The 144,179-nt window shown below is 41.6% G+C and overlaps 1 protein-coding gene across 1 annotated transcript; it reads right to left on the bottom strand.

The window, feature by feature from the left end:
• Positions 1 to 56,646: 56,646 nt before the first annotated feature.
• On the bottom strand, positions 56,647 to 139,372 carry LOC119658084 (serine protease Hayan-like). Its single transcript, XM_038065347.1, has 15 exons — positions 138,462 to 139,372; positions 129,767 to 129,968; positions 128,823 to 128,926; positions 123,996 to 124,087; positions 123,721 to 123,912; positions 119,755 to 119,941; positions 119,356 to 119,687; positions 93,977 to 94,136; positions 83,193 to 83,394; positions 74,800 to 75,723; positions 74,604 to 74,707; positions 66,560 to 66,660; positions 66,287 to 66,484; positions 57,127 to 57,313; positions 56,647 to 57,048 (listed from the first exon to the last, which is right to left on the bottom strand). Exons 1-15 carry the CDS (start codon positions 138,550 to 138,552, stop codon positions 56,714 to 56,716), a joined length of 3,411 nt encoding a protein of 1,136 aa, XP_037921275.1. The 5' UTR covers positions 138,553 to 139,372; the 3' UTR covers positions 56,647 to 56,713.
• Positions 139,373 to 144,179: the final 4,807 nt, after the last annotated feature.

Below are 144,179 nucleotides of genomic sequence, written 5' to 3'. Positions count from 1 at the left end.
CATAGTTTTTTTTATGGCTGCTCACCACTTTTGGCAGTTCGTAGAATCCAGATGATCACCATTCAGAGCCAGGTATTAGTCGATGTTATCGTCTGCTTCATACCCCTCGTTTACTTTCCTTTCAATCGCCCTTCTTTGATGTCTTCATTTTCATTCTTAAATACTCTCCTCCAGGAAAAATATCCTTAACTTTTCGTAACTTTCTTCATGTCGGGGTCCACGAGACTGTACCCTTTAATATTTCCACAGTACCCGACGAAGATGAGTTTATTTTTTCCTTTGGGGTTGGATTTTTGTTTTAATTTTTTTTTTTCGTTTTATGCGTAAGCCACGGAGTCAAAAACTCCTAGGTGCTTTTTTTTTTGAGATATTGGTTTTGGTCACGCTTAGGGTTAAACTATTGGGAGTTTCATGTTGAAGATAGTTCGTACCCACATCGTATTTGTGACTAAATAATAAGGGAACGACTTCCATCCGTTGCCACTTTCGGTCACGCTGGTCTCAGGGCAGGGGTGAGGATGCGGCTGCCTTTGCTGTGGATGAAGCCATTAGTCGTCTTCGTCACTCCTAGTTGCTTTAAACTCAGAATCATGACGTACCAGAATTCTACCGCAATTTCAAAGGGGACTGACATTACGTTTTTGTGTGTAATCTCATAAGACACTCGCTTTCTAGACGGCTATCCTTCCTTCCCTCATGATCTGATTTTGTTATGGTATGTTGGTGGTCGACAGTTAGTGTAGGGTCCCGAGTGACTACTATAAGTTCCTGAGCCTTTTGCATCTTATGTTCATTGTTGGTCCTAATGCTTATAAATTTCTCGCAGATCTAATCCTCTATCCTCTGTTGTTGTCAAAATCCGCAATAGACATATGGAAATATTTGGAGCTGACTGGCATTAACCTTTTGTATGTAAAATAATAACTGTGGCAAAAATGCAACTGCATTTCGGACATCTTGAAGTTAATACTTGTTCTTATTTTCTTCAGAGATAGTCGATGATTTAATTTTACTTATTTTTTTAAAAAAAATGTCTACTAGTGCAAGCGAGAATTGCCGGGAAAAAAGTTCGTTGGTTCATCAGCTTGTGCGAAAACTTGTCCATATTACTGATTATTGAATGCAGGCCACTTGCAATGCAATTCGTTGTTGTTTCTGCTTTTGTTGCACCGACTTTGCATTATGAAGTTCAAGGTCAGGGTTAGGTGAGAATTAACGAAATCGGGACCGGCTGATGAGGTTGGCCGCTAATCAGCTGGACGCAGGCTGGGAAATCATTCTTATCTTCCCAGAAAAGAGAAGTTCTGTTATCGTGGTTGAACTAGAAGCTTACTTCCTTCATATTAAGTGTTAGTATTAAATGTTTCATTCAAAATTGTCACGATTATTAGAAAATTTTAAGTAACTTGAAGTCAAGATAACTCCAATTTTTACAATGTTTGCTCAAAAAGAAGTATTGCGCGATAACTTTTCGTTTGTCGGTTGAACCCATTCAGTAACATCTATTGTATTAGGCGTCCTCAAAAGATTTTTCAATGATAATTCGAGAGTGAGTTGAACAGAAGTGCGCATAAATAGTGAGCTAATTTGAGTTCTTTGGATCCTTTGCTTATTTTCAGCAGGGTATCCAGGGTCATGATTAATTTTCTTTCCGGAGCATAACAACGAAAACTACATACTGCCGTATCACCTCTTCTTTTCTTTAGTCGTTGCCCCGTGGGGTCGCCTCGTCCTGATCGGTGGCGCCATTTTGTCTCCTCGAATGCTTAATCTGAATGTTGTAGTGAGGCCTTCAAATCACCATCCAGCGCATAAAGCTACCGTTGTTTTGGTCGACCCTTTGGTCGCTTACCATCGACTTTCATGTTCAGACCAATGTTGGCAAATGAATTCTCATTAGTGCGAATAAGAGGACCATATCATCGAGGACGCCACTCTCGCAATTTTTCCACAATCGGTGCAACCACATATCGATATGATCAAAACGTGTCACGCCACTAGTCCAACCAAACATCTTCATCAAGCAACGACGTATACTCAATCCAAATTGAATAGAGTCGTAGTTTTTCTTGAGGAAGTAAAGTTAAAATTTTTGATCAGATTTTCCTATCATTTCTGCCTCTAAGTATCTCGTGTAAAAAAGGAGAGAGAAAAATTCCGAAGAAAAATTTATCGAAGACTCAAGCAACCAGTAAACACAACGAAGCTATCCCTGCTTCAAATATCTGCAGTAATCCTGTCTTCGTATCTTTTCACCACCCGGAAGTTCGGCAAGTTATTTTCCAAGCGAGACTTCGTCGACAGGAGGTAAAGAAGAAAGAGCGCATCAAGGGAAGGCGTCCAATGGGGCACAATAATGTATAGAGTGTGAACACTAACACACGTTTTTTTATTTTATTTAAAATTTCTAACAAAAGAAATAGGAACTTAGTGTTATTTGAAAGATGAAGAAATAAATGTGTAAAATGAACTTATCGAAAATGTGATCAAACAGAGCTCTGGGTTTTTTTTATTGATTATTGGTTGTCCTCTCTTTTATTATTTCTTATGTTTATGGTTGAATTCCAACCAATTTCTTTGATTTGAGGACTCCTTCCTCCCTGCTTCCCTTTTACCAACAAAACTTCCTTACATAAAGGGCATCCTCCAATAAAATGGCCGGAGGATGTCAAGGCATGGAGGGAAACTCAAAGCCACGCCATATCGCATTTCTGCGGCAGGAGAAACATCTATAGAGGATGTGATCCGTCGTGGCTCTTCCCTTTCGCTCCGAAGTTTTACGGCTCCAGGTGCTTCCGTAAAAGACACGTAAGGAATCGAAGTGTTGCATTCCCGAACCTGACTGGCATAGAGGCATGTAAGCACATGTCAGTGGAGCTTCAATATTTGCGGATGGATCTTTACTGTCAATGTCGCCATCTTTTTGGGTTAGCTCTCCCCTCTTAATCGCCTCTACCGACTCAAGATGATCGTTTGGCCATTGTCCCATCTCATAATGTCACTATACGGCCTCCGCGATGGATGGCAAGTGGAGGTGGAGTGCAAGCTTCTCGGGAAGTTCTGGAAGGAGATGAGACACATTTCACCAAACCTCCAATGATGACTGACAACCATATAGTAGGCCACAAAAAAGACTTCATCTCTGGTGCGGATGAAGTTGTCGACCACATTCCAAAAGGATGTCAGAATACTTGGCTGACTGAAAAAGCGTAAAGGTGAATCGATGAACATGAGGAGCTGAAAGCTCATGATTGCGAGCGAGGGTGAGTACGATGTGCTGGAGCTCCTTTTCGGCAAAAAAGTACGACCAGTGCAGCATAATGTACACCATGGCGAAATAAATTCCATCATTTATTAGTGAGGAAAGAAAAGCTGATGCAATTAAGAACAATTTCGCTACCACATTGCGCATCACGGAAGAATTTGCAGCTGATAGTCAGCTTCTCGATGTTTCTGTGAGTTACATTCAGGATGAGCTTCTGTCCATAATGCTAAGCAGGTGAAGAGGTAGAACAAGTACTTTTGAAACGATGGTATAATTTCCGAGTTCCACTTCTCACAACAAATCAGCGTGTGGCTCTTCCACACACAAGCGGAATAATCTTTCTCATAAATGCTCTTAAACGAGGGAGAGAGCTGGCGAACTTAACGAACTTCCCATGAAAAACTGTTCATCGACAAAGAGTAAACTGATTTCCACTTTGAATCCTGGTGTACTTTAACTTCCCTCGGATCAACATGAAGCACTATTCGGAGTTTGGATCACCGCTCCACATGCTCCTCATCAATTTTAAGAGAACTTTCGACAACGTCAACCGGAAGTGTATCTGAAATGTTCTACCCAGAAAGAGCTTCCGGAGAAACTAACAGCCATGATCAGAGACACATATGCTGCGGGGAGATATTTCCTTCTGTCGCGATGTAAAATCTCAGTGGAATATGGGCTTCAAACCTTCTTCCCGCTATCGGTGATGTTCTACGCGCAACCTTGGCCAAAAACGTGGAAGGATTGAATTGACAATGTCATATTTCCTCAGACACATCACTTCATTCATGACATCTATTCGCTCTTTCACGGGGTCATGACAAAATGGGTCTGCGCTTGGAGAGGAACATAAGTAAAATGGGACCGAACTGCAAATATCAATAACACCAAGGTTTTCAGTTTAACGAGCCCCTTCCCCCCTTACTTTCGTTAATAGACAGAAAGTGGAGAGAGGTTGATATAGGTTGGCGTGTTGTTGAGTAGTAAATCTGAAAGTTGAAAAGATGAGTTCTCTTCAAGGGGATTTGTTTGATGAAATACCAGCGAACGAAAGGATTGGAATTGTGGCTTACCTCCTCGCCTCGTGCACTGTATTTTGCGATTTGTGATAGCTCATGAAATTAGAGGTGGTAGGGTCTGAAAGTTTAGTGTTTTTCAATAATGTGTTCCATCGCATTGAAAATGCAAGAAGTAAAGATGCAGTCGTGGCGTTTAATTGGAGGCTTTCAGCGCAAGTCCTAGAATGTCCTAGTTCGTTTGATATGAAAAAGTAGTTCGACTCTAGTTCTCGTTGCATTCTCATTGGGGACTCTACAAATTTGAATTTATTTTGATTATCAGAAACTATCTCTGGTTTCCGTAGTAAGTGGGGATACTATTGTTGAAGGTAAAATATTCCACTGCATCTATGTCAAATTTCTCTTTACTCTCCGATACAGCTTTTCTAGCCAACTCAAAGTTTCAAACGGGTTCACCACAGAAAAAATTGAATAACTTTTTACTGGTGCCGTCAAAAGAGTCCTTTCCACGTTTACGTCGATTTTCTACTAGGAACCAGTCTTACCAGAGTTTACTAAAGATTTATTGATGTTATACAAAATATGACATAGAAATTAGTGTTTGAACCCACCATCATCAAAAAAATAAGTACTAAGAGCGAGAGGAAGGCCTGTAAGTACACCCTTCAAAGCAAAATCTTAGTTAAAGGATGCTATAATCAGCCGAGGCAATAAACCCACAAGAACCTGATAGACATACCAAAGCATACAAAAAATGTTCCGAAGATTCTAGATTAATGTAAAAGAGACAACCTCGATTTCGATGAACATTCTTATATTTTAAATTTTTTTGCTAAATACAGATTCCCTCGTTGCCCAAAATAGTGAGGGATTTGCGGCATTTTAAGGCTTCTCTAACTTCTCCCGCCAACACAGCTTCTTCCACCTCTCTTGTCACTGATCATCAAATCAGCCACATAGTGATCAGCAGTAGATTTAGGCCTTAGTTTTTAGACGCGTGAAACAGACATCCACCTTCGGCGAGGTCATCACTTTACATCCTCTCGCAGGGTTAAGGAATCTTTACCTCCTAAGCTCAATACGATCCGCTTTCGAGACCCGGTAGACACTCTGTAGCGGGAAATCTACTTTGATGACCGGGCGACAGGCGTCTTGAACAGCTCGTCAGGGAATATTGATGAGCATTGGGATGCTACCAAAACTGCCCTCTTTTGCGGAGCAAGTAAAAGTCCTGCCACGTCCCGAATTGCCGTCATAGTTTCTGTCTGGCTGCTGAACCTTAAAGTGAATCGATCAAAGGAGGGAACTGGTCAGTCAGGCAGAAGTTGCCGCAAATAATGGTTTCACTGCATACCATATCACGAAAGAACAGAACTGCGAAACAACAGTTGGTTGCAAATCATTCGATGTTCCGATCAGGGATGATAGCGCTCAACACCACATCTACGATTATGAGCAACTGAAGAGATGGAGGGAAAATTTCACCCCGGTTCATATATATCATATACTTCTTACAGGTAAAAACACTGCTCCTGCAAAATGAAATAATCTCGGCCATCAAAGCATTCAAGCGAGATAAGACGGCTAAGATTAAAGGTTCCCCAGCAGTACTGCTCCTTGCAGCTTAGGCTTGTTGGAGGAAGCGAGTAAAATCAACATTGGTAGCCTGGGCTGGTTTGTTTGCCTTGTTAAAGTTATTTCTGTTGACGCTAGCACCATGCTTTATGCTACCCAAGCCACTGGCCATGGCTTATCTCAGAATTCTGAGCAGAATTTCTGACGAACAGATTAAGAACTAAAGTAGACGACTCAGAATATATGACGGTTTACAATAGTACTGTGGTCAATGGAGTTGGGTTTTAGTGTCGGGTCGGGAGTCCATTTTGCGGGACCCTAGAAATATTCAAGTTTTCAAAAAAAAATAAGCTATCAATATTAACCAAGTTTTGTAGATGCATGAATTCTGAAATCGACTTACAATAAACTCTATAACAGTTAAGGTACGGCGTTAGCTTAAAAAAGCAAAACGCGTAAGAAACCTTTAGATAGCTTTACACGCGTACAGGCAACTTCCGTTTGCGCAACAATAATGAAGTGTATTGTAGCGTTTGCCTGTAAATCCCATGGTCTATTGTAACTAATCGTGGCTGCGTGTTTCTCAAATGTTCACTTTCATTTTTGCAAAAGAAATACTTCTTCCTCCAAATTCAAGAAAGATTGTATGAAAGATCAAATAATAGATCGGGAACACAATAACAAAGTTCAGCCAAATCGATCCAGTTTCATTTTTTCTATCATCTCGCTCCGGTCCAGTTTCTCATTGATTCTAGTAAATGGAAGCTCCAAAATTTCAACAATAGAAATATTCATAACCAGCAAAACTTTTTCCCGTATATTGTTTACTCTACACGTGCATCAATGAACCTCTAATTACCAACACTCCAAGTGAATCTGAAGCAGGTCAAAAAAAGTGATTTCTTAGATTTCCCACGTGAAATGGCAAACATAAAGGAACACCTTGCACTGATGATCTCCATCATCCCAACCGCGGTGTTGAAAAGAAAGCAAATCCAAGATACAGGCATCTGAAGGTAACAGCCACAAAAGAGCTAGAAAACTGGCGACTTGGAGATCGATTAGGGAACGAAGCGGCTCCTCTGGCCTCTCCATTTTCTTTATTCATCCCCATCATTGGTTTCATCTTCAACTCCACCATGTCCACATCATCAATCAAACTCAATCAAATTCGCGTGATCAGATACAAACATCTGTTGTTGTTGGTGCGCATCATTTCAGTTACGGTGTAAGCTAGCGAGTTACAATTCATGGCAGGTCTCCGCGGGATTGCTCTGCAATCATCAATCTTTTAAAGCGTTTGTTGTACGGACTCTTATGCCAGCTCATATGTTTCCGGCGATGTGGTAACTGCAGGATATCACAGCAGAGAGCTTGTTTCAGTAGCTAAAAGTGGCATTAGGTTTAGCTGGCTTATTTATGAGGGTCATTGCGAATAATGTCGGTAGGCGCCAGTAGTTTGTGATTGAATCTACACCAATTTGATCAGTTAAGATAAATTTAATGTGCAATACATTATAATAGAAGGTGCAGAATGCAGTTGCGATTGGCTGACTAATGCAGAAAGTATGCAGAATTCAAATTTTATGTTCAAGTATTAGATATTACTCACGCTATTAGTTATGGACATTCGATACCAAGGAATGTTACCAAAGATTGAAGCAGCATAGATACCTACATAGTTGACATTTAGCTGTTCTTCATATCTTCTCTCAATTATAAAACTATGCGAATATTCTTACACTTATCAGTTTGTCTGTTTCTTTGATTACATGACATAAAGGATCAGCTTCCTGCTCCGAGCTGACTTATGTACTTTACTGTGGGTTTTGATCACCTTCAGGTCTGATGAAGCTTCATCGGAAACTCTATGGGATATAAAGTTTTGAAAAGCTGAGACTGAACTCATTGGCTGGCAGTAAAAGAACGGAGTTCTAGTGGTTGATGATTTAATCAACTAAAGTATCTTAACCAAGAGTGAGAATGATTATCTTCATCATTAATGTCGTATCTTCATCATTAATTCAGTTCCTCAATTACTTGTTTTTAATAGGTCAATCTTGTCGATTTAGAAAGATTTGGTTAAAAATAAGATAGACTATTAGATTCGAATTCTCCTTAAGAGGAACGAATTACGTTTCATATAAACAGATTGACTTAAACAGTTGAGAAAAATGAATTCGGCTTCTCGTAACTCACTCTGCAATCATTGTGAATAAAAATATGGCGGATAATGTTGGACGATGATTTACTAAAAAGGAGTTACTCTCTGGCCCATATTTGTATTTTTTAAGTTTATTAATTCACATCAGTTTCAGTTAGTAGGTGCTAAATTACTAACGTTGCTTGATACAGACTGCTATTAACTATTCTCTCAACACTTACCTCTCCCGCTACCTGGAAAGTCGACTAACGACATAAATAAAATCGACACTTGTGAGGTATATTTTGCATCAAAAAAAATATGCTTCTCATTATTTTTTCTATGCACACGATTTGACTTCTGGGCAGCCCATCAGTCACTCCTCCTCAAGAAGAACTGCACTTAAATGCTGGTCGGAAACCCAATGTATGCTTTTTTATGGTACTTCAAGGTACTGGAGGTTTAACGTAAGCAGCTGCTATGTAGGAATAATCCCACCGTCCTCTTCAGACACAGATTTATTTGGAGACCACAATCAGAGCTTTATAGTGACTGCTTTATACTGAGTGTAGGCTCAGCATTCACGCCAGGTCACCCCTGCTCCCACGGAACCAGATAGCTTCCGGTAAGGCTTCGCGGCGATATCCCTAAAAGCTGCTGGTGTCCTGGCCTACGCCATCGTTTCATCTCAGGCAGGATCTGCTCGTCTTCGTTTTCTACCATATACATTGCGTTGATAGACTTTTCGAGCCGGATCATCCTCATCCTTATAGGTTAAGTGACCCGCCCACCCCAACCTATTGAGCCGGATTTTATCCACAACCTGACGGTCATGGTATCGCTCATAGATTTCGTCGTTATGTAGGCTACGGAATCGTCCATCTTCATGTAGGGGGCGAAAAATTCTTCGGACGTGGCCAAGAGTACGCAATTTTTCTTGCTAAGAACCCAAGTCTCCTAGGAATACATGAGGACTGGCAAGATCATTGTCTTGTACAGTAAGAGCTTTGACCCTATGGTGAGACGTTTCGAGCGGAACAGGTTTTGTAAGCTGAAATAGGCTCTGTTGGCTGCCAAAAGCCGCGGATTCCATCATCGTAGCTGCTATCGGTTGTGATTTTTGACCCTAGATAGGAGAAATTATCAACGGTCTCAAAGTTTCAGTTTCTTATCTTTATTCTTCCCGTTTGACCAGTGGTTTGATGTTGTTGGTTGGTTGGTTTTTAGTGTTGACGTCGCCACCATATATTTTGTTTTACCTTCATTGATGTGCAGCCCAAGATCAAGCGCTAATCGTCGCCTGCTCGATCTGAATGAAGGCAGTTTGTACGTCTCGGGTGGTTCTTCCCATGATGTCGATATCGTTAGCATAGGCCAATAATTGGGTGGACTTAAAGAGGATCGTACTCTTTCGCATTTACCTCAGCATCACGGATCACTTTTTCCAGGGCCAGTTTAAAGAGAACGCATGATAGGGCGTCAGCTTGTCGTAGACCGTTGTTGATGTCGAATGGTCTTGAGGGTGATCCTGCTGCTTTTATCTGGCCTCGCACATTGGTCAGGGTCAGCCTAGTCAGTTTTATCAATTTCGTCGGGATACCAAATTGTCTTATGGCCGTGTACAGTTTTACCCTGACTATGCTATCATAGGCGGCCTTGAAGTCGATGAAAAGATAGTGCAACTGTTGTCCATATTCCAACAGTTTTTCCATCGCTTGCCGCAGAGAGAAAATCTGATCTGTTACTGATTTGCCTGGAGTGGAGCCTCTTTGGTATGGGTCAATGATGTTCTGGGCGTATGGAGTTGATTTTTAAGACGATGAATTGCGTGGACTCTTTTTTCCATGCCTGTGCATTTGTCCGTCGTCTTCAGTTGAAGGGACTCCCAACTCGCCGATACTCTGGTTGTTGAACAGTTCATCGCTCCCATATGCCCATTCTATCGGAAATCAGATTTCCTCGTTGTCTCGACAGGATGAGCATCGAGGTTATAAGGCTTCATCCTGCTAACTTGTTTGTAAAACTTTCGCACCTGGTGCGGTTGCTCTCTGTACTTTTTGACTTCACAGACTTGTTCGTTCCCCCAGGTTTCCTTTTCGCGTCTGTGAAGTCGCGCTCGACAGAGTTCGTGATAGGTCTCCGCCGGTGTTCGCCTTCCAAGAATGCAACATAACTTGGTATGCAGCATTCTTCGTTTCCATTGTAATCTTACTTTTATCGTCGAACCAGTCGTTCCGACTTTTTTTTACCGTTGGGAGCAGGTATGCTTGTAGCCATTTTCCCCTTATAGCTGTTGGGGAGGGCTTTGTTGTGGACGACCTCAGTATTCACTCTCACCTGATTATCAGAAGGGATTGTAGGCGATGTTGTAATTCGGGCCCGGAGAACTATGCCAAGGAGATTGTGATCAGAGTCTGTATTGGCCCCCCTATGTGTTTTGATATTCATCAAGGCTGAGAGGTGGCGGCGTCCAATCAGCACGTGGTCAATTTGGTTAAAAAGGTTCCCCTCTGGAGAGTCCAACGTATGTTTGTGGACCGCTATCCGCACAAACCAGGTACTTCCAACGACCATTTCGTGCGATACTGCTAACTGAATAATCCGCAGTCCGTTATCATTGGTATCCATATGTAAGCTATGGAAGCCTCGCTCCGTCCCTACCTGACTGTTGAAATCTCCAAGTATGATTTTGATATCAAATTTGGGAGAGGCTTCGAGGGTCCACTGAACTGCCTCGTAGAAGGTATCCTACTCTGTAGTCACCTTTGAAGGAGCGTGAACGATAATGAGGCTTATATGATATTTCTAAATCTGCCGTAAGTCATCAGTGCTAACAAGTTCTTGTTCTTGTTAGCACTGATGAAGGGAACAAGTGGTTCCCGAAATATCGGTATTTGCAAGAATAAATATCCACACCAACGAAAAAGAAACAACAAGTATTTTATTATTTCAAATAATTAATCGTTGGAAACACCGCATAATTACACTCAGACAAATCGTTATTCCATTTTCGTTGCGGGTTCGTCGTTGTAAGGTCCATTCTATCCGAGGCTCCTTCCGTGGCTTCGTAACTTCGGTTTTCGGTATAAGGTAGTCGGTCCAACCTAACCCCCAACCTGAAGGACCAGTTGGGACTATTTTTCCCATTTTTAAGCGCGGGAGGCACGCCTTCATGTCTCTCCGTCTGCAGTTTTTCTTTAAGAAAGAACTCCCAACCATCACCAAGTGGAGGTGGCACGGAGAGCATACTTATCTGTTACCCAATTCAGTTTTAGAATTCTGTTTCTATCCTGTCCATTCTAAAATCCGCCCCTTAATGTGAGACTCCTGGAATCGCAACAAAGTGAACCGAAAATCACGACACTTGTGGTATTATGGGAAAGCCGAAAAAACTCGCATGTATAGAGCCGGAGAGATCGGTTTTGGTTTTAGTAGTATTTACTTTTATCGTAATCCCTTGGCTAGCTATTCCAGGAGCATTCATAGCTTGGCAGGAGAGTAAATAGCTGTCATCACCGTAGTTGACCTTTTTGAAGAGATATCGAAAGCTTTCTGAAAATCAATAAAAATCAAATCAATTGGTGATGAGAGTAAACCTATTAATGAAACAAAAACAACGATACCTTTTTATCATTACCCTTGCTCAATGTCTTTTCATATGGTCTTAAACTATCTTTTCAACTCGATCTATTGATGCGATCGAAATGTTCGACCTCATTTGGAATGCTTTATTAATCCACTTCCTCCTCCGCTTGAGAAAGGTTTGATTTCTTATGAGAGGATATACAAGACTGAGTTCCATGAAAGAGGTCTGCAAGGAGACTGTCCTCTTCTATGTCTTTAAACCATTTTTAAATAACGATGATGGCAAGGATTGGATTTTTAAGCGGTGTCCTTTAAATGATCAGGGAACACAGAACTAATTTGCAATGCTGCCTTATGGGGTTGTAGTGAAGTGCCTGTTCTATATCTTATAGCTTTGACCCGTTATCATGAATGAGACTTCACTACTAAAACGCTTGGTTAGACCCTTGAATTAAAATTAAGTCATTTATGCTCTCAAAATCTTCACACTATATGACTTACCTAGTGGATAGGGTGAGAAACTTGATTTTTTTGGGGTTACTACCTAAGCACCACCATTGGAAGAGCAGAAAATGGATGCTCTCCTATTAGCGCTCATCTGAAGTTGGAGCATCTTTCCATGGTAACCACGTATACTAGTGCCTATGTATGACCTTGTGGTGAAGATAACAAACACATTTAAAAAGATGCTTTAGATGCTCTTTATTCGGTAAAATACCCCAAACCCCATTAAGAACTTCATTGGAGAGCCACAGTACATGATGCTACACTCGTCCTAGTGCAACAATAGCACAATACGAACGGAGATTGGATAGTATAATTTTGTCAGCGCGTAATTTGTGGTGTGAACTAACCGGTCAAAGAAATCTAGGCGTCTAAGGACATGGTGTTGGTCAAAACTAGAAGCGTGACCACTTTCCGAAGGAGTAGATTCGAACCTGATGTCGTCCTAACGGTAAATACTACATTCATAGTGACGACCAGGTCACTTTCAACTGGACTTGAGAAGAAAGAAAAACACGACGAAAAAAAATCCCATAACAACACAGCCAGGATACTTAGGAGATCTGCCAAGGTTAAGAGTAGGATACATTTCTGCTTGCCCTTTCCGAAAATGAACGGAGAAAGCGCATGTACTCAACGCGAAACTGAGACGAGCATTTCTACGATCCCGAGGTGGTGTTTGCTTCTCATCAGAAGACTCAACTACTTCTAAAATGAATCTTGTTTCTGAGTGAAAAGACATAGAGGCAGATAGAGGAATTGGAACAAAAACACTGGAGACTGGGGAGAATAGTACAGAGGATTATATTTCGAAGCGGGCATAATTCCGTGAGGCAATACCTAAGGATTTATATATTGGCTACAATCACGTCAAATTACCTGCCCATGGCTCGTATTCAAAATATAAGCGTCATTTTTCCGCAGCACAGGAAGATTTGAACTACGGGTCGTCTTCTCAATATTTCAATTTCCAGGAAGGAATTATGGAGGATTTGGATGTCGATTGAGAGCAATTGGAGTGAATTGGAAGAGAACCTCTCAAACTGACTGCTAAGGCTGTCTTTCAGACACCATGGTAATGATGTTGGAGAAAAATTCCCATTCCTCTCAGATCCGTTCTGTGACCGATGTCATAACAAAGGTCATATATTTAGCTCGGGATGCTACGGCCGTCTGTAAATGTTGCACAGTAGCAACTACTTTTAGTTGAGCTACTACAACTACTGCGACTAAATTAAAAGCTTGGCTTATCAAAGCTTCATTCTCGGGAGACTACCATTGCGAATAACGAAAGGGCGCACAGTTAAGAGTTCCTCATTTTATGGAACATAATACAAACTGGTTTGCTCAGTTTGCAAGCTCCAGAGGAGGCAACAGAAATCGGTATTTCAAGTAAGGTTGTACGGGGACGTAGAGCTGTACCACCAACCATTCATGCACTCAAATCAGGGTTGGATGAAATCATAAAACCGTCAAACGAGACCTAGGGGAGGAAAAGGCGGAGCCGACCCTTATCATCAATCTACAATATTTTCAATGTTCACGTTGGTTGCCATGCGATGGTCCATACTAAAATAATTTCTGATGGGCACTTGGACCATCCCCTGAAGGTGGTGCGATTCACCTTGTTATATGTGGCTTCTGTCTGAGTGGAAGCGTTAGGTGATACCGTAAAATAGGGAAGAGTAAATTCGGCATATCATCTAATCGCGTTGAGAGTGTACATGGTATTTAGGACAAAATCAGCCGAGATAATGTACTTAATCGTTAGTACGATCCTTATAGAATTTCTAGGAGGAAAAGTGCTATCTTTACGGGGGATGGAGGATAAATCCATCCTATGTAACTGCACATTTTGGAAAAGCTATTTGGAAAGAATTATTGAGTAAATAGCACCGCCTTATGAATATACCATATTGTTCTGAGAAATGGATCGAACGGAAGGTAAAAATAGAATTCTCTACGTGACACACTGTGAATGTAGGTACCATTATCATAGCTTGAGGTTGGTTGACTTTCGACTGTTCTGGACATGCCATTATATCGCAGGATTTTGATCACGTAATGGGTCATTGTGCCAGGCCCATTTAGGAGACACTTGGTTGATGAGACACTAAAATCTAAGGAGAACTGAACTGCCGTAAGTTTCAAGACGCCGGCGCTATGAAACGACCACTAGAAACCCCAGTGCGGATTCAAAGCGAAGGGGTCGGCTTGGATGCATTAGTTTAAACCAGATGACTCTTCGCGAAAAGAAGGGCGTTTCAGTGGGTTGCGAATCCCATTTTTTCTACAAAAGGCATAAGAAACCAGGTCTATGTAAACCTCGGCCATTACGCGAGCACCACCCAATTGAAATTAAAGGTAATTGCTCGTCAGAGTTAAAAAGGAATCTTCGGCAATTATATGTCCCATCTGTAGTTAAAGAAAAATTCTCGCAATGAGGCAATCGGGCATAACTCTTTTCTTTTCTTTCCTCTGTAAATCATTCTAAAGGCACCTAAATCCTTGTAGACTAAACGCCTAACCCACAACTATGGAACCAATATGTTCTGGAACCCATCTCACAAGACTAACTTCCTAACCTAACTATTAATTACCGCCATTAAGATACTTGATGATGAAGAAATTTTATGACATGCGGACGGGCAGATGAATAAATAGACAGGCAGATGAGACGATCAAGTGTAACTTCATGCGGAAGGTAAGTCGTTAAAATGGGTACTGCAAATAACAAGATTTAATTATCAAATCCTACACCTACTTTCTTGAAGATATTTTCATTGAGCGATCAGCGGAGGTGGTCAAAGGGTAGTATAGGTCCCAGGGCGAAACGTGGATGGAGCATAAAACCTGGGAAACGCCTGCTGAACGCACACTCCACGGCTCCACTACTAAACCCTATCTCCAACTCCACATGGTAACCCTTGCGACCTCTTCCTTAACAGAAAGCTGCAAACGGACAAGGATTAAGGCGAGTCTCCCGCGCCTAAAAACAGGATAAAATGTGCCAACTGCTCCCCCTGGTAGGGGGCTGGGTAGAATTGACAACCCTACACCGAAAACGACTTGTTATGAAGCAACAACAGCAGCCTTGGAATGGACTGACAACACAACTATTACCCCGGCAACCCCTGTACAGAGCAGGAGCTGCCAAGCAGCTAGCTGATACCCTGTCCCAATATAGGGCAGATATAACAGCGTTGCACTCTGTGTTTGCGAGGCAAATTTAGAAATATAACCCTCATTAACGTTCACGCCCCTACAGAGGTGACTGCAGAGTCGGAGAAGGATACCTTCTCCGAACGAATCCTCGAAGCCTATTCCAGTTATGATATCAAAATCATATAGGGAGATTTTAACAGCGAAGAAGGAACGGAGCCTCTATTCAGGCGATACGTCGGCTCCCATAGCTTACATAAGGATACCAATGATAAAGAACTGCGGATTATTCAATTAGCAGTGTCACAAAAAATGATTGTTGGAAGTACTGCTTTGTGCAGAAAGCGGGGGTCACTCAGACTCGGATCACTATCTTGTTGACATGGTGCTCCGGGCTCGAATAACAACACCACTTAGAATCCCCTCTCACAATCCGCGGAGAGTTAGTATTGATGCCATCAATAACATAACCCTCTGGAACACCTACAAGAAGAAATGGATGTCGTAATGACCGCAATCAACAGAGATCCTGGAGATCAAGCATCAACAAATTTTCACAACCACCTGAAGAACGTTATCATTCATACGACAACAAACATACTTGGCCCCTCTCGAGAACATTTAACATCAACAACGGTCTAAGACAAGGGGACGCCCTATCACGCGTCGTCTTTAACTTGACCCTGAAAAAAGTGAACCATGATGCTGAGGTAAATTCAAGGGGCACCACTCAACTACTAACCTATGCTAACGATATCGACATCATGGGAAGAACGACCTGAGACGTGCAAACTGCCTTCATCCAGATCGAGCAGGCGGTGATTAGCGCGGGATCTTGGGGTGCACATCAAGGAAAGGCAAGACGTCAGTTCCAAAAACCAATAAACCAACAACATTAAATCGCACTGGTCAAACAAGAAGAATAAAGATAGGAGACTACAACTTTTAGATCATTGATAATTTCTCCTATCTCGGGTCGAAAATCGCAACCGATAACAGCGATCACGATGAAACCCGCACATGGTTGTTGGCAACCAACAGAATCTATTTCAGCTTACAAAAACTGCAGAGGACAATGTTCTTTCCAGTCCTTACGTATTCCTTGAAGAACTGGGTTCTCCTTCGAAGAATTTTTGGCCTCCCTCATGAGGATGGACCATTCCATAGCCTACGTAACGATGAAATCTATGAGCGATACCATGGCCGTCAGGTTGTGGATAAATGCCTCGGATGTCTCAGTGGGTTGCGGTGGGTGGGTCACCTAATTCGTCTGGATGAAAATGATCCAGCCCAAAAGTCTATAAGGACAATATCTACAGTACAAAAGACCCTGCCTGAGATGGAGCGATGGCGTTGGCCAGGACGCCAGACAGCTTTTAAGGATATCGAATTGGTGGACATCATCGCAAAACCGGGCTGTCTAAAGTTCTTTATTAAGGGAGGCCTAGACCGAATGCCGGTTTCTGGACCGTTGATGATAATGATCACTGAAAAATTCTACAAATTTGTGATTGAAAGTGGTGACGAAGAGGGAGTGAACGAACGGGAACTTTGTTTGAGTGACTCAAAGAATAAAGAGATGCCACCGCGATCGTTGCAAACAGAGGAAGATCAACTCAAGTTAAGGACATTTATGAAGTTTTTGTTAGGGCCTCCGGAATACTTTCACTAAACTTTCTAGTAGCTGCATCGATTCCGGTCTTCAACTATCTTCCCTCGAGCAGGTCTAGGAAAGCCAACTTTCTAGTATCCATGGTTTCCCAGCAGGCAGATCATTTCAGTTGCCTTTGTTCTGCGACACGCTAGCGATAGGATTAATGTGCTTATAAGCAGGATTTCTCCTTTTGCTCTTATTTAGTATCCTTTATCCTACTTTGAAATTCCCAGTTTCTGAAGTCAAACGACACGAAAGACATTAAAATCTTTTAAATAGTAATTAATATAGTCATGTGTGTTTACAGTGTTTCCAGCGAAAAGATTAATGGATTAGAACGCAAGAACATATCCATCGCTAGTAGTGGTTTTTATTTTGACATTCATCGATATTTCTGGAACAACTTGTTTCCTTTTTCAGTGCCGGGTGCCGAGTTTGAGTAAACACCCGAATTTGGATGTTGGATTGAGATTTTTCCCCATTCTGGAAAGTGATATAATATTATGTTGCTCTGATAACAGCTATTAGTTTCTCTAGAATACCTCCCTTACCTTCAGCATTCCACTCTGTTGAAAATGTGCAAAGCTTTTTGGAAATTGATAAAAACCAGGTGGGATCCAAACTCTCCACACTATTCCACAATTATACCAAATTAGTTAACGTGGTCAGGGACTGGGATTCAAAGCGGAAGTCAGACTGATCTATATCGAACAAAATTTCGAAGAGTTGCTTTTATACTCTTCGGTATAATTTTATATGGATCCTTCTTCCACCCGTTGTGAATGATCTCCGATTTTTAGACCTATGATTTTCGAATAAGCATGATTAGCAATTTCTTTTTAGGGATTAAGGAGTCCTAAGTCCGCATCCATTTAATGTCGGACCGGACTAAATGGAGAGCAATTTGCTCCCAATCTTTATGGTCAACGGACTCGTCCACATAAAGAGTGGAACCAAGTTGCTCTCCATTTGCTTCGGTCCTACATTAAATGGAGGCGGACTTAGGACTCCACAATCCCTAAAAAGAAATTGTCTAGTTTCGGTCGAGCTTTGGCCCGAACTATGGGGGGGGGGGGGCGGACCCTTATTGTATTTTACGAATTATAAATGGAAGCGTACAACACCTGCGAGCTGCTTCGGTCACGCTGCTCCCTTGGCGGAGGCGAGGCAGCGTCTGATGAGTTGCTTCTGCCCTGTTACGAAACCGTGGCCGCCTTCGTCTCCCGTTTCATTATGATCCAGCAATTTTATGGAGAATTTGTACTGTGATCTGTTGAAACGCATCTGACCTTATGCAAGGCCTAGCGCGAAAACATCTGCCACTAATGGAAAAGTTGCAGAGATCCACCAACATATCTCTTCCGTTGGTAAGACCATATTTCTTTACATATAGCAAGGCGTTGGTAAATTTTGCTTCTTTGGACTGTATTCAGCTGCTCATAGAATTTATTCTTCAAAAATGTTTCTCTTTCAGATCCTATTGGCAATCCCAGTAGCACATGTAGCACTATAAAATTCTGACTCTCCTTAGCATTGACGACCATCTAGCAATCAAAATTCTTTTGAAAACCAACTCCCTCGTCACGAAAGTGCTCCATTGCCACCGTTGGCCAGGAGGGTACCTTGGGTAAACTTTTAAACCTTAGTGCTAGTTTTAGGTTAAATAATTCGACCACAAGTCTGCTGAAATTGCTAAAGATGGGATCAACGATCGGTGGAGGAGACACAGCAATGCCGTACAAGAAGCATGAAGAATGCCTTAAATTCCACATAGTCAATTGCAATCATTATCAAATTCCAATCAAAAGGCTTCTGTATTGCGATTCGGATAAAAGTCTAAAAGGGTTCGTTCTGGGCCCAGCCCTGTAAGATATCTGTATACTCGTACACATAGTAGAGTACTGACGGCACTCCTTTTTAATTGGCGGTTCATATTGAATTTAATTGTTGCACTCTCCTCGGGGGGATATATAAGATATCTTGGTGAGGGAACAGCAACTTCTTTATGATAGAACGTATGCAATCGGTATCAATGATAAGAAATACAAAGGCGAGCATTATTATCAATAGAGAAGTTTAATGAGCTCATTTGCTGGGCTACACAAAACAGGCACTTATGCATTAATAAATCGGAAAAGTTATAACGAATTGCAAAATTGGTACTCAACAACTTGTACTCACATATATTCACCTTCCCGAGGACAAACTTCTTTTTTCACCATCTTTTCTTTTTTGTCGGGTTAAATTCCTTAAAATGAAATTCATTTAGAGCAAGTAAAAATTTAATGATTCACTAAGTAGGTCTTTAGTGGCGTCTTAAAGATTAATGTTCACCGTAGACTTCCCATCTTTTTATCTGCTAACAGTATCTCAAAAGCATTCTAATAACGAGCAATAAAATATTTGCATGTCAATTCGTCTTAGCGCAATCATAAATTTCACATATTTACATAATCCTAGTTATCGAGTAAAGTATCCATGTATCTTCTCCTAATTCCGCTCATATTTGCATAATATTTTACCGAAAACAATTAGCACGATATCGAATTACTAACAAGACTTTTCAATAAGTCGGATTTTATCTAATTAGTCACATTAAATACAACAATAATGAGCCAATTTTTTGATGAAATGTTCATTGGCGATTTAAACGTTATAGAGACGTAAGCCAGGATTAGTTATGGTGGACTTTCGGTAGTTTTGTGGTGATTCTATTATGGATAGAAGTAGTTCAGACGTCATTATTGCGGAACAGGTGGATTTGTACGTACTTGGAAAATATTTACTGATATAAAAATTTTACGACTTTTTAATTATTGGTTTTCGGTAATATGAGAAGAGAATTTACAGAGGCTTACAGGGCATAAATAGGTTGCAGATCGGGTGACATTTCGGCTCCGTCTTTTATACTTCAACCCTATTACCATGTTTTGTGGTTTTGCTAAGAAAAACTATAAAATTAAACCTTGGATTAAAGTCTGCTCCTTGATTACAAAGTTGATAGACTGACTCTATCAAAGAAAATTCTCTAGAAAACTTTTATCCCTCTGACCCCGTAAGTGGGCATTTAAAAATATTCTTATAATAATACCACAAAGAGAAATCAAATTTGTCCAGAACTAATCTAAGAATTAACTGATTGTTACTAACCGCATTATCTTGCCAGAGAATTACCATCCAGTAGATAAAATTCTATGAAGTAGCTGGAAAATAGTTGATTACTATCGAAAAACAGCTTAAAACTATTTAGAGGTCTTCGATTAATTACTGTTACTGCGATTTCCGACTAGCAGACAAAACAGATAGATTTGCATTAAGTGACTGTAACTCCAAATTAAAAGTTCTATGAACTGGCTACACAAAATGATAAATTTTCCTTACTAAGGAGCTATCAATTCCTACATTAAAATCCAACCCTTCTCATGTCTAAAAAGCCTTTAATTTGTCATATTTATGGTAAATGAATTAAAATTCCAACAATTTGGCCCAAAATTAAAGCAAACTCTGTATCTCTGTATCCTCATAAAATAGAAATATTAATTCTTTCTACCTAAAATTTCTCAGTAAATACAAATATCCTTGTTGTTTTTCCATCATATAGTCAGGCCCCACGAGTTCTTAGAGCAATTTCTTAATAAATATTTCTTAGAAGTCACTGGGTTAATATAATCACATTTTGGGTTATTCTTTTAGAAGTTCCCAAACTAGGCTAGGTCCGTTGGTACAGGAATTCTGAAATTTCTAGAGTTAAAGAATTGATTGTCAGGTATATTGAACCAAGGGTCAGACGACCGAATGTCAATTGGCTTATGGACCGAAAAGTAAAAAAGTCAAAGTACAGCCCCAATTAACTTAACTCAAATTCAAATATTAACTGAAAATTGCGTGGTACTTTAAGTTAGAGGAAACGGACAATGTTATCTGGTGCACAGTGTATATCTACAGTAGCCAAGAGTACAAATCAGAACGAAGTTAAAACCTATTTTGTTCAGGTAGTAATACACAATTGAAACTACCACTCAGAAACCAGCTCAGAATTTTTCGAAAGTCAATTTTTATTAGGGTTTTCCGGTCATATAACTGGCTAATAAAATTAAAGGGCGTCTGCCTGTCTACCAAATTCACATTAGTCATAGAGGCTATGAAATTGAGTTTCATTATATTTTCAAGATAACTTTTCGTAAAAAAGTTCCAAATTGATATTGGGGAAGGTTGAAATATCAACCTTATCCACTTACGGAGTGAGGAGTTTCCGGCCGGGGAAGGAAATGATCACTCCTACTCAGCCCCGATAAAAATTCGTGACAGTCACCCCCCTTAAAAGTTTGAATTTCCAACCCTATTCCGTTATGGGGAAAGGATGTGGAGGGTGATGATGATGAAAGGATGTGGAGTTCTGCAACAGCATTAAAAAACTGCGGTGGCCATTCTTGCTTAAAAATTCATATCCAAACGCGAAGGTTCAACTTTGAATCCCTTCTCCGCAGACGGGATAAAGTTTGGTTTGCCAGGCCCCTAGGAGAAGGTATGCAGGAGGAAAATGAAAGTTCACCCCTTTTTGGTCCCCGTTGAAAAATGACAGCGCTCCGTAAAGGGACTATTTTTGTATCAGCTTATTGGTAGGGAAATCATTGTCCTTGAGGACGATCAAGCCCGGAAAGTCTATAAGGGTAATATCTGTTTTTAGAAAAGACGACGTGGCAAACCCTGCCTCAGAGAAAGCGATGGCCAGAACGCCAGATAGCATTTAGGTTTATCAAATTTGTGGATCTTATCGAAAATCCTCTTCCTCTTTCATAGCTTTTTTATCACCTCTTTGATTTTGGGGTTGACAAACCCAACTTTACTATGATAAGCGCTACTTGGGGGTGACTGCCGTGATTTTTCAACGGGGTTAGAAATAGTGGACCTCCCACTCCACCCTCTATATCCCCTTTTACCCCTGCGGGAATATGGTTTCAAACTAAACCCTACAGCTTAAGCATGAAATAGTCCTGCCGTCGCAATTCTTAAAAGAGATTAGAAACGCAGTAGCTTCCTTATTCGTTTCCATATCTTTCCCATCCTCTCCCCTCTCTGAGTAGGGTTACAAAATGATCAACAAGAATGGGAAGGTAGAGTTTGGCATCCACACAAATACCACCCAAACACAACGACCACCACAATAACGCCCAATCATGCATGGCATCGAAAAATAGCTCGTCTGAACTCTATGATATATCGAATGTCAATGGGTCGCTTAGTAAGAAAAATTTTTACAAGAAAAAAGAAATAAATCGTGATGATAAACGGGTGCAATGCAAAAACAATAGAACACCTGATGGGACGTAAATAGAAACAAGAAGAGGAGGAAGCTAACATACAATAATTTACGGTGGGAACGGGAAACAACAAAAGACTTCTCTGCATCTTGTCAATGGTATCACACAGTACCTACAAGGAGGAAGCAACAATTAAAACGAAAACTGGGTTTTTAACACAGAAAAAAGTACTTGAGGAGAAAACTAAACTAGTTGATAAGGACTTGGGATGAGAAGTCTACTCCCAATAGACCCGAAATACTTCCGAACTTAGTACAACCCAGTAGTGATAGTGGAGAAGACAGATTACAATGCATCAATATTTTACGTAAAGGGTCAGCCTCTTAATCTCGTCGCTCTAAGTTCGAATCCCAGTCGTGATGGATTTCGTCTTATGTTTGTCTCGCTGATGCAAATTTATCACTTGGATAACGCTTAATGTAATGATAGTGAAGAAACAACAAACAGACTCCCTAAATGCCTTTCTAAAGGAGAGAACAGGAACAACTAACTAATGTTAGAAAAATTTTAGACGGGGGGAGGGGGGGGGATATTTCATATTAAGGAAAGACCGTTTGCCGTATTCTATCCGAAGGGCAGTATTTAAGGAATGCCGCTACATCATCGAGTTCCAGCCAAACTAGGAACGGCCAACCCCGTGCTGCAAAGAATCACGTGGCTACCTAAGATCCACCACCGCCGCGTGAACCTGTCAATTATTGTGAGGCAATACCTGAAACCGTGCGAGTCTCGCAAAGGGCCAATGATGTCGAGGTGGATTGTGTAGAAACGCTTGGTGGACCGAGGGAACACTCACTCCTACTACTTGCACTTCTTGCACTTCTGGCATGCGACGCACTATCTGGGCCAATAATTAATGTCCTTGTTTATGGACGGCCAGAAATACTTCTAGGTGACTAACCGATTCGTCGTCCAAACGCCTGGGTGTACCTGATCGTAAATGGCATGAAATACATCCTGTCGGAAATCGGCCAGAATATATGGCCTTGGTCTCTCATCTAAGGTCCGTGTAGAATGTGAACGGCCTGCCTTCAAGGGAATACCGGAAGTATTTAATTTCCAGGTAAGGTAAGGTAAGGTAGTTCCGTTGAGCGGGATTGAGCTGTTTGGAGAAGAAGCTCAAAAGCTTCCACATTTGATTCACTTTTTGATGAAGAGCAGCACTTACGGCAATGTCTAAGGCATCGACGAATATGGATAGGAGTCCATCTTGCTGAAGGAATGCCAGAAGTGTAAAAGTTTTTTTTCCTTTGGCCCAGACGAGGAGGTGTTATGGATCGATTGATGGTGGGCGACCTTGGGCAAAAAACGACGATAACAGTTTAACATGCCCAAGAACCTTCAGAGATCCTTAACGGTTTTTGGAAACGGGAAGCTCGAAAGCCCTTGCACCTTGACTGTGTCCGGATGGATGTGTTCAGGAGTAATCACCTGCGATTGCAATAATTTGCATTTCTCAACGTTAAGGAGTAGTCCGGCCTCAAGGAGACGTTGAAAAATACACTCGAGGTGTTCTAAATGCTCTGACTCAGAAGCAGAAGTGAAGTTTTCGCAGCACTGAGTGGATGAATCTCAGAAGGGTTTGCGCCACGTTGCATAGGCCAAAAGTCATCCTAGTGAACTAGAAGAGTTCGAAAGTTGTACATATTGCAGTTTTCGTAATGTCTCCGAAAGCTACAGGGATCTGATGGTGTGCCTTAACTAAGCCCAAGGTCGAGAAATAACGCAGTTTGTGATAGAGTGCACAAAATCGTGGATGAGTGAAATGGGGCATCGGTCTCAAATATTATGAACCTGTAGCTTGTAGGTCCTCATTCGCTATTAGATTTAGGGACCATGTGAAGTGGCGAAGACCAATAATTGTCTGAAGATCTGCAAATACCCTGCATAAGAAGTTCTTCGAACTGGGTCGACCGCCAAAAACTCAAAGCCGGGATTACCTGGTGGAGCAACAATCACGCAGGGACCAGCTTTGTTAAGATCTCAGTGGGACGCGCAGATGCAGGCTTTAGAGCACAATAAAGCGTCGCCTACCACAAATGTGGGTGTCTTACGCTTCTTGTGCGCATTACCGTTGACAGAGAAGTCTGTTTCACCCAATATAGGTCTCACTGGGATTACTAATTTAATACATAAAGGACCATAACCAGATGTTCGGATAGGTGAGTGGTTAAAGCGCAAGGCTGTCATACGAAAGGTTGCGGTTCAAATCTCCCTGGTGGCAGTGGGATTTGTATCGTGATTTGACGTCGGATACTAGTCGACTCAACTGTGAATGAGTACTTGACTCAAATCAGGGTAATAATCTCGGACGAGCGTAATGCTGACACATTGCCTCCTACAATGTACTGTAGCAGAAGGCTGTCGTACGGAAGGTCGCGGTTCAAATCTTACTGGAAGCAGTGGGATTTGTTTCTTGCTTTGACGTCGGATACCAGTCGACTCAGCTTTGAATGAGTACCTGAATCAAATCAGGGTAATAATCTCGAGCGAGCGCAATGCTAACCACATTGCCTCCTACAATGTACTGTAGTGTACCGTTACGATCTTGAATGAAGTACTCTAACACACTTCAAGGCCCTGATCCAATATGGATTGTTGCGAAAGCGATTATTATCATTATTATTTAACCAGATAAATGGAAAGCACTAGGTCATGTTTGGCCAACAATGGTAATAGCGATCCCGAAATTGTAAAAGAATAGTTTAGATTTAGGAATGGAGGCTATAAATTGAGATTGAGCATTCCCATCCATTATTCTGAAGCCTGAGATACATGTAATCTACAATTGCAGAGGTTCCTGTGGCGGTAATCGGTTCTGTATTCCTATCACTTAATATGGATGAAAATTTTCACTGAAAATCTCGTTGTTACGAGTACAATCTGCATGGAAAATGGTTCGTAGCCCAGTTCAGCTCATTAAACTGTTATTCAATGTCGGCAATCGCTTCGTTGCATAAACTTATCTCAAAATCCTTAGAATCAATCATGCACATATTCTCGCAAATCAAATATAAGGAGTCAGTAGGTGCAAGCACATACTTACATCATGCCCACAAACTTTCTATTTTTATATAAACACACTCGGGCTCAATCAATCCATGTAGTCCGTAAGAATCGTATTTAGAAATTCAAAATACCTTTACATGGCTCCTCTCGTAGCTCCCCTGCCATGGATTTTCCAGTTTCTAGAGAAACAACCCACAAACCATAACTCGGATGCCAGCCACTCGAGTCGATAGATTCACAGGAGACCATACAAAATGCGAGTTGCCAAGAGGGGCTTATCAACCCTTCTGCAAAACATTGCATTTCTGCATTGATTGAACAACTGCAGAAGATGTCTTACGAAAGGATTAGAGCAATACAATACCGGGCCCAAAGTGCTTTCAGCAATCATTGGCGATTGTAATAGAATGAGAGCATTGTTTGTATCCGTAGAACATGGACCGCAGTGCGGGGCGGGATGCATGATGATGCACTCCACACGCAGCATCGTCATCGTCGTTACTATTCAAGCATGGACCAGAATTGTGCATTCTGTACTTTCACAAGTGCATTACATAAGGGCCAGCGTATTATTCTCCGATTCTAACAAGAATATAAAATACCTACGAAAATAATCCCTGGTAATCCAACATATTATCGTCAGCTTTACAAATTGTATTTTTGTTAAATAAAAATCATACTTCAATGGAATCGCAATTAAACATGCCTAATTCTGGCCAGGAAAAAAAATTCATCTACAGAGATGCTGACGAGGCTGTAGGTAAATTCACTGGGCATCGCAGATTGATATTGAATGGACCATGTCCTCATCAAAATATTATTTCGGCATTTTTCAATGAATCTTGTACTATTGTCTGTTAATTTCATTTTGATATCTTGTAGCGAGAGATGGGGTCTCTCGGAATTACGTTGTGGTGGCAACTTCGATACACGCCTGGTGAATTCCAAACTTTGAAGTTGTTAGCCTTTCTTGAGAATTCTTATACTGGCAATCTACAAGTTGAAAAAAGTTCTTTTAAAACTAAGTTGTTCATATACAAAGCATAATGATGAGACCAGATGGCACTTTTTTGGAATGAAATGGATAAAACTTCATCTCCATTTCAAGGTAGCACCAGGCCGACCTTACGCGATGTGCCACAACTTTAGATCGATTTCGAAATTCATCCGGATCTCCAGAAAAGGTGACTTAAAGAAGTAGTGATAGTTCAACTGTCAGATGTCATCCAAATCTTTTAAACGTTCTACTCTAAAGAAATGGCAACGACCTTTGCTTTACCGTAGTTCGTCAGCTAAACCTCCAGTAAATCACCATGCAATCGAAGTTTCCTTTACTTTTTCGGTCATGCTGACCAAGTTTCATGACCTGCACAGAATCCACGTATCTTTTGTTATGATTTTCATGCGGTTTATAAAATGAAAATATCCCCATTGTATTGAATTGGAATCTGCAAAGTGTGTTCAATAGAAAGATTTAAACTTTCAGTTAAAAAATACACAAACGATTGTAATTAGATAATAATATCCGCACAATTAATTGCATTCAAAGAGCTTAAAGTGTATTTAAGCGAAATCTTAATCTTAGAAAGATGATTCCTGCGATCCATGGCGCGGATGGATAGAATGGGTGGAAATATGGATGGATGTAGCAGTGAACAGTAGAAATCATGATTTAGCGAATATTTGCAATTCAATCAGTGACTATGTAAAGAGAAGTACTGTTAGGTTTTCTAAGAAATATTCGCGTTGGTTAATTCAAATTTCTCAAAATTTTCTTCTCAATAATGCGGGGTAGCATGGCTACTTTCTTTGGCGAAATCAGGTTATAGCATAATTGAGAAATATATTCAAAATTCTTAATCAAAATTTGCCTAATGAGATTAATTATAATTTAATTTCCAGTTAGAGAATATATTCTTCACTTTGGGAATAACAGTGAGCTGTGGAATTATATACACAAACGTGAAAGCACGTCCTTAAATAAAATTCTTTCAAAGAGGCAAAGTTAGAATAAAACGAGAACTAGAGCTATCAAATCATCTCAAACTATCAATCGGGAATAGTTTTAACCTTTTTAGACATAGTTTATGTTGTATGCGTTCTGGGAATTTTTGAAGGTAGAGAGCAATGCATAGACATTACCTCTGCGCCATCGTTGCCGCTTTCTTTGAATGTCTTTAAGTTCTCCCCCAAATGCTCTGCCTGATGTAGTACGCGAAAAGCGAACCCATCAGTAATAATTATCACCATACCACCACAAGATATCATAATCAACAGGAGTATATGTACTTGATCTGAATGAAGGTAGACTGTACATCTCGGGTTTTTCTTCTTCCCAATATGCCAACATCGTCAGCGTAGGCCAGTAGTTGGGTGAACTTGAAGAGGATGGTGCCTCTCGCATTTACGTCTCCATTGCGAATCACTTTCTCCAGAGCCAGATTAAAGAGGACGTATGATAAACCGTTGTTGATGTTGAATGGTCCCGAGAGTGATCCTGCTGCTTTTATCTGGCCTCGCACATCAGTCAGGTTCAGCCTAATCACTCTTATGAATTTCGTCGGGATACCGAATTCTCTCATGGCCGTATACGGTTTTACCTTGGCTATGCTGTCATAGGCGGCCTTATAGTCGATGGTGCAATTGATGGCCATATTCCGACAGTTTTTCCACCGCTTGCCGCAGAGAAAAAATTTGATCTGTTGCTGATTTGCCTGGAGTAAAGCCTTTTTGGTATGGGGCAATGATGGTCTGGCCGTATGAGGCTATTTGTTCTAACAGGATAGCGGAGAATATCGTATAGATGGTACTCAATAACGTGGTACCTTTATAATTGCTGCACTGCGTGATACCTCCCTTTTTATTTATGGGACAGATAATATCTCTTTGCCAATCATCAGGCATTGATTCACTGCCCCACACCTTGAGCGTCAGTTGACGAACCGCTTGGTGTAGTTGGTTACCTTATTTAACCAGTTCGGCTGTACTTCCATCAGCTCCTGGTGACTTATGACTTTTAAGTCGATGAATTGCGTTTGACTGTTTCTTCCATGTTTGGTGGTGGCTGTATTTGTCCGCCGCCTTCAGTTGGCGGGACCTCAAACTCTTCAATATTTTGGTTGTTGAGTCGTTCATCAAAATACTCAATCCTTCGCTCCAATATGCCCATTCTGTCGGAAATCAGATTTCCCTCTTTGGAAATCAACTTGCCACCTGGTGCGATTGCTCCCTGTATTTTTCGAGTTCCCGGACTTGCTGGTTCTCTCAGACTTCCTTTTTTCCTTTTCTCTGAAGACGCCTCTCCACTCACCGGAATCCGTGTTAAGGGGATCGTGTGTCGGATCCGCGGAATCGAATTCTTTTTATTTGCCATCAGTTGTATCTAGATGTAGACTATATGGGCAAAGTGACTTTTTGATATTCGGAGTCGTTCAGAAATTATTGTCTTAAACACGTAATAAGCCACATGCCAGATTTATGCCGATCGCGGTAAAAAGCGCGTATTTATCAGTTGGAATGACGTTCGAATGACTTCACTGCCACCATAGCTGAAAATCTATCCATCGAAATTCTTTGAAATTTTCAGGATTTATTCAGAACATATTTCTACGGTCCGCAAACTAGGATAATTGCGATTCATTCAGTAGTTTTTGTTAGTCATTAAAGAAGCCGTGAAAAAAACCAAAATTCACAAAAACAAAGTTTAACATGGCGCCAAAAGTTTAGCTTTTAATATTTTTTAATAATCCTAGTTTGCGGACTGTAGTTAAGTCTGTACGTTAAAATGCCGTTTACCTTTTTCTTTAAAATGATCACAGCGCCCTCTAGCGTAGCAGAAAAAAACACCTTTTCTTTGGAGATGGGTGTATAAATTGCTCTGTATTTCAATAATGAACTATGCTATCGGGCTGGAAAAATTATTACGCATGCTCAAGATATTAGTAAATATATGGTGGAAAATTTGTATTTGTATCTTTATCCAGTTCTTCACAAAAAATTTCTAAAAAAAATGAAAAAAAAACCGGCCTTCACACGGGATGACCCCCTTAAGTCTCCTCACTCGCCCGCGTTTTTTGAGAATGCAATATTACTCAGTATGCAACATTCTTCCGTTCCGTTGTTAGCTTACATTCATCATAGAACAAGCCATTCCAACCTTTTTTGCGAGTGCGGCCAAGTATGTTTGTGGTCGTATCAACGATAACGCTCTTCAGGTAGTTGTACAGTAATTTGTTGATGCTTCATCTCCAAGTCATCTGTTAGCTGCGATAATTGCGGCATCCATTTCCCCCTTATAGGTGTTAGGGAGGGCTTAATTGTGGAGCGCGGCAGTACTCAGTCTCACCTGATTATCAGAGGGGATTGTAGGGCTTGACGACGAGATAGCGATCAGAATCTATATAAGCCCCCTATATTTTCTGGTATTCACCAAGGCTGAGAGGTGGCGGCATTCAAGCAGCACGTCGTCAATTTAGCTGAAAGTTATCCGGTCTGGAGAGGCTCAAGATTCTTGGTTTACCATTTTCCGCGCAAACCAGGTACTTCCAAAAACAATTCCATGTGATATTAATAATAATAATAATCGTTGGCGCAACAATCCATATTGGATCCGGGCCATGAAATGTGTTAGAGCACTTCATTCAGGACCGTAACGGTACACAACAATGTAGGTAGGAGACAATGTGGTCAGCATTGCGGTCGCCCGAGATTATTACCCTGATTTGACTCAGGTACTAATTCACCGCTGAGTCGACTGGTATCCGACGTCAAACCAAGATACAAATCCCACTGCTTCCAGTGAGATTTGAACCGTGACCTTCCGTACGATAGCCTGGTGCTCTAACCACTCAGCTATCCGTACACACATTGTGACATTGCTAATCGAATAATCTGCAGTCCGCTATCATTGGTGTCCTTATCTAAGCTATTCGATTCAAGAGTATGACCTGAATGCGGGTTCCGTCCCTACTTGGCTGTTAAAATTCCCAAGTATGATATCAAAATCATACAAATCATACAGGCTTCGAGGGTCCGCTCAACTGGCTTGTAGAAAGTATCCTTTTCCAACTCTGCAGTCTCCTCTATAGGGGCATGAACGTTAATGGGGCTTATATTTCTAAATTTGCTTCGCAAACGCAGAGCGCATAGACATTGGCTTATTTTTTCAAAGTTGTTAATAGCAGGTTTCAGTTTTTGGCTGACTAAGGAACTTACTCCCAGCATATGATTACTGGATGGCTGCTATAATATATATTGTAGTGGCTCGTCTCCAGGAAGCCAGTCCTTATCCAAAGCATCTCCTGCAACGCTGTTACATCAGGCTTATATTGAGACAGGGTATCAGCCAGCTACTTCGCAGCTCCTTCTCTGTACAGGAAGCACACGTTCAATGAGAAAATGCGCAAATCGTTATTCCGTTTTCTTTGCCGGATTCGTCGTTGTGTTGTCAGCCCATGTAGGGTTGTCAGCCCTACCCAACTCCCAACCTGGAGGACCAGTTGGTACAATTTTCCCGCTTTTAGGAGCAGGAGACTCGCTTCATCCTTCCCCGTCTGCAGTTTTTCATTACGACAGAACTTCCGACGATCACCACGTGGAGGTAGTGATAGGGTTTGGTAGTAGAGCTGTTGCATTTCCCAGGTTTTATGCTCCATTATGGTACCAATTTACATTTCGCACAGGGATTTTTAACCTTATTTCATACCCTGCATGACTATCCTTTTGTATGTATGACGACCCCTCTTAAACTCAATGTGGAATAATTAAATTTACTGCATGTGTGGGCGTTCTCAGTTCCCCCTTTTTCAACAAATTTCATGTCAATCGGTATAACCATTTCTGAGAAAAGTGCATGTGACAGATAGACAGACAGACAGAACGACGTAGTTAGTGAGTTTACTGCACCTCTGTCTTGGAGAGAATCTAACTGAAGGTGGCTAGCAAGTGTCTGGCACCCCCTTATATATATTCATAAACAGGGCATGAGTAGTAATAGTTTTGTTTTTGGACTGCCCATCATGATGGACTGGGCGAATTAGTCAGAAACCTTGTCCACTATTTTTTTTTAAAAGTTTTGACTGGTTTCATGGAACAAAAAAGCCAGTTACAGAAGGTTGCTTTTATAAGTAGCTTCGGATGTAAGATTTCCCTAATTGTAAGTACTTCACAACGATGCTCAACTCCTCCAATCGGATTGTTAAATGCAATTTGGAAACAAGTCGGGAAACCGGAAGCTGAGCGCTTCAGGTATAAAAGGTTTTGTTTGCTTCTTCTGTGAGTATATTTAAAGGTACAACTATCCCATTTGTACGTAACGGTGAAGTTATGTATATGCATTTGGCATGTCAGACTACTCACTTTATTGTGATATTGATTTTTAGTTGTAGTAAATTTTCACGGCAAAGTCAATTTTGAGCTACTGTAACTTTGTTAGTAATGGTATGATTTTCATCAAACTTGGGGATAATATGTTTCATATTATATTTGGTAGTACTAGAAATTTTTATAACTCTAGAAAAAACTTAAGGGGGGTTTTTACTCAATTTCCTGAAAAATATGGTAATATACAATTATTAACTTAATTTCAGCAGCTACCGACATGGAGAGTATTTTGAGGCCTGGACACCATATGAAGACAGCTTCGTGATTTTTTTCAGATTTTTTGGTTAGGTGGTTTCCGAGAATAGGTCCTTTAAAGAAATCATCACTTTCCACCCCATCCACTCCCCGTCTTTCTAGCAAATGTCAAAAATAAGACCGGCATCGAAAAGTACTAATTTGATGCCCAACATGACTATATTCGGTGAAAAAAATGTTACACCCCCCCCCCTATTGCATGTATGGAGACTGCCCCTTAATCTCAACGTAGAAAGATATCACTCATTGGACGTCTGGGCGTTCACAGTTCCCACTTTCTCACCAAATTTCCTGTCAATCAGTATAGGCGTTTATGAGAAAAGTGCGTGTGACAGACAGACAGGCAGAATCCTCTTGTTGAAAATAATCCAGGGGATATTTCCCCAACAAGAGGAGGGTACTAACACTTTCCAGCGGCCCCTAAACGTGACGCCGATTCCACCAGTCACCACGGACGAGCTGCTGGAGATCTCCAGTCGAATAGGCGACAGCAAAGCCCCGGGACTGGACGGCATACCCAATAAGACCCTCAAACTTGCCTTCAAATGTCGACCGGATATGTTCGTGGAGCTGTTTGAAACGTGCATGTCCGAGGGTATCTTTCCTGCACCATGGAAACCGCAGAAGCTGGTGCTGCTGCCTAAGGGTGGCAACCCGCCAGGGGAACCGTCCTCCTATAGGCCCATATGTCTTCTAGACACTGTGGGGAAAATGTTGGAGCGGGTTATTTATAATACACTACTCCCAGTCGTCGAGAGCCAAGGGGGCCTTTCAGATAGGCAGTATGGGTTCCGTAAAACCAAATCAACCATTGATGCCATCAAAATGGTTACTGACTTGGCCGAAAATACAATTCACGAAAGAGTTTGTATCAGCAAATATTGTGTGCTGGTAACCCTGGATGTGAGGAATGCATTCAACTCGGCCAATTGGAACCTTTTCGAAAGTCTCTGATGACGATTGGTGTTCCCACCTACCTCGCCGCTATCATCGATAGCTATTTCCTTAAGCGAACATTCTGGTATAATACCGATGATCGACCCAAGGAGTACGTTGTTTCCCCGGGTGTCCCGCAGGCTCTGTACCGGCCCCACTACTGTGGAACATCATGTGTAATGATGTGCTTAACCTTCCGGTTCCGGAGGAGCCACGGTGCTGGGTTACGCCGATGATATGGCACTGGTTGTGGTCGGAAAGCATCTCGAGGATGCTGAGTTTTACTCAAGCGAAGCAATCAGTGTTGTTAAGGCTTGGTTAGAAAATGTTGGACTGGCACTCGCGGAGGAAAAGACGGAAGCGTTCCTCATTATTAAGCGCGGCAAAAGAAATTACACCTACATTAGAATCGGGAATCGTATTATCACTTCCAAGCCGGCCATTAAATACTTGGGGGTGATGATAGACGGAAAACTTGATTTTAAGCAGCACATAGAGCATACTTGCAAAAAAGCATCCACCCGCGTCATACTTGCAGGCTGCTCATTGCCAGGGTGGTGAGTTTTATCATGCTGTATGCAGTCCCAGTTTGGGGAAACGCACTGCAGGTTTTAGGCAATGCATATAAACTGAGTACGGTTTACAGAAGAACAGCCTTAAAGGTGTGTTCAGCCTTCAGGACGTCTCAGACGATGCAGCGTTCGTCATCTCGGGAATGATGCCGATTGACATCCTGGTAACCGAAATGATGAACATTTATATCACCAGGTCCATCTCTCCCTTATAGCAAGTGAAAAAAGCCGAAAGGGGGAGATCCATAAGCGGATGGCAACAGCGATGGGACCAGTCAGAAAAGGGTTGTTGGACTTAGAGGTTGATCCCTTCCATCAGGGAGTGGCTGGAGAGAAAGCATGGGGAGATCAATTATAATCTCATCCAGTTTCTCACCGGCCATGCAAAATACCGTCAATACCTGCACAGGTTTAAATTGGACACCTCACCTAATTGTCCAAACTGCAACAGGGTCCCAGAGGACCCAACGCACGTATTCTTTCAATGTCCTAGGTTCGTGGAGGAAAGGAGGAACCTAGAGGAAACGGTTTTAGTGGGTAAAAATCCCACACTGTCGTGCCGAAGCCAGAGACTTTTGAAGATTTCCACATTCTTAAAAAAAAGAAAGACAGACAGACAGACAAATATTGAACCGATCTTAATAAGGTTTTGTTTTGCAAATAATCGTATTATCATCAAGTCAACATCCTGCTATGAATGAAGGCCCTTCTCCAAATGAAATAAAACCTTCAGTAGAACAGTGATGCAATCGAACCTGACTTCCGAGTTCAAATGATTAGCAACCAGAAAGTGCGTAACGGGTTTCATCAGGCATTTGGTGTTGTAGACTTGCGAGGATTAGTTTATAAACATCCCAGAAATTCTCAAAATGACTTCAATTTAATTTCGGTAGTTTCGAGCTAATATTCTTAATTGTGTTTTCTACTGTTGTTGGTGTTTCTATTTTCCTAGAAATCGTTCAGTGCAGCTGAATATCATATCGGGCTTTCTCTAAAAAGAATCCTTTTAACTTTAATGTAAGACAAGGTGATTTCTGTTGGCTATTAGTTATGCGTCACGGAATTCACTTCGAAGGAGCTCTTCTCAATCATGCTCCTACAACTTTCTTTAGTCAAACAAATAAAATAGACTTACGTAAATCGAATTTCACACCTTTAGTCTTATTTAGTTACAATAGGTTCAAATAGGAACCCACGGCATGTCCTTTAGGCCTCCAATGTACATATATTAAAGAATACCACCATACTCATATAATCCTTCATGTCACTCCTACATTCGCTTCCATCCCTCACCGCCCAAATCCCTAAATTAGCAATCGGTGATCCTTTCGGTTCAAAATTAATTTTTTCCCACAGAGGATCATATAAGGGAATTCATATGTGCGATTTACACACATAACCAGTATCGAGTTGCCATTGATTAATCCTCAACATATTTTGATTTGCTTCTTTTCCACTTCGCTACTTTTTCAAAGATTGTCTACTCGTATCTATTGGCGAAAACTGAATTTGTGTAATGTAGCCAGGCCGCACTAAGCTCAAATGAAGCCAAAATAAAAGGAGAACACAAATATGATAGCTTCCATTAAGGAAACGTGTCGATCTTAAGTGGAAGATCTACTCGACATTTTCGCATCGTTGCCTCAAATTAGGAGAGTCAGTGGAAACGCCTAAAAGAAATATACGTAGATGCCGAATTGTGTACGCGTAATGAATGATACCCGACCAACAGATGATATTTGCCATGGAGAACCTTCGTAATACAGAAAATCCACGGAAAGGAATCATTTTTGTTTCGCTTGAGGGAAAGTATGCTTGGGAAGAGGCAATTTTTTCAGTATTCCTGCAGTTCTTCTATGTTTGCGGGATTTAGAGGCGTAGGGGTTCGTTTCGGATGAAAAGTGAATTTTTTATGATCCACTTTCTGAACCTACATCATAACTAGACTAGATACCATTATGACTCAATTATCGGCCAGCCATGCAGTAATTCTTCGTAGGAGAGAGTCGTGTCAGGAGCTCAATAGTAGGCATGACATGATTTTCTTGAGATTGAAACTGAGAATTACGTGGAGGCCGTTCCTAGATAGTTCCAGTAGTCCACTAGGATTCGTTACTGAGGATTTTTATGGTTTTCTATCCTTCTATTCCCTGAGTAAACAAACTTCATCACCACCAAGCAGAATGCGACAAATAAATCGCTAGAGTGGCCGATTGATTTTATTGTTCGAAAAATTCTTCTATAATTCCAGTATACTTGCTACCACACCTCTGGTGCTCCTGTCGTAACTATTTAGATGGGTCAGAATGTTTTTGGAAAAGCAAGGAGGAATGAAGAAGATTCGGCCTCTTTAATCCATTATAATCAGGGCCATTGAGAGAAGATTTGAGCCCGGGGTGAAAATCATACGAAAGAACAGGGGCCGGGTGAAAATTATGGGGGTCTTCTTATTATCCCCCTTTTTCGTTGAAACTTCTATTTTGGGCCCGAAAAAATTGGAATGGAATTCCTTTCTTTTCACACACATACCCGTGCCCCCTCGTCAAGCCTGATTATCATACAACAAAACCAGCTATCTGGATACTGGCGTAGAATAGGACAAATTCTGGCCAACAGGTATCTCAAAATTTTTTGGGCAGTTGGAAATAAATGTTTGTGGTTAACTCCTTTGCCGTCGAGGAATGAAATGAACGTTACTTTAAGTTTTGATGAAGCTTGCTGTGTTCTTTTTTAGCGGGTGATAAATTTTTTGACTTCCATTCTGCACCTTGACGTTTGGCTTTTGGATCGATTTGATTTTATTCATGTTGATATTCCAACATCGTTAATGAATTTTTTTGGGGGGATAATCATAACTCTGCCTGCTGTGAACTTATTGTATCTAAGTTAGGTTTCATCGCCAACAGTATTGCAAAGTTAAACATTAATCTGAACACATGGGTGACGCTAGAAGTTGCAAGAATGTAGTTCAACTCTGGTAATTAGAATAAGAAATCGCGATGTTGTTAGGTTTGCTAATTAGGCCTCCGCCGAATTGTCAAACAGTATAGTTATGGACAGTTGCGGCATACAGCTGCAACAACTCATAACTGCCTCTCTATATACCCATGAATGCATATCGTCATGGATACCAGCAGAATATTTGGATGAAAGGTGTCATCCAAATATTATCTTCGACCGACCCTCTTTGCTAAGATAGCTTCATATTTCAAAAAGAGCAAACAGTCTACAAGTTATCCTCAGACCTTTCTCCTGAAATTGTCACTATACCTAATGAGCCATAGTAAAATAATTCACAATATGGGTTGACGAATAAATCCACAAAGTTTTGGAAACTAGAACAATAGTGGATTGAGTATTGAGTATTACACCAATAAAGACAGAAGGGTCACCCCAACATAGCAAAGAGAATTATGTCTCAAATGAAATTCAGAATGCGTAAAAAAGTCGCAGCAAATTAAAAACTTTCTTCTCTCTTTTTGTACAATAAAATTTCTAGTGCCTCTTTCTGATGAGTCGTCCCCGCCTGGACGAAACTGCAAGTCATCTATTTTTTTGAAAAATTGGGTAGCTCAAAACAAAGTGGATCGATGGACTACAGAAAAGTGGACTAAAGTTTCCCATTTGAACTCCCTAAATTTTTTTTTTTTTCGTGAGGGGCAGGTGATATCATTTACGCTCTCAAACAGACTACTGACTAAACACCTGCCTGCTGCTTCTAAAACACTAACCAGAAACTATTTGACACATTATCTGAGTTCACGCCTATTCTATGTAGGAGCACAAATCTTCTATCCATCTCCGTCTTTTTCGCTTTAAGAATACTTTGACTGGAACGTTCCACGCTGCTCGGCGTGTCCTCGCTCTGCAGCATAGCCTCAATTATGGCGTTGTGGCTGCCTTGCGCCCATAGGTACTGGCCATGTTGCTCTGATCTTCTACAGAAGAAAAATGTGTGACATACCGTGATTTCCCGATTGTGAGCAAAAAGACGGGCCCCTTTTCCACAAGTTGCTACTTCCTTACTTCCCTCCTCTTTTCTCTACTCTGCAGCATGGAGACTAATTCAATTATTCAAATTATATTGAATAATAAAACATATTGCAGCTACCTCCGAGACTGTATGATAGGCGGATGAAACTAGCAAAGCAAATGGTGGTTAGGCAATCAAATACGTGATCACTTCCCAGCCCTTGCACTCTCCCTGCCCTTCGCAACTAAATTCAAAAGTAATACCGGTTCCGAAAATTACTAATCGAGACTATTCAGCTGATACATATTTATATTCGACGAAAAAAATGTATTCCTGCCTTTTACACATACGAAGAACCCCCCTAAATTCAACGTAGAACAGTTTCAACCCTTGCTCCAAATTTCGAATCAATAGGTGCGTCAGACTGGTAATTAGGCATACAATCAACCGATTTTAATAAGATTTCGTTTTACACATAACTCTAAAAGGGAAACTTCATTCAGAGCCGAGCCCACTTATCAGACGCTGTTACATACGTAGGTCCAAAAAAGAGTCCATACACTACAAAAAGTGGGAGAAAGTTTCTCTACAATTGGTGCGATCCGTTGTCAAGTCAATACTAATTCAGAGCTTCCTCAATTTCATTCGGCACCGTTTCCGAGATGATGAATGTACATAGTTTTATTTGAGACGGTCCTTAGGATCGAACTTGGTTTATATGCGTTACTTAAAACATGTAGCGCTGTTCTCAAACTTGGACTGCGTACAGCAAGATGGAACTCAGCACCCAAGGTATAAGCTATCTAAAAGTATACCGCGGCCCTCCTACATTCGACATCTTTCTTCCTATAGCCATACTCGTGGTGGATGATTTTTCGCAAGTACATTCTATGTATTCCTTAAGATTGATTCCATCTGTCATCACTTCCAAGTATTTGATAACCGGCTTGGAAGTGGTAATATAATTCCCAATTCTAATGCGAGCGTAGTTTCTTTTGCGGCGGTTGGTGATGAGGACTGTTTCCGTCTTTTCCTTGGCAAATACCAGTCCAGCACGCTCTAAGGTCTTAAAAGCACTGATTACTTCCCTCGAGTACCACCCGAGATACCTTGCGGTTACAATCATTGACATAACCCACCACAGTGGCCTTCTTTGGAACAAAAAGATTCAAAACATTATGGTACTGGATGTTCCACGGAGACCAAGCAAGCAAGCAAGATCTATAAGACGATGGTTCACTTCGAGGTTTTCTAGCCTTAGGTGGCAGGACCAAGTTCTGCCGCTTTCATGATGCAGGAAAAATCCCCGCGGACATGCAGCGAACATGTCCGGCCTGAATTTCACAGGAAGTCCCAAGGCCATATTTGGCATGCCGTCCAGGCCAGCGACTTTACTATCGTCTATTATACCGCACATCTCCAACAACTCGTGTCCGGTGACTGCCGGAAGAACCGTCGCATTCTGAGATTGCTGGGAGGAATCAGTGTTTCACCTTTCCCGGGGGAATAACCCCTGAATGATTTTCAACAAGAGGGTAGAGCACTTGACCTGCGGAGATAAATAGCCTCTGAATCGTCCTGTCAAGGTTCAATAGGCCCTCTCCCAACGGGTTTATGTCCACCTCCGAGCAGAGCTCATTAAAAGATTCCCTCTTGTTCCACTGGACCTTGAGGTTCTTAAGAGCGTATTCACTTGATGATCGATTATTCCTACTGCCTTCTGAATTGTTCGCCGGCTCTGTGGCAAGTCGGTTAAAGACTGGCCTGTTCACTATTCCACAGGGGAGTTAGCATCTTTAGCGATACATTGCCTTATATGGAGTACTCTATCCATGAAAGAGCTTACCTTGTTAGGCAAGTCTGACCACACCTCCATGAATGTTTGCTCATCTATTGTCATTCTAGCGTTCTTCCTGATTTTAGCTTTGGGCGGGCAGGTCTTTTGTCTTGTGGTTTCCTCCATAGATCGAAGATGATTGCCTGGTCCTCGCTAACGTGCTAGGTCATATTACGCACCTGCGCAGGACTGACAAAAGTAACATCTTACATCACCCTCGTTGGCCAATACTATGTTTTACTGGGCAAACGCTTCTAATAAACTGCGCCCCTTGCATTAGTCTCTTGATACAAAACACAACAGCCCGTACAAATTGGCGTAATCCTGACGTCTGGCGCGAAAGTTCTCGTGATCGAGTCTTGCTATAGGAGGGATCCTCTCTAATCCACAGCTGCTTAATGCATGGAAGTTAGGGCACCATTTCTCAAACTTTTTACCGTCCCGTTGGACAGGTTACTGTCCTGTTGGACGGAACAGGTTTTCAATGCTCGGAGTAGGTTTCCTAGTCAACCAAATGTTAAAACCTGCTGTTATCGGCTTTGAAAACCTAGACGAAAGGTTATGCACTCTACGGTTGGAGGCATATTTTGCAATGTAAGTCTCATTGACGTTCACGCCCCTACGCGAGTATTAAGTGCTCCTTTATATAGTATAATTCGCAGAACACAACGTAACTGTGAATTATATTAGCGTAAATCCACCAATATTTGACCAAAGCTTGACCAGAGCTAAATATATTTTTTTAAGACCGGTCCGGTCTGACAGCAAGTGGATGCGGACTTAGGACCCCGCAATTCTTAAAAAAAATATTTTAATATGTAAAATATTAATGAATGCGAATTTTACCATGAATCTTTTCAAAATTATTTCAGAGAAAAAGGACCAGTTCAAAGTTTTTGTGGATTTGTTTTTATTTCATGACCTTCACCTTGACTCTATTCTAGTAAAAAATTATGCCAATTGTGTACTTCTTGAAACAAAAATAAAAAGGAAGCCATCTTATTCATGAAATATTTATATTTAATTAGAAATTTCCCAAATCATTGGAACTGCCCTACACCCTATTCTCTCCTAAGAGATAGCGGCCTGAAAACTTCCACAATCTCCCTTCACATTCTGCCTTTTACAATATTTCCGAACTCTTAAGCTGTTGCGTCTTTTTATCCTGCCTCCTCCAAATTTCATTCCCCAGCGAAAGGTGTACTCGTTTTTATTATTTCCATCCCGAAAAAAACCTTTTGCCTTTATGCCGTCAACAACCCACGGTTTCTTTACTCTATTTTCATTTCATTCCTATTCCTTACTTCATGCTTAGGGAAAAAGCAACCGACTAAAACGACTATCACGTCAAGAAAAAACCCGGAGGAAAATCCTCAGACTGTCATTACACAAAAGGAGTTTTTTCCAAGTTACCAAGTTCAATTGTACGAATCGAAAAATTATTTGGTTCACTTGTTTACCATTGAATGTTTCGATTTATATTATATTTAGTTGGGCATTTCCATTTCTCCTGGTGCGCATACGATGTTCAGAAAGAATAGAATTAATTCAGGATTTGACCGTATTCACGTCCGACTATAGACCGAGAAGAAAGGCCATCACTGGCGGATCCTATTTTCAGACGAATCATTCGAAACAAGCGTTTGACGAATAAATTGTGCTTGAAGTATGAATTCAGTAAAGGTGAAGGAAGAAAAGTGAGTGCTAAACCGAATGTCCCAATCAGGTCATGTATGTGCATGGCAGTGCGAAAAAGGACGATGTGTCGGGCGGCTACATAGACTTGGCCGCTTAGATCACCCTGAACTTCCAATAATATATGATATTAGGTTGCTGCACATGAAATGGCCGATTTGGCAATCAAGTGAAGTTAGTTGCGATTTTGCTGTATCAAACCAACAGCAGTTGGCGCTGTTGGTGTCAGATCATGGAGTATAAATACTCCTACATTTAATCAAGGAGTAATTTCAGTTTTGACCATCATTGTGATAACAGTGAATAGAAAGGAAAAAAGGATGGAAAAGAGCCAAGAGCGTATATTTTTTCTGTATGAGTTCAAACTCGGCCATAAAGCAGCGGAGGTGACCAAGAACATTAACAGCGCATTTGGAGATGATACGGTAAGCGAACGAACTACACGGCGGTGGTTCGAAAAACTCCGGTCAGGCGACGTAAACCTTCAAAGTGAGCCACGTGGACACCCAGGACCATCGATTGACAACCACGAGCTGCGTTTGCTAGTCGAATCCGACTCACGTCAGTCTGTGAGAGACATTGCAGAGAAACGTACACCATTCCACAATTTCCCGGCGCTTGCAACAACTTGGGAAGGCGCAAAAGCTCAAGAAATGCGTTCCGCATGCCCTTACGGAGCAAAACATGGCGAGTGGAAATTTGCAGTTCTTTACTCACCCGCAACAGAAGCGATCCCTTTTTGCACAGAATAGTGACATGTGATGAAAAGTGGATATTATACGACGATCGTTGCCGATCAGCACAATGGCTAGATGCTGATGAGCCACCGAAGCATATGCCGAAACCTAGCCTCCATCCAAAGAAGCTAATGGTGACTGTTTGGAGGTCTACAGCTGAAGTTATCTACTATTCTTTTTTGGCACCTGGAGAAACGATAAATGCACAGAAATACTGTGCCCAACTCGAGGAAATGTACCAAAAATTGAGCATTCAACGGCCGAGATTGGTCAACAGAGATAGTGTGATACTCCTTCACGACAATGCACCACCTCATGTATCCAGAAAAACGATTCACAAGTTGAACGAATTGCTGTTTGAGACTCTGGCTCATCCACCATATTCACCGGACCTTTCGCCAACCGATTACCACTTTTTTAACCATTTGGATCATTTTTTGGCGGAAAAACAATTTAGAAACGAAGAGCCTGTCGAAATTGCCTTCGACGAATTTATCAACACCCGACAGTTGGACTTCTACGAAACTGGCATACATGCTCTTGAATTTCGTTGGGAGAAGTATTTTGAATCGACTGGCGCCTATTTTGATTAAATAAATAAATTTTTGTAAGCTTTACAGTCATTTTAAATTTTAGTACCAAAACATTTCATTTGCAATAACCTAATATTATTTTACAATCAACACTTCTGAAACCAACCTAGAAAACTTTTATTTGATTTAAAAGCAGAACTGAAAATAAGACCAACGAATTTTTAGCATTTAGTTCCGACAAGATGGCGCTACCTAGTATACATTTTCAACCTTAGTACGATACACCAACGACTCCGCTCTTTGATTTTTTATCAATAGAGGTGGAATTACTTACACTTTTGGAATTTATACAAAAAGAGGCGGCTCTGAATACGCGAAATATAGAAATACCATGCATAATCTTGCGGTTAACGGGGAAGTTAAACTCTTAAAAAAATTTCATCAGCTTTATTTCATTCTAATGTTTCAAAAGAATCGCCTGATACATTCTCAACTATAATAAAAATTACAAGCAAGATAAGTATCAATCCCAGTTTGCATCTCCACCTCGGATACCACCTTCTCGAAGTGGGGGAGCCTGCAGTAGTTTACTACTGCGTTAAGGGTGTCCAAACATGAATATGGAAACTAGGGATTTGAACCCTCCAAGTGGTAAGAAGTCACAGGCTTCGAATCCACCCGCACCATCCGCACCCGAGGCGCGGATTTTGGAAGCCTCACCACATTCATGCCCCTCTACGGATAAATCTGTAGAAGGCATGCTTTTCGACTCAACGGAAAGTTTACATTTGATGACTTTGCGAAGCCAACTAGAAAGGTCGGCTCGTGCGCGGTACTGCTGTTCAAATCTACCCGCAAACGGAAGAGGAAAGCTCAGCTGAAAGGAGCTTCTGCCACTAAGCAGGGAGGACTACAGGCTGAATTCTGCCTGTCAGAATCTTCTCCTGCACCCTTACCAGGAAGAACGGAAGAAAGGGGAGCTGGTGACGTGGATGCTACTGGTTTAATGTTGGTATGTGGAAAATGGCCCAAGCTAACCGGGTACCGTGAACCTGGGAAGGCCCAAACCGCGGACAAAAGAAGGCACTGCAGAGGAAGACGAAGCACCTTTGAATGATAACATGGACGTGTCTGTACCACTAAGTCTAGTAATGTCCAGAGAAATCGAACACAAGGGAGCGGGGTCTTCGGCGGAAGGTAGGGATAAACTGGTAGCCCCGGTGAGACCTACACCGGACGCACCAGACTCTACCATCAGCGATAATATGCGCAAGAAACGTAAGACCAGCACATCTGTAGATCAAAGCTTTATTGTGCTCCGCACAAGGGCCTAGATCCACGTATCCCACGGAGATTAAGGCCGGTGGCCAGGAGGTCATCAAATCAGCGAGAGATATTTCAATGAGCTGGTCCCTCCCATGGGAATACTGACACGAAGGTGGAAAATGGATAATTTGCCATCCTCCAGAAATGCCTGTGGAAAAAATGCTGCAGTCTGGAATGAAGCCACTCAAAATTTTCCCGATGGGCTTCTCTATTTGGAGTGAACTGATGAGGCTACCTTAAAGTGGCTCCAGCAAGTAATTCCGATTTTAAGTTCCGGCAGTCGGCCCAAGTTCACTGTTGTGAACACTGAGCCACGCAGGGCAGAACATTTAAGGTGTTGGTTACCGGGCCCTCGAAGCAATGAAAGGGAACATCATACGCATGTTGGGTGAACAGAACCCGGGCATGGACTTCGGACGCGGGAGGGTAAAGTTTATGAATGCCAGGAAGAACAAGTCTACAAACGTAGGCGGTTTCAACTTGGTATTCAAATTGGATCAAAAGATTCTGAATGTGTTGAGGGAAAGTCCTAGATAGATTGAAATTCAATCATATCGGGAATCTGTAGAAGAATAACGATGGTCTTCGACTTGCACAATATAGAGCGGAGCGCAAAGTCGAATTGAATCCTACCTGCTAGTAACTTCTCCTGCACCATTTACGGAACAGACGGAAGAAAAGGAAGGCAGAGACGTGAACTGAACTGACTTGATGCCAGTTCGAGTGATCGAACCTATTCAAAGCGGACACCGCAAACCAGTGAAGGTGTTGCAGTTTGCAATTTGAGATGAGATCTTTTATGGATGAGGACATGGCAACTGCTGTACATCCAAGGGCGGCTACTCTCGGAGAAATCAAACACGGGGGGGATCGAGTCTCTGGCGATACGGTGTGAGAGAAACCCCGCGGCATATGCTTCTAACAGCTTTCCATTACACATTAGACTAAGTTTATGTTGAAAAATATAAAGATCAGTCAAATTAACTTGCAACATGGGAAAGCTTCATCCTATCTGCTGGCAGCGAGGCTGACAGACCTGCAACACTGCCCCTACATTTTTCTAGTGCAAGAGCCATAGGTTTGATTTAATAGAATCTGCGACATTAGATCAGTAAATAGAGCTAGATCTTCTACGAAAAATCCATAAGACCGATTGCTTGTGTCCTGATGTTAAGACGGTTAGAGGTGAGGGTGCGCCCCTACGTTTGTGAGACCGAGAGAAAGTGAAGTAATTGACCTAACAATCTGTACTTCAAAAGTGTTAGAATTGATTTCACATTGGCCCGTGCAAGACGAACTCTCACTGTCAGATCACCGATATCTAGAATTCAATCTGACTATTGCGGGCGAACAGTATGTAATACAAAAACGGAACCCTGGAAAGCGGATTGGACAAAGCTCAATGAACTTCTTTGCAATAAAGTGCAGTTCCCTAGGCGACTAAGGACTTGTTGCACATATTACACACTTTTAGAGTGCTCTGAGGAGACTTGTCCTATTTAATGAGGCCAAAGCGGTAAAGTGATTCCTTGGTGGAACCAAAAAGTGCAAAAACTCAGGAAATCAACCAGGCGACTTCTAAACCGTGCTTGTAAAAGCGATAAAAACGAAGACTGATTAAACTTCCGGAACTCACAGCGTGAATGTAAGAGGCTCGCTAAGTGTTCGAAACGAAACTCCTTTAGAGCGTACTGTGAGGAACTGGAAGGCGAAAGAGAGACTTCAAAGCTGTGCAGAGTCCTTACAAGGAATGAGTAGGCGAAGTTCGCCCCCCTTGGAAAACCCGATGGTATTTTTACGAGCTCCAGACTGGAATCAGTACAGATCCTGCTGGACACCAACCGGAAGAACGGGTGGGGGAAGTGGTTGTTGACGGTTTTTGCGGCCCCTTCAACACGCAAGTGTTGCAAGAGTGAATTGGAACACTGTGAAAGCAGTTGTTACCTATGAAAAGGTGAGAGCTGCCACACTGCCCTTTAAATATTTCAAAGCACCTGGCATGGATGGCATCTATCCAGCATTGCTAGAGCACTTAGAGCGATTGCCAAGAAATATTTTTCTAGCAGGTCTTGCTGTAGGCTAGGTGCCCACCACTTGGCACTTGGCGTTAAGTGAGTTTTCATGCCGACGCCTAGGAAGATGACTATGCTAATCCAAAGAGCTTCAGATAGATCAGCTTGACTTGATTCTTGCTGAAAGATTTAGAGAGACTGGTTGAGCGTCACATTAGTGGAAAGGCGTTTAGGTCGCTCCCACCAACAAACTTACCAGCGGAGGAAGTCCTGTGAATCTGCTCTTTATTCTTTGGTTTCAGAGATAGAGAATGCAATTCTGAAGGGTGAGTATGCGATTGGGGTGTTCGTGGACATTAAGGGGGTGTTAAACTGTGCGCCTCTCCAAAAACTTTGCGATGCCGCCAGAGTGCATGGTGTTGATGATATTTTAATTAAGCGGATCTATGCTATGCTAATGCAGAGATTCCTGTGTACTGTAGTGGGTGTCGATCACTACCTAACAGCACAAGAAACGAAACGCTGCCCGCAAAGAGATCTGCTGTCGCCACTTCTGTGGAGTATGCTGATCGGCTCATTACTATGCAAACTGCAAAATTTGCCAATACACGCTCAAGCTTATACCGATGACGTGGCTGTGTTCACTGGTGATTGGGATCGTGACGCAATATGCAACGTAGCGTTGATCTGATAGACAGTTGACGCCTCAGGCATGGACTTTCAGTTAAAAATAAAAACAAACGGTATTATCCACAAAAAGGAGAAAACTGAATGGACTTTGCCTCCCAAAGATGAAAGGTACAACCATTCAATTCTCCGAAAAACTGAATTATCTGGGAGTCACTCTAGGTAAAAAGCTTCTTTGGAAGCAAAGTTGAAATGAGCTCTCACAGCTTATGGGCTGTGTAGACGAGCCTTTGCCTCGAAATGGAGACATAGACCTCATGTGGTAATGTGGGTGTACATTGTCACCATTAAGTGGATGTTCGCTTATGCATCCGTAAACCAGTCGCATTGCAAATAAACCTGCCTGGGTTTTACCGGTTCCATACATTCGGCACCCGACGCAGCTCTAAATGCATTACTCAATTTGCAGCCCCTGAATACATTTATTCAAAGCAGTGAATGATAGTAAATAGACTAATTCAACTAGATCTATGGGGAAACAACGGACGTGGGGACAACATAGCATTGGGAGAGTTATTGGGAGTACTGAATCCAGTTCTTACAATGCCTTCTGATTCTTGGGTCCCGATACATCTGTTTGATAGAAGGTATGAAGTTATCCTGAAATGTGGAGATAACTAGGAAGTCCGAGAGGAACGCGTGGCGGCATATACGGAAGTCTTCCTCACCGGTGGCTCAAAAACAGAATAGGGCTCTCGAGCCAGAGTCTACCTCTCGAATAAAAACGAGAAGTGGGTTTTTGTCCCTTCGGGGCATGCAACGGTTTTTCCAGCCCGAATATATGCGATCCTAAGGGCGGCAAACTGGGTGATTTACGAGCGATGTTCCAGTGATAGCCAATCTGCATTGAGGGTGTTGAGTAGTCCTTTGATTACCTCGAAAATCATTCAGGAGTGCAGAAACCGTTTAAACTCTATCTCTGTATTCAATACGATGAAACTACTCTGGGTACCTAGTCACTGTGGCGTAGATGGAAATGAAATATCGGATGCTTTAGCAGAAAATGGTTCAATCTCCCCCATACCTGGACTACGGGGAACTAGCAATTGGAGTATCACTAGCATTGGCTAAGGCTGTCTTCAAAAACAAGCTTCCCACAATGACAGGTGGCAGAGCCCCAGGGATGCTAGAAACACCAAATTTTCCTGTCAGAACCAAACATGCATACCGCAAAGTTTATCTTGTCAAAAAGTAGAAGGACTTGCAGGAGTATTGCAGGCATTCTGGCACGGAATAATTTACTAGTTGGACATCTTCTTCTTTTTCTTCGGCCTTTGTCCCGTTAACAAGCGGGGTCGGCTCGTCGTGATCGATTTCGCCATTTGTCTCTATCGAATGCCTGGTCTGGGTGCAATCTCGAGGCTTTTAAAGCCCCAAGCCATATCAAGCCACCCTTGTTTCAGCCTGCCTTTTTGTCGTTTACCATCGACTTCGATGTTCAGACCAATCTTGGCAAATGAATTCTCGTTAGCGCAAATTGGGTGACCATACTATCGAAGACGCCTCTCTCGCAATTTTTTCACGATCGGTGCAACCCCATAACGATCGTGGATATGATCATTTCGAATTTGATCAAAACGTATCACGCCAGTAGTCCAACGCAACATATTCGTCTCCATTACCGCAAGACGCCGTTCATTGTCTTTTATAATCAGCCAACACTTAGAATCATAGAGAGCAACAGGACGAACGACATTGTGGTAAATTTTAGATTTGAGACGTTCGTTGATACGTCGATCACAAAGAACACCAGTTGTAGAACGCCACTTCATCCAGGTTGCGTTAATGCGTGAGGCACTTTCATAACGCAGTTCTTCGTTGGCTGAAAGCGTTGACCCGAGGTATTTAAATCGCTCAGTTCTGGGCAGATCACTGCCTCTAACAGTAGTGTGATTGTGCTTGTTTCATGGAGATCGATCGTCAAAAATTCAGTTTTGTTTAGATTCAATCTGAGACCGTGCTGCATGAGGCGATCATTCCATATTTGGACAAGTTGCTCGCGATAATTTTTGCTATTAGATGCTAGGAAAACATCATCTGCATAAAGCAGTGTATGGGGCACTGGACGTTGGATGTCGAGAATATGTAGTCGAAGCTATAAAAAATATATAACAGTCCAAAATGTTCTACTGTTATTAATGAAAAGTCAACTCTCACGTGTGATAATGATTTTTTATTGAAAAAAAGTTGCATATTTCGAAATCAAAATTTTCAAACTTGTACAAAAAAGTTAGGAGAAGCACATTCTGTAGAACGAAATACGATGATCGTCGCATGTTGATCTTTTGCATTTCGCGCAGCAAATGTTAGTTTTACGATCTTTGTCTGTCGGGCAAAAAAAATATCTTCTTCAACTTATTCAAACCGATCTCGAAATCAGGTTGACTTACATCGTTGGTACCAAGCACATCGCGGATATTCTATAATAGCAATTTATGAATTCCAGGCCGTGTCGAAAGCGCTTCAAGATGCCGTTTCATAAGCGATTACACAAGGTTTTTCAAAAATTCTGTCTAAACTGTCATTTTATTTCCGGAGATTGTACAATATACACAAATTTCCGCGGCCTGATCAATCATTCCCAGAAAAAGGAGTAGGCCATCGGTTGCTTCGTCGAACACACGTGTAATTTGAACACAGTTGATCCAAGACATCTATTCTACATTATGTATTATTGTAGAAAGCAATCATCTCTGGCTTATCTTGTGCTTCAAGGACAACATTAAAAAAAATTTTTTTTTTTTGTGGACAAAAAGAAAGGAAATTATTATTCCCATCATATCCATATCCGATTCTACCAATCGAGGAATTAGATTTGAAAGATTGTGGAATTTCACCCTTGCTTTTATGGATCGTACCAACCATGGTCAACCCATAATTTTTCTTCATCTTGTTGAACAGTTCGATAGATGTGAACCAGTTGTCACTTGTGATATTTCGAGGAGTGTCATGAATTGGCTCACTCAATTTAAACACATTGTACGTTGGTACCTCCATACAATTTTAATTCCATAACGGGCCGGTTTCGATTTTATATACACACGCGCATAAAAATGGTGGCGAAACCCTAAATGCTGTTCATCTATGGTCAAAAAATCCCTTGGCTGATAATTATTTTGGCAATTTAACACAAAAATATTCCAAATTTCGCGATTTGGTGCCAGAACAGCTGTAGCACGTCTGTCGATGTGATTTTATCGTCAAATCTATTCCGACAGCAAATAAATTCAAAGCGTCGTTGTGACATCGTCACTTTACAGATCATAGTTCCTTGCTTTTGTTTACTCCTAAATAATACAGAAGCCCTGCAAACGCTTCCAATTCATTCATTGTCATAATTCGCAATAGATGCGGACTCATTAGTACTAGGTTAAGCAGCCAAGTATATTTCAATTTTAGCGTTAATATTTTTAAAATTACCCCCACTTCTTCCGATTCTATTATATCGGACACGCTTACTTTGAAACTGCTATGTCACCCTCTTCTATAGCATCAATTTCGTCTTCACTGTCTTCGCCATCGAATTAATTTACTTTCTCCCGTGGACGCAATATGCGAGGAACTTCTTCACCCGACCGCTGCCGCGAAGAGTCTGCTAAAATAATTTCGTATTTTATTGAGAGCCGGGAGTTTTTCTGGTGCATCTCCGCTCCGAATAAACGTTTCAAAACGAAATTTGAAAAATATTTTACTTACACTTTTGACACATGTTGTCCGTAAACGTGGATCTTTTTAGTCCAAACGAAAATTCACTTGTCTGCCATTGTGATTGCATTGGCACTGTCCCCCCGAGAATCGGTAGGCGAATACTTATTGTCGATCACTTACAAAGCGACAGTGGCGACCTCTCGGCGCGATTCCAAAAATAACAGCTACATATGATTTTCGGCCGGAATTAATTAAGTAGCTATACAAAGAAAATTAAAAATAATGAAGACAAGATTTAATGTGCCTCATACATAAAATTAATGTCAAACATATTGCGCTGAAGAAGAGAACAATTTTTCCCCCAAATGCTGGCACAGGCAAAATAAAACAAGTCGGGAAACCGGAAGCTGGACGCTTCAGTTACGAAAGGTTTTGTGCATTTCTTAGTACGTAGCATGTAATATATGCATATACAATATTATGTGAGTATATCCACTTTCAGATGATATTGACATTTATAGCCTTGAATTTGCAAAGAAGCGACAATTTTGACGTATTATAACTTTGTTAGCAATAGTGCGATTTCCACCAAACTTGGTAACATCATGCTCTATGTTACACCCTATATTGTTGCGAAATTTCGTTGTCCTAGCATAAACTTAAGGGGGGTTTTGCAGCGAATTACTAAAAATTATAGTAATATACTATTATTAACTTTATTTGTGCAGATATCAGTGTGGAAGGTATTTCGGAGCCCAGGCACCATATAGTGGCAGCCCCCTGATTTTTTTCAGATTTTTCGGTTGGGTAGTTTCTGAGAATGGCCCCCGTAAAGGAATGGTCACTTTCAACCCCCCGCACTCCCCACCTTTCCAACAAATGTCAAAACTAAGCCTGTTTTCGAAAAGTACTAACCGAGACCTTTAATTTGATATCCCACATGACTATATTTGATGAAAAAAAAAATTACACCCCCCTTCTGCATGTATGGGGACCCCCCCTTAAATTCAACGTAAAAGGATGTAACTCACTGTATGCGTGAGCGTTCACAGTTCCCACCTTTCTACCAAATTTGGTGTCAATTGCTGTAACCGTTTCCGAGAAAAATGCGTGTGACGGACAGACAGACAGACAGACAGACAGACAGACAGACAGACAGACAGACGGACAGACAGACAGACAGACAGACAGACAGACAGACAGACGGTAAACCGATTTTAATAAGGTTTTGTGTTTACACAAAACCTTAAAAAGATTTGCAAAACGACGGAATCGGTCTTTCGAATTGTATTTATTTTCAATAGAAGCACCGAAGTACACACAAGTGGTCTATTAGTTGTTAGTTTGGATTTTTATCGATAAATTTGTTGTTTCTGAAATAGTTATGAAATGCTCAAATTCCCAATGTTTATCCCTTTCCCGTTGTTTTATACAGAAAATTTTATAAAGTAGTGTTGATGAGGATTTAAGTAGGTTCCTTTTCAAGAACAGAAAATTTCATTTAGCTTAAATTACGGAGAAAGGTCATACATACTAGCGAAATCTGTTGTGATCCTAGTAAGGGTTGAAAATCGCAAAAGTATTGTTTCAATATCTAAACCTCACTGTAATTGTAATCATTCAATAGACAAGTAAACAAATCATTAAAAACATTGTATCAAATTACAATAGTTCAGGGAGAACTCCTCCACCTTTCAACATTCTCGTTACCTGAAACTTCCAAAATGTCGATAGTTAGTCCCCGAATTCCTTTATTTCCAAAAGTTAATCAAATCTAAGTGAAGTATCCCGCAAACTGCTGATCGCAGATACTTCTATCTAGAAAGTGACAATGTTATAAACTAACATAGCCAACATTGGAAACTGAAATCGTAAAATTACTATTCTATAAATAACTTGTTCCCATATTTCCGCTTATGCCGCCAACCTTCCTCTCATATCTGAAACAAAGTAACCACCTCCTAACCGATTTTAAAATAGATATTCCAAATAAATGTTTATCACTAATCAAAATCCACTACTTTTGAACCAAAAATTAACTACAAATCTGATATCCATCTCTTTTCCACATCACCGCTTGGCGGACAAGGAGGCGGGTTTGAGGGACTCTCTGATTGGTAAAAAAATCCAATATGGTTTCCAAATATTCCAATTTGTTCTAGTTCCACGGATGGATGGAAATGCAGTTCGTGGAGAAATTCATTCATGGCAATTCAAATCGTTATTTAAGGTTGATGTATTTACTGAATTATAACCCGGACACATTCTGCCGCTAGGATGGCCATCTATCAGGAAACCTACCAATCTGATTCCCGTCCACCATGGCGTGTAGATATGATATCTCCTAAGACTAATCAAATATTGAAACATTTTAGCAGTCCAATAGAAAGCTGCCAGAGGGCTTCTGTTCGTTAGGGGGTCAAGCAATGCACTCCAAATTGATTGACGCGTTCCTTGAGGCCAACCTACCTCTCTCTGAGGATGATCTGTCTGTCCTCTGGGGCGGTGCGTGGCTTTTCAGGGGCCAAGCCTCTCGTTTACCAAGACCGTTAGTGAGTGGTGATAGCCACACCCTGTACGATGTGACCCTACTATTAACAAAACGCTACGGATCTAGACTGGGGAGTCAAAAAACACCTCCCCCAATTCAGGGTGTTATGCGAACCGTGCCCATTGGATAGTTTGCAGTCGGGGGTAACTGACTGTATTCGAACGGAGTCTCACTGATACCTGGTCGCCTCACTGAGTAAATTAGACCTTACCGTGCTACGCGGGGCTATGGCACGGCGAATCTCCTAACCCCCATACTCGCGGGAATCAAATGAGTACAAAAAAAGAAAACGAACACCAAACAAGCGGGGCCCCGTACCGCATAAAAACTGGTTAATAAGGAGGAGGCACATCTCCGAATTACTGAGAGCCAGGCGATTACACCCGAGAAGGGAGAAGTTGGGACATCAAGCAGTGGATCCAAGGTTAACATTGGTATACTGTGTGGACAACAGCCAACGAACATCACTGCTCAAAGGGCAGGGACCAGCAAAAGCGCGTTTGAGATAAATATAACAGACGTCAGGAAGGAGGCAGGTCTCAGTGGCGTCGGTCTTAAATGGTACCTCTGCTATCTGAAGGAAGGCCTGAAACCAGAAGAGACCCTTAAGAAGGCTCAGGACAGACCTAAGCCATCTCTACCGGAGCGAACAAAGCGGGGAGCAGGAGAGATCAGCCCGCATAAAGGAAATGCTCCCAAAAAATCCAAACCTGAACCCAAGTTGGGAGCAAACCCGGGCAGGTCAGGACTGAAGGCAGAACCCAGGAAGCCCGCCATTAGCTATGCTAGTGCGGTCAAGGGCATTCGACTGGCCATACTGCCAAAAATGTTTCCCGAGCAAATATTCACTCGTGAGGAGCAGGAAATCATTCAGGACCTCGTCGTCAGGCAGATGATCAAAGGTTGGACTTCGAAACTGGTGTTCACCGGGATACCCTTTCGACCAGGGCTTATACTGGTGGACTGCGCGACTGAAGACACCGCAGAATGGATTAAAACCATAGTTCCTAGATTGCCAGGCTGGGAAGGGGTGGAACTGCCAATCTGTGCTGGGGGTGATATACCAGGAGCCCACATGATGGCAGTTTTTCTGCCAAAAGCCGCGGCAATAGAAACAGAAGACTTTATGGGCCTCCTAATCGCTCAGAATGAAGATCTCCATACTCGATTACGGAGAGTCTTCAGAAGCAAGATGGAGGGCGAGGGTAAACTCCTCACGATCGGAGTAGATGACCGATCCCTGCAGGCAATTAAACATCGGAGTTGCCTTATCAACTACCGATTTGGCAACATACCCGTGCATGTGCACAGGGAAAAGCCGAGGAAAGATCGGAGGAGCCACCGGGTGAAAAACATACCGAGGTCCCCGAAGAAGTCTCGAAAGCCATAAAGGCGGAAAGGACTGGATCAACCAGGGAAGTAGACCTGTTGTCCAGTGAAGAGCAGAAGCTGGACGACCTAGACCTAGGACTAATAGGGCTTAGGGTGGACAGCAATGCGTAGGAAAGCGCCATGTCGGAGGAGGAGGACGACATTCCGACAGTGGAGAAGAGCTCCAAACAATAACGGAGCCAATGGCCAGCACTAAGATAGCCCAGATAAACCTCCACCATGCGAAAGCTGCATCTGCAGTGATTGCAAGAGCAAGTTCCAAGCAGAACATTGGAATAGTGCTGGCTCACGAGCCCTGGGTGTACCGGGGGCACATTCGCGATCTGCAAGGAGGAAGCATGCAGGTAATTTGGTACTTCTCTTGTGAAAAACCAAGAGCTTCCATAATTCTTAAACGTAATTTAAAATACATATGTCTTTCAGAGTTCTTAACCGGGAACCTTGTGGCTATCCAAGTCTCATTGGAAGCCGGAAGGGCACTCGAGAGGGAGTTGTGGCATCGGGATACTTCCCAGGAGACGAAATCCGGGCTCTACCGGAACAAGTCGCAAAACTGACGAAGTATTGCAAGAAAAGGGCGTTACCACTTCTTCTCGGCTGCGATGCCAACGCCCACCACGAAGTCTGGGGAAGCAGCGACATCAATCGTAGAGGTGGATACCTTCTTGAATTTATTCTTAGCAATAAGTTGGAAATATACAACGTAGGGAACACTCCAACATTTGTGACCAGCACCAGACAGGAGGTACTAGATATAACTCTAATAAATACCCTAATGAACGGAATGGTCAGGAATTGGAGAGTGTCGGATGAACCTTAAATGTCTGATTACAGGATAATCAGATTCGACATTGAGGGTAACTCCGAAATAGAAAGAATAATTAGGAATCCCAGGAGAACGGATTGGGAATCCTACGCAACGCACTTGAGCAACAACATCGCCCACCTTCATGGGGGTGACATCAGGAGCGAACTCGAACTAGAAACAGTGGTGGAAAACCTGTCCGGCTAAGGCAGTTAAGTAATCAAGGGATGTACCTTGGTGGAACAAGAACCTGGCCAGAATGAGGACAGAGGCAAGAAAACTCTTCAACCGGGCAAAACAAACCGAGGACTGGCAGAGGTACAAAAATGCACTGACTGAGTATAGCAACGCTATCAGGCGGACGTGGCATATCAGGTACCGCTACCATCTGGGCTCGAGGCGGCACCCTCCTTAGGATTCTTACCCAAGGCCGAAGGGACGGCTTTGTCTAGATTCGGTATTCAGGGATAACGTTTCTACCTTACGCCGAATGAGACGATGCCGGACTTTGGACGCACGCTTGATGCTTTAGAGGACGCTATCTTAAGCACAGATTGGCGGATCCTGCTCGGGGGTGATTTCAGTGCTAGGGCACTCGAATGGGGAATGCCTCACACAGCCAACAGAGGGAAAGGAATTTTCGAAATGGCGGCGAGAACAGGACTGGTAGCACGAGATGGATAAGACACATGAGTCCCTTATCAACTTGGGCATGCCGAAGCACCTGGTCCGTGTCGTTATTGACTTCGTAATCGATAGGCTTTTGTGCTGCGAATCAGAAGAAGGAATGAAATATAATTATACAAAAAGGCATGTGAAGTTCCACAAAGGTCCGTTCCTAGAGCCACCCACAGTATACTTGGTAATTGATCCATGTTTGGAAATGAAAAGAAAATAAGTAGATGCATTCAAGATCAATCTTTCGGATGCATCCCTTTCCGGCTGGGATAGAATGGGGAAATACACACAGGAAAACCATCTAGGTGACTTCGACGACACACATCTCGTCCATAACCGAAAGGTGCAGAACGAGATTCTATACTCCTTTGTCGCTCGATTTGCTGGTCCTGCATATAGTCTTCTTGGCACCAGCACTAACTCCTGGCCTTTCGATGATACAGAAAAGATAAAAGATCCCATTTATCAGGCATTCCTCGAACGACTGAAATAGCGTATCCCCCGCGTAAAAGTGTCTAGATGGCACAATAGTTAGATAGAATAGAGTAGGGGAAAGTCGCGATGCAAATCTCACTTGTGGCAGAAGGATTGACTGAATTTCAGTTACCAGTCGACTCAGCTGAGCCCAATATTGACCAGGGTCTGTGGAGGCGGTCCTATCTGCTTTCTTACAATAGTAATTAATGAAGAAGCGTCAAAAGGAGATCGGGGTATATTGGTCTGCGGGTACGTATGGCTTTTAAACTCACTAGTCGCTGGCATGCAGATTGAAGCCCTATTCTATACAGAAATATCTAGACCAATTTTTTTTCTTCACTGTCTGATAGCTTGAGATTCTTAGGAACTTCCTTATAGGTATGCGGTTTCATTTCCAGGTCAGTCCTGCCCAATGTTCTCTAGGCATGCCGACAAAAGTCAAATTATTTGAGAGGCTGACACTCAATCAACTCGTCTGCCACACTGGCGATCGCATGCAGGGGATTTATTTTTTTCCATTGAGGAGTATGCAGAAGGAGGATACATCTTTTTTCTTCAAGATTGGTTGTGTGAAGTATGAAATGAAATATTCCAATTAATAGTAGTTCAAGTAGAGTAAAAGATGGTTCTCTCTCATTCAAGGCTCAGATAATTTCGGAGTCTTTAGTGCTTCCATGATCTATACCCCGCACCACTGCTGACATTGGGGAAGATATCAAAATCGAGTAGCTTTTCCTAAATTGATACGGTACTAGCTTCCGAAATGTTTTTGTAACCTAGTAGGTTAGTGTCACTGCAGTTTGCGTGTACCAGTTCATTGACGTATTCTTCTGGCGGTCGAAGGGTCAAAAAGTACAGACCGCACCTAAAAATCATTACCTTAAATTATATAGAAAAAATTGAAATAATATACATACAAAGGATATATATAATTTTACTTCAAAATATTATAACAATATCACTATTATCTTTTTCGGTATATCAGACATTGCCAGGCCAAACTATGCTTTCCAACCATTCTAAGTAGAAAACGACTCGCGCGTAAACAGATGGAATTGAAGATGCACAGAAAATTCCAAACGACGTAATACCCAATACTCTGGAAAGTCCTGATTCTAACTGAATCTGTAAAGGACCACCAGAGTCTCCTTCGCAAGTATCTTTTTTAAGGTTTTTGTCAAAGGCGCACATTTGTCCGTTATTCAGTCCTTCAGGGAGACGACGTGTTTTTGGATAATCTTCATATTCTTTTCTGCAGCTTTCGAACCTCACTGTCGTCAAGTTAACTTTAAGAAGGAAATTTGATTTCTTTCGTGCTGAAATTAGACAAGTTATATTTAGTCAAGGGTTTAATTGAGTGTTTAGTTTTTATAATTTTCATTTATGGAACTTACTTTCAGTTGAGGTAGATCCCCAGCCAGTGGCTACAACTGGAAGCTCGTCATCCGTATCCATGGCGTCTGTATTCAAACATGCTGGATAAATTATACGAGTATCAAAACGCAGTGTCGTGTTCAGGCGAATCAGCGCAATGTCATGGTATGTTCGTGACGATTTGTATTCAGGATGCAAAATGATATCCTAAAAATTGGAAAGCGCAGAGGATTAATGTGCATAAACTTTCAAAATGTCCACATGCTTAAAAAAGAAATACAAAGTCTAGAAATTACCAAGTACTCCAAATAATTAGTTGAAGTGAATCAGGAATTATATGAGGCGCTAAGAATTTTAGAAGGGACCATTCGACTGAAAGAGGATCCAAAATCACTCGGTGTAGAGTATTTTTGGTCAGTCGCTTGCGTCCCCCAACGTAAAAAGGCAGATTTGATCCACCAAGTTTTCTAATTTCCAATATTTTTCGAAGTACTTTTTTTCAGATAGAACCTGTATGAGTTAAACCAGATAAACTAGGTTTTCTTTCTAACGTCATGCTTCCAGTTTACAGGTATCTGACCAGTATCTCAACATACTCTCCGACCAATATAATTTCAGGTCAAAGTAGTTTAATGATATAAGCAGCGATGACAGAATGCATTGTTACTGGACTCCGTTTTGAAATTCAATTTCTTCCGAGATTTCACTTCAATGATTTAATGAACTTCATCTCTGAAGAGTCTTCTTCTTTTTCTTCATCCTTTGTCCCATTTACAAGATGGGTCGGTTCGTCGTGATCGGTTTCGCCATTTGGTTCTATCAATTGCCTGATCTGGATGTAATCGCGAAGCCTTTAAATCCTCATCCAGCCTAATAACCCACCGTTATTTCCCGTCGCTTACCATCGACTTCGATGTTCAAACCAGCCATTGCAAGTGAATTTCCGTGAAATAGGTGACCATAACATCGAAGACGCCTCTCTCGTAGTTTTTCCACGATTGATACAACCCCATATCGATCGCGGAAATCCTCATTTCGGATGTGATTAAAACGTGTCACGCCAAAAGTCCCCCGCAATATCTTCGTCTCCATTACCGCAAGACGGCGTTTATTGTCTTTTATAGTGGCGAACACTCAGAACCATAGAGAGCGACAAGACGAACGACATTGCGGTAAATTTTCGATTTGAGACGTTAGATCATAAAAAGCACCAGTTGTGGAAGGCCACTTCATCCAGGTTCCGTTAGTGTGTGAAGGAATTTTATGACACAGTTCTCCATTGGCTGATAGCATTGACCCGAGGTATTTAAATCGCTCAGTTTTGAGCAGGTCATTGCCACTGACAGTGATGGTGGGGGGTCAGTCGCCAAAGATTCATCATTCATCATTCAATTTTCGGACAAGTTGCTCGAAATCATTTTTGCTCTCAGACGCTAGGAAAAAATCGCTTTCATAAAGCAGTGCACATGGCGCTGGTAATTGGATGTCCAGTGTGACAGTGTCCATAACAAGAACAAAAAGGAGTAATGAGAGGGCTCTTCCTTGATGAACACCAACAGAGACACGAAGCGGTTTTGATACACCCGCCACACTTCGAACTTTACTTTTCAAATCGTGGTAGACCAATTGAACCCAACGCACGAGTTCTTCTGGCACTAAGTCTTGTTATAGACCATGCCAGATAAGTTCGTATGCCATGTGCGTATTGCGTCAGTAGTTCTGCAGTTCTTGACGGTTTGATTTACAGTCATTTCAACGATTTCGCAAATACGGTTGTCAAGAATGCATTACAAAATCTGCATCTTCTTCAATCTGATCATTCTTCTTCCATATTGGAACTGTGGTACTTTCTTACTGGTCGGTACAGTGAACCTAAAAGAAAAAAATATTCGTTTTTCGGGGTGAAGGAATCGAGTAGCGTATCGGACATATTGTAATGATGTCACATTTTATTCCAGCCGCTCCTCACCAGATAACTTAATAATAATAATAATAATCGTTGGCGCAACAATCCATATTGGATCAGGGCCTTGAAGTGTGTTAGAGCACTTCATTCAAGACCGTAACGGTACACCACAGTACACTGTGGGAGGCAATGTGGTCAGCATTGCGCTCGCCCGAGATTATTACCCTGATTTGACTCAGGTACTCATTCACAGCTGAGTCGACTGGTGTCCGACATCCAATCACGATAACAAATTCCTCTGCCCCCAGCGAGATTTGAACCGCGACCTTCCGCTACGACAGCCCAGCGCTCTATCCACTTGAGCCATCCGGACACAAACCACCAGATAACTTCCCTATTTTTAAAAATAATAAAACTAAAACTAACTGCGAAATAGGGATTCTGTTATATGGCTAACGATTTCCCCATTACTCGTGAGAACAAAATCAAAAAAATCCCTTACCTGGCAAGAAACCCAGGTACTGGTGGTCGCTCAACAACATCAAAGTGGCTCCTCGCCTTTGAGCATTTTGGCGGTGACTACCTGGGACGCCTAGAAGGCGGACGACGAAGCTGTGGACACATAGCCTCAATGTATTTATTCTCCCTGCCTATTACTTGCCAAAGATTCCGAGCGGATTCAATGACGCATTCCTAACTCCTTTCCTGGAAATGACGCGTTTATAACTCGTTTCTCAGAATTGAATCATGTTGCAGAGCAGAACGTTGTCAATCAGTACCGAATGTTAATGAAAAGTAACAGAATTGTCCTTCCTACTACGCAAGAGATTTTCCATAAAATTTCGTTTTTGCTAGGTGTGGAGTCATCAATACTCCACTCAGCGTTTATAATTAAGGAACTTAGTAGTCAGGAGAAGGTTAGCAACTGGGAATACTGATTCAATTCATTATCAAGCTTTGACCACATTCCACGCCACAAGGAATATGCCAAGATTCTCCTCGACGCTAGGTCAAAGATCCCAAAACAAACTTTAGTACTTCAGCAACCAAAAACTTATTGCTACCGTTGATAAGGTGATCGTTTCACTGTCGAGATAACCGCGACAAATGTCCATAGTCTGTTTTATGTTGCAACTGTTACGGTTATTCGTCTCCACAATCAACACATTGAAGTGAATAGCAGAGGTATGTCTAGGAGGACTCCGCCGTTCTGAGTTTTTCGGCTCAACATAAAAGTGAAAAATTAAGAAAAGAGATTAATAATAATAATAATCGTTGGCGCAATAATCCAATAAGACCAGGGCCTTGAAGTGTAGAGCAATTCATTCAAGATCGTAACAGTGCACAACAGGATTACAGAACCCTATTGGTAGCAATGTGGTTAGCACTACGCTCGCCTGAGATTATTGCCCAGATTTGGCTCAGGTACTCATTCACAGCTGAGTCGACTGGTATCCGACGTCAAATCACGATGCAAATTCCACTGCCACCAGTGAGAGTTGAACCGCGAACTTCCGTACAGCAGGACACCTTATTCTTGATAAACCAAATCTCAACTTAGACCAAGCAGCATAGTTTTCATACTTTATGCGTTCATGTGAGCCTCTTCCTGAAATGACCGCTCCTGACAAACTGAAGATGATATTTAAAAAGCCTTTGTAAAGACAATGAAAATAAAAGGCGCCATCTGCTGATAAGATATACAACTTCTAGCTAAAAGGGATCAAAAACGCTGACACGGTATTGGCAAGTTATTTTAATCAGATGATGGCTAATCTCAAGTTAGTTCCAGCATTCTTCAGCAACGAGTTAACTTATCTCATCCCCAAGAAATAGGGTGCCTCTTGCCCTTCAAAATGACGAACGATTACTTGTCTTCCATTTGTCTACGAGGTATGTTGAAAAATTGCGTGGAGTTCACCAAAGCGACTCTCTAAGTTTTCCATTAAACCCGTTGTTCGTCTTTCGCATGAAAACAGATTCGAGTTCCAAGTCAACAACGACATGTTTTCGAAATGCGCATTGAGTCATTTAATGTATATTGACGGCATCAATTGTAAAAACGAAAAGGTTGTCAAAAGGTAAAATAGGTCTCAGAGCGAAATCGAGGTTCGGTACCCACAATGGAACATAAAATCTGGGAAACGCCTGCTGAACAAACACCTCCACGTGGTGATCGCCGGGAGTTTTTTCGTGATGAAAAACTGCGGACGGAGAAGGGTCAAGGCGGGTCTTTTCTGCCTAAAAGCGGGACAAATTGTACCAACTAGTCCTTCAGGTTAGAGGTTGCCAAAGCAACCCTTTACAGGAAACTACGTGTTACGTTTATCATAGCTTTACAAGAGATGCGCTGGACAGAGATCGGTTTCCTGGAGAAGAGCCACCACACCATATATTATGACGCCCATCCAGGTTGCCTAGTTACCCAAAAAATGATACCTGCTGTTATTGGCTTTGAAAATATAAATGAACGGCTATGCACTAGGCGCTTGTGAGGCAAAAATCGAAATATAAAACTATCCCCTACAGAGAAGACCGCAGAGTCGGAGAGGTAGTGAAAAGAAACTTGGAAGCTTGCTCCAGGTATGATATCAAAATCATACTTAATGTTTTCAACAGCCAAGTTCGCTCCTATAGCATGCGTTAGTAATGACAATGGACTGCGGATTATTCAACTAACAACGTCACTCAAAATAGTCGTTATAAGTATTTGGTTTGCGCGGAAAGCGGCCCACGAGCAAACGTGGAGCTCTCGAGGCAGGGCCACTTTCAACCAAATTAACCATGTAATCGAACGCTACTCTCTCAGCATTGATGAATGTCAAAGCATTTAAAAGGAAAAATATCGTCTGGAATCACTATTGTTGGTATGGTGCTCCGGTCCTCAATAACAACACCACTTCGAATCTCCTTTGAAACCAAGTGAGAGAGAGAGCAGTGGAATCATTCATAACGAAACCCTTTCCCCTATAAGGATGATGAACTGCTCAACAACCAAATTATCACGAGTCGGAGGTTCCGCCAACTGAAGAAGACGGATACTGAGCCGAGCTACTGAGCACGGAAGAAACCTAAGAATCATAAGTCGCCAGGAGTCGATGGAATTACAGTCGAACTCGTTAAATATGGAGGCGACCAACTACACCAAGCGTTTCATCAAATTTGGTTCAAAATTTGGAGGACGAATCAATGCCTGGCAATCAGGTATTTTCTGTTCAATTCATTAAAAGGAGGCATCACTGCACTAATTTTAGAGGTACCACTTCCCTGAGTATCATCTATAAGATATTTTGAGAAAGGATAGTCCTATATTCCCAGAAAGAACATTATCTGCCAATGTCAAAGAGGCAGCAACAGATCAGATTTTCTTCTTGCAGTAAACGATGTAATGCTGTCGGAACATGGCTGGAGTATCTCTTCGAAGACTTCAAGGTCGTCTATGATACCTTAGCCAGGGCAAAATTGCAAACAATCTTGGAGGAATTCAGTATCCCAACTAAATTGATAACATTGACTAGATTGCTCCTGATCAATGTCACTATCAACTACGGTCTAAGACAAGGGGATGCCCTAGCAGACATCTTTTGAAAGTCTGCCCTAGAAAACGTGATCCATCATGCTGTTGTAAAGCGGGAGACACTCTCCTCTTCAAGTCTATCCAACTGCTGCTGCTGACGACCCTGACGTAATGGAAAGAACATGCCGAAATGTAAAAGCTACCTTCATCCAGATCGGACAGACGCGAGATCCTTGGCTGCACATTAATGAAGCAAGACGAAATACATTGTGGTAACGTCAGAAAAAAACTAGGAAAACAACAAGATAAACAAGTCGGGAAACCGGAAGGTAGACGCTTCAGGTATGAAAGGTTTTGTGTATTTCTTTTATAAAGAGATTTGGGTGTGCATTTGTCCCATTAGCATGTAGCACGTAAAATATGCATATATTATGTGAAAATAGCCACTTTCAAGTGATGTTGACATTCATAGTCTTGAATTTGCAGAGGAGCGCAGATTTGACCTAGTATAACTTTGTTAGTAATAGTGCGATTTTCACCAAATTTGGCAGGATCATGCCCTATGCTGTTGCCTATATTGTTGCAAAATTTTGTGATTCTAGGGTGAACTTAAGGGGGGTTTTCCTGTCAATTACTAAAAATTGTAGTAATGTACTATTATTAACTTTATTTGAACAGGTATCGGTATGGAGGGCATTTCGGAGCCTAGGCACCATATAGTGACAGCCCCCTGATTTTTTTCAGATTTTTCGGTTGGGTAGTTTCTGAGAATGGTTTCGTTAAAAAAATGACCACTTTCAACCCCCCGCACCCCCACCTTTTCAACAAATGTCAAAACTAAGACTGGCTTCGAAAAGTACTAATAGAGACCTTTAATTTGATACCCCGCATGACTATATTTGATGAAAAAAAAATTTACACCCTCCCTTTGCATGTATGGGGACCCCCCCTTAAATTCGTCGTAAAAGGATGTAACTCACTATATGCGTGAGGGTTCACAGTTCCCACGTTTCTACCAAATTTGGTGCCAGTCGCTACAACCGTCTCCAAGAAAAATGCGTGTGACGGACAGACAGACAGACAGACAGACAGACGGACAGACAGACAGACAGTAAACCGATTTTAATAAGGTTTTGTTTTACAAACAAAACCTTAAAAAGCACTGATCATCATCATCAACATGAAGATAGCAGAATACCGTTGAAAATTGTTACTTTCAAGTGTGGAAAATCACAACCGATATCGAAATCCGGGTAGGGTTATTGGCAGCAAACAAGTCGGGAAACCGGAAGCTGGACGCTTCAGGTACGAAAGGTTTTGTGTATTTCTTAGTACGTAGCACATAATATAGGCATTATATTATGTGAGAATATCCACTTTCGGCTGATATTGACATTCATAGTCTTGAATTTGCAAAGAAGCGACAACTTTGACGTATTATAACTTTGTTAGTAATAGTGCGATTTCCACCAAACTTGGTAAGATCATGCTCTATGTTTTATCCTATGTTGTTTCGTAGTCCTAGCATGAACTTAAGGGGGTCTTGCAGCGAATTACTAAAAATTATAGTAATATACTATTATTAACTTTATTTGTGCAGATATCAGTGTGGAAGGTATTTCGGAGCCCAGGCACCATATAGTGGCAGCCTCTTGATTTTTTTCAGATTTTTCCGTTGGGTAGTTTCTGAGAATGGCCCCCGTAAAGGAATGGTCACTTTCAACCCCCCGCCCTCCCCACCTTTTCAACAAATGTCAAAACTAAGACCGGCTTCGAAAAGTACTAACCGAGACCTTTAATTTGATACCCCACATGACTATATTTGATGAAAAAAAAATTTACACCCCCCTTTTGCATGTATGGGGACCCCCCCTTAAATTCATCATTAAAGGATGTAACTCACTGTATGCGTGAGCGTTCACAGTTCCCAGCTTTCCACCAAATTTGGTGTCAATCACTGCAACTGTCTCCGAGAAAAATGCGTGTGACGGACAGACAGACAGACAGTAAACCGATTTTAATAAGGTTTTGTGTTTACACAAAACCTTAAAAAACTGTTTCACTCGAAGCGCCTCATCATACGGTGAAAACACTTATGGTACAAAATGGTCTTGCCAGTCTTAATGTATTATTCGGAGGCTTATGTTCATAGCAAGAAAAATTGCGAACCCTCAGCGGCGTTGAGAGGAGATTCCCCGAACGACGAAATTTATGAAGGATACCACGACCATCTGGCTGTGGATAAAATCCAGCTCAATAGATTGCGGCGAGTAGGTCACTTAATCCGTATTAGTGACGTTGATCCAGCCCAGAAAGCCTATAAGAGCAATATGTGTGGTAGAAAAAAGAGATACGATAGATCTTGCCTCGGTGGAGCGAGAACTCCAAATAGCTAAATTGCTTGATATCTACATTGAGAACATGGATTGGGACAACGGTATATTGCAAGCAACAACAGCTACTATAGCAAACTCTAAGTTTCTGGGGAAATTTGGATCTTTTCCTGAAAACAAAGCTTTCCGAGGAAAATGATGTTATGACTATCAATATCTTCGGTGCAATACATCAACCTACCATGATGGCAGATAATAAGTTGTTTTCTTTGAACTGAAACATAAAATGGGGTCCCATGCCGACTGTAATTGTAACAGTCCAGCAGAAGATCGATTTGTGACAAGGGAAACCCGGAAAACAACATGTGGAAAGCGAAACCTATTCACGGAGGACAAAAAAATTTATTATTGCCACTGTATTATTTTCCGAGACAGAAGTCGTCAGGATCCTTTGCTCCTAATGAATAATTATAAACGGTACATCCTTCATGGCCCTTTAATTAGAAACTCTAGCTGTCAGTTATGGAACCGTGAATAGCAGCACAAGATATCTCCGTGCAGGAATCTAAGCAATACCGGATACATCTGCTGTTATAACTTCGACTGCAAGATTCTCCATCAAAACCATGATATATCCACGTTATGAATATACTGTCTAAGGAATCTTGGAGTATGACTGTGTCAAGTTAATATGAGACCACACTATTACTGCTGACCACAGTATTGATCCCAATGAGACTGATATAGTTCTAATTTGCACAGATGACCGAGCATGCTTCATAGTCGATGTAGCTGTACATTTATACCGGGACACTGCTGAAAAATAGCTAGCAAAGATCCGGTACCCGGGACCCCGTGACAGACTATATGAAACAAACTTGGAGACTACAGTGGACCTAATTAGTCCTGATTATAATTTCAACGGCGGTGTTAGTCCCAACAGATTTACGCTGAAGGTCCTCGATCGATCGAGGCAAAAATCTGTCATCCGAGCAACTTAAGTTCTAGTCTGAAGACTCCTGTTCGGCTACAAAATGACCTAGCAGGCATTCTATTCAATTTATAATAGACACTGTCCAAAATTTGTCAGCTAATTGTTTCTAAAAATGTTAACCATCGCGTCACCGCTTAAGGTGTTTAGGATAATCGAGGTAGCAATACATTTTTGTATGGTCGCACACACTTTGCACCCATCATTGCTGTGATGCGACCCTTTGGATGTTGCATTTAGTCCACCCTTAGGTTAGTCAACCATCGGACCGATTAGACAGAGAGAAGGGGGGGGGGGGGGGAGTGGGCTTTCTTGCTTATTTCCTTAGCACAAAGTTTATATTTTACAGTTGGGATCTATCCCACTCAATCTGCGTTCATCAATATCCTAGACATACTGCCACTCCCATTACGCTTCAATTCACACTACTTACCTCTATTCCAACGTCAAGCATTTCATCCGTAGTTTCAACCACAGAGATAGTCCCTAATCGAATTATTGAAGGCCATCTTTCTCGACGATTAACGCAGTGAGCGGCTGTGAGCACATATCGGTCCGAAATCAGGGATCCTCCACAATCAAACTGATAAGCATTTTCACCTCCCGCTTCTCCAAGGTATCCGAGGGCAGCCTGAAAAGTGGAAAAATGAATTAATTTTTTTAGGCGAAAGTACATAACTAACGAAGGGTATAATGTACTCCTCACCATGTGGGGGAATTCCCCTAATTCAGCCGGTATTCCATCCAAAATTTGAAACTCGGGAGATTTAGGAATTTTGACGAATTCGTCTACATATTGGGCACAAACTGTAATTTCAGGACAAGAAAAATGAGTTTTAGTTTTTAATAGTATCTTTGAAGCTATTATCTAATATAAATATCTATGTTTGCTTGAAAAATAGTTGGTTTTCCGAGTTCATCGACAAACAAGAAGAAGTCATAAGAGCGTTATTACAAAAATGGTTACTAAGTTGTTGTTATAATTCTTTCCAGAAGGTGCACCTCGACCTCTCCCCAAAGAATTAATTACTTCTCGCGCAGCATTCGACCTGGTGGTAAGACTATTAGGATTTAATATAAAATTCCCTGTCCTACTGCCTTTCCGTTTATTTTACTATAGGTTGTCCACTAACAAACTGGGAAAAATGAGACGAGGAGCGCATCAAGTGGAATTTGCTATACAAATGCGAAATAGGAGGGAGACAAAAACCGGTCAGTAACTTCGGCGTAAGCCAGCAGAAGAAGGAGTAATTTTCGTTTTAATATCGAAAAAGTCCTATCATCCATTTGATCGCAAATCGGACCCTATTGGACAGAAACACACTCGCACATGCTCCCAACGCAGAGGTGAGGCTGCGTTGAAGGAGTTGTCTCTGCACTGGACGAAACCACAAGACGTTTATTTTTATAAATTTGGGTTCTAGCCCGGTCCGTCGTCTAATTGGTCCGGTCCGCCATCAAGTGAATGGTAAATTCAGGATTCTCTCAAGCCATTAAACAAAATTTAAACCAAAAGATACTTTACAAGGTCAACTTCAAGGAGGCGAATTTGAATAGGGTATTTGGCAGCATCAATGGCGAGTTGAGCGGGTTTGATGATAGCGGGAAAAGGCTATATACTCGCATGGGAATTGAGACTATGGTCCATTGAATTCAAGAATGGGATGAAAAGCATCGACGTGGACGTACGGATATACATCAGAAAATTTCTTTAACAACAGTTGGAGAGGACAAAAACAAAGGCGCGATTGAACTGGTTCGTGGTTATGTTGAACGGCAAGAGAGAGTAAGTGCTCATGAATGTGGGCAAAAGTAGAGAGGGGTGAGAATAATATAAGTAACAAGTGAAAAGGCGGGTTGATTGGGCTAATCGAAAGCGGGCAGGATGAAATCCTTACTAACTATGGAAAGAAAACAAGTCGGCGAACCGGAAGCTTCAGGTATGAAAGGTTTTGTGTATTTCTTATATAAGGGCATTTGAGTGTGTATTTACTCCATTAGTACGTAGCGCGTAATGTATGGATATATTATGTGAGAATATCCATTGACATGCAAAGTCTTGAATTTGCAAAAAGCGACAAATTTGACCTATTAGAACTTTGTTAGTAATAGTGCGATTGCGTCCAAACTTGGTAGAATCGTGGCCTTTACTGTGGCCTACATTTCTGCTATTATTTACTCTATTTGAACAGATATCGGCATGTATTTCGAAGGCTAGGCATCATATAGTGACAGCGTCTTCATTTTTTTCAGATATTTCGTTTGGGTAGTTTCTGAGAATGGGTCCGTTAAAGAAATGATCACTTTCGACCCCTCACACTCCCCATCTTTCCAGCAAATGTCAAAACTAAGACCGGCTTCGGAAAGTGCCGACCTTCCATTTGATACCCCACATGACTATATTTGATCAAAAAAAATTACACTCCCCTTTTGCATGTAAAAGAACCCCCCCCGCCCCTAAGTTCGATATAGAATTATGTAACTCACTGTATGCGTGAGCGTTCACAGTTGCCACCTTTCCATCAAATTTGGTGTGAATCACTACAACTCCCCAGATAAAGGGGAACGCAGATAACACAAGTAAGCTTTGGACGTCTACACCATACCTGCGGTAACTGAGGAGGAACTTGCGCAAATTTGCCGGAGCATTGGTTATAACAAAGCACCCGGTCGGAATGCTGTTCCCAATAGATCTCTAGAACTCTCTGTTCAGACCAGGCCCGACCGGTTTATCAGCGTATTTGAAACATGCATGGTAGAAGGAGTTTTCCCCGACCGGTGGAAGAGGCAAAAACTAGTTTTGCCCGCGAAGCCGAACAAGCACGCAGGACATCCATCATCATTCCGCCCGACTTGCTTCATCGACACGGTATGAAAGATGTTCGAAAGGACCGTCTACTATAGACTGTTCCTTATCATTGAATATAAAGATGGACTATCGGAGAGACAATTTGGATTTAGACAAGCATACTCAACGATCGACGGTGTAGACATTGTTTTGAAGCCGGCTCGAGACGCAATGTCGTCTAATAAATGCTGTGCCTTAGTGACTTTGGACGTCAAAAATGCGTTCAATTCGGCTAGCTAGGAGTGGATAAAAAGCTCATTGGCTAAAGTGGGTGTCCGTAGGTATTTGATTAAGCTCCTCGAAAGTTACCTCTCAGAGAGGACACTTTGGCACGATACGGATGAGGGATCCAAGTAGTATACCGTCACGGCAGGATTACCACAGGGCTCAGAGTTGGGTCCTCTCCTGTAGAACGTGATGTACAATGGGCTCCTTGTCCTTTCCGTGCCAAAGGAGGCCACGGTAATCAGTTTCACAGATGATCTAGCTCGTCGTCGAAACAACAGAATACGTTGAAGTGTGCGCTAACGAAACCATTAGTGCCATAAAAGCGTGGCTCGAGATGGTTAAGTTTGACACTGCGGAACAAAAGCCGGAAGCAGTCTTGATTACCAACCGTAAGAAGAGGAATACGGTTAATATTCGTGTTAGTGGTCACATCTTCACTTCGAAACCTGTTATCAAATTCTTGTGAGAAAACGGCAAATACCAATGTACCATTAGCGCGGATGGTGCCTAACATTGGAGGCGTAAGATACAGTCGCAGATTACTTGTGGCCGGAGTGGTTCGCTCCACACTATTATACGCGGCACCAGTTTGGGAAGAAGCACTAGCGTGTGAGAGTAATCGGAGGAGGGTAAATATGACTGACCGCAATATCAGGCGATACAGCGTGTGTTATTGCGGGAATGATAGAGATAGACATTCTGGCAAGTGAGACACGCTGCCTGTACGGGAAAAGCAAAATGAATCCACCTGAAAAGAGTGCAGAATACCGCAAGGCGGCAAGGCGAGAGTCGCTAGAAAAGTGGCAACAAAGGTGGGGTGACTCGCAGAGATGTCGCTGGACCCACACTTTGATTCCCCGTATTGAGGAGTGGATCTAGCGACGGCACGGCGAGATTAACTACCACCTGAAGTAATTCCTGTCAGGTCATGATGGTTGCAGGAAGTATCTACACCAATTTAGGCTGGGTGATTCTCCCTTTTGTCCTGAATGTGGTTGCACACAGACCCGAAGCATGTTATGTTCCATTGTCCACGATTTTACTCAGAGAGGAGGAAGATTTCGACCTCCATCCAGAAAAAAAAGACAGACGGACAGACAGTAAACCGATTTGGATAAGATTTTGTTTTACACAAAACCTTAAATAAAAAGGAGTATAACATTCAGGACTTCAATTGTCAGTCAAGTAATTCTTCGTATATGGAGCATGGAACTTTAAGAAGTTCACAATTTAATATTTTGTCATCCAACCAGGTTCCATCATTACATATAACATGGTGGGCTACAGGGCTATAGAGAGAAAATCCGGGCCCGGTATGAAAATTATAGATGAACTGGGGCCCGGGTTGAAAGCTATGCAAGTCAGGAGTAAATATTACGCGGCTCTAATATATATTTTTTCCATAGAAATTCCTACTTCGCGCCCCCCTTTTCCACTCCCCCCTCGGTAGGCCTGGATGACCAGATAAATGAAAGTTGAACAGCTTGGTTTTCAGGTGTCTCATATTTTGGTAGAAAAACCTAAAGCTTAAAAAAGATTCATTAATATGGGATAGAGCGGTAGACGGTGCTGAAATCTTCCAGCGACGTACTCCATTGTTGATTTTTACGGTCAAAAAAAAAATGATAGTGGTGATAGTCAGTATCTCCTTTAGTTTCCAGATGACGAGCAGAATGGCGTTGAGATTATGAAACAGCTTGGTATCCAGAACAACCTCAATACTACAAGGAACGTCCAGAAAGTAAGTGTACTGGAGCTCTTACAACCATATGGAATATTTTTTCTACATATTTACATGTAGACTCCTATCTTTAAAAATGACACAAATTGAAAGTTGGTATGTTGAAAACTCTTGACCCAGAAGCGTCTCTTATGTCAATTCAATTTCATGCCAAATCCTCCGAAAAATCCGCGCCATCATTTACTACTTCGTTGTGAGACTTTTAATGAAGTTAAAATTGTTTATGGGGGTTGCCTATCACAAGTCTAAAACCAAAAGAGAGTCTCAGCACTGGCGTCACATCTTCTTATCCTTCCTCCTAGGGACAGCGTGTCCGAAGTGGTTTCAAGGTGGTATTCACTCTCCTATTTAGATCTGCAAATACGAAAAAGGTAGGAGACAAGAATCGCAGCCGAAGAAGAAGCAATTTTTGTTTTAGTATTGAGGGAGTCCGAATCCGGCTTACTACGGACTTTAGGACTTTATTCAAGTCAAAAATCCAACGAGTTAAAACAGTTAAGTATTAGGGAGAATGTTGCAGGAATACGATGGATGTAATTTGGAGTTCTCATCAGTCTAAAGCTACTACTACAAACAGAAAAACTGCACAGATCCAAAGGCTCAGTCGGCGAAGTATTACTAAAACGATGTAAACTAATCCGTTCGCGGCAGTAGAAACTATTATAAATTCATCCCCATCTCCCCGATTCACTTGGAGATACACCAAGGAACAGCGGACAAGGCGTTATCAGCAATGAGTGGTAATAACATATCAAGTTATTTAGTGCCAAGAAGACATTAGTTGCTACTTTAACTCGGTCGACTGAACGAAGGGTTCCTGAGGTGAGTGCCAGAATACTCGAAAATGTTTAGTAATGAAGTGGCTGACAGTTTGGCTTACCAAGAGCCTGTTTGTACAATGGCGGAATTAAAGCTGGCTTTTGACGTTAAGTTCCTCATTAAATCTGCTCTGAAGAGTGAAGTCGCAAGCAGCATAGAGTCGAATGGAGAAGTTTGATCTCATGATCGCAAATGAAAATATTTATGAAGGAACTCAATACACACTCCAAGTCTTCCCTGCTTGTCATGAGAGGCAACTAAAAAGGATAGAAATTTATGAGTTAGCAAACGGCAAACCTTTAAAGTTTATTGCTACTGATGACGGGTTGCTTCTGATGGCTATTGATCTGGGAGTTGATTTCTGACAGACTTCTAACTGTAAGATTCCAACCTAGGTTAAGGAGCATCACAATTGTACACTGCTACGCACCAACGGAGAATTCCGCTGTAGTGGAGAAAAATGCTTTCTACGAGCAATTACACGCAGTTCAGAGAAGGCTTCCTGAAGGTGACATTTTGATCATGGTGGGTGATCTGAATGCAAAGGTGGGCTCTGATAATGGTGGGAGGTTTGTGGATCTCTGTAGCTACCACCACTTCTCGCAGGGTTGGGGAGCTGCGACTCCCTAAGTTCAACATCGACCGCTTGTATGATCCAACTGTCGCTCGACAATGGAAGAGCTACATTGCTGATCGGACGGAAGATATACTGAGTAACCCGCCTAAGAATATGGGTGAGCATTGGGCCGCCATCAAAAATGCTCTTTTTTGGGTGATACACCGGTCGTCGACCACGTCCCGAAAGTGTGTCTTAGATCTGGCTGACTGCAGAATCGTGAAAGCGTATCGATTAATGGAAGGGGTTGAAAACTCCATTGACTGCTGCGAGTGATAGCAGGCGTGACGCGATCGAACTTCGATACTGAGCGAAATCCCGAGAAGTTTAGCGTAGTGTACGCCGTAACCAGAAAGAATTTGCTATTGCGCTGATCAGCGAAGCGGAAGATGCCGCAGAACGTAGTGATTTCAGAAATGTATACCGTATCACGAAAGAACTTGCATATGGTCGCAAAATCTGTCGATATTCCTGTGAAGGATGTTAACCGTCGGATGTCAGACTCATCCAGCAACTAAAGAAATGGAAAGAAATCATCACCACGATTCTTAGATTAGATTTTCGGTGCACCTACTCTTCATCGATTTTGAGAAAGCTTTCAATAGCGTGAACAGGGAGTGTATCTGGAGTACTTTACGTAGGAGGTATATTCCGCAGAAACTAATAGACATTATCAAAGGGACATAGGATGGCGCAAAATATCACGTGCTGCACCATCGTCTAAAGCGAAGTCCGCCAGAGTTGCATCCTGCCACCGATATTATTTCTTCTTGTTATCAGTGACGTTCCTCATGCTGTCTTGTCCGGAGTACGTGAAGGAATTCAGTGGACGAAAACATATCTCCTCGAACACCACGACTGCGCTCATGATACCTGTTTGGTTTCTTACCGGGTTATGTACCTTATCCCAATCCCATATTGAAGATAAACACCAACAAAACCAAGGCTCTCAGCCTAACGGGTCATCACTCTCCCTATCTGAATTAATGGGCAGGGCATCGAAGGCGTCGATCAATTTGTATATCTAAGACGCGTGTTTTCAGGCGATAGCGGCACCGAACTAGGAATTCCTCTAATGTCGGAAATGCATGTGGAAGTGGAGGATGAACAAATTTTTCAATTGAAATCTGTTCGACGTATTCCCCCCATCTATCCTTCGCGGCTCGACGGTCGGTAAGCAAACTACCGTTCTTGTCATTAACGCAACAAAAGTGTTCGATAGCCGTTAGTATCGGTTTTTGACAAGTCTATGCATATCTCTCTCGCCATCCCGAGTGTCCAGTTATCGTAAAGTTTTTTGTAATTTACCGCTCGGGTGTCGAGTGACAACAACCGCTTCCTTTGCTTCCCGGTTGGTATTCTTATAAATTTGCCAATCGGCATTATCGGCAATATCATTGCCCAGAAACTGGTGGTAGAGGGGTTTCTTTTCACGGACCTTCATTTGAACATCGTCATTTCAAACATAAGTATCTCGGTTGATGAACCGCTTACTTGGTTTGGTGACCCCGAGAGTTACATAGGCCACTTTGTGAATCGTTTCTTTATTGTGGTTCCATTATTCTTCTACATTTGTAGTGGTTGGTAATCTCGTAAATGAGATAATTTCTACTTTCTTTTCGCGAAATCGCCCCCATTTAATGCGCGAGAGGCCAGTGCGTTCCTGTTCTTGACGGTTTGATTCGCAAGATGGCAATCAACGGGAGTTTTGAAGTGCGATGGTCTCATAGGGAATGACGGGGTAAAATGACAATATAGTCGATTAGCGTTTTACTGTTCCCACTATAAAATGTGGGAGGAGGAGACAATCGCTAGATGAACCTTAAATTCATGAGGTCATTGGTGTCCCAAAAATCGCCTATATTTTTGCCACTCTCATGGCACCTGTTACCGTCTGTCTTTTCACCCACATGACCATTATGGTCGCCGACAATGATGATATAGTCATCAGCAGGCACGTTGGAGGTCTTTGCAACGAGAATTTACCAGGAGACATCTTTCTCGGCATCACATCGACCTGCCTGAGCGCAGATATCAATGCGCCTTTTCCGAAGGGCTCTTGCAGGGTCTGTCCTACCGCGCCGACTGAGGTGAACGCTCTAGCATTTTTCCGAGGCTTAGGATTTGCTTGGTCGACCTGTCGCGGGAATGATTTGAGCGAGGTATTAATCATTTTTCTGCGCAAAGGAATAGTAATACAGAAGCTCCGTTTAAGTATTTTGAGTAGTCGAATTTGCCTTTCTAAAGTATATTGCGGCTACTTGGGGTGAGTTTCTAAACAGCATTGGATAAGCCTTCTGCCCACCACTCTGATACACCGGCCTATAGTTGATGCAGATCTTCATCAGCTTAAGTTAAGTTGAAGCTATTCTTTCATCGCGAAATTAAAACGGATAGTTGTTAGGGTTATTGTCTCCCCTTTACCGGTGTAGCACTAAACATAGCATACCAATAGAATCGGGAAATATCATAAAAATACATACGTAATTACGTTTTACCTTTATCTGCTTTTCGTCCACCAGCTCGGCTTACTGGCGAGGGCCGAACGGTAACTGGATCCCTTGGAATTGGAGAAGGAGATAACACATTATTGTCTTCAGGACTGTATATAAACATGGAAGATGCATGAAAGGAGACCAAGTATTAGTTTTAGCTTTCATAGACATAAAAAGTGAATTCTGTTAAAACCACCACCTTTTATTAGGTCCCGGAAAGTTTTGGAATGTTGATGGAGTTGTTGATGTTGTCGATGTTAATGTGCTTGGCGTTGATAAACGAGAAGCCTCGAGCAAAACGTTAGCCATCCATGGATCTAGGACCGATGAAGAAAATGGAGATGATGGATTAGTAAGAGGATTATTGAGAGGATTGACGGCAGTTGTGGTTGGACGATTTGTGGTTGTTGTTGTTTCCCTGGCATATATAGAAAATAAGTCCGAATCTGGGAAAACGATGGTATTTGCAGTATCGAAATTTAGGTTTTCCCTTCGTTGCGTGGTTGTTTTAGTTGGCCGTGTAGTTGTCCGTCGCGTGCTAGGAGTTGGCACTGTAATGACTCCATTGACATTCTCCCATGGACTCGCTAATGGATTCCAAGGCTGTGGTGCTAGATGAATGGGAGGAGCTCCTCTGCTCCTAGGTGTAGTTTGTACTCTCCACGGTTCTGACGGAACGGTTTGACGCCAGTTAAATCCACTCCAAAACGGACTCCTGCGTTCATTAGGTGGCAGTCGCGGATTTGGTTTAAGATCATTTTCTCGCGGATTAGGAAAATTATTGAAATTTTGTTCAAATGATGGTTCCGGTTGTACAGAAGTTAACTTCGATGGTCTGTTGGCAGGGAGCCACTTTGGTGTAGGATCGGTTACTTTTAAATCCCGTATCCACGCTGTTGGACGCTTTGTAGTTCTTTTGTCATTTGCAAATATCACGGCTGGGTCGAAAGACACAGGGCTTTTTCCGACGACTTTTGTTAAATCTATAAATTCAGCGTCGTTAGTAATGTGAATATTCCCCACCGTAACCTCTTTTTCTAGATTCAATGTAGACGAAGGTATGTTTGAAGCGGAGTTAAGAGGAACAGATACCACACTCTCTCTAGTAGACTCAGCTGGCTTTCTAGGTGGTTAAATGAAAGATAGATAACAGGAATAGATAGAAGTTTTAAAAATTGCTTTAAAATTGATTTGGAAATATACTAACAAACTTTACAATCAATTTCCATTTGAATTAAATGGGTTAGTAAAATAGCGTTTGTTAAAGTTAGTTTTTCTAGACAACTTTCCACAAAGCTTTGCAGTCAATACGATATTCATTTATCTACGGTAAAGTGCTATCTCAGGTTACAGTTTTTAGTCAATCGCATGAATGTTAATGTGTTTTTACATAAAAACCTCAGCAGCAACACTCAACAACAGAGGAATCAAAGTTAATTTTCATTCTTTCAACGTTTGGGAAAACTAAGTTCATGCTTTCTAACATTTAACCTTCGAATCACTAATTCTTCATTCACATTTAACTCGGAGATTCATTCTGCATTGATGAATTTTAATCAGCGGTCAAGGAATACCATAATGAGCCCAACTGACCGACGTGATATTCATTCAGATGGGAGTTTGATGAACTTCGATTTGACGCCAAGAAACATAATTTATTAGATAAATACGTATTGGTGAAGTCACAAAACAATTCCGGGACGACCCACTTATTCAGATTTGATGGAGCCAATAAAAGCTTTGGTGGTTGCAGCAAACTTATGCTCGGATCAAAACATGTTCATATGAGTTTTGCGGATCACTTGGCAAGAAATGAAATGTTTTCAGTACAGACCAGCCTGTTATGTACAGGCTTAAATTTTATAGAAGGTATTTTCACCCCCAAAAGATAGGGGAATGCAAACTAAACCTTACCTATTAGAACCTTATCTTCTACCTACCAGGAACAGCGATGATGTGGATCCCAGCCTAGAGAAAGGCACTGAGGGAGAAGACGAAGTTCCTTGGGAATACGGGCGTGGGCGTTACTGTATCACCAGGTGTGTCTAGAGAAATCGGAAAAGAGAGCGGTACCGGAGTAGGGTATCCCCATCGTTCAATGAGCTCAGGAGAAGTGAGGCAATTGACCTAACAATCAGTACTTCAAAGATGCTAGTGTTGATTAGAAACTGACGGATATCAGATGAAGTCTCACTGCGAGCCCAGCGTTACATAAAATTTAGTCTGACTATTACGAGTGAGTTGTCCGGATAGCTGAGTGGTTAGAGCGCAAGGCTGTTGTACGGAAGTTCGCGGTTCAAATCTCGCTGGTGGCAGTGGGATTTGTATCGTGATTTGACGTCGGACACCAGTCGACTCAGCTGTGAATGAGTACCTGAGTCAAATCAGGGTAATAATCTCGGTCGAGTGCAATGCTGACCACATTGCCTCCTAGTGTACCGTTACGGTCTTGAATGAAGTGCTCTAACACACTTCAAGGCCCTGATCCAACATGGATTGTTGCGCCAACGATTATTATTATTATTACGAGTGAGTAAACTGTAACTCATATGCTAAAAACACAGAATGAATTTCTTTGCAAGAAAGTGCAGCTCCCTAGGAATCGGTTAGTTAAAGAAGCTCTGAATTGCGCACTTTTAGATTACTATGAACAGGTTTTTCCTATTACCTGAAGCAAATACGGTAAAATGGTTTCCTGGTGGAATCGATAACTGCAAAAACTCATGGAATTGACCAGACAACTACTGAATCGCGCTCGTAAAAGCAATAAAAACAATGACTTCAAGAACTCCCAGCGTGAGTATTAGAAACTTGCAAGAAGTTCAAGGATATATTTTTCGGGTGAGTTTTGTTCTGGGTTACGTGTCTACCTCTTAACAAAAGGTTATAATAGACTTCATTCCAGAGACTGGGAAGGATGACTATTCAAAGCCAAAAAAATTCAAACAAATCGGCTTCACACCATTCTCGCTAGAATGTCTGGAGACAATGGTTGGCTATTACATTCATCTGAAAGAGCTAAGGTCGCAACAGCTAAATGAAAACCAGCATACTCAGCGTGGAAAGTCTTGTGAATCTGCTCTCTCTTCATTGGTTTCCAAGACAGAGAGCATAATTCTTCAAGGTAAGTATGTTATGGGGGCGTTCGTGTGATGCTATTAGAGAGCATAATGTTGCACTTTAGCTAAGTGGAAGTGGATTCTATGCTACTGCAGCGACTGCAGTGTGCTAAAATATTAATAATAATAATCGTTGGCGCAACAATCCATATTGGATCAGGGCCTTGAAGTGTGTTAGAGCACTTCATTCCAGACCGTAACGGTACACCACAGTAGACTGTAGGAGGCAATGTGGTCAGCATTGCGCTCGCCCGAGATTATTACCCTGATTTGACTCAGGTACTCATTCACAGCTGAGTCGACGTCAAATCACGATACAAATCCCACTGCCACCAGTGAGATTTGAACCGTGACCTTCCGTACGACAGCCTTGTGCTCTAACCACTCAGCTAAAATAGGTATTGATAAATACCCAGCAAGCAATGGAAGGCAGCCCCCGAGGAAGTGTGTTCCGCCACTTCTGTGACGCCCACAATCTGCCAATACGCGGCCACGCGTTCAGTTGATCGATAGTTATTGTCTCAATTATAGCGCATGGCTCCAATCCAAATAAAACGACAATAATATTATTTACAAAAGGAATAAAGCTGAATGGTCTCTTTGCCTTCCAAAGATAGAGGGAGTAACTCCTCTAGAGAAGCCTTTTTTCGACAATTATGTAGAGGCAAAAGAGAAGCGACCTCTCACAGCTTATGGGCTGTGCCGATGGACATTTACCTTGACAGGAAGACTCTGGCTTTGTGAGGTAATTGAGGAATATACTGAGGCTTTCTAAGCCAACGGCTTAAAAACAAAATAGAGCCTTTCGGTAAAATAAGAAGTTGGTCTCCTGTTTGGGATAATTTCTTTAGTTTAGTGAAGAAAACCGCAACTCCAAGTACTTGAGCTACAAGTTCTATCTTTTAAGCGATAACAAAAATGCTGTTCTCACGGCCTCCGATTCTATAACAAAGATGTTCGCCTGCCGGCAGGAGTTGAAACTTTTCCGGCTGCGTAAATGCTTGTAATTTCACCCTACAGAGTTAATTGCGGATGACCGAATGCAAAAAACTGGCTCTGGCCCCACGGTTGAGGAGAGAGACCCTTGACAAGTCTGTCAGGTCCCTCATTGCCAACGATCAGGAATGTTTCTTTTAGTCGGCTAAGTTTCAACAGGTGTCCGGCCGCTTTATAATTCTGGAAATTTATTTGAGAACCATGGTACTTAATCCAGGCTTCAGATGAAGGTGTCGTGGGCTGTACGTCCCCTTCAATGACTTTAGAAGTCGACACTTGCAACGGGACGGTACTAAAACCGTAGTCGAGCCGACAACCCGTTTATTCCTGAACCTTCTTAATATATGGTTCATTGACGCTCTCGCTTCTGCTTTACTGTTAAGTATCAGCCAGGTGGCGGTGGTGAGATTTTTCTGGACACCAAGTTGTTCCAGGAACTTAGCACCATTACGCTATTCCCCTTGAAGCCAAGGAAAGCACTTTTTGAACGATGACAACTCAGAGATGCTCTTCAGGGTTAGTTGCACACCTTCCTACACAGTTCATGAGTCAAATCAGGGACAAGCGCAACGCTGTAATCCTATAGTGTACTATTACGGTGTTGAATGAGGCGTCTGAAGGCTCTCTCATCCAATTGGGTTGTCGTGCCAACTTAATTAAATCTTGTGCACTTTGTGTGATTTCCGGTTTGTTATTGAGTCCCTGTATAGTCCCACGGGCACCACGATTCCTATCTATTGAAACGGACAGATCCACTGACTTGGAGAAGACAACTAAATTCACTACATCATGAACTGCGCTCCTCGCTGATTCTTTGGGTTAAGTCTTTCCACTTTTGTAGGACGGGCGATGATAGAAAACTTCGTTTTCCTTGACATTTCTCATGCTGAATTGGTTACCACTTTGTTTTCCTTCACATTTCTTATGCTGAATTGGTTACCACGGCAAATTCTTTGAGAAAACCGTGGAAAATTATATCTGGTAATGCGATTTGAGGCCCTTTCGACTCAATTTGAACCAAGCAAATGACCGAGAAATGTGAAGAATTCGATCTAGACGAACCTTCCCCGCTACCGAATGGAACAAAGGCTAAAGAAAAACAAGTTTAGATACTATTCCTTGTAGGAACGCAAACGCATGGATTGGAGCAGAGCCATTACTTCTATTATATAAACATCAAACCTTAAGATTGGTTGTTCTACCTTAGTGACTACAAAACTGTAATTCAAAATTCGTCAGAATCAAAGATCGAATTGGAAACTTCTTGATTTGAATGGGGCTGGATTTATAGATTGACTTTTTATTTTAGACCCACCTAGCAATCGGTCTCAATTGTGTCGAGTCTTCTGCCTGAATCTTTACCCCTTCGGATTTATCAAACATGTCACAATACGTTGAACGCAGTTCAATAAATGCTACATAGACAGCTTTTCAAGAGCAGTAGTTCTAACTTTAGTGGCCATGCGGTTGTGACAATTTTGCAGGTAATGATACCCTAGATACCCTTAGACTCTTTCTTTTCTTTTTTTTTTTTTTGAGAAAGTGTCTCAGTTTCGTCTCTACGCCAGCAGCATTTGCGCACTTCCTAACCTCCACTGAGCCTTTTGTAGTGGAGCTGCCAATCTCAAAAATTTGTTTCCGGCATTGTAGATGATGTAGATAATTTGTTTCTTTTGTCACTAAAATTTAATACTGTCTCAAAATGCCCTCATAATATCGATCGTTGACAATACTATCGACCACTTTGATGTCATCTTATGTTTGTAACTTCCCATGGCTCGAATAAAGACGTCGAAGATCTTTGGTTGTTAAAAACAATTAAGAATTAATTTCAGGAACGGGTGTGCGACTCTCGACAACGATCTCAAACAAGATACCTACTTCGATACTCTACGACGGTCCACCGTGCGTGTCGATTAATTCAGTTGTCATCATCTCATTGGAAATACCTTGTCTGGGTACATATGATAGCTTCTCATAAAGTCGGCTCGGTCTCTCCCGATTGGTAACGAGCACTGAGTTACATCAGGGTCAAAAAACAATAACACTTGATGGTTACCCAAAATTTTCGAGTTTTACACTCGCATCTATTTGCAGGAATAGCTTCGGCACACAAGTTTAACACGACCCGTTTCCCCACTGCCCCCAGCCATTCAGTAAAGAAACTATATAGCTGTGCAGGCAACAGATATCTTCAACAGCCCACCGGAGAATACTGACCAGACATCAAAAATTCTCTGCTGCTCTGACGCAAGTCTTCTTGGTTAAGGTTCATGACTCGAGGTGAGAATAAGAATACATAATCAGCGTAGTCAGGGTATTTTGGGAGAGATGCCATAGTTCATTGAACTCCTCCATGTCTCCCAGCAAAGGAAAGATCTTCACCGATTATAACAAGAAATAGTATTAATGACAGAACAGAACTTTGTGAGATTTCTACATTGAATTAAAATTTCTCCGCGATTTTACCTAGACGCAACACGCAAGTTTTCTGCTATTACATATCGTTCTGATAATAGCTTTTAGTGTTTCCGCAATGTCTATAATGCGTTTAAGTACTGCAGTTATATCATACTTCCTGTTGACAATGTCGAAGGCTTTCTCGAAGTCGATGAAGAAAAGGTTAAGCGTGGATCTAAACTTCGGGCAAAGATCTACAAGATCTTGATCCAAAACGCAATCCAACCTGCTTTTCATCTATTAAGCTTCGAATCAAAGGTTCTGTTTCGTTCATTCAAAAATTGTTTCAGGGCAATGGCGGAGAGTATACATACGCACTTAACAAGATTTTGAGCATTTTAACGTTTATTATCTTCTTCCACTCTTTGTAAGTAACAGATCTGGAGAAATAATGACTCTACAGGAAGACCGGCAACCTTCCTCCTTTAAGGTTTCACCCCCGACGTTGAAACGTGAGATAACATAGTTTGAGGAAAAATTGGAACTGGAAAAATGGAAATTATGCCAAAAGTGTAGAAACTTTTTGAAAATATTAAATGCTGGTATCTTACGTTTAAAAATTCGCAGAAATGGAAGTTATGATGACCAGGTTAAAAAGTAGAACTTATGCAAAATTGTACATGTAGAGTCCAGCGACAAGGACTTTGTTTTTCAAGGGAGTTGCTATTATGCAGAATTTGGGAAGAAGGGACGAAAAGTGAGGCTACCACTTTAAAGGGGAGCGGTGCTGTAAATTTAGAAGCATTGTCGAGAAGGATAGAAACCGTTTGAAGAACCTTAAATGACAATATCTTCTTTAGAGAGAGAACAAATTTCTTCTTTCGGAAATCAAAACAAGTCTAACGGGTCATCGCATTCTTGCAAGCCTTTCTCAGTTCTCGCCTGCAATACGTCATCGCCATTCTGACCTATTAAAACCGTCAAAAGAAAGCTATTTTGTCGTACGGACTAGATACCATTGGACATACTGATTAGGGAGCAAACATGGCAGTAAATAGGTCACACATTAAGAATAGACAATAATTACATTGCTGGCTGCGCTTTACAGAGCAATTCACTATCGCCACATACAGATACCCATACGAAATCTGTGACCTACTCCACTTAGTTCTTAATTATTAACGAACTGTTCCTCCATTCTGCGATCTGGGTGACAAAAAAAGAGAAACCATCGCATTAATTTCAAGTACGATATATTCATTCAAGAATCAATTAATAATCCGCAATGAAAGTAGTTGATCAGAATAATTGTTTCAATCAAAAGTTCAGATAAATTTCAATGATCTTAAATTTGCGAGCACCATCACGACCTAATTTATAATGAAAGCGAAAGAATTATCAATGACCCAAATTAGCAATTCCAGTATCTGAATAGCAATCAAATTAAATTGAAGCAGAAATATAAACCAGATACCGAATAATTAAGCTAAAGAAAGTGAGTGTTTTAGCAAGAACGAATGGGAATTCTAAGTAAATGAGAATCTAAGACAATATTCGAGGCGAATGGGGGAAAATTTATTGCAATCGTTTTCAGTATACAAATCTATCTTTTCATCAAAGGCAAGATGATATTAAAAAAATTAAAATATGTTATTCCGTCAGCTTCAGTGATTCCATTAAATAACATGGAAAACCCAAATGTTGGTGCGAGTAATCTATTAATTATTCAAAATTTAGATATTAGATATAAACTGAATTCTGTTGGTTAACTCATTTGAAAGCATAACAAAGATTCAATTAAAATACAAAATTCCAAAAAATGGATACTGTGCCTACTAAAACCAATTCATCAACATTCAATGGAGAGGTTAAATGCTGCATTTAATTAATTAGAAAAAAGCGAAAAATGTTTAGTAAAAAGATATTTAATATCTGTTAATCATATTTTTATTTACACAATATGTGCATATTTACTTATTTGTTGGTTAGTATGTAATTTGCGCTTTCTAGTTATTTCAAAATGCCATGTGTTAGGACAGAATCACAGAATAGTCTCGATTAGGGTAACATTACTTACAAAATGAAAGTGTCTTGAGTTGTAGTTGTCACGTTTGCGTCGCTAGGGCAGCAAATAACTTCGTCATTACCGATAAATGTGCATCTCACTAGATTCTGTAGCGGAAACTTCCTTTTCATCAAGGCTTCATCAATTACTTTGCAGGCAGGAATCCTAGAGCATATTCCAGGAGTGCCATCTTTCATTCGACAGCTGCTACCCTCTGCAAACAGTAAAGAAAATGACTTTGGTAAATTTGTTTTAAAATCATTTTTCACTAAAAACTATATTATTAGTGCCCAAAATAAGTAACTATATTGATAGTAACATATTTATCCTTTGATCGGAATATCAATTATATGTTATTTGTGTAGCAACTGGGGGAAACTGGGGTATCGGAGAGCACGAAAATCGGCCTGAATATAGTCAGACCCCAAGAACCATGTTTTGTAATAATCATGGTGGTGAGAGATAAGTAAGTTACCTTTGCAGTTTATAAGAATGGAAACATCACTTTTTATTTAATCATTGTAACTAAGATGAGAACGTTGGAGCGCTCTATTTTAGGGTGGGGTACAAGAAGCTCGTCCGTAGCCTACAGAACGACGAAATCTATGAGCGATACTATGACTGTCTCTCTGTGGATAAAATGGCTCAATAGGTTGTGGTTGGTGGGTCACCTAATCCGTACAGAAGAGTATGATTCAGCCCGGAAAGTCTATAAGGGCAAAATCTATGGTAGAAAAAGAAGACGAGACAGACCCTGCTTAAAATGGAGCCATGGCACAGGCCAGGGCGCCAGACAGCTTTTAGGGATACCGAATTGGTGGACTTTGGCACAAAACCGGGATGTCTAGACTTCCTTATTCGGTCTAGGCCTAATACCGGTATGATGATGTCAGCTCGTCCAAATGAGAAATAAAACGAGCTTGGCCGAGAGAAATGTTGAAATGTTTTTCGAGGAAGTGTACAAGATCAAATCATCTGCATATTGTAGAATTTTGATAAGATTAGAATCAGGACTCAATTCGAAAAGGTGATCAGCGGTGAACAGAGAAAATAGGGTAGCTGGAAGGACGAGTCCTTCCTTAAGGGGTACCTGCTGGGCATATAAATGGGCATGAAAGATGTTGTTGAATGTTGACTTGGAATTTCCGCCCGTCAAAGAGGCTAAGTATTAGCTTGCAGAGGTGCAGATGAATGTTAAGGGTTTCAGAAAGCATAAAACCGCATTGCCATAAAGAGTCAAAAGCATTGCAAGTAAGTTAAGAACAGTTTTAAGGACAAGAAGCGCATATTCGACCGAATGTTTAGGCCAGTTGACAAACTGGAAATTAGTAGTATGCAATTGGAGTCGCAGCGCCCGTCGATAATAAACTTTATTGTCCACTCAAAGGTCTTTTTGAAGAAAATAGGATGGCCTGTAGCTATCAGGATTAGAAGGGTTTTCGCTTTTTTTAGCGATGGCGTTTTCATTTTTCGAATCGAACGGAAAATGAGCTATGAGTAGGCAGTGATTATTCATTGAGCAGAAGTAGCTGGGATGGGATGGGTGAGATGGGATTTTGACGATACCTGCAGATTTTTTGTTTCGAAACTTTGGTCAAGTGATTGGAAATTGGCCTTTTCGGGCGGAGGATGTTTTTAGGTAGGATTTCTGATTCTGATTTCCCTGAACGTACCACGGTTCGACTTGATATTTGAGAGACGTTTCTGGAGGTAGTCGGTATACAGGTTTGAAATTCGTTAATGAATTGGCTTGTCAATGTTGCGGATTTTTTCAATGAAGCAAGAGGACAGCGGGGAATACCTATTCCCAAATAGTCTCCGTCGAATTGTCTTTTTATATTTGATATCGTCAAGGACATCATCGGGGAGTGAAATAAAGTCACGATAGTTGGGGAAATGGGGTGGAACTTGTTCGTGGCATACTTGCTGAAATAGTTCAGTGTACTGGCGGACTGTCTGGTCGTTGGCATCCTTGGATACCATGTTGTTTAATGGGAGCGGGAGTGGACCGAGTTTGGATTTAAAGACTCGGTAGATAAATTTCCGATTCGCCTTCTAAAAATGAGGAACTCAAGATGTGGTGGGACGGATGAGTCTGTCGATACGTTTGATGTCGTTGAATACACTAATACCAGGAGCAGTATCCAGAAAAGGGTAGGTATTAGGATGGGAATTAAAAGTAATGTTACCGCTGATGATGAAGTCGTTCAGATAGAAGTAATAATAGTTTCCACAGAAGGTGGGAAGGGCTAAGCTAAAGTGCGAGAGGTTGATGCTTGGACGAGCGTTTGTTAGAAACCGGTGGAATCTTTCCCATTCTGGTTCGACCATATGTCGAACCAGGACTAGTGGTAATATTAGGTACCAGGCATTATCTTGTGCTCTTGATTGGGAAGCGCAAAAGGAGTGGTTCCCTCGAAAATCATAGGTATCGAAGGACTCATTGGGACAGTAGATGGCTGGAACAAAAACCACGTACAAATTAGTTTCCAAGGAAATAAGGTCACTTTGAGTGGTTTGAAATTACATGCGGGCGGGAAATATTGGTAAAACAGAAATTCCTCGGTGATAAGTATAACTATACCGCCTTCTATGGAAGCGAGGATTGAATAGTGGGCGGCCGGTATAGCAAAGGTTGAAGTTGGCAAAACTGTACTTCTACTTGTAGTGCTATCTGGTTTCGCACAGGAGCACTATGATACTGCCTAATCACAATCCGCGCCCAACGGAATTGGTCGAGAGACAGGGATTCATGAGATATTATAATGCAAGTATGATCAAAGGACTTCAAAAAATTTTGCTAGTATATTCAGCGGTTCGTAGAATATTGAAGCATCCACCCAAGGTTCAATATTGTAACAGTAAACTTTAGGAGACAATGGGGTCAGCATTTCAATCGCCTGCGGTTATTACCTTGATTTTCACCCAGGTACTTATTCACAGGTGAGTCAACTGGTATCCAACATCCAGTCAGATGCAAATTCCTCTGCCACCAGTGGGATTCAAACCACGACTTTCCGCTACGGCAGACTACCGCTTCTGCCATTGAGCCATCTGGACAATTAGCATGTTTATAATAGTATTTTCTCGATTGTCGTGCTATATCCCCTTGCGAATCCAGTTAGAGTCTAATGCAGAACATTTTTTTCCGCTGCCTTTGAATCGAATATTCATAACTAAAAAATCGGCTTGCAACTTCTTTCGGTATCAGTTCATAAGGCATCCTTTTTCCTTATCTTTGAATCGTTCATGTAACTCCAAATCATAGAACTCAGTTTTAAAGTTTTAACGAAATAAAGGGACAATTGGCAGCCGACATAGTCATAGTTATTACACTGGGCCTGAATTTTCCACATAATTTTCACCCCGGGTCCGAATTTTTTGTTTACAGCCTAAGATACATTACCATGTTCTCTAAATTAATATAATTCTGCTATCGATGGCTGAATACAATACCACCAACCTTCAGCTAAGTTCACTGTAGTTGTCAATAGGCCTTAGTTTAAGCGGTACCATGTCATCGACAACATTTGAAGCTTCTTTCTTGAGAAATTTTAGAATTATTCTCCCTTTCGGAATTTTACAAAATGGTTTGATAATTTCTCGCTACGTTGAGGCATCTATTCCGAAAACGTTATGCATACCTATAAACAAGCGATAGGCTGTTCACAGCTGAATGGGATAATCATTTCGGAGAAACTATTCCACAATGATCGTTTCATTTGATAGCCCACATGACTGTAATTGCTGTAGAAAGATTTGCATCCCCCTTTTGGATGTATGAGACCCCCCCTCCTCGTAAATTCGACGTAGAATGATTTAGCTCATTGTATGCGTGAGCGTTCACAGTTCAAACCTTTCTGCTAAAAAAGTCTGTGAACAAGTCTCCTTCAGACGACTTAAGGCAAAAGTCGCCTGGAGATTGAAGTCCATCAGGAGATTGGAGGAAATTGAATACACCAACTATTTCAGATTACTACTCAGCGCTATTAATACAGAATATTTTTCTGAAACTACACTAGAACCACAGTTTCTCAACAGTGGACATGACCAGCGCCTTCGAACGCACTGCCATGCCTTTAGGATCGAGGATCGCTTTATAGCACTTCCAATTTTTGGAGATCACGGCGTCATTTTCATCTACATAGTCGGCATTCTAATATTGTAAAGTCCATAGACCATACAGAAGGATCACTTACGTACGACATGTATGTACAGCAATTGCAGAAATATGGTTTCAGGATCAACCTCAGCAAATACAAATTTGATTAAAAATGGATCACATTTTTAGGATACATACAAAGAAACAAACAAAACAAACCTGGAGTGCTTGGGATCCTATATTCAATAAGAGCCTTTATGAGTTGCAAAAAGAGCCCATTCGTAGGTACAAAATTAGCATCTAGAAACAAACATCGGAGGAGATTGGAAACAAATAGGACTTTTCTCTAGGAAACTATGGAAAATTAAAAAACAAAATTCTGGATATATTATACAATAAAGAATTTAAGAGCGCAATGCTGACCACATTGCCTCTTAGTGGACCGTTACGGTCTTGAATGAAGTGCTCTAACACACTTCAAGGCCCTGATCCAACATGGATTGTTGCGCCAACGATTATTATTATTATTATTATAAAGAATTTAAAACAATCTTCGCAGTTATCATGATATGAAAAACTCTAAAGCTTCTGATATACGGGTTTAACCAAAAAAGGAAGAAAGCTTGTTCGAGACAACTAGGCAAATTAAATTTAATTTCGTACACGCACTGTTAAGGGTCTAAGAAACCAGCGTGCTTAAATGCTTGGACAAGAAAATAATCCCACTTACAAGAAGAAGGTCAGGAATATTTATCGTAAGCAAAGACATTGACAGAAATACCTAGGGAACTTTGTGAACCCTGAAAGTCTTTCAATTCATGCCAACACCGACCGGGTAAAAACAACAATTACGAATTTAAAAACAAAGATCTGAAGGTACAGACAGTGAAGGTGAAACTGTTGATGGCAACCTAAGAGCGTTAAACAAAGATATTACAAACAAAACTATTTGTAACCATCATACACTGTACTCTCCCATTCAGGAAGCCAATGGTCCTAAGAAAAAAAGAGCAAAACCAAAGACCATATTTTAGAAGATCAGTAAAAAATACAAAAATAAATTCATTGAACTACGGAGTCCTTGAAATAACCCGGAAACAAAGTTGAATTAGGTTGACTCAGAAGCTAAGTTGAAACTGTTTAAAGAAAGTAAAAGTGTTGATGATTCATCTTCTCATATGTATGCGGTGCAAGTAGACCATACGAAAACATATGCAATGCATAGATAATGATCCCTTGAAAAAAACTGCATTCCACGGAATGATTCATTTAGTGATTGGTTGCAACAAATCATGCTTTGGACCATGACCTTGACAACGAAATTTTGAAGTTTAATATTTAGATAACAGTCGGTTTTACTCTGTTATCTAATTTGAATAACAATAGGAAATAGTTTTGAGCAGTCAAATATATATGTGGGAAGATGAAGTAATATTCGAAGGAGAATGAAAGAAAAACTAAATTTCGGAACAAATTTAACTTGATAAAATTCTGGTGGACTAAACTGAATTCTATAAAAAAATGAATTCTACAAAATCTATTATTTTTTAATTGGTTACTGACTGGGCCGAAAATGCATTTTATTTTAAGGGTTTTACCCTGTTACACCACTCTTCGCCTAAGTGCTTGCGCTCTTACACTGTCTGGTTTACCACTGAAGTTCACAAAAAAAATTTCCTCAAAAACACATTGCGAGGAAGAAATTTCTTTTTTCTAAAACCTATGTCGAACTTGTTTTTTTCTAAACTTTGCGTTCCTCGGTCAAATCCTTAATACGTAAGTTCAGAAACGAATATTTGACCAGCGTTGAAGACTCAATAAAGCGTGAGAACCTCAAACCTTTCTGGTCCCACATTCGCAACTCCCGCTGTCCTGCCCAGCTATCCCCTCCGTCCATTAAATTCTCTGGCTGCTCAGCTAACCCTGCCCCTCCGAATCCCTTCCACTAGTGGAAGTAGCCTGTCTCACATCGCCTACAATTCCCCTTCTTACTCCTCTCCTTGTCGAGTACTTCATTTGTAAACTTAATGCCGTTATCGGATCTGGTTACAATGGTCTTCCAAACCCCTTTTTACTTAAAACTGGTCAGTCCATCTCCCTTCCCCTATCCTTTATTTTCAACATAGCCTCGAGAAGAATCATTTTTCCAGCTTGTGGAAAGAGGCTCTCATCATCCCCATTCACAAACGTGGCGCTCGTACGCTTGCGGAGAATTACGTTCCCATTTTCCTCCTCTCCCCCTGTTCCAAAAACTAGGAATGATATGTTCGTCCACTTTGGCCGCCATATAGTGAAAAAGTAACACGGTTTTGTTAAGCTGCCTGCAACTTGCTCGAGTTTACCAGCTTTGCCGCCAAATGTCTAAATTCACGGCAAGAAGTGCATACCATTTACACTGACTTTGCTAAAGCCTTCCACACTATAAATCACAAAATATTTCTATCCAAACTCTCGTTTCTAAGCTTCCTCGTATCACTTGTTTTATGGCTTGCTTTTTACCTCTCCAATCGATCCTGACGTGCCTCTTTTGACGCTGCGCATCCCGCTCCCTCTCCCCTCCTCTCTTCTTTAAGAAAAGCTTTTCTCGTGTGAACTATCCCTCCTGCCTCCGCTTTCTAAACCTCCCCTTCCTACAACAGCACAAAGGGGGGAAACTGTAAACGCCTAGACATGCAGTGAGTGTTGATATTTAGGCGGGGTCCCCATACATGGAAAAAGGGGGTGCACAATTTTTTCACCGAATACAGTTATGTTGGATATCAAATGAAAGGTCTCGATTAGTACTTTTCGAAGCCGGCCTTAGTTTTGAGATTTGTTAGAAAGGCGGGGAGTGGGAGGGGTGGAAAGTGAAGATTTCTTTAACGGACCCATTCTCAGTAACTACCCAACCGATATCGACATATGACCAAATTAAGTTAATAATAGTATAAAACAATATTTTTGAGAAAAATGAGTAAACCCTCCCCCATCGTGAGCTTCCGGTTTCCCGACTTGTTTATCTTTCCTCAGGTCTGATGGACTGATTTGCCGTTAACGACAACATCTGCCGTCCTGCATCTTATAATACACGTAACGCAGACATTTCCAACGTGCCCATCGCAGAGCTCGAAGACTACTTCCATTCTTCGATTCCTAGGCTTTGCCGAAGTTACAACGTACAACAGCTAGGTCGTTTTAACTTCTCTTTTTTAAGTAGTTTTAAGCATACGATAAGATTATTGCTTTCCCCTCCTCCTGAGGACAATAAGTAATTGGAGTTTACTCTGTTTATTATCCGCTAAATAAATAAATAAATAAAATGTTTTGACGCTTCATGTATGAAAGGTTTTGTGTATTTTTTATATTAAAATATTTGAGCGGACATTTATCCCATTAGTACCTAGCACATATTGTATATGCATATATTATGTCAGAATATTCATTTTTGCGTGATACTGACATTCAAAATCTTACAATATGCACTGAAAAGACAACCTTGATCTATTACAACACTATTAATAATAGTGCGATTTCCACCAAAGTACTTAGGATCATGCTTTATATTACAACCTATGTTACAGTATGATTATAGGATCAACTTAAGGGGGATTTGCAGTCAATTACTAAAATTCTAGTAATACCATTATTAGCTTTACTTGAACAGACACCGGTAAGGAGGGTATTTCTAAATACCGTATAGTGACAGCGTCTTAATTTTTTTCAGATTTTTCTGTTGAGTAGGTTTTTAGAATGGGTTCGTGGAAGAAATAATCACTTTCCAGGCCCCGCCCTCCCACCGTGTGCATTGCATGTCAGAACTGAGATCAGCTTTGAAAAGTACTAATTGAGACCTTTCATTTGAAAACCCACATTGCTATATTCGATGAAATAAAATTCCAAGTATTGAAGAATCAGGTACTTCACTCTATGGGCGAGCGTTCACAGTTCCTAGGTTTCCACCCAATTTATTGTCAATTGGCATAACCGTTTTTGAGAAAAAAAGTGCGTGTGACAGCGTTTTACAGACAGACAGACGGACAGACAGATTGACAGTAAGTTGATTTTAACAAGGTTTTGTTTTACACAAAACCTTTAAAAGAGAGATATCAGGTAGTGCTGCAATTATAGACGTGTTATGTTGGTAAATACCATCTATAAGATATTCTCCTCTGTCTTGCTAGGCCCTTGATAATTCCTCCTATCTAGGGTCGGAAATTATAACCGACATGAGCTATGACGATGTGATCCGTGCACGGTTGTTGGCAGCCAACAGAGTCTACCTTAGCTTACAAAAACTGTTTCGCTCGAAACATCTCACCATAGGGTTAAAGCTCTTACTGGACAAGACTGTGATCTTTCCAGTCCTTATGTATTGCTCGGAGACCTCGGTCCTTGGCAAGAAAAATTGCGAACTCTTAACCGCGTTCAAGAGATGAATTTTTGGTCCCTTTCATGAGGATGGAAAGCCTATAAGGGAAATATCTATGGTAGAAAAAGAAGACGTGGCAGACCCTGCCTCAGATGGAGCGATGGCGCGGACCAGAACGCCAGAAAGCTTTTAGGGATGTCGAATGTCGATGTAGTGGGTCTCGAAATAAAAAAGCCAAGTTATGATGACGGTGGGTATACCCGTTATGCAATATACAACCACCACTATTCTTCGCTTAAGACGGTAGAGACTCATCTTATGTATCGCTGTTATTGGAGGTGGTCGGTCACTGCCACGCAAACTCCGTACTCCTTGGTTTTATTCAAAAAACTGGTGGAATGTGAAGAGTCGGGGACGACTATTCAGAGCCTCATGCTAGAAACCTCCATTTGAATACAAAGGGGACAATTTCTTATTTTTAGTACACTAAGATTTTGCTTTTAAAGACTATATAAAGAATTACTAGTTTGAGTAGTTACTGGGTGAGGTACTGATTTTACTTCCTCCGTTGCCGCTATTCGTTATCTTGGAGTGCGGAAAATTTTGGCCTGGTTAGTTGGCTATTGCAGTAATCTTCCGCTAGCACAAAATAGGGTGGATTTGGTGATAATTCCCAACTTGGTGATAATTCTCAAATTGAAGCAGACCTTCACTAACAACATCTCGCTCTCACCGTCTACACCCGAAATCAACAAAAAAGGGCGGAGTTGGTTTTTCACCCGCAAACCGCGTTTTCAAACTCATGATGGTGCATACGCTGCTAACTCTTTAATACGGTAATAACAACAGTATGTTACACTTGTCTATACCATACGCCAAAACGCACAATTAAGCTTATTGTACAGGCACATCTCAACTTAAGATACTTCAATTTATGTTATTTCGAGCTACAGCCCCTGAAAAGTCGAGAACATACTTCAATTTAAAATGTTTTGTTTCGAGTTACAATGCAATTTTTAACACAAATTTTCTATTTCTTGCTTGGAGCTAGTTGTTTTCGATTTAGGATCTGTTTTCTTAGAACCAATTAGTGTCCTAATTCGAGGTATTCCTGTATCATCTACCACAAGAATAAATTAAAACCCCAGAGGAAAAACATTAACCCCATGATACATTCATCGATACTCGAGTCATTCTGAGTTATGCCAAGTACAAACCGGTTGGGAGAAAAGAACCCATTTGCCCTTCCACTGAAGCAGAAAATCACGAATTAAAGAACCAACCTTAGAAATGGTTTTATCAACACAGTAATTTTTCACTAAACCTTGGGCAGTATTTTGGGGTGCACTTTCAGAATATATTATAATTGCTCTGGATATTATACCAAACACCACAAGAGTTAAGTGTACTTTCGATGCCGACAATATTGTCCAATATCGGATAGGTTAATATTCAAGAAATTTCGCTATTATATTTTGTATGCTGCTTTCTGAGTTTCTCCTGATGACCCCAGCCTATGAAGATTAAATATAAAGTTTCGCTTCCAAATCTTTTGCCAGAAGATATAAAAGAAGAACAACTTAACATGAATGAATCAACTTTTGTGAAGGAAATATCTGATATAATGGAGTCTTTCTCTAAACTATCCTGGGAATATTCTACTTCAGATAAATCTTACTCTTATATGACCAATATCTTCGAAAAACGAATTGCACAGCTACCTTGATGTATGCTAGGTCAATGATCCGCATATGGAAAACAAGTTACAACACTTTAACCGAAGTTGTTTAGAAGGCGTCAGGGGCAGACAGGCGAACATACGCCAATGATACCAGCAAACGCCACTTAAATTGCGAAACTCAGATCCTCATAAACAAAATAACTGGCAAAAATAACTAACATTGACGTTCTTCTGAAATTACCTTCAAAAGAATAAATTATACCAGTCTTAATGTATTATTTGTTCTACCGCCCCCTTTTCTATTCTTTGGAGGAAGCACAGGCATATATGCACGTCAAACCATAGAAAGCGATTCAAAAACAAAGTTAATAATCTCAGTCAAGCAAAAAGATAACTGGTTCCATCGTACCCACTCAAATCAAGCTGTTTTGTTTGAATGACTTTTTTTCGAAGCACAAAAGATACATCCGAGTATCTGTATGTCGATCAGTGATCAGATGATCATCTTCATAATTCGACGCTTTTAGGAGACACTCTAGTGTGTATTATGACCGCAAAACATGAAGTGGTTGGAAACAAGATTCTTTATTACGTCTAGCCGTTACAAAGATACAAACTGGAATTTTTGCATCCTTTTCGAATTCCCTTACAGCACCAGCACTTACCGTACAAGGCTCCATTTGCAAAGTCACTAGAACAAAATAGAATTAACCAGACGCCGATTGCTGAAGCGACGAATCTGACGAAGGTCAGCATATTCTGAAGATCAGGTTGACACAATCCACTGGAAGAAGCCACCAATCGATTCAACACACATATATGTACCTGCAGTTAGCAGTTAGCACGAATAGTGTCTGTAATACGGTGACGTCACGCGGAAATAAAATTAACTACTATGAACACTTGTAACATAAAAGGAAGCACCAGGTTAAGTAAGGATTTTAGCCGAGGCACTCTTTTAAAACCGAGGGAGGTAAATTAACATACTCATGTCAATTATGAGGAACGAATGCGAGTGTAAAGGTAGATATTTTGGTTAATATTCCCGAAAGCTAGCGAGCTAGGCAGAAGCTGCTAGAGAGCGCGGCGAGATAAACCACAAAATCGGCTTCGGCTGACTCCACTGTACATCGCTTGGACACCAACACTAAACTCCAATATCAACAATTGCAAATAGGGGTGGACATTGGATTTATCAGTGCAGACCTACTAAACTTGTTTTTTATTTCACTGGTAAATTGATACGAACTCGATTGTCCACTCCAGCGACTTACAACATATGTGACAGTGCGTCGAGCTGCATCTACGCACGCTCGTACATAGATACGCGAACCGAACAGATGCTACCACACATGTTTTCCGTCGGCATCCAAACAGTAACTAAGATTTCAGATACTTGGGGCCCCAGCGGATTGTTGAATCTGCGTTGTCCGCACTCAAAGCTGAAATCGAACATCGAAAATTTTATCTCAAAATCCCAGTTCTTCAAAGTATGTACGCTGGGAGATAGTAACGAAAGGTCGCGCTCTCATCTTAATGGTAATTTTCATGATTCACCAGTGGACAGTCTGTATCTAAATAGGAATTCATAAAATATATATGTAATTAACGAATAGCAACTTGGACCGCCAGTTATATCTTTAGGTGATGTTCCGGTGTAATTCCCAATAAATTTTGTCGTTGGTTTTTTTTGGAGCTGTATGATGAGGTTCGTTATCTCTGTGACAAATGATTTTTTCATCTGGTTTGCAGAATGGACTTTTCTCGTCTAGCTCGCTTAAAAATATAGTAATAATCAGATATTATTATTTTAAAAATGTGGGGAAAATTCGATTCCTATCCCAAAAAAACAACGTTAACACTGTGGACCCTAACTCGCTTCGGAGTAGAAGTGCCAAACTCAAACCTTAGTGGATCACCTTCATTAATTTTTCCCCCCACCCTCCAAGACGTTTCAGAGGCTAGCATGTGGTCCACGATATTCTCAGGTATCAATCGCGCTCCGGCGTCAATTTCTCCCTCCACTCTGTATCCGGCGAACCGTAGGTAGTTAAAAACAAAATTCTCCGCATCCTCTGGAATCATCATGCATGTCGGGCAATACGGGGAGTCGTCGCGCTCAAAGTGATAAAAGTATGCACGGTACCCTCCGTGTCTGCTTAGCAATTGAGTTAGGTCGTAACTAACTTCATCGTGAATCATCCATCTTTTTTGCCATTCCAAAATAGATTCACTTCGTGCTAATTGTCGACGGTAGGTGTAGGACTCGGCGATTGCATATGATGGGTCACAGAGCCGTTGACCCTCATTCGCCAAGATGTCGACGGGGACCATACCTGCTATCACCCAGTCGTCTGATGTCGTACGGTGAGCGCACGAAGTTCGCAATGCACTCAATAAGTATAGGACTGGGATTTTTCGATCTTATTTGTAAATTTGTAAATTTTTTTCACCAAATATAGTCATGTGTGGTATCAAATGCGTGGTCTCGGTTAGTACTCCGAAGCCGGTCTTAATTTTGACATTTTATGGGAAGGTAGGGAGTGCGGGGGTGGTTTCTTTAACGGACCCATTCTCAGAAACTACCCAACCGAAAAATCTGAAAAAAATCAAGATGCTGCTATGGTGCCTAGGCTCCGAAATACCCTCCATAATTTTAAGTAATTAGCTGCAAAACCCTCCTTGAGTTCATCCTAGCACCCATCACAAAATGTTGTAATAATGTAGGCCACAATATAAAACAAGATCCTAGCAAGTTTGGAGGAAATCATACTATTATTACCAAATTTATCGCTTTTTTGCAAATTCAAGGCTTAGAATGTCGATATCACGCGAAAGGGGACATTCTCACATAATATATGCATATGCATTACGTGCTAGGTACTAATGGTACAAATATACACTCAAATGTCTTTATAAAAGAAACATACAAAACCTTTCACACCAAAAGCGGCCAGCTTCCGGGTTCTCGACTTGTTTATTCTATCGTTAGCGAGTGCGGAACTCATTACGCACGCAGCTTTCTGTAGCCTAAAACATAAAAAATATTGCTCACACTGTCTAATATGACCCTAATATTTCTACTAAATCAGTTGATCGATGATCTTCCAGAACGATATCTTCAATTTTTACTATGATTTCTGTTCACGCCCTTTTTAAATGTCATTTGCGTCCTTCATCACTTTCAACACTTGTGCGACCAAGTGTAAATGAAGCAGTCTTTTTATTATTCTGAATTAAGTTGAAGTCTTTACATCCTTTTAATAATCGTTCATGAATTTGTTTTCCTGCATACCTACCAACAGCTGTAAATACACGAATGAGTTGCCAGATCTACATTACACTTCATAGGTCTTCATCAAGCAAAAGTATCATTTCATCAAAACAAAACCTGAAAAAAAGGAACCTAATGTTGGTTTTTATTGAGAGATGTTGTCGTGAGTTTCCATCCAATTGGTCACGCACTGCACAATTTGGGAAGATGACATGCAATGGTTTTTGGTACACCATCGTTTCAAAATTTTAACATCGCCTTCTTTTACTTATGTGCTGCCTCACCTCTGCTTTGAATGCAACGCTTATGTTATCTGAGGGAGGAGCAAGTAAATGGCATAAAATGCGTGAAAAATTCAAAAATATCTGCGCAACTTGTACTCCGAGAGGCATGCGGAAAATAATATCGCAGTTGGCAAGGTAGTCCATCAGGTAATTTCCAAGTTTGAAAAAGGTACACATATCAGGGAGATGCAGCGTTGCTGCAGGGAGGTGCGGAGCTGTGACGGATAGTCAAGGTTCTTTTTAAAAATGAGGGTCCAGGTAAACTTATGCTATACAGCTTCAAAAGTGCGACAACCTGGGTTACAGAAGTTGAGCAAACCTACCAGAGGCTTACTACCTGTGCCAAGTCAAGGAGGATTTGGCCCGCTTATAACATAGCCCGATCACGAGAGCTCCTCTGCCAGACGCATGCAAAAGCATACAAGATTACGGTGGTGTGCACGGAGTACTTGTCCATAGGGGATCATGCCGCTAGGCTCGGAGTACCCTACAATTCGCATTGCCGAAGCTGCGGTGAAGGGCTCTGGCTGAAGTCAGACTACGGACACTGGGTAAACTATTCTTTGGGGACCTCGGTGAGATTCCTAGCTGGGAGAGCTGCTTTCCTTCGTGAATGCTACGGGCTGGTGGGAGAGCTGCTTTCCTTCGTGAATGCTACAGGCTGGCTCTGAAGATGAGAGCCGGCTGGATTCTGCCTCCCTGCTCTTATAACAGCAGCCGCTGTGGTATTTGCTGACATTCAGTGCCAACTTGTTAACCGAGCACCAACGGACCAAAGTATCAAGGCTGGACAGCCTGACCAAGAAGAGACGTAGAGGGCGCAATACTTGAGGGAGTAAACACGGAAAAGAAGTAAGAACATATAAGGTCGTAGGATTGTTGCGGGGAGTTGGCAATGGAATCTGCAAAGTTTATGGAAGAAGGGAAAGATTGGGTATAATTGTGGACATTTCAAGTGTGGAACTAAAAAGATTTCAAGTTACCGCGGCAAGGGCGCCAGAGGAAAATACGAGTTCGGTGCAGAGTTAATTGCAATTAGGACTCCACCACCAGTAGACTTACCCGACGCAACACGATCCCTGTCGCAGCGGAAAATTAAATAATCTTTGAGGAACTTAAAGTACAGTATATTTCAAGCCGGATTGCCAAGGATTGCTGATTGCATCACATTCAAACTAGGCGACTTTAAAAGAAGCTATCACTCGGACGGGGTTGCTGTCTTTTGTCAGTTCAACACAAGACAACAGTGAAACCGACCTTGCTTTTTATGTAATCCAAAACTTCGTCCGTAGAAGTGGCGAACGCAAGTCTGTTTTAGTGGGGCGGCTACCTTTAATCGGGGGCCGCCGGCATGATTGAAAGAAGTGTGCGGAACAGCAGCGGGGAGTGTTACTTCGTCGACAACGGAGGCAGCTCTGTTAAGATTCATAGTCAACAGAGGAGGCTGCGACGTTGAAAGCGCGAGGGAGCGAGATAGCATCCGAGACTTTTTCGGAATTGAACCCGAAGCAGGCTATGTTGTAGGCTGGGCCACAAACGGATGGCGAGAAACGTGTGAGGCGACCGAATCAAAGCCTGCTCATCATGGATGCTGGAATATAAATAGATCCAGGATCGTTTGCTGACGTCCTTCGACGGGGTTTGCACGGAATATTGCTCTTGGGCAGCTCCAACTGTTGAAGAATGTCCGAGTGCCGATGCAAAAGGCGGATTGCATCTGTAAACGATAAATTGTGGTAGTTATCGCAACGATAGGAAATTTTAGATGCGAATTTCGCACGGATATCCAGAAATGTTAAAGGAATTCCAAGACTTTGGTATAAAAGTGCGCAGATAAACAGGAGTCCGACAAAAAAATGGATTCTCATGTATCTGTTTTAATTAGATGACGAGAGCAGATCATTCTGTTAGAATCCATATGCCATTGAAACAGGAATAATTTGGTTATCATATTTTGCCTAATTTAATGAATCCTATTCAATATTATGAAATATATATAATGAAATAACGAAAATTGGTATATAAATTCTATATACGAATGAATTCTAACTTTAGCAAGTAAAGCGCATTTCATGATTCTGACACTCTATCATACCTCAGCTTGCAGTAAATTCACACGAAAATGACAGTTTCTCTTTTGTAACTTTATTATCAATAATATTTCCGCAAAATTTTGTACATGTCCAATGATATAAATCTATTCAACTAAGAAAGCTGAAAAGGTCAACGTAAATTTCCTTCACGTCCCCCATCCTAGAACTAAGCACTTCCTAACACGCCTGACCAATATGGAAGTCTTCAAATCATCATCCAGCGTATCAAACCACCGTTGTTTCGGTCGGCCGCTTACGTTTTCGTAATTTTTCCACGACCAATGCAACCCCATATGGATCGCGAATATCTTTGTTTCTGGATTCTGGAAGTTGGACTCTCTTAGAAAATCGAACATTATAGTCGAGTCCACAGTAGATCTACTATAGGCAGTACCCTTACAAAAATGACCCCACTTGCAAATGTGCTTGGAGAAGCTTATCTGTACACATCAGAGACGCTAAACAAGGAAAAGGCATAATCTTTGTCAAATCATATTGGTAAGAGAGAGATCGGTAAGCTTCTGCTATTCTGATACTACGGCGTGGTCACCCATATAGCAAAAAGTTGTTTCACGTATTCACTTATACATAAGCAAAAACTTGCCAATCTCACCAATACATTGGCAAGTCCGGGCGGTATGTCAAACACAGCTGATCGGGTTTTTGGTACATCTCGCTCATGCTCAAGGGCAAAACAATTTGAAATCGTGTGTACTCGCACTGATTTCCCCCCTTGAGGGGCAAGGGGGAGTGAGGTAGCTGTCTAGTATCTAACTGTGGTCGAGTCTATACAAACTCTCTTGGAAGTGCATCAGCCGTCAGAACAGGTTTCAGAAGTGGGAGGAAAAGAATTGGCAGTTTCAGCAAACCTTTCAACATGAAGTTGTTGCAAGAGGAATTGGGACACTGCGAAACACTGAGATTGCTATTTGCTGAAATGAGTGTTGATCGCTACCTAACAACGGAAGAGACGAAAGGTTGCTCTCAAGGTGGTCTCTCATTGCCACTTTTTTGGAGTATGTTAATCCACTCACTACTGCAAAATCTGCCAATACAGTAAGACCTTGTATCGTGCACAGGGCAAGTGGGAGACGAAAACCTGGCGATAGCCATAACTAAGGTTCGTAAACGCTAGCCCGTGTCTGTGTCAATTGACCCATGAGAATTGGTGCGTTAGTTTCAAATTCCATTCAGAAGTGTCAACACAATGAAGATCTTGGGGAAAGTATTATATATCGCGACTCGCCGATGGCAATAATCAGCTGCCGACTGTATACGTGAGGAAGCTACTGGAAGCTGGCAAAGCCGATGTTGAATGGGTAGTCTGATTGACCTCAGAGAAAGTGGCTTGTGTTGTATGTTTCAGTTATCTAGTACACGGGTACATAGCAAGATCTTGCACGATCAAGTACAACAGATCTGATTGATGCATGCAGTGTGACCTTCTTTGTGATTCCTTTAAAACAAAATTTAAATCAATTGATCAATTTCAAATCTGTGATATCTAATACTTCAAAAAAATTATTTCCTGATATTATTACTATAGGAATTTCTAGGGACCAAGAGAAAAGTTCGAATTGTCCATGATTGTGAATTATCCATGATCGAATTATCAAGGTTCAACCGTCCTTAGATTTAAACACCTATATATCACAACCGCAAACATAAAGACAATGATACATCAGTAGCTTTCAAACAAAACATGAAACAGAAAATAGTACTTTACAAAACAGTCCTCAATTTGACATGGCTTGTGTAATAAGGAACTAAGAAGTCAACTCAAAGGGAACACCTTCTGTTCATTTTTTTACTTTTTAATTTTTTTTCTTATTCTAATAAAAAAGTACTTCCTGAATGCGTGTTCAAAATATCAAATTACCTTTTACTTATACTGTTTTTGTGGATTCTGCCATCATTTCGGATTCGTTATCCACTTCCAGATAGAGTAGACCAATTGGAAAGAAACTTTCTCTCACTTGTTTGGTCTATGGACCCCTTTTTTCAGGCTAACACCCAAACATTAAAAAAAATAAGTGGCTCTTGTTTCGTACATGGCAGGGGCAACTTATAGGGAGCTCCTTCACCTCTACCCAGGAGGGAACGTGACTCAAGTGAGAGAAATGTACTCTCCAATTGGCCCGATCCGGCATGAAGTGCATGGCGGAACCAGGACTCCCTCAATTTTAAAACAAAAGTTTTTTCGGGTTCGCTCCGTTTAGAACTATATAATTCGCACCCATGGCATGTTTTCGGATTAATACTTATACACCCACTAAACACTGCTAACCAATTCGGTCACACTGCTACCAGGGTGGAGATGAGCCTACGTCTGATGAATTGGCTCTGCCCTCGACGCAACCCTAATTATTTGTTTTTTTTTTAACTTTCGTTTTCATTTTCCAGTGCATGGAAGCGAACGTTTTCTTCTTTTCGGAATACATTTTTTCCGGTGCGCGTTGTGAGAATTTGGAAAAGCTAGTCTAACTTTAATGGCCAATGTTCCAAAGTGCACTAAACCGCGAAAAGAAAACCATACTATTGTCTAAATTCAGCTTCATGCAATTGGAATTTTGATTCTCGAGTAAAATTTTTTAGCTGGACAAAGCGCATATTTTATTTTTTGACGAACAAGCACCGGACGGGTCCAGCCTATTTCGTTCTTTGATTATGTTTGACCATCAAAATCTCAACTTTAAAACGTAATGGATTAGGAGTCAAAGATTCGAATTGATATTTTTTGTCTTTTTTTCAACGGTGGTTAGCAACAGATCGCCTCCTACCTAATCTGAAAAAATATACCGATTATTTTCAAATAAAGTTATCAACAGTATATTACAATATTTTTTTTTTAATTTAAATTTATTAACTGGTGTGCCCTTCGTTGGAATCTTAAGATCCCAAAAAGGGTACCTCCTTTGAGGGTGACAATTGAAAGGGTATCTTCGTGCTATCTGCCGTCGCAACGATAGTAGCTTAAATAACCCTGGAATCTCGGAAGCTTGATTGACAGAGCTTAGATTTTCGCTCCACTTGCTCTTCATCGACTTCGAGAAAGCTCTCGATAGTGTCGACAAAAAGTGTATTTGGCGTGGACGGACAAAACTAATAGCTATTATTCAAGCGACATATGATGACGCATAATGTCTCCTGCTGCTCCGAGGTAAAATCTCAAGGTATCTTTCTGGTCTCTCACCGGGTGTTGGACCTTGTCCAAATAGCTTTAGATTTGGAAAAGAATTAAGTAGAGTTGGGATGAAGATAAACACGAATTATTAGTCTGATGGGTCTCGTACTCTTCCTTCCGACGAGTGTCGCCCAAAGAGCGCTTGGCACAGGAGTGCAAGCATCCCAGGAAGTCCCTGTGAAGCTGAAGCGCATTTCAGATAACTGTGACCGATAGCGCGTAGGTGTGGTTGACGCGCTATACCTATAGTCGAGATACATACTGCTATTTCCAATAAAAATTGAATTCACTTTCTATTCGCGTGACATGAATTTTTATTAATTTATTTAATCGATAATTACTTGTGAGTCAGTTCAATGAATCATTTTCATGTCACGTAAAATTCATTCTTATCTGAACAATTCTGCTTACTTTTGTAAAGTATTTTTTTTAATCAAGTATAGAAAATTGCCGTATTATTACTGGATTTTTCTGAATATATTTTAAACTATTCCATAAATTTTCTCTACAACATACTGTGTGACTGGCAAAGCAGATCCGCCTTTGGTTATCCCGTTTATTGCAAAACTCGCTGTACGTGCGATAAGCTTATGGCTCCCTAAAAAGCTCTCATGCATGATGACCTCAAACCTGGCCTATTTTGACCAAAGACATAAAGTCATCAGAACTCAACCAAATGTGAGAAAATTTCACAGTTTCTTAGGGGAAATTTGGACAAGTAAACAATTTCGTGAATAAACTCAGTAATTACTAGTTTCTGAATGAATAAGCTAGAAAACATGAAAATCATGCTTCAGTGGAAAGCAATTGCGTCGGTCAGTATTTGTTTAAACGGTTTGCGGAATAAATTGTTTCTGTTAACTTTTTGCACTTTGGAAATCAACTCCAACAATCGTGAGGAAAATTAAACTCAAATTGATCCCACAAATAGAAATATTGGAGCAGAGTCTCCCAACCGGAGAGTTGGGGAGAAAGAATTTACTTAAAATATTCCTTTCTTCTCGGCGTCGTGGGTCACGTCCTGAAGCGGCATACGATCTGGCTGACTGCGGAAGCGAATTGATGAAGGGACGCTATTAACCGCTGCAAATGATGGCGGGCGTGATGAGATACCGGGGTTCAGTGTAGTGTATGACATGACAAAAGTGAATTTATTATTGTGCTGGTCGCAATGATTTCGGAAATGTATATCGCATCATCAAAGAATTTTCAAGTGGTCGAAAGCCTTCGCCTTCTTTAAACCTGCGAATGACGTTAACGGTGGACTTCTCATCCACAATGATAAGCAGCTGAAGAGGTGGAAAGGCCACGTCATCACGATTCTTAGCCGTATTACTTCCGGTGAAATCAATGCACTGAAAAGGAGCAAAGCCGCTGGACTCGTACGGAAATCCTGGGAATCCGAGACCTTTCCCAAAAAGTGAAAAAGGGGGATGATTTTTAAAATTCCAAAGAAGGTGCCTGTTTCAAATGCAACAATTGGAGGAGTATCTGCGCCATCGTAAAGATAAAAGCTAAAATTATTCTAATAATCCTCGAATAATCTCGAAAGTTTGACCGACACTTTACCTGCTCTTCATCGATTTTGAGAAAGCTTTCGATAGCGGGAGCAGAAGTGTACCTGGTGTATTCGACACGGGAAAGGCACTCCGGAGAAAGTAATAACTATTATCAGAGTAACATATGATGATGCAAAATGCCAAAACAGAGTCCACCAAGGTTGCATCTTGCTACCGTCATTATTTTTTCTTATTATTGGTGATGTCCCAGAATGCGTGAGGGAGTTCAATGATATCTTTCCTCAAACACCTCGAATACACTGACGAAATCTGTTTGCTCTCTCACCCATTATGGACCTTGGCCAAATGACTCTAGATTTGGAAAGATGGGTAGGTCGATTTGAACTGAAGATAAACACCAACAAAACCAAGAATCTCAGTCTCACGGATCATCGCTCCCTACCTGTCTGCATTAATGGACAATGCATCGAAGGCGTTCATCAATTTCTATATCTAAGAAGTGTAGTTCCCGCCAACGGTGTCCGCGACGTATCATCAGGATACACTGGCCTCGTACTATTTCAAACGAAAAACTTGGTTGGTGCACAGGCCTGTCGTTCCTATTCGACATGTCTGGAAACAGAAGCGGCAATGGATATGTTACACATAAAGGAGGAGCGGCAATTGCATTGCTGGCTTCGCCATGCGGTGGAACCCACTCTCCCAAGAGGGTTGACGAATGGGTCGCCCGAAAAGCACTTGTCGCAGAACAGTAGAGAAGCAGGATGTCTCGCGAAGTCCTGGTGGGGGCGCATTTCAGCAAATCGCATACATTGCCGCGTAGATGTTGTTGATCCACCACACCCCCTTTCTCCAAGGGATAAGTGGCAATCATATTAAACTCTCAAAACGGACCACATAATTTATGCAACATTGACAAATTTTGCACTTCATTTTATATTTATTGGCACTTCGGGACAAAAATGAAATAAAACTGTTAAAAACTAACGTAATCAATTTTGTGACTTCCACCATTTAGGAACTTATTCGCCATTAATACTTTCTGCATCCAATTTTGCGTTCAGTACAGCCTTATTTCTTATACTATCAACAAAATCCTTGCACACATTTAACAAAATGCCATGCCAGACCCGTCTCCTCTGTAACCGTCTTCTTTAAGACTTTCCGAAGGAGTTCAATGGGATTGCGTTCTGGAGACAGCGAGGGGCGATTGTAATACTATTATTTTAAATACATAGCTGTGTTCAGCAAATCGTTTCAGCGCATACGGTCGTATTTAAGTAAGGTATATTTATTTTTTCAAATTTTTGACAAGATTTTTCTTTCATTGACTTCAAAAAGAATTTTGATTGGCCTTCTTTATTTTTGGCCTTGCATATTTTTGAAAATTTTACTTGCGAAACTCATAGATATGCTTATTAAAGATGAGGTTCGCTGATGAGACACACTATTTCTTAGAATTTCTTTAACTTTTTGAACATTTTGACGATCGTTTGAGTGGTTTTTGGCGGCCATTTCGCCTTATTTATTTTCACTATAATTTACTTTCTCTCTATTTTTCATACCGAAATAAATATTAGTAAGACTTCTCCAAGCACTTTATGTTTTCGATCACTTCTTCTCGCAACTTACATAAGCGACCACGCTGGCTGTTAATACAAATCAATAATGTAAAAATAACTTATTGAAAGAATCCCAAGATGCGCCATTAATGTGTACCGTTAGAATTCCATACCATACATTTTGAGTGATTTCAGTCGTACATTTACCATACAAGAAAAATTTTATACTTGCCAAAAGCGTGGTCGATTTTGAGATTAACTAAATATAAAAGTTAATGATGAATTTATCTTGGGTGGATTCGTACTCGTTGCCGAGCTAGTTCCAAAATAGGAACAGGAGACAGTAGCTGTTGAGGGCAGTACAGTCGGTGTCAGCCATATCACCGCTGCGCTGAAAACAGTAACAAGGATCTCTGGGAGCGTGGCGGGAGACGGACTAGTGGTGCTCAGCGTGCAAATCGCTATCGTCGAGCTGGATGTAGCGAATATCAGCCATTATACTCCTAACCAGAAACCGTCGCCATCGAGGATCCCCTGAAACCAGCAAAGAAGCAAAGGTCCATTGAAGTTCTACTCAAGAACCATTAGGCCATACATACTCTAAGCAAGTTTGTGAAAAATAAAAAGATCGATACTGTCCACCAGCGGGATGAAAAGGACCTCGCCAAATAAACTTTGATTTGAATTGTGGGCGGATTTACATTCGATATAATTTGCAGCAATGTTATGTTTTGCGAACTGTAAAAAGGAGCGCACAATATCTGCGAACCGTTTCAGTCACGCTGCTCCTAGTGCAGATGCGAGGCAACGTCTGATGGGTTGCTTCTGCCCTCGTACGAAACCGTAAGCCGGCTTTGCCCCATTTTAATTTTTGAACCTTGGGTAGTAAACGCAAAAAGAGGAGTCTGTGGATCGAAAAAAGTGGAAGTACCATAAGTTGCTCTCCATTTGGTCCAGTCCAACATTAAGTGGATCAGGCCTGGAGGGGGCAATCCCTACAAAGACTACCTGAAAAAATACAAGCCGGCCATCAAGACTGCCAAGAAGTGGTTCTGGTTCGACTATTGACAATGAAAGTAGCTGCGAACCTCCGAGACGGTTCTGCCCAAAGAATATAAACATAACATAACATAATTCTTAAAAAGTCGGAAATTCCTGGATAGAATCTTCTGATGAAACCCTAAAGCAACTAGTTCAGACGCACTTCCCCGCCAGCGAGGATATCTATGTATCAGAGCTTTATTCGGTAATTACCATAAAATTGGCTGATCTATAAAAAACATATATGTAAACCTACAGGCCCAGATAGTATAGTGACAGTCATGCTAGAGTCCGAAAAAAGGGTTGTGTCGTGGTTTGTCCATATTTACTGAAGCTGTATCTCTTTGGGTTACTTATTACACTTTTAGAGACGTGAATGCTCTACGGACTTCCGAGCAGTTAGCAGTTTCATGATGAACACCCCGGAGCGCGACCTGGCCATCCACAAGGACTATTAGAGAACACCCTTCTCTAAATCTCACCACACAAACCTAAAACCACAGAAAACACTCTAGCATGGTTAAGCGATTAATACAGTATGTTTATAATATATGTTTAGCTGCCTTCTTGAATATAGAGAGAGCATTCAATAATGACAGCGCCAATGCCATCAAGAAAGCATTAACCAGTATGGGTTTGGATGGGTATTTTACGCATTGGATAATATTCATGCTAAGAGCTAGGATAGTCCAGCCTGACTATGGAAGGTAGCCACTTAACCAGAGCTGTGAACAGACGTTAAGGTGGTGGCATATGTCGACGACTTGGTGATATTGATGTCACGAATGTTTCCCTCCATCATGAGTGACATTATGAAAGGAACGTTGAGAAGGATGTGGGCTGCAAGATGCGATCTCGGCATAATTCCAATCAAAATGAAGCTGATGGTATTTGCCATCAAAACCAGGGTACCCGAATTCCACCTCCCGTGACTAAGGGAGTAAAGATTGGTTATTTCCCCCAATGTAAAGTATCTGGGTGTAATCCTGTATTGGAAGCTAAGCTGTGGATGTACACAGCCGTGGTATGTATCACCCTACCGTACATTGTATTGTGTGATGGTAGGCTCTGAGCGAAAAATGCAATAGAACGAAAATTCTCCGGATTCAAAGAACGACATGTGTGGATTCTACCGGGGCTCTGCAGTCCTACCCCGTAGATGCTCTCAATTTACTGCTGCACCTCCTTCCTACAGACGTGAAACGCCCAGTGTTTTTAGACTACGTGAGTCCGAATGTTGGACACAAAGCCCTACGGCCATAATAATATACTAGACGAAGTACTTCGGGAATTCTAAGCATTGCCAAGGGACTACACTACAACCAAGTCGAACTTCACGAGAAATGTTTCACAGACGGATCCAAGATGGCCTGTGGGAATTTTCTCGGACATAGACAGTGCATCGACTACACGTTCCAGGATTATCCAGTGTATTTCGAGCGGAAGTACTACCAATTCGGAAACCAGTTGGCGGCTGGGTCATGGTCTTAACCCCAAACGTAACATAACCATTCTGACCAACAGCCAAGCAGCCATTAAGGCCTTGCATTCAGCTGAACAGTCTTCAAAATGACCCGCTGATAGCTGTTAGGAGAGGAATCTACTTGCCTTACTTAGAACCCGCAGACCTCAGGCTCACCACCTGCACAAGTCAAGGAGGATTTAACTCTCCTATAAGAAGACGTGATGGCAAGAGCTCTTTTGTCAGACGCTTGCAAATGCATACAAAATGACAGCGGTCTGCATGGGGCACTGGCCTATTAAAGGACTATGCCGCCAGACTCAGCATACCCTACAACTTGCATTGCCGAAACTGCTGAGAATAGGAAGACACAAACCAAAGATACGTATCTTTTTGTTCCACTTAAATTCGTTTTCAATAAATACTAAATATTTAGAGAATGTTGAATGGTACTGAATCCATAGAAAATCTAAAATATTTTTGATAATTAAAAAAAATAGAAATTCAATTTCTAGACCAATATTCCTAAAATAAATGAAATAACATACATATTAGCTTTTTTGTTGACCCTTTTGGAAAAGAAGTAGCTCAATTGTTGGCGTATCGTATTGTAATATCAACAAAAATAAGACATGAAAAAGCGGATTTCGGAAGAAAGCGTTTGATGCAATCAACATGGAACCCCGGAGCAGTTTCAGTCAGTTTGGCTCGCATCTTCAGTCTTTATTTTTTGAACCCTTTGCAATTGCACCGAAGTAGACACTACCCTTGGTTCACTAGATCATTAGGATAAGAAATGATCAAATTTTTGATCGTGGCCAAAAATGTTAAGAGCCTCTGCACCAGAGAATGTAACACCTGAGAAATTGTTCAATCAAAAAACGTAAACATGGGAGTAACACATGAATCTACAATGCGACATCGGATGATAAACTTGAATTAAAAATAGAAGCTTTTATTAGCAAAAAGTTTGGCTCGAACACGCAACGTCACATGTTTTCGGTTTCTAGTCGAAGCGGATTTTCTCGCTGGACTGACGGTGACCTGATATGAACTCAAGGTGCTTCGTTAATAATTCCCAAACCATAACGTGCATATGAGCAACAGCAATTAATTCTCGTCATTCATTAAATAAAACGATGATGAACAGAATTTCGCCTTGCTCTGAGCACATACATAATATTACAAGCGCATTTGCAACCAAGCCCGATTCGTGCCAAAATCACAGAAAATAAACTTTTTTATGCTTTTGACGGAAAATACGTCTGACCGCGATATTATTTGGGGAATTCCTCCAAGGTAAGATTGACTGCTGAATTTTTTGCAGAAGTATTAGGAGAATTCCGGCCATTAGTAATACTCTATTTCCTTCACAGTGCATTATGGTTTCCCCGCTTACGCAGACTAGATGTATCTGTACTTATATAGACTTAATCATAAATTAATTTAGCGCTTCTACTCTCTCGGAAGATGATTTTGGTATTCAAGACACGAGAACTTCTAGCAATCATTGAACTCAGTCCAATTCCCATTGCATTGCAGAGAACTTTAGCGAATGTGTTCAAAGTGGGTCCCTTCTTTTGACTTAAAATTAAACTTCAATTGTTCTAATAAATCTAAATACATCAATTAATTCATTACTGCAAGCAAAGTACAAAATATGCAACCGAAATTGAAAGCAAGAAGTGGTGTCCTGTTGTCCTGAAAAATCAATAATAGATTGGAAGTGGATGAGACACAACACTGAACTTTTTCTAGTCTAATGTGTCATGCAGCAATAGAGTAACAAGTCAGAAAACTAGAATCTGGACGCTTTCGGTATGAAAGGTTTTGTGTATTTCTTATTTAAAAATATTTGGCTGGACATTTGTCTCATTTGTATCTAGCACGTAATGTGTATGAATATATTAGGCCAGAATATTCACTTTGACGAGATACTGACATTTAAGGTCTTAGAATTTGCAGTCAAGCTACAATTTTGACCTATTTTAACTTTGTCAGTAATAGTGCGATTTCTATCAAACTTGATAGCCGATAGGATGGAAAGGATTTCGGGGCGCTCACAGTTTCCACCTTCCCACCAAATTCCCGATGGAAGAACATGCACTTGTACCATTTTAGGTGTGCATGCATGGGCATATTTATGCATAGGTCGAGTAGGTGGGAGAAAATCCGTGGAGAAAAATGGCTGTGGGAAGGATACCCAGAATAGAAAATCAAAAGTCACTGGTATGTGAAAACTGCTTGGTAGTAACTGCGTCACAAGCACATAGTCACGAACCAGTTGCTGACGCAAGCTGGTACACTACAGCAAACATTTATATCGCCTTGTAAGCGGACTTTTCACCAGCATATGTCAGCGGGACGACCATGTTCCCCCCTGCATGGGCGATTCGGCGACCCGGGTAGGGATATGACTGGTCGGTTAAGGTGAACATTTCCTTCGTGTTTCGCAATCCAACACGCAACTTTGTCGCAATCCCGAGACGGGTGAACTGTGATTTAGTAAAAGTAGCACGCCCTAAACTAGGAAAAACACCTGAATTAGTTCAGTTAACTATGAACCACAGGGGTAACAGGAGGCGAAGATCTGACGACCGTCGCGGCTGTGGTCTGTAAACGCACGCTTTGCTGAATTCGGGGCAAATACCCAAATAAAAATATGGATGAAAGAAATGAAATACCATGAAAATTAAAGGGCAAACACGATATTGACGCCATTATTGTTGATTATGGCACCATTGCAGCAGATATTGAAACAAATAATAAGGAGGAAGTAATGAGCCTGGATCCCCTCAAAGTGGTACAATGCTATGTTTTGTAAGGTCCATGAAGTCGGATGGGCGACCAGTGGCCAAGGCTGTACCGGGCACAGCAAGGAAGAAGAAGTTCTCAGAGTGGGAAATTGTCTGAAGGAGGTAGGTTATACCCCGAATACACTCGACGATTTCCGAAACGCTCCCAATCGTTACCAAAAGGATGGAAGAAGCCGGGGCACAATAGTTCTTCAAGGACGCGGTGCGACTTTCCCTTAACAGAATAATAATGGAACAAGCCACTCGAACAAGTCCAAAGTGGAAACCTAAAGAGTAAAGAGGAGCAGAAAAGGAATGGAGGATACTAGCATAAAGCTTCTAACACCAAAAAAGCAGAGGATTCAAAGAACCAGTAACCGAGGGGGTGCAACGTTTGGATTAAAAATCTGGTGTGAACCAAAAAAGCAGATAAGACGTAGAAAACCCCTTTCGGATGCAATTATTATCAAAAGCAGAGGTAACCTCTCTAACGCTGAGATTCTGTGGAAGATCAAGGGAGATATAGCTGCGTTAACAGTCATGATGCCCAATATTGGACGACCTAAAGCATCGACGAGCCTGTTGCTAGCCAAAATGTGTTCATCCATTTTGCTATACGGGACACCAGTTTGGACAAAAGCCCTTAATGTTCGGCCTATAGGAGAAACTTATTTTCAGTACACCGTCTAAGCGCATTAATAGTCGCTGGTGCATTCCAAACAACGTCAGACGAAGCAGCTTCCGTAGTTGCGGGAATGGTACTCATTGATAATTTTTTAGATGAGGAGATGCGAAAATTATGCAACTAGAACGGCCGTAGTTACCATAATGCTGTAATTCGACGACGGGAGGAGAGAACGCGCACAATCAAAGTGCTGTAAGAACGAGGAGCCGGAGTACACACTCTTCTGTGTCCGCAATTTGCAAATAAGAGGGTACAGCTCGACCTCCTCTTGACGAGACCCTTGCAAGTAGAAACGATTATTCCGCAATCTCAAGAAGAGTGGAATCTAAGTAGTGACACCCTAAGCTAAGGAGCCTCGAAGGCTATGGCGCTTTCGAAAAAGTGGCAGGGAGGCAAGAATTCCCACCGTAGTAGTAAGCCGGCGGGACTTTAACACGCCTCACCTTGTAATGTCCGTGGGCATATCGGGTGAGGAGAGGTAGTTTTAGCGGGTTAAAGCCCCACCCTGCGGCTTTCAATGTTTTGCATCTTGAAACAGAATCAGACAGATGAACAGGCAGTAAACCGATTTTAGTAAGGTTTTAATTTTCAACACTCAACTACGAGTATGAACTAACAAATTAATTTTTTCCTCGGTAGATACCGACCGAAATGAAAATGTTTTTGATTGATCAGTTTCTATCGCAGGGCAAAGGCAATCTTATCAGACGTTGCCTCGCACCTCTGCCCTGCAGAGCAACGTGACCAAGAGCGGCTAACGATCTTGTTGGCTGGATTCAGTTAAGATACATACACTTTTTGTATTGGGACAGAGTGGTCCTGAATCCGCCATCTGCTTAGTGGCACTGATTTCAAAATTCAAGTGTGACTGAAATCTATGAATCTTGTTTATTCTGAATTTTATTTTCGGTTCAAGTTTATAGAGAAAAGCAAATTAGTACTTCTGCTAAATGATATTTAATCGCTGGCAATCAAAAACCAAATTTTATGAAAACAAAATCTATGGCATTGGATCAGTAAAGGGGGCTAGGATCTTCTACGAAAACAGATCCTCAAGACCGAGGGCCTGTATCTTAATGTTAAAATTGTCAGATATATAGTTCTATACTCTTATCTGACAAGACCAAAGGGAAGGGATTTATGATGATTCTTTCTGTCATCCGCCATCTACCAGAACTAAGGCATCTGGTAGAGTTTACAGGATCAAACGGCCTTGAAATCTTAATAGGTATGATTCGAACGCTGTACATATTTGTTAGATGCCCGATCAAAAACCTCGAACTATAATAAGCATATGTGGCAGTTTATATCAAATCTCTCGTTGATGATAAATAGAGTATAGTTGGAGTTATTCTACTATGCTAAATCCTACCTGATCTCTCTTGGTGACAGGCCCCGCGACAGGTCGACCAAGAAAATGCACAGAATGTCGTTACAAACATGATGATCGGATTAAGTCACAGGCCTCGGAGAAATGCTAGGGCGTCCACCTCAGTCGACGCGGCAGGACGGGCCCTGGTCCTGTCGAGAAATGGGCAAAGGTTCTTGACGCAAGGACGGCGTCAGGACGTAAGCAAGTTAGTCCGCACACAACGAACAAAACAAATACGTGTCTGCACGCTAAATGTTGGTACCCTAACTGGAAAGACGGAGGAACTCGCAAGAGCCCCTCGGAAAAGGTGCATTGACATCTGCGCTCTGCAAGAAACCCGATGGTCTGGTTCCAAAAGCTGCGACATTGAACGTGAACGCGGTAAAAATGGCTACAAACTTCTCTATTTTGGTAACCCACACACTCAATATGGTGTTGGCATTGCCATCTCAGAGAGTTTCCGTGATGCCATTAAAGAAGTCGAACAATTTGATGATCGGCTGATGAAGCTCACCATTATATCAGCTGATCGCACTATTCACTTCTTCACTGCGTATGCACCACAGACAGGCCGACCAGATGCCGAGAAAGATGCCTTCTGGCAACTTCTCAATGAAAAGACTTGTCACGTGTCTGCTGACGATTACATAATCATTGCCGGCAACCTTAATGGTCATGTGGGTGAAAAGGCAGACGGTAACAGGTGCCATGGAGGAAAGGGGTTCGGAGCGCGCAATGAAAGTGGCGAGCGTATAATCGATTTTGCGGCCACCCATGACCTTGTACTTATGAATACATGGTTCATCAAACGATTGTCTCATCTTCCCACATTTTATAGTGGGAACAATAAAACGCAAATCGACTATATTCTCATAAGACGTCAACATTTTACCACTGTCACTGATTGCAAAGTCGTTCCCTATGAGACCATCGCATCTCAGCATCGGCCGTTGATTGCTGTCCTGCGAATTAAGCCACCGATAAAACAGCGTGAGGAACGCACTTGCCCGCCGCGCATTAAATGGTGGCGATTTGGTGAGAAGAATGAAGAAACGGTCTCACTCATACGATTGCCAACCATTACGAATGTGGAAGAATCATGGAACCAAATGAAAGACACGATCCACAAAGCGGCCTCTGCAACCCTCGGGGTCACCAAGCCGGGTAAGCGGTACATCAACCGAGATACTTGGCTTTGGAATGATGATGTTGAAATGAAGGTCCGTGAAAAGAAACGCCTCTACCACAAATTTCTCGACGATAAAACGCCTGCTAATTGGCAAACTTATAAGAATGCCAACCGGGAAGCAAAGAAAGCGGTCGCTGTCACCCGAGCGAACCATTTCAAAAATCTTTACGATAAACTGGACACTCGGGATGGCGAGAGAGATCTGTATCGACTTGCTAAAAGCCGTGATAAACGCACACAGGATATCGAACACTTCTGTTGTGTTAATGACAAGAACGGTACTCTGCTTACCAACCGTCGAGCCGCAACGGATAGATGGCGAGAATACTTCGAGCAGATTTCAACTGAAGAATTTGCTCATCCTCCACTTCCGCAATCATTGCCCACATTTGGAGCAGTTCCACCAATCAGCGCAACTGAAGTCGAGTAGGCAATCAAACAAATGAAATCGAGGAAAGCAACAGGACCTGACGACATCGCATCTGAGCTCTGGAAAGCGAAGAGCTGGGACCCAACACTGTGGCTCAGTGAATTCTTTAACCGGGTTATTCAGGAAGGAAGAACACCATCTGACTGGCAAGAAAGTACTACTGTTCCAATATGGAAAAAGAAAGGTAGTCCAGCAGAATGTTCAAATTACCGTCCGATCCGGTTACTTTCCCATACCATGAAGATTTTTGAACGCATTCTTGACAACCGTATTCGCGAAATCGTTGAAATAACCGTGAATCAAGCCGGATTTGTCAAAAACTGCGGAACTACTGACGCAATACACGCTGCGCGGTTACTCATGGAGAAACACCGTGAGAAGCATCGCCCTCTTTACATTGCCTTTCTGGATCTAGAAAAAGCGTTTGACCGTGTACCACACGAACTCATCTGGTATGCTTTACGACAACACTTCGTGCCAGAAGAACTCGTGCGCTGGGTTCAATTGCTCTACCACGATCCGAAAAGTAAAGTTCGAAGTATGGCGGGTGTATCAAAACCGCTTCGTGTCTCTGTTGGAGTTCATCAAGGAAGTGCCCTCTCACCACTCCTCTTTGTCCTTGTTATGGACACCGTCACACGGGATATCCAACGTCCAGCGCCCTACACACTGCTTTATGCAGATGATGTTTTCCTAGCATCTGATAGCAAAAATGATCTCGAGCAACTTGTTCAAAAATGGAATGATCGCCACATGCAACACGGTCTCAGATTGAATTTAAACAAAACTGAATTTTTGACGACCGATCCCCATGAAACAGGCACAATCACTGTCAGCGGCAGTGATCTGCCCAGAACTGAGCGATTTAAATACCTCGGGTCAACGCTATCAGCCAATGGAGAGCTGCGTTATGAAATTGCTTCACGCATTAACGCAACCTGGATGAAGTGGCGTTCCAAAACTGGTGTCCTTTGTGATCGACGTATCAACGAACGTCTCAAATCTAAAATTTACTGCAATGTCGTCCGTCCATCGCTCTCTATGGTTCTGAGTGTTGGCCGACCATAAAAGACAATGAACGGCGTCTCGCGGTAATGGAGACGAAGATGCTACGTTGGACTAGTGGCGTCACACGTTTAGATCACATCCGAAATGAGGATATCCGCGATCGTTATGGGGTTGCACCGATCGTGGAAAAGTTGCGAGAGAGGCGTCTTCGATGGTATGGTCACGCAATTCGTGCAAACGAGAATTCACTTGCAAAGATTGGTCTGAACATCGAAGTCGATGGTAAACGACCAAAAGGCAGACCTAAGCAACGGTGGCTTGATACGCTGGATGGGGATTTGAAAGCCTCGAGATTGCACCCAGATCAGGCATTCGATAGAGCCAAAAGGCGAAGCCGATCACGACGAGCCGACCCCGCTTATGAACGGGACAAAGGCTGAAGAAAAAGAAGAAGATATCAAATCTCTCGTTGATAATTGAATGCCTATAATAAACGTATCTCGTGAGGTGATGCCCACCGATAGTTTCGTCCAATTTCCGTTAATCTTAAAAAAGCGAGTTTCTGGCATTATGGGCTAGAATTTTTTTAGCAGATATTTAATTTGCGTTCGTCTAGATTTCGACATTTACATATACCGATTAGAGTTCCGGTTTAAAGGAGAGATGCTACTAATTTCAGTTGGTGTCATGTTTGTGAACGTCACGTGGGCATCCATGTTCCTGGGGTGAGGCTTAAGTGCTGCAATTGGCCTACTAATCTGCACTTCAAAATGGTTAGCTTTAATTAGAAAGTAGCGGGTATTATATATATTATACGGTTGCTATTTAAAATTTCGGGTGAGCGTGAACTGAAGTAAGAGCACGGAATCCTAGGTAATCGGGTTGGACAAAGTTCAGTGCAAGTACCTAAATGGCTACGGACTCCTTCGGTGACAGAAAATCAAATGGGAGCTCAGAACCGCACACTTTCAGAGTCAGTTGAAGAAACTACAAAAACCGTAGATGGCTTCCAACCAGACGACTTCTAAATCGTGCTTGTAAAAACAATAAGAATGTAATCAAACTGCAGGAAATTTCAGGGCGAATATAATAGATTCGTCGGGTTTGCAGAGTTCATAAAAAGGATGAATAGGACAAGCAGGTCTTCCTTAAAAAACTGAATCGAATTTTCAATTTCAGAGTTGAATCTGTGCAGACTCTTTTGGAAATACACCATCCGAGAGAACAGGTGACGAGTGAAAGAGAACTGGCGGTTTCTGTTAACCTTTCAACGCGAAAGTGTTTCAAGAGAATTAGAACATTGCAAGAGCGGTTAGTAATAAAAAGTAAGATTACTATGCTATCTTTTGAGCATTTCAAAGCACCTGCAATAGCATATGTCCAGCGATTCAATGTTCTATAAGCATGGAGCCATCTTTAAGAAATATTTTTCTGAAATTATTGATTGAAAGTCACATTCGTGAAAAGGTAGTAAGATCGCATACACTAAATAGAAACCAACATACTTACCAACATGGAAAGTCTTGCGAGTCTGTTCTTCATTCCTTGGCTTTATGGAAAGTGGACGGAACTCTGAAAAGCTTGTAGGCGATAGGCCTTTCCGAAAACTTAATGATGCCATCATAGTACATGGTGATGATGCTTTAATTAAGTGGATTTACGCTATACTAACATAAATAGTACGCGAAAGTGAGTGTTGATCGCTAGCTAACAACAGAAGTAACGACGGGCTACTCCCAAGGAGGTGTGCTATTCCCACTTCGATGGAGTATGTTGGTCAACTCATTAATATGCAAGTTTCAAATTTTGCCAATACACACGCAAGCTTATGGTCGAGACCTTGCACCTATGTATAAAAATATATAATGCGCTGGTAATTTGATTGACAGTTGGTGGCTCAGGCATGAGCTTTCAGTAAATTCGAATAAAACTACCCTGGTATTATTTAGAACAAGTCGGAATACCGGAAGCTGAATGCTTCGAGAGAGAAATTTCCTGTGCGCATTTCAAATTGAAGTATTTTTGCAATTGTGACTGGTCATAATTTACTAGCTGGGGAAATGTTCAAAATAGGGATTCTTCAAGATGATACGTGCCCATGCTGTAGTGGGACAGCGGAATCCACGGAGCAGTTTCTATATAAGTGCCCCGCCCATGGATGCATCAGACTTCAGATTTGTGGTGCTGAAATGGCGGCATATTGGAGCTGTCTGTGTAGACAGCTCTCGAGCTCGTGAATGTTCCATACGGTTTTCTAGGAAAATCCAACTGGCCGAATCATCATTTCGAAGGATTTTGCACAACCCTGGAGTCTATCTTTGGCCTTTCAAGTCCTCGTAGTACGTTCTGAAAGAGCCCCGTTTCGAACATCTTACGAGCCTCTTATATTAATGCTGAGAGTTCCTGAAGTTTGTCCAGTCTTCATTCTTTCTTGTTATTAAAAACACAAATCGGAAGCTGTATGTCTGGTTAATTGGCTAAACTCTTGCAGTTCTGGATTCCACTGCGTATTAGAATCAGGGCTTTCAAAGCTCTCCAAAAATAATCAATTTAGAGTTTCCAATTCAGCGTCTTTCGCCTAGGGAGCTGCACTTTACTTGAGTTGATTGAACTTCATCCAACCCGTTCCTTTTTGAATTCTATCTTCGTATTAAAGCCTGTTCGTCTGCAATAATCAGGCCAAATTCTAAGCATCGATAGTCTAACAGTGAGTCTAATATTTTCGAAGTGCAGGTAAGTCAATTACTTCACCTGCTCTACGGACTACAAACGTAGGGGCACCCCCTATATTCGCAGTCATAAAACCAGCTGAAGTGATGAAATCAAATTATATCTCTACTCTAGGGTTTCATTTGCTACTCCTGCAACAAATATATTGAACGTTCACAACAAAACTTGCATTCAAGACCACATGATTCTGTCTGCACTACCAGATCTCTTGGTCAAAGATAGTATTTTGGAAGCTAGGTTGATGATGTCAATGGAGTGGGAATTGAAACAAAGTTTTTCATCGACTATTACACCCAGGTTTTGAGAGGAGAAGAGTAGTGAAAGTGGTTGTCCACTATGAGAATAGGATAAAGATGATGGAAAGGGTTGAAGCAAATATAGCACCTCCAGTGGCATTTGCTGCAATTTAAAGTCAACCTGTCAACCAACGGAGTAAAGTATTAAGGTTAGGATGGAAGAGAGCACAACCCAGTGGAGACGAAACGGAGGTAAATCATTTAAGGTCGTCTGCGTAAATTAAGCACGAACAGGAGAGGATGGAGGCAAGGTCGTTGATTTAAAAACAGGAAAAGCAGGGTACCTAGTAGCTTCAACGCTCAACAAGTATCATTTATATGCTTTTTTAATCATGGATTTCACAGTGGAACACAATGCCTTGAAGTGCTGAGAACGAGACCTGTTACACTTTTTGAGGGCCATATTTTGAGCCCTCACTCTCCTACGTTTCACCCGATATTAAAAGCCGGACCAATTTCAAAAAATACTAATTGAGCCCTTTTATTCGATACCCTACATGGACCCATTCAGTAGAAAAACATTTTTAACCTCCCTTCCGCGCCCCCTCCCCCCTCTTAAAGTCAACACAAAATGGCGCCAATTGCTATAGATATAAAGGGATTCACAGACCAAACGCCATTCCCGAATAAATTGTTTGTTGTAGACAGACAGACTTCGACTCGATTCTAATAAGGTTTTGTTTCACATAAAACCTTAAAAAGTAGAAGGGAAGAATGGGAAAGGTTGCTCGGAGGAATTGAAAGGCTAGGATGATTAGACCAGTTGAGCATGGGGTGGTCAAAATCTCCGCAAATGAAGAAAGAGAGAGAAAGGAATTTGACAGTAAAGAGTTCAGGCAAACGGTCAAACAATTCTTCGCACATGTGAAAAGCGCAAATACATGGGACATACATATAAGATACACCCAACGGAAGATAGTTGGGCGGCACACAGTCATAAAAAGAACCAGAGGAAGAGAAGACGGGTGCGATGCAGAGTGCTTTTATTGCATGATAAACAGTTTTATAGGACGTGACAACAAAGTAGTGAGATAAAAAACACAAGCAACATTTCAGTTATTCAAATATAATTTTACTTCAAATATTTATAACAATATCACCAAAATTTCTCGTATATCAAACAGCACCAGGCCAAACTATGCTTTCTATCCATCCTACGTAAAAAGCAACTCGCGCGTAAACTGATGGAATTGGAGATGCACATAAAACTCCAAACGAAGTAACACCCAGGACTCTGGAAACTCCTGATTCTAACTTGACTTGTATAGGACCACCGGAGTCTCCTTCACATGTATCTTTTGTTTGTGTTTTGTCAAATGCACACATTTGTCCGGTATTCAAACCGTTAGGAAGACTTCGTAATTTTGGGATGTCTTCATATTCTTTTCTACATCTGTCAAAAGTCACTGTTGTCAGGTTGACCTTAAGGAGCGAATTTGATTTTTTCCAAGCTGAAAGAGAAAAGCGGATTCAACTTATATTTAGTCATGAGTTTTATTAAGTATTTATATAGTTTACTTTTCGTTGAGATAGATCCCCAGCCTGTGGCTGTAACAAGAATTTCGTCGTCCGTACCCAAGGTGTCTGTACTCAAACATGCTGGAAAGATTATCCGGGAATCAAAACGTAGTGTCGCGTTTAGGCGAATCAATGCAATATCATGATATTTTTGTGATGAATTGTATTGAGGATAAAAAATTATATCCTGAAAATTTATATGAATTAAGTCGTTAACGATTGATGTTTGAAAGATAACATCAGAAAAGGCTAATAAAGAACAGTATGTATTAGGTTTCGAACTGTTCCAGAGGTATTTCAAAATTTAAATAGAGGGTGCTATAAATATAAATAGATGTCTGTCGAGCCCCTTTACATTCAGGTCGCCAAGAGAAATTTGTATCGACCTGTGAGACGCCGATACCAGCGCACACAGAATATTCAATGATCTGTCGATGAGCCACAATGTACAAAGGCAGGAGAGTATGAAGAATTTGCTCATCTACCACCCTGGCAAGTAATACATTTGATTATTTCGGCTTTTTTTCCCTTACCTGCCGCATCAGCATGCCAAGTTTACTTTCTGCTTGGTCAGTGGTGCGCCCGGTAACAAACGCCGCAACATCATCCCCTTAATCGCCCAAGCGCGACTCTTCTGGGAAGTCTAAATAGTCATATCGTAGGAAGCATTCCAGGAGTCCGGTCCTAGAATGAATACCTATGCTACCTCCGAAAACTGGGTAGTCTTCCAAGTAGTTGTCATCAACCCGTACGGAGTGTTTAGGGAATCATGCCCGTACAATGTAGTCCATCTGTTCGGCATTAAGTGCACATAATTTCTGCACAGCTCCGATTTTCCTGTCAACAGTTTATAACCGAGTCCCTACAGATCCACATTCATCTCGTTGACTCGATCTGCAAGTAGCGAGCTCTGCTTTTGTTTATCGCGGTCCCCTTTTAGCTGATCTATACTTTATTTTTGCTTTGTATACAATCTCCCGGGAGTTTAATAATTGTGTTAATACAGTGAACTTATGGCACTCCTTTTTTAAATCGACTATCTCGGCCGTCCAGAAATACATTTACAAAAATATATAGTAGACTTGTCATAGTTGGCATGGAGCATGGAGGCTCCCCATATTCTCGTTAAAAGGTTTGTCACTTAATTTACGACAGTGTCAGCTGCAATGCTAATATCCCTGCAAGTGCTTTCCAACGCGGCTCTGCCTGACTGAAGAACTTCGTAGAATCTCTCGATGTTCACGTTCGTGACGTTATACGCACAAGGAAAGCGCCCAGCTGGTGTATGCCGACTAATGGCGACACACGCCACGTATTAGACAAGTTTCCCATAACTGGCCGCCCATTTACCGGTGGGTCCACTGCAAGAACCTTGGTATGGATACAGCGTTAAAATCTACGGGCCCCGTTCTCACCTCTATTTGCAGTACTCGCTAACGTCTGGTGTCTGGGAGAGGCATGTACCATTCCAGGCTTTCAAGCACCGCCTACCAAGATCCGCCTCTAAGTGCCAAAATGGTGTCCTCCGGAGCATCAAATATGTGCCGAAAGTCCGGCATCGTCTCATTCGTTGTGAAATAAACGCTATCCCTCGCTTTGGGTCCCGAACTTAGATGACAGTGTTACCCGATAAGTCAAGGTGTCACGAAGCTGGGTTATTGTTCCAGTACCGTTCGCTGATTAGTACTAAATCACCGTCTCAAGAAATTGCACCAGCAACTAGTGAGCACTACCACTCCGGCTCTCGTTAATTTGTGGAGGCGGATCAGATTAGCCGAGTCCTTGCCGTTTCCAGATTCCCAAAAGACTGGACACCACTTCGTGCTCTTAATATGTGCAATATCCACACCAGACCCGCCACAGTCCCTGAAAAGAATGCTACCCTTCTTTTCGTTGCAAGTCTTCACTTCATGGCCCTACTTGGCCACAGTTGCGGCATGCCGCCCTCTTCTTAGATCTCCGACAGATTGTAGGCCATAATCTAAGCACCTCTAGCATTTAGTGGAGGCTATCCACGTTCGTACCCTACATACTATCCAACCAAGTCCAAACCGCTGCTAAAGCGTTTCCAAGCGCATTGTTCGGTAACTTTCTACAGAATGAGTTTTTGGTCTCTAGAATCCACCCTCGATTTTCCTTATGAAAGACACTTCTGCTGGAAGGCTGTCTTGCCTTCCGTCGGTTTTTTGGGCAGAGTCGATGATCTTGTCTTTCTGCCTTTCCTCGGCTTTTTCACTGGTGGCAAAGGAATTAGTTATCGTGGCTGGATGTCGGATACCAGTTGACTCAGCTACGAAAGAGTACCTGAATGAAATCGGGGGAGGGCAGTGTTAACCAAATGGCCTCCTACAGTATACTGTAGTGTGTTGTTACGATCTTGAATGAAGTGCTCTAACACACTTCAAGGCCCTGATCCAATATGAATTTTTGCGCCAACGATTATTATTATTATTATAATATTTTTCCAGAAATAGGAGCACTGCAGGGTACTGAAATTATCTCCCAGTATCCGTTGCTGCATCACTTTGCTAGACTCCCTGTTTATTTAGGCGTGCGCATCCCGTTGTTTCGTCGGGTGTTTCAGCCCTTGCTGCCTCCTTCGCTGGAAGCTGTGTATTTATGGTAAAGCCACCTGTTTCTCCCTTCCTGCTATTTTATGAATTTTATTATTTTTGCACTTCATACTTTGTGGAAACACCTAGTGCAAAGGAAATCCTGCGTTGAGTTAAATTGCTCTACTGCGATACGGAAACTAAAGTTCAAAATGTGGCAAGCTTTTGGTGTCTGGCTCTGTTCATAAAGGTAGTGCCCTCTCCCCACACCTCTTTGTTCTTGTAAAAGACACCGTCATACAGAACCTCGAAGCTTCAGCGCACTATATATTGCTCTATGCAGATGACGTTTTCCTAGCGTCTTGTAGTAAAGTCGATCTCAAGCAACTTGTTCAAAATGGACTGATCGCATCATGCAACAGGATCTCAGATTGAATCTGGATGAAATAGAATTTTCGACTCAGTGGCAGAGAAATTTGAATACTTCCGATCAATGCTGCAGCTAATGGTGAATTGTTTTATAAAATTCTTTGTATGGACATGGAATTAGCGCTGACAGGAACCCACTTTCCAAAATTAGTCTGAGCGTCGAAGTCGATGGAAAATGTTCAAAAGACAGAAACAACGATGGCCTGATACGCTGGATGGCGATTTGAAAGCGTCGCGACTTCATCTAGACTCAGACTTTGACCGAGCAGAATGGCGAAACCGATCGAGACGAGCTTTCGGCGGTACTAAAGATGCAGAAAAAGAAGATGGAAATGGTACACGTACATCGTATGCAAAGAAGCAAGCAACAATAGTTAGTGACTTTACCCTCGGGACGAAGTCCCAACTCCAGTCCCTGATGGCTGACCCAAACTTAGTTTATCCTTGAACTCACGGACCGACTAGCACTCGTTAAGTGAAAGGCGGCCTACTAATATCGTTTGACCGTGTGTGACAGAAACTCATCTCACTTGCATTCAGACTACACCTTGGGGTATAGAACTAGGTGTACTGGGTAAATTGCTATGCCGCGATGCGAAAAGAAAAGTTCACAGTGTCGCAGGTATATCAAAAACGTTTCATGCCTCTGTCGGGGTTCATTCAGGAAATGACCTCTGGCCATCTTCTTTGTTCTTTCCATGGACACTATTACGCAGGACATCAAACGTCAAGCGCCCAACCCACCATGTAGAATATGTTTTCCTAGCCGGTGAAGTGAGATTATGAACATCTTGAAGTGAAATCCTTTCTTTCATTCATATTTTTCGTTTTCTATCTTAAGTAGGGAAGGAAACTTATAATGCAATGCTTTTAGATAGCTCACTCAAAGTAAGGGTAGTTCCATTCCTCTGGGCATGGGTGTATGTATTTGGCTTTATCCTTTTTCGTCATTGTGGGCCTATTATTGTACTTGTACACTATTTACCTCTACTCCAACATCACGCATATCATATGAAGTTTCAACAACAGAAATAGTTCCAAGACGAACTATCGAAGGCCATCCACGAGTAAAGCAATGAGCGGCTGAAAGAACATATCGTTCAGAAATCAGGGATCCTCCGCATCTAAACTCATATGCGCTTTCACCACCAGCTTCCCCGAGATATCCAAGGGCAGCCTGAAAGATTAAAAACAAAATTAAATGCCCCAAAACATTAACCATTAACATTAAACCATTAACGGCAAATAAAATGCACTCACCATGTGCGGAAATTCCTGGAGGTCCACCCCTGTTCCGCCTAAAATTTCAAACTCAGGGATTCTGGTGAAATCGTCCTCATATTGTGCGCAAACTACAATTCCAGGATAAAAAACGGTTAGCTGATATATAAATATGCATGTATGTATGTGTGTAAATGTCCTAAATATTTCTTTCACCCCAAGAACATCACCACAGAAGCCAACATCTGAGGTAATGCTACCGATTGAGTATCACGGTACTTGGGATCTCTTTCTCCTAACAATCGACAAAATTGACTACTTAAGGGGTTTGCCCTAGTTGTAACTTTGAAAAAAGCTTCATGGTTTTCTTAAGAAAATCAGCACCTATTTTTATGCGCTGCGAGTAGGGTTAACCCCTAAAGTATTACTCCAACAAGAAAGTATCACACTCAAGTCGACATAAATACAGCAACAATGCCAACTCTGCGTTTGGTCTTCTTCTAACACGCGAAGAGTGAATATCCACTACCAGCCCAACCCCAGATATCACTGTTTTCCGCTAATAAATGATGATGACATAAGTGCTGACCTTCTCTCTACCCATGGTCTCTTAATAGTTCTCAAAGGACGCCAACTAATTGACAGTAAAGCCGCCATAACTTTGGGTGACTGAACAAATTAAAAACTACCCTGGTGGAAAGATCGCGACAAAAACCAAATTAAACATTACATCAAACATATGATCGAAACCACCGGACGACCTATTACTCCAATAAAATACATATCCCATCAAAATATCAGTATCAAATGATGAAGTAAGGCATCTGTAGGCCTTCTAAAATCCTTCGGCCAGTCCTTTCAGTACGGTAGAGAAGAAAGACCGTCCAACGCACAGTAACCATCATATACGGCATCGCAAATTTAACTGGTTCCATGGTTGCAGTGCAAGCCAAGCCATGGTTGCAGTACTCAGCAAGGTGGCCCTGGAAAAACCCATTTCCAGATATATATAATAATAATAATAATCGTTGGCGCAACAATCCATGTTGGATCAGGGCCTTGAAGTGTGTTAGAGCACTTCATTCAAGACCGTAATGGTACACTAGGAGGCAATGTGGTCAGCATTGCACTCGACCGAGATTATTACCCTGATTTGACTCAGGTACTCATTCACAGCTGAGTCGACTGGTGTTCGACGTCAAATCATGATACAAATCCCACAGCCACCAGCGAGATTTGAACCGCGACCTTCCGTACGACAGCCTTGAAGACACAAAGTGGTATAATGCACTTAGCTTTATAGGTTTCACAAAACCGCGTGGGTAGGGGCTACTTGGGCTCTGCAGTCCTGCCCGCAGATACCATCAGTTTACTCCTGCAACTTTCCCCCTGAACCTTTTAAATACGCGTGTAGTGCTGTTCAACTACATGAGCCTCGATGTTGGACAGCGAAATTCTACGGCCGTAGGGACATCTTAGACAAAGTACCTCGTTCCCAATGATATATGTAGCCTATCCAAAAGCCCTCATCACACTTTTTCGGCCGAGCTAAATTTGATCAAGCTTCGGGTCTCTGTTATTTCCTTCATGGACACTGTTATCCGGAACATCTAAAGTTCAGGTGATACTTTCCTAGTGTCTCATAACAAAGTTGATCTCGAATGACCTTGTGCCCTATGCAGCAGGGTTTGTAACTGTATCCGAATAAAACAGACTTTTTGAGGGTCGATACTGTTGAAAAAGTTACTATCACTGTCAGTGTCAGCTATCTGGCCATAACTGGGCGATTTAAGCAAGTAAGATTAATATTATACTATCAGCCACCGATGGAATAGCTTCACGCATCTGCGCAACTTGGACGAAGTAGCGTTACATAATTAGCGTTCTATTTGATCAATGCTCCAACGGACGCCTCAGATTCAAAACTTTCCTTAGTTTTGTCTACCCTGCTAGCCCTTATGGTTCTAAGTGCTGGCTGGCTATCAAAGGCAAAGTACGCCACCTCGCGCTGATACATAGATGGTTTGATACGGTAGATGGTAATTTGACAGCTTCTCAACCCAAATCATACGAATAGCAAAAGATCAAGGCGAGAAAGGGATAAAAGGAACAGAAGAAAAAGAAATTATGATCAAGCGGTCTTTCTCTACATTGCCGACTTGCTACTCCTAAAGATTGACAACCAGAAGTTGATTTTTCAGATTACAAAGTAATGTCTTAAGATGCAGGCGATTCACGATTACCCCGAAGGCGTCAGGGAACTATGAAGTCTCCTAAGGAGTCTGAATTTTTATTGATACAAAGGTCATGTGCCCTTATCTACATATGCCTAAGAAGGACCTATATAGGACTCATCACTTTCTCGTACTTATGCTAGGCTCAGATGCAGCCGGGACGCTGATCATCAAGTTGTCGCTTTTCCTTCTGATTTCTAAGTCATTTAAAAAATGGTATATGTATGGCAGGTAACTACTAACCATATATTATCCATCACGTTCCAAATACATAGTAATAGACTGGAAGTAATTCTCAAAACGAACCGACCACAAATCTTTAGTGGTTGAATCGGTAAACCAGACAATTGAATTAAAGCAATCAATTCACTACCAATGAAGAGCACCTAAAAGGCTGCGACAATAACGTAGCCGACGCTCTTCCAAGATTCAAAGCAATGCTGTTCCCCACCATCTTAAATACGGCAAAAGGGCAACGCAGGCATCGAATACTAGTAAGCCAACCCTAACATGAAGCTTAAGTGGATGGAGATGACGAGTGCTTGCTCTTATTTCTGCAGGGAAATATTGACATTACCTCCAGACAAGGGAAATCCTTAGGCACTTTCTTTGCAATTGTCCAGCTCTAGCTAGAGCCAGGTTGCGGACACTAGGCAAACCATTCTATGAGGAACTGAAGGGATCTCTCTTGGAGCGACCATTGATACCTACCTACCTAACTACCTTCAGGCAAACTTCTGATTTGCTGCCTCCAAGGAAGTACGTGCTAAAATCATCCTGAGTTATCTCCCCAGGTAGCAAGGAGATTGGTGGCGCAAAGATACTCTTGTCGCAGAATGAATCATGATACTGCAAAACGGGCTTAATAAAAATGCGCATCGTTGCTCTATAAGAAGTGTGCTCATCTGCAGGGAACTTGGGCAACGCATTCTTCCGCAATCCTAGAAAATGGATTCCATTCTATGCATAGTAATGCCAGCAATCCATTCATCCGTCGTCCTTTCTTAACGTGTGATTTATCCACTGCCACTTCCGCCTTCTAATCAATTCATGCACTGATAACTAATCTGCACACCTAGGTCATCATTCGCATTGGTGTCCTCCATACAATCTTTAATGCGTTCCAGCATATCTTTAGCTATTATCATTGCAACGGCAGGAAGCTTGCAAATACCTTTGCAATTGTCATGCTCAAGACGGGCTCCCATCTTCAGAATTTTGACAATGGCTCTCTTCTTTCATTCCCTAGAAAGGCAGGTACTATTAAAACCAACCTTGGCGTTTAGATAACCTATTACGATTGGCATACAACCTTTGTATTCCAGCCTCTCTGGAGTGCAATGAGTTATCCATAAAAAGCGTCCTTCTCCTCTGGATTGGAGTCTCCACGCAAACGCGCTGAAGGTAGGGAGAGAAATTCCTTGAGTGGAGTCTTACGAGATCGAAAAAAGCATAGTGAAGCTCCGGTCTCGGAATTAATTTGAGTGGGATGGAATAATTGGTGCAAAACCATCTGGCAGGCCATCCCATCTCATATCTAGTGTCTATATTAGTGTTGTTTATGGGAGGGCTATTTCCCTGCATTCTCGAAGACTGCCAGAGTTGTTGTGCTCTTAGAGTAATCCTTGGTCCTACAGGGCCATATATCTTCTCCCGGCTTCTGGAGAGGATTATGGTCCATCGTCTGTGTTTTAAAACAACCTATCTGGCGTAGGAAGGGCACCACAGCTTCCGCGCTGACAAGACTACAGACGTTGCCTTACTGCATGTCAAAAACTTCGTTATGTTAACAGCCCAGAGCCCATGAACTGGGATACTGATTACATCCGCAATGTTAACGTGTGGTCTCTTAAAGTCTCTATCGTGGTCTTAACGGAGAAAATCGTGACGTCTACGACTGCCAGCGAGTAGCGTTTTTAACGTGGCTTTCTTTATGCCGCACAGTTTCGATCGATGCCATTGTCGGGCATACCTTCTCTTGAAATAGAAGTAGTTCGACATACCACGGCATACAGGATCTGGAGAAGAACACCTTTGCTACAAACAGTGCTAGTTGGTGTTTTCCTGGTAGAGAAGCTAGGACTGCGTGAAGTCAAAAACCTGTTAGGTGAGGGTGCTACATCTAAGTGACAGATTAGATGGAAAGAAAGTTGGAAAGGACGGGTCACATATCAGTAAGTGAAATGTGTGTCTGGATGAGAGAGCTCCATCGTAGGCTTGGGGCTCGAATTTGGGTCCTCCTGAGAGGGTATGGTAGTTCGAATTAAACTCTCCTCTTTCGAAAGCACTAGTCAGGGTTGTGTTTTATGGGGCGGCAAATTCGAAAGACTGATTATATGCCTTCTTTCTTTCTTTCGGCTCCTGAAGGAGTTCTTCGGCACTGCTTCATCTGCAATATGATGGGGGAATGGCCATAGAGGCCGTGATGGACAGCCACCAGTCCTTTGTGCTGTGCGTCAATGTTCTCTTGTGACGTCTTATGTGTTGGCTTGTATACAGAGCGATAATTCTCTGATGAAAAGGTTTCGTTGTGGACACCCGGTAGAGTTATTGCCAGTTATTGGTAAACTCCTAGTAAACATTTAGCAAATCAATCAAATTTTTCTGAAATATATAAGTAATAAAGCTGTACCTCTATCCGCTTTTCGTCCGCCAACTCGAGTTCGTGGTGAAGGCCGAGCAGGAACTGAATCTCTTGGAACTGGAGAAATAAATAACTCATTGCTGCCTTCAGGACTGCATGAAAATACAGAAGATGCATGAAAGGAAATTAAATATTTGTATATATTATATTTATGAACCCCGGAAAGTTTTAAAATGTTGATGGAGTTGTTAATGTTCTTGATATATAATCCTTGACACTGATATGTGAGAGGCCTTGAGGAAAAGGTTAACCATCCATGGATCTAGGACCAATGAAAAAATGACGCTGATAGGTTAGTAAAATGAATGTTGCAACAACTGACGACAGTTACGTTTGGACAACCTGTTGATGTTTTTTGGTATTTTTAGATAATCTATAGATCTGAGTTTTCCCACCGGATGTTCGTAATGGGGTTTTACGTCGTGTACTGACTGCTATTTTTTCCCGCACTGCCTAGTGTTTGACGGTTCTGTCTGGCTTTACTTAAATCTACTCTGAATTGAGCTCCTTTACTCATTAGGTGGCAGCGTTACTTCGTTTGGGATATGAGGGATCCTAAGTTCGCATCTACTATCTAAGTTCTATGACTAACAATAAAAATCCAAACCGCTTCCTCTTTTACTGAATATAGTATATTTAGTAAAAGAGGAGGCGGTTTTGGATTTTTATTTTTAGTTACTTCGATTGTTCCAGTTCGTTTCCTGGAAATTAAGACTTTTATTAAAAGTGGAGTGAGTCTTCCTGGGAGTTATAATGAAAGATGAACAACAAAAAAAAATGTGAAACTAGAAAAAATTTAAAAAATTGTTGAGCATACTTTACGATCGATTCATGTTAAGATTTAATGAGTTAGTAAGTTAGGATACCCGCAAATTATTATTCCAAAATGCCACATATTGGATTAAAATCATAGTGTAGCCAACATTACTTACAAAACAAAAGTGTCCTCGGTTGTATTTATACCATTTTGATTACCAGGGCAGCAAATGATTGCGTCGTTGCCGACAAACCCACACCTCTCTAGATTCCTCAACGGAAGTGTCCTCCTCCTTAAGGCATCATCAATTATTTTGCAGGCAGGAATCTTAGAGCATACTCCGCGTGTTCCATTCTTCATTCTACAGTTACTACCCTCTGAAGACATAAAGAAAAGGCATTAGTTGAATCTAATTTAAATTCGTTCTCCATTAAAAATTTTATGAGCGATGTAAGTCGGATACTGGAGGCCTGATACTTCAAATTTCGTGCTTTGCTAACGTCGTAAAAAACGACGCTAGTAATCGGCAGCTTTTAGAAGCAGCGTTTTTGAATAGCTCAGTGGTTAGGGGCCAGGCTAGGTTGTGGGATTTGTATCGTGACTTGATGTCGAATAACAGTCAACAGCGCTATGAATGAGTAGTACCTCAGTCAAATCAGGGTAACAATCACAGCTTCAGCTTCATATGAAGGCGGAAAATATACATAAACCAACAGGTGGGAATCAAAACTGTAAGCGCTCCCCAAGTGTCAAGTGTCAGTGCTCCCCTGCTTCTAGTGCCTCAGAAGCCAATAAGGAGAAAATTCTTCTAATTATGGCATAGCCCATTTGTACCAATACCAATGAGAACGGACTGCGCATTATTCCAGCGGGAGCAACTGCACCCGTCAAGGAAGTTTTACATACAAGCCAGCAGGATCAAGCCCTGTACACCTCGGTGCTCATCCTGTTGAGACAAAGAGAGAAATCTGATTTCCGACTGAATAGGCATATTGGAAAATTTTGATAAACTGCTCAACAACCATAATATCGGCGAGTTAGAAACAGAAGAACAGAGAACAGTATAGAAGAAAAGTCCGTTCAATTCGTCGACATAAAAATCATAAGTCACCAGGAGCCGATAGAATTAAAACCGAAATGATCAAGGGGACTAATTACACCAAGCGATTGGTCAACTTATGCTCATGGTGTGGGAGAGCGAATCAATGTCTGATAACTGGCAGTAAGGCAATATCTGTCCTATACATAAAAGAGGGATATCGGGCAGTGCAGCAATTATAAAGGTATCACCTATAGGTATTAACTATAAGATATTCTCCGCTATCTTGCTGGGTCGGCTAACCCCATATGCCCAGAACACCATTGGCCAAACCAAAGAGGCTTCACTCCAGGCAAATCAACAACGGATCAGATTTTCTCTCTGTGGCGAGCGATTGGAAAACTGTTGCAATATGACCGTCAGTTGCACAATCTCTTCATCGACTTCAAAGCCGCCTATGACAGCAAAGGCAGGGTAATATTGAACGCGACCAAGAGAGAAATCAGTATCCCAACGAAATCGGCACAACTGACTAGGTTGAACTTGGCCAATGTGCGCAATAAATAAAAGCAGTGGGATCACTCTCGAGACCATTCGATATCAACAACGGTCTATAATAAGGAGATGCCCTATACCCTTTTTAACCTGGCCCTGGAAAAAGTGATCCATGATTCTAAGGTAAATGCGAGGAGCACGATCCTCTTTAAGTCCACCCAACTACTGGCCTATCCTGACGATATCGACATCTTGGGAAGGACGATCCGAGACGTACAAACTGCCTTCATCCAGATCGAGCAGGTGGCGCGAGACTTGGGCTGCACATCAATGAAAACTTGGCCAAATACACGGTCGAAACGTCAGCACCAAAGAACATACACCTACAATATCATACCTCACTGGTCAAGCGAAAACAATGAAGACAGAAGACCACAACTTTGAGACCGTTAATAACCGTTAATAATTTCTTTTATCTACGGTCGAAAATCACAACCGATAACAGCTATAACGATGAAATCAGCGTATGGTTCTTGAATGCCAACAGAACCTATTTCAGTTTACAAAAACTGTTTCGCGCAAAACGTCACCATAAGTTCAGAGCTCTTACTGTGCAAGACAACGATCTTGCCAGTCATCGTGCATTCCTCGGAAACATGAGTTCCTAGCAAGACAAATTGCGAACTCTTACCCGCGTTTGAAAGTATAATCCTTCGAAGAATTTTTGACCCTCTGCAAGATAATAGACGATTCCGTAGCCTATATAACGACGAAATCTATAAGCGGAAGGGAAGGACGCCAGACAACTGTTGGGGATATCGAATTGGTGGACCTCAACGCGAAACTGGGATGTCTGGAGTTCCTTACTTAAGCAGGCCTAGACCGAATACCGGTTGTGGAGCCATTGGTGATGGTGATCATGTCGGAAAAGCTTCTATGATATGAAAAGCGGAACGAACCATAGGATATTGTGATAACACCAACTTCTTGAGGTACCGTATTGGAAACTCAGTATGTATACTAAGGAACTGCGTCAAATAGTAATTCATTTTGCTATAACAAACATCAATAGCTTATTTCGAGTGTTTTTCATGCATCATCAGAATTATCCTCTTGCCTTAGGATGATGCGATAATGGAAGTGGTTGGAGCATCAGCCTCACGACATCGACCTGATGATTGCTTACAGGGGATAGTTATGTAGCACAATGGGTCTACATAAAGTCAAGGACGCGGTGCGACTTTCCCTTAACATAAAGTCTGAGTGCTAGAATTAAATCCCCCTTTTTGAGTGAACGGCGGTGCCTACACTGGCAATGCTTGTAAAGAAATTGCTAGTGAATCGTAATAAAAACTAACCACCGACAGCGCTTCAGGATACGGTTTTTCGATAGCATTCTCCCCAGGGTTATATAATGGTATCTGCTTTATTTCAAACATTTTTCATGTGATATATGAAGTTCAAATTTTGGGTAAATCTCAGTTAAGTATAGTGGACATCACAAATTTAAAAAATACTTAAAAAACCTTAGCAGCTAACTTAACCTAAGGTTATAACTATAGAATTAAATTAATAATTAATATTTTTTTCTTGTGGATGCTGGAGAGAGTCCGCACCCAGTTGATGACGGGCCGGACCACTTTGGAAGCAACTTACTTCATCTCTTGTGGTCCACGGACCCCTCTTTTCTGGATTAAACAGGTCAGGTCAGAGACAACTCATCAAATGCGGCCTCACCTCTGCACTGACCAGCTTTTTGAAAAACTTAGGTGTTTAACCCAAAAAGGAGGGGTCCGTGGACGACCAGAGAGGAAGTAAGTTACTTCCCAAGTGGTCCGGTCCGTCATCATCCCAGCATCCTCAACAAAAAAATTAACTTCGGCCTAGTTTAGGTCTGAACTTACGGCGGATTTCACCTCAATATAATTCCCACTCATGTCTTGTTCGCGATTATATATAAATGGAGCGGTTGCCACCTATCGCCACTTTCGATCACGCTGCTCCCAGGGCAAAGGTGAGGCAGCGTCTAATGAGTTGCCTCTGCCCTGGACGAAACCGTCAGTCAAATTTTTCAGTGATTAATACTTAATGCGCTGCACCTGGGGGAAGATTACAACAATTCGGAAAACCGGAAGCTAGACGCTTCAGATATGAAAGGTTTCGTGTATTTCTTTTATAAGGAATTTGAGTGTACATTTGTGCTAGGTACTAGCACGTAATATATGCATATATTATGTGAGAATATCCACTTTCAAGTGATATTGACATTCAAAGTCTTGAATTTGCACAGCAGCGATAGCTTTGGCCTATTATAACTTTGTTAGTAATAGTGCGATTTTCACCAAATTTGGTAGGATCATGCTGCAAAATTTCGTGGTTCCAGGAGGAACTTAAGGAGGATTTTCCTGCCAATTACTAAAAAATGTAGTAATATACTATTATTAACTTTATTTGATGAGGTATCGGTATGGAGGGTATTTCGGAGCATAGGCACCACACAGCGGCAGTCTCTTGACTTTTTTCGGATTTTTTGGCTAAGTGATTTCTGAGAATGGGCCCGTTAAAGAAAAGATCACTTTCAACCCCCCGCACTCCCCACCTTTCCAACAAACGTCAAAACCAAGACCGGCTTCGAAAAGTACTAACTGAAACCTTTAATTTGATACCCCACATGACTATATTTGATGAAAAGAAAAGTAAACCCCCATTTTGCATGTATGGGGGCAGGCGGAGGTACATATTGAGGATGGGAATAGCGACCGCTGTAGAGGATTACTCTACCTTCTCTGTCAAACAGTCGGTTATCGTTGTTACAGAAAATAAGGAGTTGCGGGAATGGGTACTTATGGAAGAACTATTCGTTATTCATCTCGATAATCAGACAGTCAAAAACTAAAGGATTAGAATGTGATTGACACCTTTCTACGAATTTCACCATGTATCTGGCCATCATAGCATCGATGCGCGGCGTATGAGAGAAATCATAGAGGATTTGGTTTGATATGTTTTGTGTGAAACAAAACCTTATTAAGGTTTTGTATAAAATAAAACCCCATTAAGGTTTTGTGTAAAACATTTCTTCTCTTCATTCTCAGAACCTACCCAACCGAAGAATCAGCTCCCAGTTTTTGGTGGTTAGGTCCCGAGATACCCTTCATACTGATATCTGTTCAAATAAAGGTAATAATAGTATGTTACTTTAATTTTTAGTAAGTGATTGCAGAACCGCCTTAAGTCCGGTAAGATGCTATAATATTAGGGGTGTTCCTACCAAGTTTGGTGTAAATTGCACTATTACTAACAAAGTTGTAATAGGTCAAAGTTGATGCTCCGGTGTAAATTTTAAGACTGAATGTCAATAGCACCCGAAAGTGAATATTCTGATATAATATATGCATATACATTACGTGCTGAGTACTAATGGGACAAATGTTTTTATACAAGAAATACACAACACCTTTCATACCTGGGGCATCCAGCTTCTGGTTTTCCAACTTGCCGGTACAGTGGCGAAGGATAGGGTGTAGTGATTTGAAAGCGCAATTTACACGATTTAGTACCTTCTTAACGTAAGGGATAAATTGAAGGTGATAGTGACCCCTACATAGACGACTTGTTTCACAGTAGGAATGGGAATTGAATTGATATTGAGAGACAGGATCACCAGAAGACATATTCGGAGTCATCTTCATTCTGTTCCCGCAGAAGACAATCGTTTGACACTTTTGAGGATTGAGGGCTAGTTTCTACTTGGAATTCGACTTTAGACGAGCTTGCCCGCAGGTTATGCCCTTCGTGGAGGTGTAAATTATGAGGTCATCGGCATATCCTAAAATCTTGATAGGACCGTGTGAGGGAGTGTCAGCTGTGAAGAGCGAGAAGTGAGTTGAGGCAAAAACGGAACCTTATAAGATTCCAGCAGGGTTAGTATAGGACGAGAATACTTTTTAAGAAATGAAAACTTAACACCGTCTCCGTCGCTAGAAGTAATTTCAGCATATATCGATATTTCGGGAACAACTTGTTCCCTTCTTCAGTGCGGGGTGTATTATACACCCGCCCGATATATGCCTGATATATGCTGAATGAAAATTATTTCTAACGACGGGGACGGTGTTGAGTTTTCATTTCTTAAAACATTTTTCTGGAAATACTACGAGCACGCAGAGAACGTTGCCAAACTTTGACTTTGATTCCAAAGGGGGGCTGGAAATTAAGGATGTTGTTGAGCTTATTGGAGCCCGGATATGGAGCCGAAAACTTTCCTTATATCCAGGGAGCAGGCTATTGTGGGCATTTTGCTGCTAATCCCGAGCAAGATGTCGGTTTTGAGAAGTTGGCGAACTGGAAATCTGGGAAAGTATTATTCTTATCACAGTACTCATCGATGATTAATGTTTTGGTCCGCTCGAAGATTTTGGCGAAGGTTGAAAGAATGGAGATAGGCCTGTAGCTATCAGAAAGGAGACGATCTTCTTTCTTTTTGAAAAAAAAAAAATAGGAGTGATTTGAGCACACTTCCAGCTCACCGGATTAATCAGAGAAGCCAGGAATCGACAGTTGGTTGGAGAGCATTTTTTGAAGATAATAGTTGAAATTTTATCAAACCTCGTCGGCCTTTTGTTTTTACTCTGCTGAATAAGCAAGAGTAAGCAAGTCGCGTAGAGACCTTTCGGAGTTTCCCGTATATATTTGGATTAAGCTCAATATTGGACAGAAGGTTATGAAAGTGCTTAAGGATAAGGATCCTCCTCCTGGCACGGATAGAAAAATGGAGATCGTGGATTTCATTCTTCAGAAAGGAACAGTGCGTACAGTATCTATTTCTAAATAATCTCCCCCGTGGGGTTTCTTATCATGTATATTTTGAAGGACGTTGTCAGGGAGGGAGATAAGTTTTCAGTAGTTGAGGATGCAGACTGGCATAAGCTCATCGCATACTTTCTGAATAGTCTCAGTGTACTGAAAAACCGTGCTATCAATGATATCATTTGAGGCTTGGCTGTTTTGAGGAAGTTGAATTCGGTATAGCTTGTGACTAGGGGATTGGTTAATGAGCCGCTATCCTGAAATCAGGTACTGATAAAGGCAGTGGGCGCATGACTCTATCGGGAAATTGAGTATCGAGGATAATGGCATCTTGGCCACTGACGCCAGGTACGGTTTCCAGACATGAAATCGTATTCGGGTTCGGATTTATGCTGATGATAGTTCCTTATGTTGTAAGTAGAGCGGGGCTAAAATGGGAGATATTTCGTGCAGAAGGATTTGATGTCAGCTACCGGTGAAACTGACGACCAGTGTTATTTATATAGGAATCAAACCGGAAAGTATGTCTGCTGTTTAAGTCACTTTCAAAACAAGGGACCACGATTTTTCAGTTGAACAAGGTCGATTCTCACAAAAGGATATGATGGTGGAGAGGTCGTTCGGCTCAAAGAGCTGGTTGGGACAGTATAGGGAAATGATGTATACGATGCTAGACGTGGTTTCTATTGAGGCGATAGTTACCTCGAGGAGAAAGAGTTGCATGGCTAGGAATTTGCCGACTAATAAAGCAGTGCCTCTGGCAAGGTGTGTCATTGATTGGATAGAATGGTTAGTATCTGTCCGTGCGGAAAAAGTTAAAATTGGGGACTAGGGGCTTATGACGGTAGTACAGAATGGTTATTATATAGAAATATTTGAGGATTGTGTTCACCGAGGAACAATTCGAGCTCGTAGACACGGCTGACTACAAAATCGATGATCAATTCAATGATCCTAATATCCAGCAGGTTGATCATCGTGCTGAACATCATCATGAGCTACTACAATTGCGCGACAAACCGACGGAAATCTGAGATAACTTGCCCTGATGTAGCGCATCAAGGACTGAGACTGATGGCCTAATGGAGGAGGGCGTTAAGATCATGCGAGGTTTGTTCGATGGGATCAGGGCTCAATTGCCACGCAATTAACGCAATTGGGACTGCCGTCCGGCGTCTTGGAACACTCCTCTGATCCGTGTGACCTGTCACATTTGACGCATCGATATTGGATATGGCAGTTTAGCGCCGCATGGCCGACTCGCTGGCAGTTTTTACACTGCACAATCTGTTTGTTCGTGATGCGCTCAAAGCGAATTAAAATACGATTTATCGCTTTAATTGAGGTTAGGTCATCGACCTCGAAGGCTGCGCCAAAGGTAAATGGCTAGAAGCTCATTCTACAGCTCTCACTGAAGTGGGAGGATTAGAGTTCGAAGTGCTATGTTTGTTTGCTTGATTTTCAATTACATAGTGGTGTGTAAGCAGTAAAACTGGAGCAGCAGGCCAACAATAACCCAGGGCAAGCAGGTTGACATTCAGCGAACTCAACCATTGGGGTAGTATTTCGATAATCACTGAAATAGGAGCACATGTATGGCTAAGGGGTATGGACTGCTTTTTATCTCCCCATTTCTATTTGATGGTCGGCAAACGCCGATATTTTTGAGACCTAATTATTCCTCTTCAGAGCCGATTTTTTGAGCCAGAATCTCTTCTCTTCAGGGTTAAGAGTTTTCAAGCGTTGTTAAGAATGGTCAGTATTTAGATGGGATGAATTTAGTTTACTTTTATATTTTGGGGCATTTTTCGTTTTTAAAATTTAATTATCAAAGTCGCTATTACATTAATAATTTATTTTAGAAGTGAACCTATCCTAAGTCTAACGGCGGCTGAAGGAAAAACCGGTCATGTTACCATCGTAAATTTCATGCCAATCACGTTCGATTATTCTCCCAACTTCTACCCCGCTTCAAAGAATAATCATTTGAGTTTTCCCTAGAATTACGACACAACAAAAACCTGGGGAAAATGACTCTCGATGATTAAGCTTATTGAGTTCGGCTAAGTTTTCCAGGTCCACATTCTGATCCACCATGTTTTTTATATTTTTGTATGATTGTTAGGAAAATAAAGCATAGTCTTTCGAACATAGTAGGTGGAAAACCATAAATTAGATGCTTCAGGTACAAAGAGTTTTCAGGTTTTCTTATTCAAGTAATTTTGGGCGCACTACTGTTTCATAACCAAATAGTCAAAAGTGAATCCTGTACGATATCTCAGGATTTGCTTAAACAGCGAGAGAAAGTACCATACTTTCTATTGGAAAGTCTCTAGATATTACACTTGTGTCAGAGTCTATTTTCACGAGTAGATTGAGCGTGTGCAGCAAATGACATTTAAAATTTAAAGAAGCTGGTGTGTTGTATGTTATCAATGGAAAACGGCCTTTACTACGTCCATCAACTACAAAGTTATAAACTGGAATTTATGCATATTTTCGAATTCATTCACAAACCAGTACTTACCATACAAGGTTCCATTTGCATAGTCACTAGAGCAAAATAGAATCAACCAGACGCCAAGTGCTGGAGCTACGATTCTGAGGAAGTTTAGCATATTCTGAAGATCAAATTGACACAATCCACTGGAAGAAGCCACTAATTGATTCAACACACATATATGCACCAGCTGGCGCGAATGTTGTCTATACTACGGTGCGTCATACGGAATATGAAGCACTTGTAAACTACGTACTATGAGCACTTGTAATATGAAGGAAAGCACCAGTTTAAGTCAGGAATTTAGATGAAACGTTCTAAGACCAAGCCCGAATCAGGATACAAAATGATAGCAAAGAGATTGAATTATGCGATATAATGGGTGTTGTTGTCACTTATAGGAACGCACATTAAAATAACAGTTGTCATTAAGAATCGCCAATCCTTTGCATCCCGATTTAAAATTGATCATAGATCAAGGTAGGCAAATATTTATGGTAATTTTGAAAAACTGATGTGAGCGTGAAAGTAAATATTTTGGTTAAGTTTGCTTACAGCAAGCAAGCTAGACAGAAGCTATGTGTTTGAGGGCACGACGAGATAACCACAGAAATCGGCTTTGGATGACTCCACTGTGTGTACGCCGCTCAGACACTAACACTCAACTTCTATATCAACAATTTCCAATAGGGGTGGACATTCGATTTATCAGTGCCGACTCACTAAACTTGTTTGTTTTCTTCCACTGTTAGATTGATGCAAACTCGATTATCCACTCATGCGGCTTATAATCTATGCAACAGCGTGCTAAACTGCATCTAGATAGACGAACGAGCCAGGTGATACTACACGTGCTTTCCGCGGTATCCAAACAGTTGTTGATATTTCAGATACTTGAGACCACAGCGCACTAATGAATCTTGCATTGTCGCTTCTGAAACCGATTCTCGATCACCGAGAATTTTATCTGGAAATTCCATTTTTGCAAATACGTACAGACACTAAGAGATAGTAATGAAAGGTCGCGCTCTTATCATGGTAATAATTTCTATGAGTAGACAATCTGTATCGGAAAAGAAATTTATTGTATAATTAAGGCAACACCCAGGAGAACATAGTTCTTTCAGCATCCACTCGGATTTTCCTTGTGTTGATCACGCTACAGGTGTGAAAGGTTTTGGGTTTTTCTGGTGGATTTTGCTGCACGACAATTTCATTTGGACGTGACTTGTAGTTCGCAGTATATGTACATATATGTAGACTACTCACTTTAATGCGATACCGCCATTCTATGATGTTTTAGTGATCTACTGTAACATTGCTAATAGAGGTATTATTTCCACCAAGCTTTCTGGAATTGTATTCTATGTTATAGCCGCGTGAACGCAAAGTATCTCCAGTAAATTCCAACAATATAGTAATAATAATAATATTGTGGCCACCACTTCAGCAGGTTCGCGTAGGCATCGGATGAAGTGGACTAGGGAAATGAAACTCGTCACCATCCGCTCCAACTAGGAATAACAGCGCCCCTTGTTGCCCAAAAGATTCGTCCACCGTTTCCCGAAATACGCGCACGTGCATGCAGCTATCGGTCGACACCGAAATACGTGACCAACAGTCGATGGAGGCAGGAGCGACGGTATCAATAACATCACCCCGCACTGTAGGCAACAGTTTCAGTATTCGCCGAAGTACTCTCCTCCACCATCCAACTGAAATTCGAGAAGAATTCTAAAAAGCGTGTATAGAATTCTTGGAAATGGGTCGTTTGCATAGACCGGGTGTTCCCAAGCTCTATGCACCTCCAGCAACTCCATCTCAAATTCATGATGAGATTGCATCTCGACTGTGTGCTAATATGTCGCTGCTTGTGCATCGTGGTGCAGTTGGGGTGTCAGATTGCACGGTCGGAAGATTCGTATTTGCTTTATTAGTTTGAGTGGCCACGAGATCCACCATGGAAAATTCTTCTGAAACGTCGGCGTGACTCTCTAAGGCATTGCTAGGCTGACTCAAATCAAAGTAAAGTGAAAAGGGAACCATTCCATTAAGGCACCCGTAGTTGAAATTCTGGACACACTAAAGCAGAAACTTTCTGTCATATATACTCGGTTTCCAAGTTATGGCGAAAGTCACTCCAGTTATGTTGAGAATGCAACGTACGCGAGAAACCAGCGGACCCTTTTCAGATCACTCAACAGAGTGTCCAGAAAGTACAGTTTTCGTTGACGGATGAGAAAGAATATTGGGGTGGATTTTGGGAGTTACCCGCCCAGCATGCTGACTGGATCACCGCCGAAAGCACGCTTATGTCAATATGCCTAGTATGAATTTTGCTACCGAAAGGAGGTTCGACAAGTCATAAGCAGCTCGAGGAACTGGAGGGAATCTTGGTCTGGATCGGCTGCCAGCATACACAGTCGATTAGTACATAGCATAAATCAAATTTCCACCTTTCCTCACTGCGGAGATTACCTACTTTGTCTCTAAAGGGCACACGGTGCAGGACCCTGCAGACACAAGACCGATTACTTGCTTATAATCCTTTATAAATTCATAACGTCCATTGTTAGTGGAAGGGTCAAGGCGCACTTCGAGACCAATAACGTTATGTCCGAGGAGCGGAAGGGCTGCCGAGTTGGGTCAAGAGGTTCCAAAGAGCAACTCATTATCGACTCGGTAATTGTAAGGCAAGCAACTAGAGGCCAAAGAAACCTATTTAGTTCCTACATCGATTAATTCACGTATTTCGACAGCCTCCCACATACCTGGCTAATTGATGTCTAATGTCTGTATCGCATTGGTCCGAAACTAATAAAGTTTTCAGCGACAGTCATAGAAGAGTGACATACCACCTTATCAGTGCATCCACCAGAGAGTACCAACACCTTAGAGTCTTTTCGTATACGGAGGGGCATCTTCCAAGGAGATTCGTTGTGTCTCCTTTGGTTTTGCATGGCACTGAACCTCCTTTCATGGCTGCTGAATGAAGCTATGCAGCATGGTTTTGCAATAAGGTATGCCCTACGTACGTGCTAAATACGAACTAACACAGACATAGACGACATCAATCTATATATTGGTACTGAGACCACTTTAGTCTGTTGTGAATAGTAGACGTATTTAGCGTGAATATTCGGATGGAATTTAGATTACACAAGTGTCGAATCTAAGCCACCCGCAAGGTCATCATGAGCCGCATGCCGGATATTGCATTGGTAACCTCCGCAACCAAGCTACGACGGAGACAGACTTCTAGAAATACCTAGAAATTTAGCACGGAACTCATGCTCGAGTTAGCGATCTGAAGGATGATCTCCTGTCCGATTTCCTGCGACTTGTAAAGCTGGTACATAAGTCGCATCTCACGGAGAAATAAGCGCGTGGAATGTATTTGCTATCCCTTCACTGGCTTATAAATTTGGAAAACTGATCTGTAAAACGTCCAGCAGCGAATAAGGACTACTGTGTCCAAATTCCGAATACATCATCCAAACTCTGTCGTGAAGTGGATGAATTTTCCTTGTGACATCGGAGACCCGCCTCATTGCGCACTTATTTTTACAACAACGAGCAGGCCAGTCTCTTGCAGGCGGCTGTTTGTAAGGTATACTGTGGGCTGAGTCCACTTTACTTGAAAGATCGATCGTTCAATTCTCTGAGTGGGGTGAAGTGAGATCAGAAGCGGATCGATAAATGGAAATTGAAGGCAATGTGTGAATTGTCTTTGGTAGCCATTTATCGATATGCATTTGTCGAATAGATGGCTGCATGCACTACTTGATAGTTATCCTTACAGCATATATTGGGACCGGCAAATTCTAACTGATCTCCACGTAATACACAACAAGTCTGATGTGCTGTTAGTTGCCAAGACGTGTCACTCCACGTATATTATTGTTGTTGTTATCCTGCATAATGACAACATTAAATGGCTCGGGAAATCAAGGAAATTTTGCATTTCGACGGGGTGGTTGTAGTTCCTTCAATATTGTCAGGTATTGTAGATAAATCACTCATGGCTTCTCTTGTTGTCCTGGGACTCTAACACAGTTTTGTTCAAACCATGCAAAAATACACCATAGGTGTTCGATGCTGCAAAGAGTTCACGATGGATTCTCTCACCAACCTGCCTCCGGCCACCACCACCAGCGCCCCTTTATCTCTTAAGTAGGTAAGATCTTCCAAACCTAAATACTTGGCACTTAGTGCGTGACAATCCGATTGGATTAGGGCTATGAAGTGTGATAGAGCGCTGCATTCAAGTCCGTAACGGTACATGACAGTACACTGTAGAAAGCAATGTTGTCAGCATTGCGCTCGCCCGTGATTATTACTCTGCCTTGACTTAGGTACTCATTCATAGATAAGTCGACTGGTATCCGATGTCAAGTTATGATACAAATCCCACCGCAGCTAGTGAGATTTAATCCTCGAATTTCTGTACGACAGCCTAGTGCTACTAGTGCACTGAGCTTGTAATATGTATACGTATACTATTATTAATGTCAAAAAATATGGCAGTGGGTTATGACTTTGAAAAACAATTTCTTGACAGCCCCACAAACAGGTACGGTGTTCGAGGGGGTTGCATTTTTTTTGTTCGTATTCGTGCTGTCCCCCTGCTGTAGACTTATCACTTGCATAGCATTAAGTGTGATGACAATGAGAATAAACCACAGTCTCAATTGAAGACTTAAACTATTTGGATACCCTATACTCCACAAAAGGGCGAACAGGAAAAAGATAAATACAATACACAAAAGAAAATGGATTCTCAAAGTCATTTCGTTGAAGTAAAGAGGGAAGAAGCGAAAAACTGACAAGACCATTCCATTTATAACAATAAAATTATTTGCATTTTCTACACTTACGTTAAGAATGACAAGATGTTAATATATACACAGCATTGGTTGCTCCAAAATAGGAACTTGAAAACTGCATAATTTCCGTTCAAAGTTCACTTACTAGAACTATACCCATCGTCATACGGATTACATTATTCCCTGAGCTCTTTGTGGGCTCAAGGGTGCAGTTGCGTTGTACAACGCCGGCGCCGTATGCCTTAGTTGCGGCAGAAGTGGTTTCACATCCACTTGTACGAATGCTACACTCAGTATAAACTAATACTACAGTAGACCACAATCAGAGCCACGCCGTGACTTTGATTGTGGTCCCTAAATCAACCCGTCGAAGAGGACCCTGAGATTATGCCTATTTGGTAGGTACTCACGTTAAACTCCCAGGGGGCATGGTGGTACCACTATAGGTTCGTCGAAAAGGCTACAAAATTTACCAGCCCCTGAACTTTCTCGACAAAAACTATACTGTGCCCTCTAGCGGCGACTACTCATAAGGCAACACCACGTCGCCTAACAATTGATGACCCCTGGTGACGGTGAAACTACCTTGTCGAATCAAGTGCTAAAATCTCGATTCTTTCCGCATTCCGGAACAATCGTCGTCGATGTGCACACTACAGGTAGGAAGACATCAATCAGGGACTTCAACAAACGTTTTCTATCATCTGCATTCCCGTATTAAACGCAGATTTCCACTATGGATTGCTAGTTGATCTGCAAAATAGTTTATCCCATAACCTCCTACTTACCATCATTTGTGAAGACCTTTCCAACCCACATATTCATTTTTCAAAAATGACACAACATCACCACCGAGCACAGTCCTTCCGAGAAAGTTGACAATGACTTACACAACAGTAAAATTGTTAAGCAAAAAACT

This window comes from Hermetia illucens, chromosome 5 (assembly GCF_905115235.1).
Source record: "Hermetia illucens chromosome 5, iHerIll2.2.curated.20191125, whole genome shotgun sequence".
Classification (NCBI taxonomy): domain Eukaryota; kingdom Metazoa; phylum Arthropoda; class Insecta; order Diptera; family Stratiomyidae; genus Hermetia; species Hermetia illucens.
Note: the sequence above shows the minus strand (reverse complement) of the source record. Positions and strands in the feature narration are given on the sequence as shown.

What these genes read in the sequence shown, in the direction of transcription:
- LOC119658084 (XM_038065347.1), bottom strand. Translation starts at nt 138,552, where the DNA reads ATGCTAAACTTCCTCAGAATCGTAGCTCCAGCACTTGGCGTCTGGTTG. An exon ending in TGCAAATGGAGCCTTGTACG is followed by an intron (nt 83,395 to 93,976) that starts GTAAGTGCTGGT and finishes TACTGTTTGCAG; the next exon opens with AGGGTAGCAGCTGTCGAATG. An exon ending in GGGATCTACCTCAACTGAAA is followed by an intron (nt 57,049 to 57,126) that starts GTAAGTTCCATA and finishes GTCTAATTTCAG; the next exon opens with CACGAAAGAAATCAAATTTC.